The 144,179-nt window shown below is 38.4% G+C and overlaps 1 protein-coding gene across 1 annotated transcript; it reads right to left on the reverse strand.

Moving 5' to 3' along the window:
* Positions 1–5,818: 5,818 nt before the first annotated feature.
* Positions 5,819–108,879, reverse strand: LOC132650056 (uncharacterized). Its single transcript, XM_060374998.1, has 7 exons — positions 108,725–108,879; positions 106,684–106,789; positions 67,375–67,566; positions 64,183–64,276; positions 9,378–9,460; positions 8,776–8,905; positions 5,819–8,043 (listed from the first exon to the last, which is right to left on the reverse strand). The coding sequence occupies exons 1-7, from the start codon at positions 108,795–108,797 to the stop codon at positions 7,921–7,923; spliced, it is 801 nt and encodes a 266-aa protein (XP_060230981.1). The 5' UTR covers positions 108,798–108,879; the 3' UTR covers positions 5,819–7,920.
* Between the last annotated feature and the right edge of the window lie 35,300 nt (positions 108,880–144,179).

Below are 144,179 nucleotides of genomic sequence, written 5' to 3' on the forward strand. Positions count from 1 at the left end.
GCAGACACTGAGTAAATCCAAACAATCGTTAGGTTGTACTACAAAAGCCTATATGCCACAAAATTTGAAAATCTAAATGAAATGGACAATTTTCTTGATATATTCCATTTACCAAAACCGAATCAATATCAGGGAGAAAGAATGAATAGTCCTATATCCCCCAAGGAAATAGAAGCAGTCATCAAAAGTCTCCCTTCCAATAAAAGCCCAAGGCCAGATGGTTTCAGCACCAAAATTCTACCAGACCTTCAGAGAAGAGCTAACTCAATTTTTCTTCAAACTATTCCACAAAATAGAAACAGAAGGAACATTACCACACTCATTCTATGAAGCAACAGTCACCTTGATAAATAAACCACACAAAGACCCAACCAAAAAGAGAACTTCAGACCTATCTCTCTTGGGAACATTGATGTAAAAATACTCAATAAAATACTTGCAAACTGAATCCAAAAACATATAAAAGATATCATCCACCATGACTAAGTAGGCTTCATCCCAGGCAAGAAGGGGTGGTGCAATATACGGACATCCATCAATGTGATCCACCATATGAACAAACTGAAGATGAAAAATCACATGATCATTTCCTTAGATGCCAAAAAATCATTTGACAAAATACAACATCCATTCATGTTGGAAGTCTTGGAGAGATCAGGAATACAAGACACATACCAAAATACAGTAAAGACAATATACAGAAAGCCTATAGCCAACATCAAATTAAACAGAGAGAAACATAAGTCAGTCCCACTGAAGTCAAGGACAAGGCAAGGCTGCCCACTCTCTCCATATCTCTTCAACATAGTACTTGAAGTCCTAGCTAGAACAATAAGAGAACTAAAGGGGATCAAGGGGATACAAATCAGAAAAGAAATCAAAGTATTGCTATTTGCAGATCTAACCAAGCAAGTAAAAGACCTATTTGAAAAAAACTTCAAGTCTCTGAAGAAAGAAATTAAGAAATTATATCAGAAGATATAAAGGTCTCCTGTGCTCAGGGATGGGTAAGATTAACATAGAGAAAATGGCCATCCTGTTAAAAGCAATCTGTAGATTCAACGCAATTCCCATCAAAATACCAATACAATTCTTCACAGATTTGAAAGAAAAATTCTCGACTTCATATCAAAAAACAAAAAACCCAGAATTGCCAAAATGATCCTGTACAACAGCCGATCATCTGGAGGTATCACTATCCTTTATCTCAAGCTGTACTACAGAGCAAGAGTAATAAAAAACAGCATGGTACTGCCATAGAAACAGAGTGGTGGATCAACGAAATTGAAATGAAGACCCAGATATAAACCCACACACCTATGGATACTTGATTTTTAACAAAGAATCCAAAACCATACAATGGAAAAAAGACAGCATTTCCAAAATAGTGCTGGGCTACCTCAATGTCTACATGCAGAAAAATACAAATACATCCATATTTATCACCCTGCACAAAACTGAAGTCCAAGTGGATCAAAGACCTCAACATAAAACCAGACACACTAAACCTGTTAGAAGAAAAAGTGGTGAAGAGCCTAGAATTCATTGGCACAGGAGACAACTTCCTGAACAGAACACCAACAGCACAGGATCTAAGATCAACAATTAATAAATGGGACCTCATGAAACTGGAAAGCTTCTGTAAAGCAAAGGACTCTGTCATCAGAACAAAACGACAGCCTAAAGACAGGGAAAAGATCTTCACCAGCTCAATATCTGACAGAGGGCTAATATCCAGTATATATAAAGAACTCATGAAACAAAAAAGCAACAAATCAAGTAATCCAATTAAAAAATGGGATACAGGGGTAAACAGAGAATTTTCAATAGAGGAATATAGAATAGCAGAGAAACACTTAAGGAAATGCTCAAAGTCCTGAGTCATCAGTGAGATGCAAATTAAAATAACCATGAGATATCACCTCATACCCATCAGAATGGCTAAGATCAAAAACTCAAATGACAACACATGATGGAGAAGATGTGGGGAAAGGGGAACCCTCCTCCATTGCTGGTGGGAATGTAAACTTGTACAACCACTTTGGAAATCATTCTGGCTCTTTCCCAGACAACTAGAAATAGTGCTACCTCAAGATCCAGCTATACCACTCCTAGGCATATATCCAAAATATGCTCAAGTATTTAACAAAGAAATTTGCCCAACCATGTTCGTACAGCTTTATTCATAATAGCCAGAACCTGGAAACAACACAGATGTCCCTTAACAGAGGAATGGATACAGAAATTGTGGTACATTTATACAATGGAATACTACTCAGCAACTAAAAACAAGGAAATCATGAAATTTGCAGGCAAATGGCAGGACATAGAAAAGATCTTCCTGAGTGAGGTATCCCAGAAACAGAAAGACACACACAGTATATACTCACTTATAAGTGGATACTTGATCTATTATATAGGATAAATATACTAAAATCTGGACACCTAAAGAAGCTAAAGAAGAAGGAGGACCCTGGGTAAGATGATCAATCCTCACTCAGAAAGGCAAACAGGACAGACATTGGAAGGAGAAAACAAGAAACAGGACAAGAGTCTCCCACAGAGGGCCTCTGAAAGACTCTACCCAGCAGTATATCAAAGCAAATACTGAGACTCATAACCAAATTTTGGGCAGAGTGCAGGGAATCTTAGAAAAGAAGGGGGAGATAGAAAGAACTGGAGGGGACAGGAGCTCCTCAAGGAGAGCAACAGAACCAAAGTATCTTGCCACAGGGGTATTTTCTGAGACTGATACTCCAACCAAGGACCATTCATAGATATAATCTAGAACCCCTGCTCCGATATAGCCCATGGCAGCTCAGTATCCAAGTGGATGCCCTAGTAAGGGGAACAGGGACTGTCTATGACATGAAGTCATTGGCTAGCTCTTTGACCACCTCCCTTTGATGAGGGAGGAGCTTTGCTAGGCCACAGATGAGGACAATGCAGCCAGTTCTGATAAGACCTGATAAGCTAGGGTCAGATGGAAGGGGAGGAGGACCTCCCCTATCAGTGAACCTGGAGAAGGAAATAGGAGGAGATGAGGGCTGGATTGGGAGAGAATGAAGGAAGTGGCTAAAGCTGGGATACAAAGTGAATAAAGTGTAATTAATATAAAAATAAAAAATTAATTAAAAAAGAATTAAAGTACAATAGCCAGTGCCATCAGTCTGACAATTAAGTGTTAAGTAAGTTCAGAGTTTCTCGCTGTGTCCAACAGTTTCAACTAGCAAGGTTACCAGCTTGAAAGCTCAAGAGTTAAGTATAGAGATGCCAAACAGTGACCAGCTCCTTTTGGCCCTATCACTGACACTGCTGTCCCACCTGAGCCACTCCTGGACCTCATGATGTAAAACCCCTTTTTGCACATAGCTCATAGAAGCTGACACAACTGTAGACCAAAGGCAACAAGCTCCATCATGAAATGGATATAGGATTTGACAGGATCATTCATTTGGTACTTCAGGAATGAAGGAATCAAAATCAGTGGCATATCAGTGTCTTCCAGAACATTTCCCAAGAGACACTGAGATCAATCAAATAGTAGCAAGATTGGATTTTCTTCAATGGATACCCTGATGGCATTATGTTGTAAAGGTGAAGCCTAAGTTGTAATGGAGACCTCAGGATGTTAGAAATGCTACAACCTTGGGATGCCCACTAAGAGAATCTGATAACATAGAATAAAACTACCTCAAGAAAAAGGCTACATTTGTTTCAAGAAACAAAGCTGGATGGATTAAATTACCTAAGCAAGCCTTTTAGAGTCCAAAAGATTCCATCACAATCTTAAGAAGACATGGACATAGAATATAGAATGTGACAATTGCTGTCCTTAATTTCAGTCTAGCTTTGGTCTGATCATTCTTTACTACGGCTCCATTTGTTTTCTTTTGGAATGGCAATGATCAGTTTATACAATTGTGTGTTTGAAGAATGTTAAATCTTTCTTAGGTGTATAGATTTCATTATGTCTATCATATCTTATAGGTCTATATAAGAGAGTATATACCATGTGTGTCTTTCTCCTTCACTCAGAATGATCTTTTCTAGATCCCACCATTTGCCTGCAAATTTCATGATTTCCTCTTTTTTGATTGCTGAGTAGTATTCCATTGTGTAAAAATACCACAATTTCTGTATCCATTCCTCCGTTGAGGGACTTTTGGGTTGTTTCCAGCTTCTGGCTATTACAAATAAAGCTGCTACAAACATGGTTGAACAAATGTCCTTGATGTGTACTTGAGCAAATTTTGGGTATATGCTTAGGGGTATAGCTGGGTCTTGAGGAAGCACTATTCCTAATTGTCTGAGAAAGCACCAGATTGACTTCCAAAGTGGTTGCACAGTTTACATTCCCACCAGCAATGGAGGAGGGTTCCCCTTTCTTCACAACCTCTCCAGCATGTGTTTTCATTTGAGTTTTTGATTTTAGCCATTTTGATGGGTGTAAGGTGAAATCTCAGGGTCGTTTTGATTTGCATCTCCCTGATGGCTAAGAATGTTGAGCATCTCTTTAAGTGTTTCTCTACCATTCTATATTCTAACAAGAAAGAGGATATGCGGTAAGATGATCAATCCTCACTTAGAAAGACAAATGGGATGTGCATTAGACATAGGAGAAAACAAGTAAAGGGACAGGAGCCTACCGCAGGGGACCCCTGAAAAACTGTACCTAGCAAGGCATCAAAGCAGATAGTAAAAACTCATAATCAAACCTTCAGCAGAGTGCAGGGAATCATATGAAAGAAGGGGGAATTAGTATGACATGGAGAAGATAGGAGCTCCACAAAGACCAGATATGTGTGGGCACAAGGGTCTTCTCTGAGACTGACACTCCACCAAGGACCATGTATGGATATAACCTAGAACCTCTGCTTGGATATAGCCCATGGTAGCTCAGTAACCAATTGGTTTTACCTTACTAAGGGGAACAGGGACTATTTCTAACAAGAACTCAATGGCAGGGTCTTTGATCTCCCCACCCCCCAAGGGAGGAGCAGTCCTGCTAGGCCACAGAGGAGGACTTTGCAGCCAGTCCTGAAGATACCTGATAAAACAGGGTCAGATGAAAGAGGAGGAGGTCCTCCCCAATCAGTGGACTTGGAAAGGGACAGGGAGGAGATGAGGGAGGGAGGATGGGATTGTGAGGGAATGAGGGAGCAGGATACAGCTGGGATACAGAGTTAATAAAATGTAACTAATAATAAAAAGAAAAAAAAGATAAAAAAGTTAAATTTTATTTGGTTGGGGGTTTTTGGTGTTATAGGGGTTTAAAAATAGTTTAAAAATATTTTGAGTATCAGAATAGACATGAATTTTTTTAGAACTATTTCTTTTATTTGTTGAAATCATAATATAATTACATCATTTTCCCTTCTTTTTCCTCTCCAAATCCTGAAATATAACACTCCTTATGTTCTTTCAACTTCATGGCTTCTTTTTCATTACAATTTTAATTGATATCACTTTGGGTGGGCTTATTTTTGGAAGAGAAACAGGAGAAACAGTGGATCTGGAAGAGAGGGAAGGTGTGTGTGGGAGGTGTGAGAGAAGGTGGAGCCACAGTTGGGATGTACTGTATGAGAGAAGAATAAAAAAATTAAACAATTTTCAAAAAGTGGTATGTTTAGGTGTCAAGTTGACAAGAGAAGGAATTACAATGTTTAAGCTTCACTGTTAACATGACTGGTTTTAAAATCACCTAGGATACACATCTGTGTGTGTGTTCTTGAGAGGGTATGTTTTGAGAGATTTAGCTAGGAAAGAACGAAAATACAGGAGAGAGGAATTCAGATTTGGGGATCCTTCTTTTGTACTACTCACTTTACAGAAACCATTTGAAACTGTTTGTTCATTTTTACAAATTAATTTATCTTAACCTTTTATAGTTCAATCAAAGTTATTTAATTAATACTGATATTTCACTGCAATTTTCATATTTTTTAAAAATTTGAGTAACTTATTAAATTTGTTCTTTGACAAATTCATATGTGTATGAAATTAATTCTCATTACTGTTGCATCCAACCCTCTCTGAACCTTCCAATTACATTTGAAATACCCCATTCCCTGCATGTTCTTTTACCCCATTCACATTTTTTATTACAAGACTTTGATTTATTGTTCATTGAGGGTGGTATCTCATATATGCTTATGCATACATGTAGAGCAAGAAGACAACTTGCAGAAGTTGGTTTTGTCCTTTCATTTTGTTAGTCTTAGGAATTGGACCCAGATTATCAGTCACAGGCAGCAAGCACGATACTGAACAAACCATCTCAGTGGCTCTTCATGTATTTGTTTCTTATGATTTTCTGAGCTTAACCAGGGCCATCATTGTGACTATGGTTTAGGAGGTATCCATTTGAGCGTGGTAAGCTTATCTTTCAGTATGTAATTGATGGCATGTCTATTCCCTCAAACTTTTCAGTAGCCAATAATTGAAGGAGAAGTAAGACTGTGTGAGTCTGTCTCTAACCCATTGTTTCTTTTTGACAGGGCTTGTCTTGTCCAGCACCTTTACAAAAAGCTATAATGGCAATGAGATCATAATCACATTGTCTGTATCTTGCCTGTAAGACAATATTTTACTTTTTTTGTCACCATTATCCAGTTCTTCCATTTTTTTTCTGCCTCTTCTTTCACAGTGTCCCTAAGCCCTAAGAAGAGTGTATAAATGTCTGTTACTGAACATTCAATCATCACTTATTCTCACTTCACACCTGGAGCACTCAAGTATCTCTAAATCCACCCTTTTTTATTGAAAAAAGAAGCTTTTCTAATTAAGGATAAGGGTAGCATGTATCCATAAATATAAATATAGATATTTGGAATGCAACTTTAAGCCATGAAAATTTAGCACATGATAATATTAAGTTCACCCGTAGGTTGTATGTCTTCATCCATGGTATTTTTTTAAAACTGGGTTTATAGTGCAAAGAAATGGTTACTTTTGTGGATCAAGCTTCATATAAAGATAGATATTTGTTGATTACTCCTAGAACAGTTGTGCCACTAGTGCATCAGTTGACACATCTTGCCTTTTTTGTAGTTTGTAGAATTCCTAGATGGATAAAATCACTGATGCTTTCACTTCTCTAGTAACACTTTTCATAACATAACACTTTTCAGCATTATGAGAACTGTGCACCAGGAAAGAGACCTCTAGTTCATTTCCAGCTCAACTTAAACCAAGGTGTGCATTATGTTTAGCAACAGGTTCTTATCAACTAGCTTCTGGTGGGTAACCAAGAGGAACATTAAGAGCCTGTATTTTGTTTGGAGGTAGGCTTTGGCATCTTCCTGAAAAACAGCTCATAAAGTGGTATTCTACATCTAACACTAGAATTTTTGTTTAAAAATCCATGGCTCTTTAGAGCAGCATTATCCAGCCTTTCAGGATTTTCTCTCTCCCTCTCCTAACAAGGTTAGATTTCAGATGACATTTTTATTCACTGTTTGTTTAGATTAACTCTTCCTCACTGCCCACATTATCTCTACATTTTTCTCTACCCTATGAATCTTGGGGTTGAATTCAAGTCATCAAGATTGCCAGGAGGAGCCTTTATCCATCATTATTGTTTATAAACAGTTTGTAACTCATCTTTTCATTTCACTAAATATACTAAAAATGTCCGTAAACAAATGCCCAAATACGGTGCCAAATTTTGGAGATAGTGAAAATCTGTACCTACTGAATTAATAGAATTGGATAGAAGAAATGAAAGGTTTGCATTATGGTCATCAAGAGGAGAAGCTAACAAAGAAAAATTAAAGGCATAAAGAGAAGAATTAGCAGAATTAAAGGAAAAGCAAAGTGTTTAAAACATGGGAATAATATTTGCAGTGTTTTCTTGGAATATAACAAAAATGTATATGTAGGTTTACACAAAAACATTTCCTTTTTTCCATGGGGAAATTAGTACTTGGATTTCACATGTGCATGACCTATTTTGTAAGGTATTTCTGGTTCTTCATATACTGAATATTTCTCTTTTTTTGCAGCATAGGTTGCTCTTGGAACCCCGTATGTGGAAAATTCCTGCAAAAAAGTTAAAAAATATCAGTGTAATCACATGACGATTGATAAATTATCTAAGCTTTCTATGGGTATTAGAAAATTAGGCATATATTATATATTGTTTCTGACAATGTTTAATTACTATAATAACTCCACAATTATCTAAAACAATAAAGTATTTTTTTAGTTAATGAATTTTAGTTGCTTTTACATATCCACTAAACACATGTACTACAATTTCTCTAAACTGGTTTCGATACTGTAAAATTCAGAATCTCTTCACTACAATAAGAAACAAACATTGCTGGATGAATGTATATAAGAAAAACAAGTAGTTTTGTTACACTACCAAAGTTCATATTCTTACTGTACAAAATAAACATTAGTACATCCCTTAGTAATTCTCCTAGCATTTAATCATTTCATAATGGTTTCAAATCTCTTTTCTAATGATTGCAAATTTAAAAACTTGTATATGTTATAAATATACAAATTAATTCAAAAACATGTTACTGTGCTTATATGTACTACATTAATACCTTTTATATATTTGACTACCAATTCCCAACCTCATTATAAAAACTGAAATAGTAGGTATAGTGATTTATATAAAGTAAACTCTCTAAGCTTTTATCCAAGTTTATTTTGTTATACATTTTAGCATAATAAATGTCAGTGTTGACCATGTTATCTGAACTGGAATTATGATGATGACGATAACCATAAAAAGAAATTGAAATGTTTTCTACATACAGAGTTTGGCTTCATGTATGTGGTTGACAAAGAAGTTTTCTCATAGTCTACTGCAGGATTAGTTGGTCCTGAAGAGCCATTCCAGTTATGAGCTGGATAGTTGTAATGGATGCCTTCTTTAGCAATAAATCTATTTTGAGAATAAAAAAATAGAATACTTCAAAATATAACATATGCATATATTGTTAAAGTATTATAATGCAATAGATTATTATGATTATATTCTATATGAAACAAATGAAGTCATGCAGAATTACACTGAAACAACAGACAATGAAATAATGTATTCATAAGATAGAAAGTACTAAACCATTTTTCTTTTAATTATATTACAAAACGTGAGACTTGATAGAGAATAATTCCTGTGTTCTTTCTCAGAATGCCTAAGAATTTGTGATACTTAGATAAATTGAGAAACAGTGTTATCTCTTAGGTATGCCTGTTTCTCTGCGAATTTGCCTCCCATCCCCCTCTCCTTAAAAGACATAGAAGTTTAAACTTCTATGTTTAAACAAGGCAGTTGTTTCCAAATGAGATACTTTTGTGCTTCTTTTTCACTATTTATACTTTTTCACTTCCCTTTCACAGGACAGATAGCTTACTTTGAATTTGTTCTGGATAATTGTGATGATGGAGAAAAAGAACTTCCAGAAAAACCTTCCTGGTGGGATAGATTCCAGGGATTCTGCACAGGGATTTTTAAGAGGGAGAGGAATTGGTTAGTCATGATTTTAAGGAGGTATAAAATACAGTATGTAATTGCTTACATTGCATCTCCATGCTAATATCTAAGTATCATGATAGTTCTAAGCCATTTTCATCAAAATGACCAAATTACAAAGGTAAGTAGAGATACTATGAACTTTGCAAGACTCTATCAATTTAGCTATCTGCCAACAATCATCTATCTATCATCTATACAGTGATAGAAAAAGGCATTCTGAAGATGTGTAAATGGGAGTTACACTTCAGACACAATCTAAGCATTAACACTTTTAAACAAAGATTAAATTTAAGACCATCTTTTAACTGTCATGATGCTAAAAACTTCATAGATAAAACGCAGGTGACAAAATTACTTGCAGAGAGAAAATTTAGGTTGAATACAGAACTACAGCATCAGACAGCTACAGAATACTATAGTAAATTTTTTTAAGACAAACCAAGCAAATCAATTGATAAAGAGTTAGTACTCAAAGACCAAAATATTCCAAATGCATGTAAAAGGGCTGAATTGTGACAGTACAATTTTGTTTTTGTTTGTTTGTTTTTATAGTCAGAAATCTTCTTTCATTTTGCACTTCCTTTTTATTTTTTATTTTATTAGTTTATTCACTTTTTATCCCCCTTCTAGCTCTCTCCCTCCTTCCTTTCCAAGCCCAGCCTCCCTCCCTGTTTCCCATACATACTCCTCCTCCCTCAGTCCATTGATAAGGGAGGTCCTCCTCTCCTTCCCTCTGATTCTACTCTATAAGGTCTCATCAGGAGTGGCTGCATTATCTTCTTCTGTGGCCTGGTAAAGCTGCTTCCCTCTCAGGGGGAGGTGATCAAAGAGCAGGCCAATGAGGTCCTGTCAGAGTCAGTCCCTGTCCCCATTACTATGGAACCCACTTGGACACTGAGCTGCCATGGGCTACCTCTGTGCAGGGGTTCCAGGCCATCTCCATGAGTGGTCCTTGGCTGGAGTATCAGTCTCAGAGAAGACCCCTGTGCCCAAACATTTTTGGATCTATTGCTCTACTTGTGGAGCTCCTGTCCTCTACAGGTCTTATAATCTCCCACTTGTTTCATAAGATTTCCTGCACTCTGACCAAAGTTTAACTATGAGTCTCAGCATCTGCCTCAATACCCTGCAGGGAAGAGCCTATTAGAGGTCCTCTGCAGTAGGCTCCTGTCCTGTTCCCTGTTTTCTCCTTCCTGCAATGTCCATCCCCTTCTCCTTTCTGCATGAGGATTAATTATCTTACCCAAGGGTCCTTCTCCTTGGTTAGTTTCTTTAGGTGTGCAGATTTTATTATGTTTATCCTGTATTATATGTCTAATATTGATTTATGAGTGAGTATATACCCTGCGCATCTTTCTGCTTCTTGGATACCTCACTCAGGATGATCTTTTCCAATCTCCACCATTTTCCTGAAAATTTCATGATTTACTTGATTTTTATTGCTGAGTAATAATCCATTGTGTAGATGTACCACAATTTCTTTATCCATTCCTCCGTTGAGGGACTTTTGGGTTGTTTCCAGCTTCTGGCTATTACAAATAAAGCTGCTACAAACATGGTTGAGCAAACGTCCTTGTTGTATACTTGAGCATATTTTGGATATATGCCTAGGGGTGGTATAGATGGATCTTAAGGAAGCACTATTCCTAATTGTCTGAGAAAGCACCAGATTAATTTCCAAAGTGGTTGTACAAGTTTACATTCCCACCAGCAATGGAGGAAACTTACCCTTTCTCCACATCCTCTCCAGCATGTGTTGTCACTTGAGATTTTGATTTTAGCCATTCTGATGGGTGTAAGGTGAAATCTCAGGGCTGTTTTGATTTGCATCTCCGTGATGGCTAAGGACATTGAGCATTTTTTTAAATGTTTCTCTGCCATTCTATATTCCTCTATTGAGAATTCTCTGTTTACTTCTGTACCCCACTTTTGAATTGCATTACTTGATTTTTTGCTGTTTAACTTTTTGAGTTCTTTATATATTCTGGATATTAGCCCTCTGTCAGATATTGGGGTGCTAAAGATCCTTTCCCAATCTATAGGCTGTCATTTTGGTTTTGTTGTAGTTTTGTCCTTTTGTTTTGACAGCAATGGCCTTTGCTTTACAAAGGGTTTTCAGTTTCTTGAGGTCCCATCTACTGATTGTTGCTCTTAGAGCCTGTACTCTTGTTGTTCAGTTCAGGAAGTTGTCTCCTGTACCAATGAGTTCAAGGCTCTTCCCCAGTTTTTCTTCTTACAGGTTTAGTGTGCCTGGTTTTATGTTGAGATCTTTGATCCACTTGGACTTTAATTTTGTGCAGGGTGATAAATATGGATCTATTAGTATTTTTCTGCATGTAGATATCCAGTTATACCAGCACGATTTGTTGAAGATGCTATCTTTTTTCCACTATATGGTTTTGGCATCTTTTTCAAAAATCAGGTGTCCATGAGTTTGTGGTTTTTTTTCTTGGTCTTCTATCTGATTCCATTCATCCACCATTCTGTTTCTATGCCAGTACCATGCAGTTTTTATTTCTGTTGCTCTAGAGTACACCTTGAGATCAGGGGTGAAGATACCTCCAGGAGATCCTTAATTGTAGGGGATTGTTTTAGCAATTCTGGGTTTCTTCTTATTCCACATGAAGTCAAGATTTTTTTTTCAAGTTCTGTAAAGAATTGTATTGATAATTTGATGGGAATTGCATTGAACCTGTAGATTGCTTTTGGTAAGATAGTTATTTTTACTTTGTTAATCCTGCCAAACCATTAGCATGGGAGACCTTTTCATCTTCTGATACCTTCTTCTAGTTCTTTCTTCACAGGCTTAATTTTTTTTTCATACAAATCTTTGACTTGCTTGGTTACAGTTACACCAAGGTACTTTATGTCCTTTGTGGCTATTGTGAAGGGTGTTGTTTCCCTAATTTCTTTCTCAGCTTTTTGTCCTTTGTAAACAGGAGGGCTACTGATTGTTTGAGTTAATTTTGTATGCAGACACTTTGCTGAAGGTGATTATCAGCAGGTGATTATCCATCTATACCTGGCAGAATTTTTGGGGTCACTCAGGTATACTATCATATCATCTGCAAACAGTGATACTTTGACTTCTTCCTTTCCAATTTGTATTCCCTTGATCTCCTTTAATTGTCTTATTGCTCTAGCAAGGACTTTAAGAACTATGTTGAAGAGATATGGAGAGAGTGGGTAGCCTTGTCTTGTCCCTAATTTCAGTGGGATTGCTTTAAGTTTCTCTCCATTTCATTTGATGATGCTGTATATTGCCTTTATTATGTTTAGGTATGTGCCTTGTATACATGATCCCTCCAAGACTTTAAACATGAATGGATGTTGGATATTGTCAAATGCTTTTTAGGCATGATGATCATGTGGTTTTTCTTTTAGTTTGTTTATATGGTGGATTACATTGATGGATTTCAATATATTGAACCACCCCTGCATGCCTGGGATGAAGCCTACATGTTCATAGTGGATGATATCTCTGATGTATACTTGCATTCAGTTTGCAAGTATTTTGTTGGGTATTTTTGCATCAGTGTTCATGAGGGAGATTGACCTGAAATTCTCTTTCTTTGTTGGGTCTTTTTGAGGTTTAGGTACCAAAGTGACTGTGGCTTCATAGAATGAGTTTGGTAGTGTTCCTTCTGTTTCTATTTTGTGGTATAGTTTGAAGAGAATTGGAGTTAGCTCTTCTTTGAAGGTCTGGTAGAATTCTGTGATGAAATCATCTGGACCTGGGGTTTTTTTGGATGGAAGACTTTTGATGGGCTCTTCTAGTTCCTTAGAGGATATAGGACTATTTAATTGATTTACCCGCTCTTTATTCAGCTTTGGTAAGTGGAATCAATAAAAAAAATTGTCCATTTCATTTAGATTTTCAAATTTGATGGCATACAGACTTTTGAAGTTAGTCTTAATGATTGTTCGTATTTCCTCAGTGATGTTATGTCCCCCTTTTTATTTCTGATTTTGTTAATTTGGATAGTGTCTCTCTGACTTTTAGTTAGTTTGGCTAAGGGTTTGTCTATCTTGTTGATTTTCTTTTTTTTTTTTTTTTCTTTTTTTTTTTTTTTTTTGAACATTGGGATTTGTATTTATTGAGACAAATATTAGTTTTTGATTGTAAATTGGGATTGCATTCACTTTCCTTTGAAGGGACATTTTTTTTTTTCTTTCCTTTTTTTTTTTTTTTTTTCAATGCAGTTTATTCAGGAACATTGAACAATCCTCGGACCCCGGGGAAAGCCAGCCCACAGCTTAACAGCTTAAATAGCCTCTGGGTAGCCAACCCAGGCGTGCCACGGGGGCAATGCAGATAGGTCCACATACATAGAAGCAAGCCAGATCCTCGGCCTTAGCCAAATGTGGAGTTGTTCGTGACAGAGAGCACTCACCATCGGGAAGGTGGAAGGCGGAAACCAGCTCCATCTTTAAGGCATAGCATTCCGCAGCTCTCTACAGTTCCCCCTTTTTGTTTTAGGCGCATCAGGCAAGAGTAGAGGTCTGATCTCTGATATTAGAAATAAATTGGGACTTTGTACAGATGTTCATTTAGGTGTCATCCACCCAAAGAGCATCAGACCCGTCCGATACCTTTTTCTCAGAGGCGGGACCTGGGGCATCAACCCGCATGCAATCAGACATGCTCTTCTCTGGGTCCAAAGTGGCTGACCCTGAGTGCAGTGCTTAGCCTCGCATCCTGAGCGTATCATTTCAGCTTTTTATGGTATCCAACCATGCTTGGGGAGAATGTCCTGCTTCAATGGCTGTAAAGGAAACTAGTTCTTAGTTTCATTGATTCTTTGAATTGTTTATTTTGATTCTAATTCATTGATTTCAGCCCTTAGTTTGAGTATTTCTAGTTGTCTACTCCTCTTAGCTGTGTCTGCGTCTTTTTTTTTCTAGCGCTTTTAGGTGTGCCATTAAGTTGCTTGAATGAGATGTTTCAAATTTCTTTTTGAAGGCACTTTAATGCTATGAACTTTCCGCTTAGCACTGCTTCCACTGTGTCCCATAAGTTTGAGTATGTTGTGCCTTCATTTTCATTGAATTCTAGGAATACTTTCATTTCTTTCTTTATTTCTTCCCTGACCCAGCTGTCATTGAGTAGTGAGTTGTTCAGTTTCCATATGTGTGTAGGCTTTTTTTCTATTTCTGTTGTTGTTGAGGTCCCGCTTTAGTCCACGGTGGTCAGATAGGATACAAGGAATTATTTCAATCTTCTTGTATCAGTTGAGGCTTGTTTTTTGACCAACTATATGGTCTATTTTGGGGAAGGTACCATGAGGTGCTGAGAAGCAGGTAAATTCTTTTGTGCTTGGGTGAAAGGTTCTGTAAATGTCTGTTAGGTCCATTTGGTTCATGACCTCTGTTAGAGTTATTGTTTCTTTGTTTAATTTCTATTTTGATGACCTGTCCTTTGTTGAGAATGGAGTTTTGAAGTCTCCCACCATTAACGTGAGGGAATTTATGTATGGTTTAAGTTTTATTAAGGTTTTTTTTTTGGGGTTTTTTTTTTTTTTTGCACAAGTATGGGTGCCCTTCTATTTAGGGCATAGATGTTCAGAATTTTGATGTATTCTTGGTGGAATTTTTCTTTGATTAGTATGAAGTGTCCTTCCCCATCTCTCTTTTTTTTTTTAATTTTGGTTGAAATTCTATTTTATTAGATATTTGGATAGCTACTCCTGCTTGCTTCCTGGGTCCATTTGCTTGGAAAACTGTCTTCCAGCCTGTTACTCACAGGTAATCTTTGTGACTTAGGTATGTTTCTTGTATGCAACAGATAGTTACATCTTGTTTATGCATCAATTCTGTTAGTCTGTGTCTTTTTATTAAAGCATTGAGTCCATTGATGTTGAGAGAGATTAATGAGCAGTGGCTGTTAGATCCTTTAATATTGATGTTGGCTGTGGTAGTGTGTGAACTTGGCTGCTTTTTGTTTTGCTGTAGTGAAGTTATTTACTTAATGCGTTTTCTTGAATGTAGTTAGTTTTGGGGGGCTGTATTTTTCTTTCCAGTATCTTCTGTAATGCTGGATTTCTATGTAGGTATTGTTGAAATTTGTTTTTGTCGTTGAAAATCTTGTGTTCTCCTTCTATGAGGACTGAGAGTTTTGCTGGGTATTGTAGCCTGGGCTGACATCTGTGTTCACTTAGAGTCTGCATGATATCTGTCCAGGCCCTTCTGGCTTTCATAGTTTCTGTTGAGAAGTCAGGTGTGATTCTAATGGGTTTGCCATTATATATTACTTGGCCTTTTTCCCTTGCAGCTTTTAGTATTTTTTCTTTGTTCTGTAAACTTACTGTTTTGATAATTAGAGTGGCAGGAGGATTTTCTTTTCTGGTCTAGTTTATTAGGTGTTCTATAGGCCTCTTGTATGCTTATAAGCCTCTTCATTAAGTTGGGGAAATTTTCTTCTATGATTTTGTTGAAAATATTTTCTGGGCCTTGGAGACAGGAATCTTCTTTTTCCTTTATTCCTATTATTCTTAGGTTTTGTCTTTTCATGTTGTCTTGGATTTCTTGGATAGTTTGTGTCATGAATTTTTTAGATTTATTATTTTCTTTGACAGATACATCTATTTCTTCCACTGTATCTTCCACACCTGAGATTCTTTCTTCCATATCTTGTAGTCTGTTGGTTATGCTTACCTCTGTAGTTCCTATTTTCTTTCCTAAGTTCTCCCTCTCCATGATTTCCTCTGTGTTTAACAGTACAGTTTTGAAGCAAGAAATTCACATTTTAGTACAGATATGAAATATATATAATGGATCTAAGTCTATACAGAACCTATTCTTTTAAGCATATTAATTATGAGACCAGGAACAACATTGTGTTTTGGCTATTTAGATAGCCTTTTTAAAATTAAGGATAATTTTTAATAGTCAGTTTGATAGTTAATTTGACAATGGAAGCTTCAGATACTCTATAAAGCTACACATGTACTTTGATATAGAAATTATTAAATGTTGTGAAATATATATCACAATTCATCCCTAGGTTTCAGGTCTTATCTACAACCACCCTATAAGAGTAGAGAATCTTAAATTAGTTGTAATATATGAAATAAGAAAGATATTAGATTCCATCTGAAAAAGCCTTATGATGAAGAAGAATGAGACTGAACCCTCTTCTGTCTCCAGATCTTTATTCAGATTTAAATAAAAAAACTTCCTCAAGAGGAAATAAAATGCAACCCTGAAACACAAAAGTAAAGCCATAACACCTACAAATACTTTGATGAAATTCAGTCAGAAAGATGAAATTATATCTATAGCATTTTATTGCCCACTCTCTGTTATCACAGTGGGCACAATCATGTATGTCAGAGTATTCACTGCCTCCTGTCTTAAAGGGTCCACTTTTTTCATGTTGGACTTAAATTCTTTGGTGCATGTCTTTTCTTCTAGCAAGCGAGAGGAAGTGAATTTGTTGTGGTAAAGTTTTTACTCAAGGCCATAAATGAACATTCCTTAGATTTTGTATTGTGAAAACTTTGGGGAGAAGTATCCCTTAAAAACCTGTTGGAATGCCTAAAAATGTAGAATTAATGTACTCTTGTATGCTTCCCCCTTTTCCATTTTCTGCCTGTTATTTAATTATTGAGATTTATTTGTTTTTTTTTTTTTTAACTATATGTAGGAGAAAACAAGTCACAGAACAGAAGCCTACCACAGAGGGTCTCTGAAAAACTCTACCTAGCAATGTATGCTCAGATGCTGAGAGTCATAACCAAACCTTGGGCAGAATGCAGGGATTCATATGAAACAAGGGGAAGTTAGTAAGATCTGGAGAGGACAAAAGCTCCACAAGAACCAGATATATCTGGGCACAGGGGTCTTTTCTGAGACTTTGCATATAACCTAGAACCCCTGCTCAGATGTAGCCCATGGTAGCTCAGTATCCAAGTGGCTACCCTAGTAAGAGGAACAGGGACTGTCTCTGACATCAATGCAGTGGCTGTCTCTTTGACCTCCCTCACCACTGAGGGAGGAGCAGCCTTGCTAGACCATAGAGGAAGACATTGCAGCCAGTCCTGAAGAGACCTGATAAGCTAAGGTCAGAAGGAAGGGGAGAAGGACCTCCCTTATCAGTGGACATAGAGAGAGGCAGGAAAGACATGAGGGAAGGAGGATGGGATTGGGAGGGAATGAAGGAGAGGTGCTACAGCTGGGATACAAAGTAAATAAACTGTAATTAATATAAAAAATTTAAAAAATTAATAAAAAAAATTATGTGTATTAGTGATTTTGTCTGTGTATATGTCTGTGTACCACATGTATGTAGAGTTCATGCAGGTTAGAAATGCTGTCAGATTCGTGGCAAGAGGGAGTAGGGGACAGATTTATTCACCATATAAAACAATCCATAAGATTTAAAGTATCACAGAAGGCAGTATAAGGAAATGTTGGAAAGGGAAGAGAGATGTATTGTAATTATAATATATTGTAATGTTTTAAAAATAAATAAAAACATAAAGAAAAAGAAACGGGTTAGGAATCTAGTACATTTAGGAATAAGAGGGAAGTCTGCAAATATATAAGCTGAAGTTCTGTTCTTGGTGACTTCAACTGGGAATCAACAATGCCTGAGAACCAAGAAAGGCAGCAACATTGATTCTAGTGAAAATCCAGTGTTTCTGACTTTTGGTTGAAAATAAGTGATGTACAGTTATCATCCCATGTTGGGGAAGAGAGCCCGAGCCCCAGCGCCCAAGGAGGAAGAGCCTCCACACAATTCGCAGTTCCGGTGGTTAAATCTGCCCACCTCTTGGCTTTCATGTCATTGTCTCTGTGAAACTGTAGTACTCTTACAGGAAGGAGGTAGGGACACGGTGGGACAAGGAGTGTTTCTCTCTCCACTTTGGCAAAGCCATAAATACATTCATTTCTTTTACCAAAAAAAAAAAAAGAAAGAAAGAAAATGGGTGATGTATCCTCTATTAATCAAAGTGACTGTCTACCTTCAAACAGGTGTTTGTTTTGACATATATTTACTTATTTATTGTAAGTTTGTTTGTTTTATTGTGTGTGTGTGTGTGTGTGTGTGTGTGTGTGTTGTATATGGCTACCTGTGCATTCATGCATACATGCAAAGGCATGCAGCATGGTGCATATGTAGAGGATTAAGAAGTCAACTTCCAAGAATCAAATCCAATATGTGGCTTTCATGGAGCGACTCAAGTTGTGATGCCTCATCTTTAAGAAAGCACACTTAAAAAGACAGAACTGATCTTGTCCATTCTGATGAAAGATGTAAGATGAAATCTCAGAGTCATCTTGATTTGCATTTCCCTGGGAGGAAGTATAAACGAACTTAGCGGTGAAAGGAGCCCTTCAAGAAGACCAACAGAGTCAACTTACCAAGGGCCAGAAGGATCTGTAGAGTCTGAAGCACCAACCAACTATGCCTGGACTGGACTAGGTTCTCTGCTTACATGCAGCTGATGGGAAACTCAGGCTTCATGTGGCTCTACTAGTAAGGGAAGTGGGGACTGCATTTGACATGAAGTCTGTTGCCTGCTTTTTTTTTTTTATCACTTTCCCCTGATGGGACTGCCTCACTAGGAGATGGAGGAGGATGACAAGCACAGTTCTCCTGTGAAGAGATGAGCTGGAGTGGGTGGGTGGAGGGGATCCCCTATTCTGAGGAGTAGAACGGGGGGGGGGGTGCTGATGGAAAAATGGGAGAACTAGGAGGAGAAGAGGGAAGGGCCTAAGACAGAGATGTAATTTAATTGATTAATTTTAAAAAGACATATGTGCTGTAAAGAAGCTCAGGATAGGTGGCCTTGATATAAAATGTCTAATCTAGAAAAATGAAAAAAAAAAATCCATGGTATACTGCATCAGTTTTTAAAGAAAAAAAACAAAGAAAAAGCCTTGTGGAGGAATTATTAAGGTGCAAGGGTTTAGGAGCCACCAGATTAGACATTTAAATAAATAGCCAGAGTATAAAACCATCTGTGTTTCTTTCATAAACATGAAAGAATTTTTTAAAGTGAAAATCATGATAATATTATGAAGAACAACCAAATAGTCTAATGTATGAAGATTTAGAGATACTTCTAATTTAACTAGAACTTCATAAGGGCCTATCTACTCAAAGTCACAGAGAAGGAAGCTGTTTTGTTCTTTCTCTTCTTGAATGTTAATGATGTTTTCTTGATTTTTATATAAGACAGGCCATCTCTTTTACAATAATACTTACAAACAGGAGAACACTGCATCACGGAGAACAAATCTGAGTTTCTCAGAGGAAGTTAATCTTTTAAAATTCATGATTTAAATATATATATCTTTAGAGGCCCCAAAGCACTATTCAGTTTATACTGTGATTATCTTATTTTTTTATAAACTCCTGAAGTTTCTAAATCCTTCTCCATGATCTTTACTCTCAGTTGATAACCTCACTTCCTAAATCTCACTTCCTACTGAGTGAGGTAACCCAGTCCCAGAAAGAAAAACACCACAAGTTTTAATTTGCTTTTCTTAGTTCCAAGTCTTCAGATGTTGAGTATTTAACATGGAGCAACCACAGAAACCACTACTATAGAAAAGCACCATGAGGGGAATAACAGAAGGGAGCTGATAGAAAGCAGAAAAGGAAAATTGGCGAACTAGGCTCCAAATGGGAAGGAGAAGGAGGGAGGACAGAAAAATAACACTACCTTTTTTTTTTTTAAAAAAAGCTTCAAAGAATTTTATTATTTTATAGTTACCAAAAATTATACATATTGTATGAGTGTGTGCATATGTGTCTTAAAAGACTTTATGCCACTAGAGCTTACAATGACACCATAAAGAATTGTAGACTGATAGAAGCCTCAGTACTAGGCACTAGAAATCTTTAAAGCAGTTGTTAAGGGCCCAGTGACTCACCAAACAATATTGATAATGGCTGTTTCCCTTGGTTGCCTCTGAAAGATTAAAGGTAAACTCCTGTTGCTGAAGATACTTTACACTTAGGACACAAAACCCTTATTATTTGATCTGGATATAACTTGAGTGCCTCCTCCCTCTGGTGTAGTTTTTTGTGGCACCAGAAAATTCTATGCAAGCTGCCAATGGAGGGAAGCAATTAATAATCTTTCCTATCCAGCTGTGACAACTATGAACCACAAAATGACCAGCATAGCATGATACTCATAAAGGAACAATAAGCAACAGTTGTTTGTTTGAACTTAAAGTCCACCCAACAGATGGAAAACCATTTCTGGTCTTAGAAACCTAACTTGGGGATAATGAAGTCCTATATCTAAAAGGGATCTTCTACTTTGCTAGACCAACATTAATTCTTGTCTACATTCTGTCTTGTCCTTTTACCCACAGATCACCCCTGATGAAAGGAGCTTATCTTCCCAGCAAATGAAGACCATCACAGAAAACCACAATGGGACACAGTACAGAGATCAATTGTGTAGGTCACCTAATATACACACAAATAACAAAAATTATTTCAGCTGGATGTATTTATGTATTTATGCATGTGTGTGTTTATATATATGTGTGTGTAACAATGGTATCTGGAAGAGGCTACCAATTTCGGAGTGAGTGGGACATTGAGGGAGTTGTTGGGACTAGAGTTGGGAGGGACTAGGTGTAGGAAATGCAGAGGGGAAAGTGATATAATTATATTTTATTTCAAATGTCTAAAACATAAATAAAAATGTACTCCTTGCTGAAATATAAAAGAAAGAACTGGTTTTTTTTAGATTTTCTAATTTAAATTTATTTTTTATAAGTTATTCACTTTACATCATGATTGTAACACCTTTGCGTTTCTCCTCCTGGTTAAACTCTCCCTCCTGTTTCCCCCTCGCCTTCTTCTATTCCTCAGAAAGAGGGAGCCCTGCTCCCCTACAGTCTGACCCAATCCTATAAAGTCTCATTAGTACTGTTTGCATCTTCTTCCTCTGTGATATGTAAAGGCTCCCCAACCAGGAGGAAGTGATGAAAAAGTGGGCAACAGAGTCCATGTCAGAGACACCTCTTATTCCCCTTACTTGAAGACCCACATGGAGACTGAGTGGTCTGTAGGTTACATCTAAACATGGGCTCTAGGTCCTTTCCATACATAGTTTTTGGTCCATCAGTGTCTGCAGGGCCCCCCAGGCTCAGATTTGTTGGCTCTGTTGGTCTTCTTAAATACCAAATTTGTCAAAATATCCACATCAGTGTCCATAACACTTGGTTATGAATATCAAAGACCAAGTCCTCCAGAGTCGTCTCAAGATTAGACAACTTTTTGTCTACCTAAAGATTTACTCAGTTATACACATTCTTACATCAACAACTTCCTATCCATTGTCTCATACTTATTAATATAAAGATACATATTAGACAGAAACTCTCAACTCTGTCTGTACTACTGCCTCATTTCTCTGATTTCTATCTCTGTAAAATAACTTTAACAATTACTGCATCTTTCACTTTTACACACATGTCCAACTTGCTTCTTCCTCTACCACTTGGCTAAAACTGCGCTTGTCAATGTTATTGACCACTTTCCTATTGCCAAATCCAAACCAATAGTAAATTCCCTGCCGTCATTTCACGAACTTTTCTAGTATAGCTTAATACAATAGATATTTTCCCATTTCTTGAAATATATTTTCAGGTCTTTACTACAATGAAATCACACTATCTTGACTTTTCTTCTATTACTGTGATTCATCAAAATTTCTGTTACTAACAGTTTCTTCTTTAATAACAGACTCTAAATTATGGAGAACCTAAGGGCTTGTTAACCAGGGCTTGCTTCCTTTGTAACTGTACTCCAAGTTTAAGTTTAGTAGTGTAACATTAAATAGCACCCATATCACCACAACTAACACGCTAATATTTTCAGCCTGCATATGTCCCTTGAGAATCAAATTTATATATTCAACTACTTATTCAACACTTCCATTTGTAAGTCTAATAGGCATCTCCAACAAAATATGTCAAAGCTAAAACTTTTGATCTCTCTGCACAAACACTCCCACATCCTTTCCTCATCCAGTGATCTTCATCTCATTAGCTGCTGGAAAATATTCCTGAGTGTCAGCTTTTATTTCTTTCCCTTCAACCTTATTTTTAATCTATTGGCAAGTTTTGCTGATCTATTTCTCCACTTCTTTTGATCCCTGAGGACATCAACGTAGTCCAGGACATTGTTCTCTCCCTCTTGAACTTCTGACAAATTCAACTTTCTTCTTCCTTATTCCAATTAGTTTCTCTAAAAACCAATATCTGTGCAACATTCCACATCATACCCCGAGAATCAGAGACTGGAAAGAGCCTTTCACACATGTCTACAATATATTTTGATAATATTCACGCCTATTCGTCCTCATAACTTCTCCTTTTAAACTTGCGCCTCTTTTATTATATTCAGTACCCTAGCTAGTACAATTATGCTGTCCATGTTCTGAGGCATACAGTGGCTCACAGTGGTGCATGGTTGATCCACTAGCTGCCACAGATTTAGATACTACTGACTTTTCTTTCCTCAGAAATCATCAACTGTCAGTATATCCTCAACTAGTAGTGGGAGTTCATGAGCCCCTCCTCTTTCATGTTGGAAGAATGACTGGCTTGACCTTATGCTAGTCCTGTGTGCACTGCTGTGTGCATTCATGAGTGTAATGATCCTGTCATATCGCCCTGTTTCTCTCCAGTTCTCTCCAGTCTCTGGCTCTGACAATCTTTCTGTCCTCTTTTGCATGGTGATACTTGTGCCTTGGAGAAAAGGAGTATGATAGAGATATCTTATTTATACCTGAGAACTCCACAGATACTTGCTTTGTGCACTTAGAAAAGTTGTAAGTTTCAGCATTAACTGCCTTAACTATCATCCACCACACACAGAAACTTCTCTGATAAGTTCTGAGAGCTGCACTAATATATGGGTATAGAAATACAAATTCAGAGGATTGGTAATGACATATTCATTTAACAAAATAGTAGTAGGTTCACCTCTAGGGTCTATGGGTTCCCGAGTCATAAGTATTTGACTGATTCTTAGTAACAGGCATGTATTTCCTTCTTAAATTTAATTAGTAAGTGACTGGCTAATACCATAACTTTCAAAAAAGGAGCAAACCAAAGAATAGCCACACCCAATGTAAAAGTCCAGATACAAGATGCCTACAGTATACTTAAATGCAAAAGGTAAAAGAGAGTTTATATAAAGTTTGGCTCTAAAGGTATAACTGCCCATTCTGTATAAACAAGGAATAAAACAAAAATAGCTACAACATATATAAAAACCTAGGTCTAAATCTCTAAACAAGTACAACATGCATAGGATGCACTTAAATTCTAAATTAAAAAGGAGTTTACATAAAGTTTACTTAAATATGCCTTTTTTATTGTACAAGGTAACCAAATTTTCTATGTAACCAGGAGATAAGTACCAGGTTGGCCTAATACAACAGGTGCCCAAGAGCCCAAAAAGGTATTTTGATTTATACAACCTTGTTTTGATTTAAACATGATAATGAATGTATGTTCAATAATAATGGTAACTTATATTTCTGACCCCTTTACATGGGAACAACTCTAAAACTGACTGAAACATAAAATAGGTCTCTAGCCATAATTTCAACAATACATAGAGAATAAATCCTTGGGTACAATATCTTCAAAATTTATTATGCCATTCTTTTTTCAATTAATTAATTTTTTTTAATTTATTACAATTTATCTACTTTGTATCCCACCTGTATTCCCCTCCCTGTTCCTCTCCCAATCCCACCCTCCCTCCATCTACTCCTTCCATTCCCTTCTCCCAGTCCACTGATAGGGAAGGTCCTCCTCCCCTTTCCTCTGATCCTAGCCTATCAAGTCTCATCAGGACTGGCTGCATTGTCTTCTTCTGTTATGCCATTCTTTTAATTGACACCTATGTAATTGGTTTACAGTTTAGTTTCTTCCTGAAGATATCATACATTTATAATTTTAGAACTGTATGTTTATGAGAAATTACATGTTTGCAGAACAAAAGGACTGGACGCCAGAGATGCTGGATCAAACCTGATGGAATTCATTCTTCCAGCATGCTGAGACATTGACACATCTGTTCCAGCATCTTTCATGTTCCAGCATTCTGCTTGTTCCTACCTCAACTACTTCAATTGTTGTTTCTCACTAAAGCCTACTGCCAAGAGACCTTTAAATAAAGCTACTAATCTCAATTGATCCTGCCTTTTAGACTGTTCTAAACAGGACTTCTATTAAGCCTAAAATTTCTCAACATTCAAAGACTAAACCACAAATGTTAATGCTTGCTTAATTTTCCCCAGTATCCTTTGGGCCCCCTAACAAAATTTCTACATGTCCAAAATGTCAGCTAGAAGTAATTCATGAGAATGATGTCCAATTTCCTTTAAGGGAGGGTTGTATAAATTTTTGGTTATTTTCTATGGCTATGAATGTTTATTGTCATTGGGAGATGGTTAAAAATTATTTTTTTTTTCATTTTTTGTTTTTTGTTTTTTTCTGTAATTAAAACAAGATGAGATCAGCTTACCAAAAATGGCTATGGTGAAGAGCAGACATAAGTTGAAGTTGTTTATGAAAGAACACTGTGTTCCCAAGAAAAACATTTCAGAACAAATGTAGACTTTTGACAATGACTAAGAGGCAAGCTATGTATGACCAAACATTTCAATCTTTGGTTTCTTTACAATGTACTGCTAACTCATCCACAAATCTCAGCTGTCACCACTACGAGTATTTATACCAGGGGGGATATATACTTCCCAAACCCGTGCTTGTTGTTATTGGAGGAGGGAGGCAGGGCATCCTTAATCAACTTCATTCTGCCTTAGACAACAGTAGGCATACATGAGTTTGCCAGATTCCTGTAGCTAATATTATCTTTCCAGTGGGTCATACTTGGTTTCTCTAGACACACTTACTGGAGTCTGGTCTGCAATCAATCACTATTCAATGTACAAAGCTTAATGATCTGTGCACAGCTACACATGTTGAGTTACCAGGAGCATATACTGGTTGAAGCCACCTGCTAAAGGCGAGCATCTACAGCCAGCATCTTCCCCCTAGTCACCTAGGGACTTACAGGTAAAGCAGCCTCTTCAGGCTTCTTTAAACAAATGAAGAATGTATCACTTTCTACAAAAAGTTACTTTATGATCCTCATGAGATAAATTTGAAGTGCTGAGCCCAAGACCCATGAGCACAGGACACATGATGTCTCAATATAATGTTCAATGGTGGGGGAGAGGTGATATGAGCTATGTGCATGTTTTAAATTGTCTAGAAGTCAACAATGTGAAAAGAATTAGACATTAATGAAGTCATTCAGTGGACTTGGGGAGGAGCATGCGTGAAGAAGGAGGTGGGAGGGTGGGATCAGGAGGGGAGGAGAGAGGGGCTTATGGGGGGGATACAAAGTGCATAAAGTGCAATTAATAAAAAAATTAAAAAAGGACCCAGAACTGGAGTTAGAATTTTAAGAGGGGTTCTGAGGACTAAAGAGAAGGTGATGGCCCCTTCCCACATTTGCCTGGTATTTCAAAAATAAAAACAACCTCAAAAGAAAAAAGAAAAAACTATTCCACAAAAATAGAAACAGAAAGAACATTATCAAACTCATTCTATGATACCATAGTCACCATAGTACCGAAACCACAGAAAGACCCAACAAAAAAGATAACTTCAGTCCTATGTATCTTACAAGCATAGATGCAAAAATACTCAGTAAAATATTTGCAAACCAGATACAAGAACAAATAAAAGATATCATACATCATGGCCATTAGGTTTCAACCCAGGAATGGAGGGGTGGTTCAGTATACAGAAATCCATGAAGGTAATTAACGATATAAACAAACTGAAGGAGAAAAACCACATGATCATCTCCTTAGATGCCGAAAAAGCATTTGACAAAGTCCAACAACCATTCATATTTAAAGCCTTGGAGAGATCAGGGATACAAGGCACATACTTAAACATAGTAAAGACAATATACAGCAAGCTTATAGCCAAAATCAAACTAAATGGAAAGAAAATTAAATCAATCCCACTGAAATCAGGGACAAGGCAAGGCTGCCCACTCTCACTGTATCTCTTCAACATAGTACTTGAAGTTCTTGCTAGAGCAATAAGACAACTAACAGAGATAAAGGGAATACAAATGGGAAAGAAAGAAGTCAAAGTATCACTATTTGCAAATGATATGATAGTATACATGAGTGACCTCAAAAATTCAACCAGAAAACTCCTTCAGTTGATAAAAACGTTCAGTAAAGTGGCTGGAAAAAAATTAACTCAAAAAAATCAGTAGCCCTCCTGTATACAAAAGACAAAAGGGCCAAGAAAGAAAGTAGGGAAACTACACCCTTCACAATAGCCACAAATGACATAAAGTACTTGGGTGTACCAAGCAAGTGAAAGACCTGGTTGAAAAAAACTTCGTCTCTGAAGAAAGAAATAAAAGAAGATGTAAAGATCTCCCACGCTCATGGATGGGTAGGATTAACATATGTAAAATGGCCATCTTGCCAAAACAATTCTTCACAGACCTTGAAAGAACAGTTCTCTACTTCAAATGAAAAAACTCAAAACCTAGTATTGCCAAAACAAACCTATACAAAAAAAGATTGTCTGGATTTATCGCCACACCTGATCTCAAGCTGTACAACAGAGCAATAGTAAAAACAAAACAAAAAACAAACAGCAACAAAGAAAAAAAATTTCATGGTATTGGCATAGAAACAGAATGGTGGATCAGTGGAATCAAAAAGAAGACCCAGAAATAAACCCACAAACTTATGAATACTTGATTTTTGGCAAAGAAGCCAAAACCATTCAATGTAAAAAGGACAGCATCTTCAACAAATGGTGCTGGTCTAACTAGATGTCTACATGTAGAAAAATGAAAATAGATCCATAATTATCACTGTGCACAAAACTAAAGTCCCAGTGAATCAAAGATCTCAACATAAAAGCAGATACACTAAATCGGTTAGAAGAAAAAGTGGGGAACATCTTAGAACTCAGTGGCACAGGAGACAAATTCTTGACCAGAACACCAACAGCACAGGCTCTAAGACCAACCATCAGTAAATTGGACCTCATGAAATTGAAAAGCTTCTGTAAAGCAAAAGACATAGTCATCAAAACAAAACACCAGCCTACAGACTGGGAAAAGATCTTCACCAACCATATATCTGACAGAGGACTGATATCCAGAATATATAAAGAACTTAAGAAGTTAAACAGCGGGGGGGGGGGGGGGGAGCCAAGATGGCGGTGCCGGGAGAGCACAACATCAGAGAAGCAGAACAGCACTCTCCGTGCAGCAACCAGGAGACTGAACTCTGGGACCTGAAACCACAGCGGTCCTGTTTCCCAGGTGAGGGGAGGCTCCCCACTACGTGGGAATTGGTCCGGTCCACTCTCTGCTGCCCAGCTAGAACCCGAAAGAGATCACGGGTGGCGCGGGCTTTGGGTCTCCAGGCTGGTGCCTTAAGCCTGCGTGTCCCCATCACTTTCCCAGGCTGATCCGTGGGCACCAGGGTGCCTGAGGCTGGGAGTCCCAGTCGTGGGGGGATCCCACAGGGAAGCAAGGTTGCAGGTCTGACCGAGGGTCCCCCAGTCTTTCCCCGGAAGGTCTCTAGGACAGCGGGTACCCGCCGCCATCACAGCTGAGCTCCTGCCGCGCACAGAGAGCTGCGTGCTCAGCTCAGCGGTACAGACAAACTGTGCGCCCCAGTACAACAGGGACTGGGAACCCCTGTCCAGAGAGAACCCCACAGAGAAGGAAGAAACCAAACCGTGCTGCTGGGGTCACCTAGGGAAAGTCTAGCAGACTGCAGATCGCAAACAAGCGAGTACATCCAGCCATCACAGATCTGGGCCCAAACAGGGAGCACAGAGTGATTGGAAACTCAGCTCCCGCAGACTAGCAGGTAGGCGCACACTCCTCAAGCCCAGAGGCCTGCTTTGTACCAACTACTCCTTACAGACAGAATTGTGTGCCCCAAGACACCAGAGCAGTACTCATCCGCCACAGATTACCTCTCGGGTTCTGGGGCACAGAGCCCCAACCTCAGACCTACAAAAGACCGGGAACCCAGAGATCAACCCCCAGATACTGCTCCAAGGGGCAACCAGTTATCCCTAACAAAACGGACCAAACCACGGGACACACAGGTTACAGCAGCTGATCACTAAATTTACAGCAAGAAACCCAGAAGGAGGGCAGCTGTCTCCAGGACTTCTCCCTGTGAGAGGAGAGCCATCTTGACTAATCAGGACCACAGTTACCACCCAGGTCTCTAGGCCTGAGGTGAGCTGTAGCAACTCCTGAAAAACACCAGACATCCAGGGATGATACCCAAAAAGCTGGCAAGGCTTCCTTCAGGAAAAACCATCTTCCTGCCAAAGAGATTCTCTCCACTACAAGAGTCCAGGAACAACCAGAAAATAAATTCAAACAACTAAGATAGCCCAATGTGTAGAGGACAGTGTAAAAGCTCAACCAACAAAAGCCAGAGCATTATGGCATCTCCAGAACCCAGTTATCCAGGGGCAAATAGCCCTAGACATCCCAGCATAAATGAAATTCAAGAAGACAACCTAACATCTGTGCTCAAGAAGATGATAACAGAGGAAACAAATAAAATACGAAAAGAAATAGAAGAAGCTGCAGCCAAACAGTTTGTGGCCTTTAGAGAGGAAATGCTTAAATCACTGAATGAAATATAAGAAACAGTGGATTGTTCAAACAAACAGCTGAAGGAATTGACAGAAAAACATGAAAATACAGTCAGACAGGGGAAGGAAACCAACAAAATAGCTCAAGACCTGAAGATGGAATTGGAAAAATTAAAAAAAAAACACAAATGGAAGAAATTGTGGAGAGAAAGAACTTAGGGAAGAAAGCAGGAACTACAGAGGTTAGCATAACCAATAGGCTACAAGAAATGGAAGAAAGAATCTCAGGTGTGGAAGATTCAATGGAAGAAATAGATGTATCTGTCAAAGAAAATGTTAAATCTAAAAAATTCCTGACACAGAACGTCCAAGAAATTCAAGACAACATAAAAAGACAAAACCTAAGAATAATAGGAATAGAGGAAAAAGAAGATTCCCTGCACCAAGGCCCAGAAAATATTTTCAACAAAATCATTGAAGAAAATTTCCCCAACTTAAAGGAGAGGCCAATAAGAATACAAGAGGCCTATAGAACACCCAATAAATTAGACCAGAAAAGAAAATCCTCCCGCCACATAATAATCAAAACTGTAAGTATACAGAACAAAGAAAAAATACTAAAAGCTGCAAGAGAAAAATGCCAAGTAACATATCATGGCAAACCCATTAGAATCACACCTGACTTTTCAACAGAGACTATGAAAGCCAGAAGGGCCTGGATGGATATCATGCAGACCCTAAGAGAACACAGATGTCAGCCCAGGCTACAATACCCTGCAAAACTCTACGTCCTAATAGACGGAGAAAACAAGATATTCAATGACAAAAACAAATTTCAACAATACCTACATACAAATCCAGCATTACAGAAGACACTGGAAGGGAAAATACAACCCACGAAAACTAGCTACATTCAAGAAAACACAGGAAATAAATAACCCCACTACAGTAAAACAAAAAGCAACCAAGCACAAAACCTTATGACCACAGCCAACATCAAATTCAAAGGATCTAACAGCCACTGGTCATTAATCTCTCTCAATATAAATGGACTTAATTCTCCAATAAAAAGACAAAGACTAACAGAATGGATGCGTAAACAAAACCCAGCAATCTGCTGTATACAAGTAACACACCTAAGTCACAAAGATAGACATTACCTGAGGGTAAGGGGATGGAAGACGGCTTTCCAAGCAAATGGACCCAAGAAGCAAGCAGGAGTAGACATTCTAATATTTGATAAAATAAACTTTCAACCAAAATTAATCAAAAGAGATGGGGAAGGACACTTCATACTCATCAAGGGAAAATTCCACCAAGAAGACATCACAATCCTGAACATCTATGCCCCAAATACAAGGGCACCCACATTTGTGAAAGAAACATTGATAAAACTTAAACCACACATAGATCCACACACACTAGTAGTGGGAACTTCAACACCCCACTCTCAACAAAGGACAGGTCAACAAAACAGAAATTAAACAAAGAAACAATATCTCTAACAGAGGTCATGAATCAAATGGACCTAACTGACATTTACAGAACCTTACACCTAAACACAAAAGAATTTACCTTCTTCTCAGCACCTCATGGAACCTTCTCCAAAATAGACCACATAGTTTGTCACAAAGCAAGCCTCAACAAATACAAGAAGATTGAAATAATGCCTTGTATCCTGTCTGATCACCATGGAATAAAGCTGGACCTCAGTAACAACAGAAATACCAAAAGGCCTACATGCACGTGGAAACTGAACAACTTGCTATTAAATGACAGCTGGGTCAGGGAAGAAATAAAGAAATAAATTAAAATCTTCCGAGAACTCAATGAAAATGAAGACATAACATACCCAAACTTGTGGGACACAACGAAGGCAGTGCTAAGAGGAAAGTTCATAGCACTAAGTGCCTTCAAGAAGAAATTTGAGACAGTGCATTCAAGCAACTTAATGGCTCACTTAAAAACCCTAGAAAAAGAAGAAGCAGACACACCAAGAAGGAGCAGACGGCTGGAAATAATCAAACTAAGGGTTGAAATCAATCAATTAGAAACAAATAAAACAATTCAAAGAATCAAAGAAACCAAGACCTGGTTCTTTGAGAAAATCAACAAGATAGACAAACCCTTAGCCAAGCTAACTAAAAGGCAGCGAGACACCATCCAAATCAACAAAATCAGAAATGAAAAGGGGGACATACTACAGACACTGAGGAAATCCAAGCAATCATTAGGACTTACTTCAAAAGTCTATACGCAACAAAATTTGAAAATTTAAATGGGAATGGACAATTTTCTTGATCGATTCCACTTACCAAAGCTAAATCAGGACCAGGTAAATCAATTAAATAGTCCTATATCCCCCAAGGAAATAGAAGCAGTCATCGAAAGTCTCCCATCCAAAAAAAGCCCAGGACCTGATGGTTTCAGCGCAGAATTCTACCAGACATTCAAAAAAGAGCTAATTCCAGTTCTCTTCAAAGTATTCCACAAAATCGAAACAGAAGCTCCATTACCAAACTCATTCAACGAAGCCACAGTCACCTTGGTACCTAAACCTCACAAAGACCCAAACAAAAAAAGAGAACTTCAGGCCAATCTCCCTTATGAACATTGATGCAAAAATACTCAACAAAATACTCACAAACCGAATACAAGAACACATCAAAGATATCATCCACCATGACCAAGTAGGCTTCATCCCAGGTATGCAGGGGTGGTTCAATATACAGAAATCCATCAATGTGATCCACCATATTAACAAATTGAAAGAAAAAAAAAACCACATGATAATCTCCCTAGATGCTGAAAAAGCATTTGACAAAATCCAACATCCATTCATGTTTAAAGTATTGGAGAGATCAGGGATACAAGGCACATATCTAAACATAGTGAAGGCAATATACATCAAACTGAACGGAGAGAAACTTAAAGCAATCCCACTGAAATCAGGGACAAGACAAGGCTGCCCACTCTCTCCATATCTCTTCAACATAGTTCTGGAAGTCCTTGCTAGAACATTAATACAGTTGAAGGAGATCAAGGGGATACAAATTGGAAAGGAAGAAGTCAAATTATCACTATTTGCAGATGATATGATAGTATACGTGAGTGACCCCAAAAACTCTACCAGGGAACTCCTACAGATGATAAACACCTTCAGCAAAGTGGCCAGACACAAAATTAACTAAAAAAAATCAGTAGCCCTCCTGTATACAAAAGACAAAAGGGCTGAGAAAGAAATTAGGGAAACAACACCCTTCACAATAGCCACAAATGACATAAGGTACCTCGGAGTAACCCTAACCAAGGAAGTCAAAGACTTGTATGAAAAAAATTTCAAATCTCTGAAGAAAGAATTAGAAAAAGATATCAGAAGATGGAAAGATCTCCCATGCTCATGGCTTGGCAAGATTAACATAGTAAAAATGGCCATCTTACCAAAAGCAATCTACAGATTCAATGCAATTCCCATCAAATTACCAACACAATTCTTTACAGACATGGAAAGAAAAATTCTCAACTTCATATGGAATAACAAGAAACTTAGAATTGCTAAAACAATCCCCTACAATTAAGGATCTCCTGGAGGTATCTCCATCCCTGATCTTAAGTTGTACTATAGAGCAACAGTTTTAAAAACTGCATGGTACTGGCATAGAAACAGAATGGTAGATCAATGGAACCGAACAGAGGACGCAGAAATGAACCCACACACTTATGGACAGCTGATCTTTGACAAAGACGCCAAAACCATACAATGGAAAAAAGATAGCATCTTCAACAAATGGTGCTGGTCCAACTGGAGGTCTACATGTAGAAAAATGAAAATAGATCCATACTTATCACCCTGCACAAAACTGAAGTCCAAGTGGATCAAAGACCTCAACATAAAACCAAACACATTAAATCGGGTTGAAAAAAAAAGTGGGGAATACCTTAGAACTCATTGGCACGGGAGAAAACTTCCTGAACAGAACACCAACAGCACAGGCTCTAAGAGTAACAATCAATAAATGGGACCTCATGAAACTGAAAAGCTTCTGCAAAGCAAAGGACACCGTCATCAAAACAAAGCGACTGCCTACAGATTGGGAAAGAATCTTCACCAACCCTTTATCTGACAGAAGACTCATATCCAGTATGTATAAAGAACTAAAGAAGCTGAAAAGCAGCAAAGCAAGTAATCCACTTGAAAAATGGGGAACAGAGCTAAACAGAGAATTCTCTGTAGAGGAATATTGAATGGCAGAGAAGCACTTAAAGAAATGCTGAACGTCATTAGCCATTAGAGAAATGCAAATCAAAACAACCCTGAGAGTTCACCTTACACCCATCAGAATGGCCAAGATCAAAAACTTAAGTGACAACACATGCTGGAGAGGTTGTGGAGAAAGCGGAACCCTCCTCCACTGCTGGTGGGAATGTAAACTTGTACAACCACTCTGGAAATCAATCTGGCGCTTTCTCAGACAATTAGGAATAGCGCTTCCTCAAGATCCAGCCATACCACTCCTGGGCATATATCCAAAAGAGGCACAAGTACACAAAAAGGACATTTGCTCAACCATGTTTGTAGCAGCTTTATTTCTAATAGCCAGAAGCTGGAAACAACCCCGATGCCCCTCAACTGAAGAATGGATGCAGAAATTGTGATACATCTATACAATGGAATATTACTCAGCAATGAAAAATAAGGAAATCATGAAATTTGCAGGTAAATGGTGGGACCTGGAAAGGATCATCCTGAGTACGTTGTCCCAGAAGCAAAAAGACACACACAGTATATACTTACTCATATAGACATACAACATAAGACAAACCCACTAAAATCTGCATCTAAAGAAACAAAGCAAGAGAGAGGACCCTACCTAAAACGGTCAATCCCCATCCTGAAAGACAAAGAGGATGGATATCAGAAGAAGAAGAAAACAGGAAACAACCTAGGAACCTTCTACAGAGGACTACTGAAAGCCAGAAGAAGAAAACAGGAAATAAACTAGGAACCTACCACAGAGGGCCTCTAAAAGCCTCTGCCCTACAGACTATCAAAGCAGATGCTGAGCCTGATGGGCAACTGTTGGGCAGAGTGAATGGAATTTTATGTAAGAACTGGGGAATAGTAAGAGCTGGAGAGGACAGGGCCTCCACAAAGAGAGCAACAGAACAAGAATATTTGAACACAGGGAACTTCCCAGAGACTCATACTCCAACCAAGGACTATTCATGGAGATAACCTAGAACCCCTGCACAGATGTAGCCCAGGGAAGCTCAGTCTCCAAGTGGGTTACATAGTAATGTGAAGAGGGACTGCCTCTGACATAATCTGACTGGCCTGCTCTTTGACCACCTCCCCCTGAGGGGGAGCAGCCTTACCAGGCCATAGTAGAGGACAATGCAGCCACTTTTGATGTGAACTGATGGAATAAGATCAGAAAGGAGAGGAGAACCTCCCCTATCAGTGGACTTGGGGAGTGGCATGCATGCAGAAAGGGGAGGGAGTTTGGGATCGGGAGGGGAGGAAGGAGGGGCTCATGGGGGATGCAGAATGAATAAAGTGTAATTGATGAAAAATTTAAAAAAAAAAAAGAAAGAAAAGATAATTTAAGAACCTTAAATGACTTTCAAAAGTGGAGGAAAACATGGAGTTAGTCAATTTACATGGAGCACGTCTCGCCCCTGGGGGCAATGGTCTCCTGAACCTACTCAGACCTCGGACACCACCACTGCTAGTTCTAGAACTGATGCAGGATGTTCCAACGAGGGGGTTAAGGCTTCTCATAATATTTCCTATAAGTCCATACCTGTTTGTCTATATCCCCCATTTTTATTCATTGTTAGCCAGATAGAGCCAAGTAATTGTGGTGATGATACTTGCTTTTTTGCCCAATGCTGGAATGCTAGTGAATTTAGGTATGCCCTGGTTATTCGCATGCCTCGCTGGGTGCCTGTGCCCGTTGATGCCTCTCACGCTATGACTCTTTTCAGACAAAAAAGGGATCTTGGAATTACAGCCACCATTGTTACTGCCATCTCATTGGCGGCTGTTGGAGGAGCTACCACCGCGGCATTAGCCATGAGTCATACTATGCAGACTGCTCAGACCCTAAATAATCTTTTAGCCAATATAGTTCATGCTTTAGATGTACAAAAAGGAATTAATGCTCAACTAAAAGGAGACTTGATGGTGTTCAATCAGAGGATTGACCTTGTGCAGGAGCAAATTGATACCCTAAGGCAAATCGCTCAACTTGGCTGTCAAGGAAAGTATGCTGGACTTTGTGTCACTAGCATACAATATGAGAATTTTTCCCATGCTGCAAATCTGTCTAAACAATTGTCTAGCTATATTTTAGATAATTGGACTGAAGAATTCGATACTATGAAGGAGCAGCTGAGAGTGGCCATTGTTACAGCAAATTCTACCAGAGCAGACGCAGGACTAGCCAAAGGATTATCATCATGGATTGCTGCAGCCATGAATCATCTGAAGGAATGGGCGGGCATGGGAGCGTTAGCAGGCCTTCTGGTGTTGGTCTCCTTGGTTTGCCTGTGGTGTATATGCAAGATTAGAGTCTCACAACAGCGTAATGCAGCCATGATCATTCAGACCTTTACAGCCATTGAAGCAGGACAGTCTCCCCAAGCATGTTTGGCTACCATAAAAAGCTAAAATGTTATGCTCAGGATGCGGGGCTAAGCACTGCACTCAGGGTCAGCCGCTTTCAACCCAGAGAAGAGCATGTCTGATTGCATGCAGGTTGATGCCCCAGGTCCCGCCTCTAAGAAAAAGGTATCGGACGGATCTGATGCTCTTTGGGTGGATGACACCTAAATGAACATTGGTACAAAGTCCCAATTTATTTCTAATATCAGAGATCAGACCTCTACTCTTGCCTGATGCATCTAAAACAAAAAGGGGAAACTGTAGAGAGCTGCGTAATGCAGAGCCTTAAAGATGGAGCTGGCTTCTGCCTTCCACCTTCTCAATGGTGAGTGCTCTCTGTCACAAATAACTCCATATTTGGCTAAGGCTGAGGATCTGGCTTGCTTCCGTGTATGTGGACCTATCTGCATTGCCCACGAGGCACGTTGGGGTTGGCTACCCAGAGGCTATTTTAAGCTGTGGACTGGCTTTCCCCAGGGTCAGAAGATTGTTCAAGGTTCCTGAATAAACTGCATTGAAAAAAAAAAAGAAGAACAACAACAACAAAAAAAAGATCAGAAAGAAGGAGAGGAGGACCTCCCCTATCAGTGGACTTGGGGAGAGGCATGCATGCAGAAAGGAGGGGAGGGGGGGACCGGGAGGGGAGGAAGGAGGGGCTTATGGGGGGATACAAAAGGAATAAAGTGTAATTAATAATTGTTAAATAAAAAATTTAAAAAAAGAAGTTAAACAGCAACAAATCAAGTAATACAACTAAAAAATGGGGTACAGATCTAAACAGAAAATCTCAATATAGGAATATCGAATGGTAGAGAAAAACACTTAAGGACATTCTCAATATCCTTAGTCATCAGGGAAATGCAAATAAATACAACACTGAGATTTCACCTTACACACATCAGAATGGCAAAGGTTAAAAACTCAAGTGACAACACTTGCTGGACAGGTTGTGGAGAAAGGGGAACCCTCCTCCATTGCTGTTGGGAAGGTAAACTTGTACAACCACTTTGGAAAGCAATCTGGTGCTTTCTCATACAAATAGGAATAGTGCTTCCTCAAGATCCAGCTATACCACGTTTAGGCATATATCCAAAATTTGCTCAGGGACACAAGGACATTTGCTCAACCATGTTTCTAGCAGCTTTATTCGTAATAGCCAGAACCTGAAAACAACTCACATGTCCATCAGTGGAGGAATGGATACAGAAATTGTGGAACTTTTACACAATGGAATACTATTCAGCAATTAAAAAACAAGGAAATCATGAAATTTGCAGGCACATGGGGGGATCTAGAAAAGATTATCCTGAGTGAGGTATCTCAGGAGCAGAAAGACACACGAGGTATATACTCACTTATGAGTGGGTACAAGACCTATAAGATAGGATAAACATACTAAAATATGTTCACCTAAAGAAGACAAACAAGAAAGAGGACCTGGGGTAAGACGATCAATCCTCACTTAAAAAGACAAATGTGATGGACAGGGGAAGTAGGAGAAAACAAGTAACAGGACAGAAGCCTACCACAGAGGGCCTCTGAAAGAATCTACCTAGCAGCGTATCAAAGCAGATGCAGAGACTCATACACAAACCTTGGGCATAGTGCAGAGAATCATAGGCATGGGGACCCTCTATGAGACAGTTTCTCCAACCAAGGACCATGTATGGCTATAACCTAGAACTCCTGCTCCGATGTAGTCCCTGGTAGCTCATTAACCAAGTGGGTTTCCCTAATATGGGGAACAGGAACTATTTCTGGCATGAACTCAAAGACTGGTTCCTTTATCTCCCCTTCCCCCCAAGGGAGGAAGAGTCTTGCTAGGCCACAGAGGAGGACATGGCAGCCAGTTCTGGAGATACCTGATAAGCTAGGGTCAGATGGAAGGGAGGAGGACCTCCCCTAGCAGTGGAATTGGAAAGGGACAGGGAGGAGATAAGGGAGGGAGGGTGGGATTGGGAGAGAATGAGGGAATGGTTTATGGCTGGGATACAAAGTAAAATAACCTGTGATTAACATAAAAATAGAATTTAAATTAAAAAAAGATGCTAAACAAGGAGGAGGTTCTGGGATAAGTTGATCAATCCTCCCTCACTTAAAAGAAAAATGGGATCTACGTTGGAAGTAAGAGAAAACAAGAAACACAACAAGAGCCTAGCATAGAGGGCCTCTGAAAGACTCTACCTAGCAGTGTATCAAAGCAGATGCTGAGACTCATAACCAAAACTTGGGCAGAGTGCAGGGAATCATGAAAGAAGGGGGAGTTAGTAAGACCTGGAGAGGACGGGAGCTCCACAGGACCAAATATATCTGGGCACAGGGGTCTTTTCTGAGTCTGATTCTCCAACCAAGGAACATGTATGGATATAACCTAGAACCCTGCTCAGATATAGCACATGGTAGCTCAGTACCCAAGTGGGTACCATAGTAAGGGGAACAGGAACTGTCTCTGACGTGAACTCAGTGACGGTTCTTTGACCCCCCCCCCCCATGGAGGAGCAGTCTTGTTAGACCACAGAGGAGGACATTGCAGCCAGTCTTGATGAGACCTGATAAAACTAGGGTCAGATAAAAGGGCAGGTCAACCTCCGTATCAGTGGACTTAGAGAGGGGCAGGGAAGAGAAGAAGGAGGAAGGGTGGGATTAAGAGGGGGAAAGGGAGGAGCTATAGTTGGGATACAAAATGAATAAACTCTAATTAATAATAAAAGGAGCAAGAAGGAGGACCCTGGGTAACATCATCAGTCCTCACTCAGAAAGGCAAATGGGATGGACATTGGAAGAGGGAGCAAACAGGGAACAGGACAGGAGCCTGAAAGACTCTACTCAGCAGTTGCTGAGATTCATAGCCAAACTTTGGCAGAGTGCAGAGAATTTTATGAATGAAGGGGGAGATAGAAAGACCTGGAGGGCACAGGAGCTTCACAAGGAGAGCAAAAGAAGTCACAGTCACCTTAATACCTAAACCACACAAAGATCCAACAACAAAAAGAGAGAACTTCAGACCGATCTCTCTTATAAACATTGATGCAAAGATACTCAAGAAAATACTTGCAAATGGAATCCAAGAACACACAAAAGATATCATCCACCATGACCAAGTAGGCTTCATCCCAGGCATGTAAGGGTTGTTCAATATATGGAAGTCCATCAATGTAATCCACCATATTAACAAACTAAAGGTTCTGGAATTTTATTTCAATATATTATTAATAGTATCAACTACAGAAGTTTCTGCTGTGAGAATTAAATAAGATATGTGAAATCCAGATGCCAATGCTTGGTGAGGTATACCTTTTCATCTAAATTGTTTAAAAGAATGTTTTTTAATCTAGGGTTGTTTTTCCTCTGTTATTAATATTATACTTTTCTCCATGTATGTTCTATATTTTAATGATATGAACACAGAGACAGACAAGGCACAGAACTTGTAGTCTGAATGGAAAGGATCACAGGTCAAAAAGAAAAAAAAAAACAGAACAGTCTAGTCTCTGTTTCCAAGGTATAGTGAGCAAGTAAATTGAGAAGATGTGGATGAAGAGCTTTAAACATCAGCTAGAAGGAACTACTGTAGAGATGGCTCTACAGTTAATATAACTGGCTACTCTGCCAAAGGACCTGGGTCAAATCCCAGCACCCACAAAGTGGCTCATGACAAACTGTATGTCCATTCACTGAGACTTCATGCTTTTTTTTTCTTTTGGTCTCAGTAGGCAACACATGTAAGACAAAACATAAAATAGTTAAAATAGGACAGGACATGCAATATAAAAGTAAAAAATTCTTGGACAACTGCAATTATCTTTTCTAAAAACAGTTTAATTAAGATGTTATTAACAGTATAGAAGACATCTACTCAAAGTAAGCAATTCATTGTTTTCAGTATAGTCATAGAATTGTGTACTTGTTTGTATTATTGTAGAACATTTTTTCATCAACTCAAAAACAAAACTCTGTACTTATAAGCATCATCCTTCATTTCTTCTCAAATCTTACTGCATACTCCTGTCCTAGAAAATTATCAATCTATTTTCTGACTGTGTAGAACTTCTGGTAATTTTATATAAGTGGAATAATGAAATCTGTAATCCTTTAAGACTTACTGACATTTTCATCTACTGCAATATTATCAATGGTTGTCCATGTTGTAACATATATCAGGATTTCTATATTTTTATTACCAAATAATATTTCATTACATGAATATGTCATATTTTGTCTGTGTATTAATGGATGTATGTTTTGGTTCCTTAGTTTGCTTATCTTGACTTTGCTATAGAATAAATATTCCTGAATAAAATATTATTTGACTGTTTCCAATTCTCCTGGTTATATGTTTAGAAGTATAATTCTAGGTCCTGTGGTAACACTGTGGATAACTCTATGAGCAAGTGACAAACTGGTTCTCTAAAACTGCTATGCTATTGTACATTCCCAATAGCAGTACAAAAATTTCCAATTAAAAAATCTCCTCCTTTTCTCTTTTATTTTATCTATCCTAGAATGTGTGACATAGCTTCTCATTATGGTTCCAGTTTTCATCCCTCTAATAACTATTGATATTGACGTTCTTTTAATGCATTTATTGTTCATTTATACATATTAATTAGTGATAATTTTATTCACAGACTGTCAATTTTAATTGGTTTTTTTTTTTTCATTTTGGGTTGTAATTCTATATACAAGTTCATCATCAAACAAATGATGCTCCTAAGTTTCTGTCACTGACTGGGTGACTTTCTTCCTGCTGACCTTTGAAACACAAAGATTTATACTTTGCTTATTTCTAGTTTAAATTTTTTTGGCCAACTTTGTGTATGATTCCACATCTAAGAAATCAGTTTCTTGATTGTCTTCACATCTAAGAAACCATTGTTTAAACAGAAGCCAAGAAAAATATATAACTGTAATCTACTAAACAATGTCTTTTAGCTCTTATATTTAGATTGTTTACCAATTCTAAGTTAATTTTGATATTATGTAGGTGTCTAGTTCATTTTATATGAACAAACTTGTTCTCCTGCCAATAAAATTTGATTCCCATCATCTACATCAGATAGTTAACTACCTGCAGGTCTAGTTCTAGAATATCCAGTACCCTCTGTGGGCATCCACACACATGAGGCATACACTGATGCAGACAAAAACAAATACAAAAAACACAAATGCATTCTCTCTCTCTCTCTCTCTCTCTCTCTCTCAACCTAAGGAATCTTAAGCAAGAAGAACAAAACTGGGAAAAACAACAACACTAGCTGATTTTTTTTTAATTAATTAATTGATTAATTGTAATTTATTCACTTTGTATCCCTGCTGTAGCCCACCCTAGTTTCCTCCCAGTCCCAGCCAACCTCCCTCTTCACTCCTATGCCCCTTCCCTAGTATCTGATAGGGCAGGACCTCTTCACAATCTATGTGACCTTAGTCTATCAGGTCTCATCAGGGCTGATTACATCATCTTCCTTTGTGGCCTGGCAAGTATGTACACCCCCCACCCCAGGAGAGGTGATCAAAGAGCCCATCACTGAGTTCTTACCAGAGACAGCCCATGATCCCCTTATTAGGGACCCACTTGGAAACTTAGCAGCCTGTGGACTACATCTGAGCAGGGAGTCTAGGTCCTCTCCATGCATGATCCTTGGTTGGAGTATCATTCTCTGCAGGATCCTCTGAGCCCAACTTTTTACTCTGTTGGTCTCCTTGTAAAGCTCTTGTCCCCTCAAGGTCTTTCTATCCCCCTCTTCTTCCATAAGGTTTCCTGCACTCTGCCCAAAGTTTAGCTATGAGTCCCAGTATCTCCTTCAATATCCTGATGCGTAGTCTTTCAGAGGCCCAATGTGGAAGGCTCCTGTCCTATTTCCTGTCTTCTCCTACTTCCCATGTCTATCCAGTTTGCCCTTTGGGATGAGGTTACAGCTTCTTCCCTAGGGTCCTCCTTGTTGTTAGCTTCTTTAGGACCATAGAATTTAGTATGTTTATTCTATATTATATGGCTAATATCTTCTTATATGTGAGTATGTACTATGTATGTCTTTCTGTTTCTAGGATACATCACTCAGGATGATCTTTTCTAGTTCCATCCATTTGTCTGCAAATTTCATGATTCCCTTCTTTTTAATTGCTGAGTAGTATTCCATTGTGTACATGTACCACAACTTCTGTATCTATTCCTCAGTTGAGGGATATCTGGGTTGTTTCCAGATCATGGCTCTTATGAATAAAGCTGCTATGAACATAGTTGAGCAATGTCCTTACTGAATGGTGGAGCCTGTTTGGGGTATAAACCCAGGAGTGTTATAGCTGTATATTGAGTTATCACTATTCCTAATTTTCTGAGAAAGTGCCAGATTGATATCCAAAGTGGTTGTATAAGTTTACATCAATCTTCATTCAGAAAGGCAAACAGGATGGACATCAGAACGGGGAGAAAACAGGGAACAGGAGAGAAGCCTTCTATAGAGAACCTCTGAAAGAGTCAACCCAGCAAGGTATCAAAACAGATGCTGAGAATCATAGTCAAATTTTGGGCAGAGTGTAGGGAATCTTAAGAAACAAAGGGGAGATTCAAGACATGGAGGGGACATGAACTCCACAGGAGAGCAACAGAACCAAAAATTCTGGACATAGGGGTCTTTTCTGAGACTTATACTCCAACCAAGAACAGCTTATAGGGGAGGACTTGGGGAGGGGCATTGGAGGAGAAGAGGGAGGGAGTATAGAGTTAGAAGAGAAGGAAGGATGGGAGTTCAGCTGAGATATAAAATGAATAAAAAGTAAAATAATAGAAAAATAAAAAAAATTATTTAAAAAATTTTTAAAACCCTTAATGCTATCTTTGTGTTTAGAGCATGGCTCTTTCTTTCTCTAAACCCATGCATTTTTATAAAAGGAAAATCTAAAATCTCCATCTCATATTAATATATTCCCAGTATAGACAGAGGAAAACAGAAAAAAGGTGCCTATTCTATTGCCATTAATTTCATAAACTTTTGGGTTTCATTTGATTCTTTAAAGCTTTTTTTAGGTATCAATATTATTAGAAAATCTTCAAGATTATAAACTTTCTGTTGTGATACTAGTAGTTATACGAAGTACTAATTAATTCTAGAAATATGCCTCATCAAGCTTACTGTATGAGTTTTCAGGTTTGAGCCAGTAACTAGGAACAAAGTTTGTGTACTTTTTTATGCACTTAATAGACTGTGGTTTTCTTTTTTCTTTTTTTTTTTTCTTTTTATTTTGTATTCCTTTTTTTTAATTTTATTTTTCTTTTTAGTTACATTTTGTTAACTCTGTGTCCCAGCTGTATCCTGCTCCCTCATTCCCTCCCCAACCCCACACTCCCTCCCTGGTCTCCTCCCTGCCCCTTTCCAAGTCCACTGATAGGGGAGGACCTCCTCCCCTTTCATTTGACCCTGTTTAATCAGGTATCTTCAGGGCTGGCTGCAAAGTCCTCCTCTGTGGCCTAACAGGACTGCTCCTCCCCTGGGGGGGGGGGGGGGTCAAAGAGCCTGCCCTTGAGATCCTGTTAGAAATAGTCCTTGTTCCCCTTACTTTGGAAAACTACTTCGTTACTGAGCTACCACGGGCCACATCTGAGCAGAAGTTCTAGGTTATATCCATAGATGGTCCTTGGTTGAGTGTCAGTCTCAGAAAAGACCCTGTGCCCCGATATATTTGGTCCTTGTAGTGCTCCTATCCTTTCCATATCCTACTAACTCCCCTTCTTTCATATGATTCCCTTCACTCTGCTGAGGGTTTGGTTATGAGTCTTAGTGTCTGCTTTGAAACACTGCTAGGTAGAGTCTTTCAGATGCCTTTTGTGGTAGACTCCTGTCATACGTTCAATGCACATCCCATTTGTCTTTCTAAATGAGGATTGATCATCTTCGCCTGTGTCCGCACCCTGCACAAAATTAAAGTCAAAGTGGATCAAGGACCTCAACATAAAACCAGATACTCTAAATCAGTTGGAAAAAAAAGTGGGGAACAGCCTAGAACTCATTGGCACAGGAAACGACTTCCTGAACAGAACACCAACAGCACAGGCTCTAAAAGCAACAATCAATAAATGGGACCTCATGAAACTGAAAAGCTTCTGTAAAGCAAAAGACACTGTCATCAAACAAAACAACAGCCTACAGATTGGGAAAGAATCTTCACCAACGCTTTATCTGACAGAGGGCTAATATCCAGTATATACAGAGAACTAAAGAAGCTGAAAAGCAGCAAACCAGGTAATCCCATTAAAAAATGGGGAACAGAGCTAAACAGAGAATTCTTGAAAGAGGAACATCGAATGGCAAAGAAACACTTAAAGAAATGCTCAACCTCATTAGCCATTAGGGAAATGCAAATCAAAACGACCCTGAGATTTCACCTTACACCCATCAGAATGGCCAAGATGAAAAACTCAAGTGATAACACATGTTGGAGAGGTCGTGGAGAAAGGGGAACCCTCCTCCATTGCTGATGGGAATGTAAAGTAGACTTTGGTTTTCAAACCTTTCAGTGATCTGCTGAAATTTAATTTATGGCATTTAAATTGTTTCAGTTTTCTACAATTCCTAACAGCAACCTTTGAGGTCTCCAAGAAGATGATGGGGCTCTCCAACGATGAATCCACCTGGATTTTGGTAATGCTAACTACTGGGCAAAACTGCTCCATGACACTTCTGCCATCAGCTCTGTGCAAACAGTGGACACCTTTGGGTTGACTCCTGTTTTCTACCTAGTCTGGATTTCCACCACGCCGACAAACACCACTCAGAGATCAGCTTCAGAATAAAAACTCCTCAGAACATTCAAATTGCTGAGTTCATATGAGACTGTCAGGAACATTTTACAGAACTTTAAACTCAAAAATACGTAATCCTAAGACTGCCAGAAAGAAACAAGCCGGACATTGTAGAAAGCTTGGCAGAAATAGCTTCATTATTATAAATAGTTTTACTGTGTTGGAGTTAAAAAAATCTTTCCTTTTTTTATTTAGAGAAAAAGGGGGAAATGTTGGAGGACATTTGATCACCCTGAGATTGTGTTGTTTATTAGAAAAACTTGTTTCTAGTTGTGGTGTGGTTAAGCAAACACCTTTAAACCAAGTCAGGATTAAATAAAGTCAACTCTAGGTCAAGAGGCAGAACAAGTAACTAGTTGACAGGGAGTAAACACGGGGGGGGGGGGGAACATCATAGAGAGTGAAAAAAAGACAGTGGAAAAAAAGATAGCATCTTCAACAAATGGTGTTGTTCTAACTGGATATCTACATTAGAAAAATGCAAATAGATCCATACTTATCACCTTGCATAAAAGTTAAGTCCAAGTGGATCAAAGACTTCAACATAAATCCAGACACACTAAATCTGTTAGAAGAAAAATAGGGAAAAGCCTTGAACTCAGTGACTTAAGAGAAAACTTCCTGAACAAAACACCAGCACCTCAGGCTCTAAGATCAAAAATCAATAAATGGGACCTCATGAAACTGAAAAGCTTCTGTCAAGCAAAGGACATGGTCAACAGAACAAAAGGATAGCCTACAGACTTGGAAAAGATCTTCACTTGACAGATGGCTAATATCTGGAATACATAAGGAACTAAAAAAATTAAAACCAACAAACCAAATAATCTAATTAAAATGTGGTACAGAGCTAAATGGAGAATTCTCAGCAGAGGAATATAGAATGGCAGAGAAACACTTAAAGAAGTACTCAACATCCTTAGTCATCACGAAAATGCAAATTAAAACCACAATGATATTCCATCTCACACCAATCAGAATGGCTAAGATCAAAAACTCAAGTGACAACACATGCGGTAGGGGATGTGAACAAAGAGATACCCTTCTCCATGGCTGGTGGAAATGTAAACTTGTACAAGCACTTTGAAAATCAATCTGGTGCTTTCTCAGACAATTAGGAAGAGTGCTACCTTTAGATACAGCTATACCCCTCTTGGGTATATATCATACAACAAGGACATTTGCTCAACTATGTCCATAGCAGCTTTATTCATAATAGCCAGAATGTGGAAACAACCTACATGACCCTGAAGTGAAGAATGGATACACAAATTGTGGCACATTAAAAAAAAAAAAAAGAAATTGTGATACATTTACACAATGGAATACTACTCAGCTATTAAAAGCAAGGAAATCATGAAATTTGCAAGCAAATTCATGGAACTAGAAAATATCATACTGAGTGAGGTATTCTAGAAGCAGAAAGACACATATGATATATACTAGCTTAAAAGTGGGTATTAGCCATATAATAACCATACTAAAATCTTCAGATCTAAATAAGCTAAACAGCAAAGAATACCCTAGGGAAGATGGTTACTCTTCATTCTGAAGGGCAAACAGGATAAACTTTGGGAGTAGGAGAAGAGAGGAAATAAGACTGGAGCCTACTACAGATGTCTTCTAAAAGACTCCAACTAGCAGGGAATTTAATCAGATGCAGAGACACACAACAAAACTTTGGACAGAGCACAGGGAGTCTTATGGAAGAAGGGGTATATAAAAGGATCTGGAGGGACAAGAGCCACACGAGGAGACCAACAAAGACAAAAATCTCAAAGCCCATGGGGTACTGCGGAGACTGATGTATCAACCAAAGACCATATATAGAAAGGACCTATGTCCCCTGCTCAGATGTTGCCCATGTGCAGTCTCCATGTGGGTTTCCTAGTAAAGGGAGAAGAGACATGAACTTGGTTGCCTATTCCTTTATCAATTCCTCCTGTTTGGGTTTCCTAGCCAGCCCACATAGGAAGAGAATCCAGGGAGTCCTGATGGGACCTGATAGGTTAAAGTCAGACAGTAGAGGAGGAAGATGTCCCCTGTCAGTGAACTACGGAAGAGGTAGCTAGGTTTGGACTGGGAGAAAATTAAGCAGGGGGTTACAAGTGGAATGCAAAGTGAATAAATAGTAAATAATGGTAATAATAATAATAATATTCTATTATTTGGGGCATCCTAGACAAAACTATGGAAGAAGGGAGAGTTAGTAAGAACTGGAGAGGACAGGAGCTCCACAAGGACCAAATATATCTGGGCCCAAGGGTCTTTTCTGAGACTGACATTCAACCAAGAACCATGTATGGATGTAACTTAGAGCCTCTGCTTGGATGTAGCCTGTGGTAGCTCAGTAACCAATTGGTTTCCCATAGTAAGGGGAACAGGGACTATTTCTGACAGGAACTCAATGGCATGCTCTTTGACCTCCCTACCCCACAAAGGAGGAGCAGTCCTGTTAAGACACAGAGGAAGACTTTGCAACCAATCCTGAAGATACCTGATAAAACAGGGTCAAATGAAAGGGGAGGAGGTCCTACCCAATCAGTGGGCTTGGAAAGGGGCAGGGAGGAGGTGAGGGAGAGAGGGAGGGTTTGGGAGGGAATGACAGAGTGGGATGCAGCTGGGATACAGAGTTAATAAAATGTAACTAATAATAAAAATTTTAAAAATATTAAAATAATAATAATACATTGGTCATATATCCCCAAAATAATTAGGGTCAGAACTTCAAATACACATTTTTTCTTGAAATTCAAGTACTTTAACATATTTATTGAAAGCAGTATGTATATGTACATGTGTGAATGAATAGTACAGTCTTTAAGACCAAAGTTTAGGTAATTTGAAAGAATGGGCCAAAAGAAAAGTTTGTTGTCAGTGAGACCCAAATTTCTGTCCACTAGCTTAAAAAACAAAACAAAACAAAACAAACAAAACAACAAAAAACAGATTCCTGGGGAGACAGCTCAGTGGCCAAGTGAACTGGGTGCCTTTGCAGAGGAACCTGGTTTTCTTTCCAGCATACACATGGTAGCTCACAACCACCCCTAATTCCAGATTCAAAAATTCAACATCTTTTTCTGACCTCCACAGCTACTGGGAGCACATGTGATACACATACACAATCACAGGCAAAACACTCACACATAAAAATAAAATCAAATAAAAACTACATTCCTGATCTCAGGAGATGGTTCTGTCAATAAAGTGCTTTGCTGACAAAGTAAAAACAAACAAACAAACAAACAAACAAACAAAAAACAAAACAAAACTGAGTATGATCCCAAAACCAAACATGAAGCTAAGTAGCAAAGTCTGAAGTGGTGACCCACATGTAATTTTTATGTGGGGGACCCAAAAGCAGGCTGAATCCTGAGACTTGCTGGCCACTCATCCTAGCCTACTTGTTGAAGGCAAATGAGAGAATTCATCTTATAAAAGAGAGGAATATGATTCATAAGGAATGGCAGCCAGTTATTGTCTTCATGCCTCCAGTCACAGTCATGTAAGCACACTTATGTAACAGAGTATGCACATAAGCAAGCACTCATGCACACACACACTTGTATACATACCCACACACATGAATATGCACATACATATACACAAAATTTAGATTCCTTCTTTTGCAATCTTTAATACTTTTAAAAGACTTAAACCAAATATTGGGTAAGGTTTGTTGTTTGTTTTTTCCTGCCTCAACAATAAAAACTTTCCAGTATGCAATCAAAAACTTTGGAAATGAAGCCCTAAAGCTCTCATATTGTTGTATCCTATACAAATCCTCAAATCATCCTGTTAGCCTGATTTCTGCCCACTATTGTTCAGTAATATAATAGTCTGAGGAGGTTTTATGCATTTTGGAAAATCGTGATTATTAAAATATTAATCACTGAAGAGAAAGAGTTTAATGTATTATAACCACTTTACTTATTTACTACTGTGTGCACAGTATGCATGTATGCATATATATATGTATGTGTGTATGCATACATATATGAGTGTGTGTGTGCCTGTGTGGAAGGGGAGATGAAGAGTGTGTGCATTCCATGGCACACAAGTGGAGGTCAGAGGAAAAAAATCACAGGTGTCAGGTATCTCATTCAGTATGTCAGAAATCAAACTCAAATAGTCAGGCTTGGCATATAGTGCTTTTACCTAATGATCTCTCTCACTTTTGCTAAAACTACTTTAGAAGACTATATATCAGGGCACAGGGGCCCTCTATGAGACTATTTTTCTAACCAAGGACCATGTATGGCTATAACCTAGAACCCCTGCTCCGATGTAGCCCATGGTAGCTCAGTATTCAAGTTGGTTACCCTAGTAAGGGGAACAGGGACTGTCTCTGACATGAACTCAGTGGTAGGCTCTTTGACCTCTCCCCACCCCCTGAGGTAGGAACAGTTTTGCTAGGCCACAGAAGAGGACATGGCAGGCAGTCCTGGAGATACCTGATAAGCTAGGGTCAGATGGAAGGGGAGGAGGACCTCCCTTAGCAGTGGACTTGGAAAGGGACTGGGAGGAGATGAGGGAAGGAGAGTGGGATTGGGAGGGAATGAGGGAGGAGGCTACGACTGGGATACAAAGTAAATAACCTGTGATTAATATAAAAATAAAAATTAAAAAAATAAAAAGAAGACTATTTGCACAATTTAAATTTCAATTTATTACAAGCACTACCTATACCACTGTCAACTGAAAAGTTTTCATATAGGCTTTTCCTCACACCTGAGAGAAGGTAGATATGTAAAACAGATACTTAATCACTGCCATCTACTGGTAAACATAGTGAATTTATGCTGTGTGGGTATTTGTTTAAGATGAAATCAAACTTCAGTTCTCTTGGAGGCCTATTCTTTTCTGAAGAGGAAGCAGAGGAAGAGAGGATCTGTGGGAAGGAGGAGGTGATGGTGGGGAGCTGGGAGGAGTGGAGGGAAGGAGAGCTGTGGTTGGGATGTATTTGTTTTGTAGGAGAGAAGACTCTATTGTCAATAAAAAAATTAAAAAAGAGCATAAAGTAGGTTTATTATATAATAAAAAATACACTTCATTTTCTCAATTTTTGAGACTATAATTTAATTAGAGCACTTTTCTCTTCCCTTTCCTTCTTCAAAACCATCCTATATGACCCACCCAGCTCTCTTTAATATTCATGGCATCTTTTACACTAGTTGCTATTGCATGCATATTTATATATAATATAAATATATGCTAAAATACTTATTATATATTATATATAAAATGTATAATAACAATTAGTGAAATTGGCAGGTTGGCAAATATATACTGCTATGCTTGAACAGTAGGTTTTTGGGTTACTGCATTTCTTTCAATAACATTACTGAAAGTTGTATGTTAAATAATGTGTTGATACTACTATAAGTTGTTCACAACCAAGCTTTAATATTCTCCATGGATTTTTTATGAGATTAAAAAATGAAATCAATAGGGAAAATGTTTTTTTTTCTAACAAAACCACTAGCATGCCTTCAAGCAGTGCTCTATCTTCTGTTTTCTGATTATAGCACAAGAAAGAATAAATGTGAACCCTGATTTGTTCCAAGTATCATATTTGAACCTCTTTTCACTAGAGCCTTGCTTGCATGTATTAATTAAAACTATGAATATGTTTTATTGTTAGTATCTCTTAGTTTTAACTCTCCACTGACACCAGTTTTAATGCAATATTCACTCCCTTTGGTGACCAAATCAAGAACAAAATCTTAAAATATATGACCCTAGATATGTAGCAACATAAAATGTATGATGCATAACCATTCACTCATTATTGGATTAATTTTTGTATTTATGAATTTGCTTAATTTTAGTGGTTATAGCAGGTAATGCTAACAGAATTAAACACACTGAAATTATAATTATCTGCCTTGACCTCTAACAAGAGGAAAGTTATTTCCTTTTATCTTAATTACTGTTTTTATTAAACACATTTTTTGAGACAGGGTCTCACTTATGTAGCCCTGGATGTTTTGGAACTCCCTATGTAGGATAGGCCAACGTCAGACTCAGAGACAGCCAGTTGCTTCTGCCTTCCAAGTGCTGGGATTATAGAACATGCACCACCAAACCCAGTAACACCTTATTTTAAATGAATTTTTATCTTATAAATATTTTTCCAGGCTTTGCATTTTACATTAAAATTCTAAGTCAATGTCTTTTTAGAAAAGTATTTTGCCACTTTTTTAGTTTTTAAATTAAATGTACTTTTATGCTTGTGTGGAGGAACATGTCATAGGAGTATGTGGAAGTTAGAAAACAACTTGTTAGAGAATTGGTTCTTTCATATCTCCCTAGGATGGTGCAAGTGTCTTTAACCACTAATCCTGAGTTCCTGCATTAGTGTTTTTATGAGGAAAATCTCATTTTTTTTCAAGGCATAAAGAGTTTTTAATAAAAAATGGAAATAAGTGTAATGCCCAATTTGGCTAATGGTTGTTTTCTTCTATCAATATAAGGTTAAGACTGTAAGCCAAACATTTTGCCTTTCACCAGAACATGAGATTGGTTTTGATGTTTTAAACAGTTTCACTTAGATTTTTCAAGTTTCCCTATTGACCAGAAACCACAAGTGGAAGATCTGAAGAATAATACTCTCTTTTCAATTAATGAGGTTCTTCATTGTTTCTAGAATGCCTTTTGAGAGTAAAATGTTGAACCACTAAAAAAATTAATCATAGCCAGGCATGATTGCTCATATCTATTACCCCAACATTTGGGAGGCAGGCACAGGAGGACTGCCACAAACCTGAGGCCAATCAAGGCTACAAAGTGAGATCCTGTCTCAAGAAAGAAAGAAAGAAAGAAAGAAAGGAAGGAAGGAAGGAAGGAAGGAAGGAAGGAAGGAAGAAAGAAAAAAAGAAAGAAAGAAAGAAAGAAAGAGAGAGAAAGAGAGAAAGAGAAAGAAAGAAAGAAAGAAAGAAAGAGAGAGAGAGAGAGAGAGAGAGAGAGAAAGAAAGAAAGAAAGAAAGAAAGAAAGAAAGAAAGAAAGAAAGAAAGAAAGGAAGAAAGAAAGACTAAAAAGTTTATCATGGCAAAGGAACTATTTTGCCTTGTTGATGTACATAGCAAATTTTCTTTAGAAAGTCATGATTAAGGTAAGTTACACAGATAAAGTTTTAGTAATTTATTTATCAATAAATTAATAACTAATCATCTAATTGATGTCAAATATATGCAGAGATATTACATATTGAAAATGCAGCAGTGAGGAGCAAATTGATACCCTATGGCAAATCGCTCAACTTGGCTGTCAATGGAAGTATGCTGGACTTTGAGTCACTAGCATACAACATGAGAATTTTCCCTGTGCTGCAAATCTGTCTAAACAATTGTCTTGCTATATTTGAGGTAATTGGACTGGAGAACTCGATACTACGATGAAGCAGCTGAGAGTGGCCATTGTCATGGTAAATTCTACCAGAGTGGACGCAGGACTAGCCACAGGATTATCATCATGGATTGCTGCAGCCATGAATCATCTGAAGGAATGGGCGGGCATGGGAGCGTTAGCAGGCCTTCTGGTGTTGGTCTCCTTGGTTTGCCTGTGGTATATATGCAAGATTAGAGTCTCACAACAGCGTAATGCAGCCATGACCATTCAGGCCTTTACAGCCATTGAAGCAGGACAGTCTCCCCAAGCATGGTTGGCTACCATAAAAAGCCAAAATGTTATGCTCAGGATGCGAGGCTAAGCACTGCACTCAGGGTCAGCCGCTTTGGACCCAGAGAAGAGCATGTCTGATTGCATGCGGGTTGATGCCCCAAGTCCAAAGGTATCGGACGGGTCTGATGCTCTTTGGGTGGATGACACCTAAATGAACATCAGTACAAAGTCCCAATTTATTTCTAATATCAGAGATCAGACCTCTACTCTTGCCTGATGCGTCCAAAACAAAAAGGGGGAACTGTAGAGAGCTGCATAATGCCGCGCCTTAAAGATGGAGCTGGTTTCCGCCTTCCACCTTCCCGATGGTGAGTGCTCTCTGTCACAAACAACTCCACATTTGGCTAAGGCTGAGGATCTGGCTTGCTTCCATATATGTGGACCTATCTGCATTGCCCACGTGGCATGCTGAGGTTGGCTACTCAGAGGCTATTTAAAGTGGGCTGGCTTTCCCCAGGGTCAGATGATTGTTCGAGGTTCCTGAATAAATTGCATTGAAAAAAAAAAGAAAAGAAAAAGAAAATGCAGCAGTGATCTTTAGTTTATCAAATTTTTCACAGATCTGTTTATAATAGAGGGGGTTACTTAACTATTTGAAATGATGTTGACTTCTAAGGAGAAAGTAAGTCATAATAGTAGTATCATGTATATAAAGAGGACTTTGATTAATTAGATATATTCATATATTATTGTCATAAGATTTTAGTGCTGGGAAGAGATATCATGACCATGGAAACTCACATAAAGAAAAAAACATTTAATTGGGGCTGGCTTACAGTTTTATAAGTTTAGTCCATTACTGTCATGCTAAGCATTGTGATATGCAGGCAGGTATGATGCTGGAGAAGGAGCTGAGGGTTCTATATCTTCATCAGCAGGCATCAGGAGGACAGAATGTCATATTTGGCCTACATGACATATGAGACATCAAACTTCACCCCCAGTGACACCCTTCTTTCAACATGCCACACCTACTCCAACAAAGCCACACCTCCTAATAGTGCCTCTCCCTATGAGCCTATGAGGAACATTTTCTTTCAAACCACCACAATTACATAGGATGAATGATTTCCTGAGCTTATATTATTGTCTCTTAATTTGAATTTACTCAATTTGTAAGTATAACAAAGTTGGCAACTGAGTATGTCTTGTATCACCACCAAATTTAGAAAATCTGATTGTTAAATTATTCCCTTTAACGTTTTCAGAGACTGTTTCCAATTAATTGTTGCAATTTTATGCTTTAGTCTTCCAGTTATATCACTTTATTCTATGACCATCAAAATATATTCATTGTCTGGAGCTCTAATATAGCAAATGCAAATGTAAAATAAATACAAAATTCCCCAATATAGTTATTGTGCACTTCAATTGATGAAAGTGATTCAAGTCTGTTTATTCTGTGGCAAGGACTCCAGCAAGAAAGCTTATTTTAAAAAGGCAAATTGACTTTCTAATTACTTACGATCAGAACAAATCCCCAAAATAACCAGCAAACACAGTGGTGAATTCCTGCAGGACTAAATTATACAGCATACACACTTTGCTGTCAAAGGTTCAGAATATATTGGGCTTTCTAAATATATGCTTCATTCTGTGATCATAACAACTTTGAAAGCTACTTTGTTCTAAATGTAAAGGTTTGTGTGGGGTTAGGTGAGGAAGAGATAAAAAACAGAAAATCTTACCGCTACTCTCTTCAATATTATTAATTAGAAAATAATTATTGCCGACATTTCAAGGATTTTCCGTTTATGTTGTTTTAGCTAACTGAATGAAGAAATTATCAATGAAAAACTATATTTAATTCTGTGGAATCAATTTGATATTTATCATCTGAGAAGTCATTCTCAATGGTAATGTTTTAAATGTACAATTAGAGTATAGTGCATCTAGACACCCTTACAAACAGCTTAAGTCTGTGAAAGTCTTCCAGTTTTTTATGAAGTACTTAAATTGACATAGTCAATTTCTATTTTCTAAAGTCTCCAAACTGGAAAACAATTGTAAAGAGAAGACTGTGCTAGATTGTGACAGGCATCGTGGAACATTTGTGGCTTCCCCAAACAAGGAAATATTCACAACACTTAAGAGTATAAATATGGGCTCCAAGATGGCAGCACCCAGTGTATCTGAGGTGCGGAGGATCCAAAACTTCAAAACGGGTGAGTGGATCGGCTGCTGAAGCAAGAATATCAAAATTTGAGGCTTCCTGCGGTAGAGGGGCCAACCCATGAGCTGGGACAGATTAGATCCACCCCACCACCACCACCCCAATGATGTATCCGGTATCGTGGTATCGAACTGTGGACCCTGCACTTTTTTTTTTTTTTTTTTTTTTTTTTTTTTGGTTTCAAGCTTTTTATTTCTTTATTTTTTTTTCAATGCAGTTTATTCAGGAACCTTGAACAATCATCTGACCCTGGGGAAAGCCAGCCCACAGCTTAAATAGCCTCTGGGTAGCCAACCCCAGCGTGCCATGTGGGCAATGCAGATAGGTCCACATACATGGAAGCAAGCCAGATCCTCAGCCTTAGCCACATGTGGAGTTGTTAGTGACAGAGAGCACTCACCACTTCTGTTTGCCCCAGCATTGCGTGTTTAACCCCAGGTCCAGACACCCTCTGCTCTAGTGGGCAAACAGAGGATCTAACTGGAAACCCTGTGGGCAGCATTGGAATTCATGGGACAGCTGGAGTCAGTAAGACCAGAGTATCTGACACTACCTCCCAAAACTGAGAGTCAAGAACCACGGACATGCTGTGTTTTCCACATAGGCCTGCAAGTGCATGCAGAACCCTAGACCTGCGGACTTTCTGCACTAGCAGCCAGACAGAAGATCCCTCATTCCCAGCTCCCTGTGGACAGCATCAGGATCCTTGAGAGATCCAAAACCCTGTACTGCAGGTCACCCCTTGGAGTTCAGGCAAAGAGCAGAGGTATACAGTGCCTCAATCCAAGATGGTACAGCCCAGGCAAATCTGAGTGACTGTAGCATAAAGTCTGACAGGCCTGTGGGCTACAACTCAGCTCCCATCTGAGACACCCTGTGATTGCCACCCACACTGAGCCATTCAGGGTACCTCCAAATGCATACTGTGCCTACGAACCTCACAAGCATCCCAGCCTATGCTTATGCACCACTCTTCCAGGTACCTGAGCAGCTTGCTCCTGGTCTTCAAGGCATGCTTCCATGCATGCCCCTGCACTTGTGCACACACACCTGTGACCTTTCTTAGTTAGCTGCATCTGAAATACCAACATTCCCAAACCACTGGACCTTTCTCCTCTCCCTGAAGACTACTCCAAACTCCAGAGACAGGCAGACCCACTCTGCAGTACAGTCGCTAGGGACAAAAAAAAAAAAAAAAAAAAAAAACATGGCTACTGGCCACAGGATGACTAAAGGCCAGCATAAAACCACATCCAACAAAAATCAGAACATCATGGATTCACCAGCAACCCTCCCAATCAAAGGATGTTGTAATGCATCAGAAACACAGGAAACTGATATTAAATCTATGCTTATCCAGTTATTAGAGCCACATAAAGAGGAAACAAACAAATCTCTCAAGGAAATACAGGTGAATGCAGACAAACAAATAGAGGCCATCATGGACAGACAGAAATCACATTCAAACAGGTGAAGGAAATAATGCAAGACAAGAAAGCAGAATTAGAATCAATAAAGAAAACACACACTGAGAAATTCCTGGAGATGGAAAATATAGCAAAGAGATTGGAAACCACAGAGGTAAACATCAACAACAGTATACAAGAAATGGAAAGATTTCATGATTTCCTTATTTTTCATTGCTGAGTAATATTCCATTGTGTAAATGTACCACAATTTCTCTATCCATTCCTCCACTGAGGGGCATCTGGGCTGTTTCCAGCTTCTGGCTATTACAAATAAAGCTGCTACAAACATGGTTAAGCAAATGTCCTTATTGTGTACTTGAGCTTCTTTTGGATATATGCCTAGGAATGTTATGGCTGGATCTTGAGGAAGCGCTATTCCTAGTTGTCTGAGAAAGTGCCAGATGGATTTCCAGAGTGGTTGTACAAGTTTACATTCCCACCAGCAGTGGAGAAGGGTTTCCCTTTCTCCACAACTTCTCCAGCATGTGTTGTCACTTGAGTTTTTGATCTTGGCCATTCTGATGGGTGTAAGGTGAAATCTCAGGGTCGTTTTGATTTGCATTTCCCTAATGGCTAATGAAGTTGAACATTTCTTTAAGTGTTTCTCTGCCATTCGATATTCCTCTGCAGATTCTCTGTTTAGGTCTGTACCCCATTTTTAAATTGGATTACTTGATTTTTTGCTGTTTAACTTCTTTAGTTCTTTATATATACTAGATATTAGCCCTCTGTCAGATATAGGGTTGGTGAAGATCTTTTCCCAATCTGTAGGATGTCGTTTTGTTCTGAGGACAGTGTCCTTTGCTTTACAGAAGCTTTTCAGAAATTTGCAGGTAAATGTTAGAATGTGGAAAAGATCATCCTGAGTGAGCTATCCCAGAAGCAGAAAGATGCACAAGGTATATACTCACTCATATAGACATATAATATAGGATAAACCTACTAAAATCTGTACACTTAAAGAAACTAATCAAGAGGGAGGACTCTTGCTAAAATGCTCAATTCCTATCCAGAAAGGCAAAGAGGCTGGACATCAGAAGAAGGAGAAAAGAGGGAACAAGTCAGGAGCCCGACACAGAGGACCTCTGAAAAGCTCTGCCCTGCAAACTATCAATGTAGATGCTGAGATTTATAGGCAACCTATGGACAGAGTGCAGGGAAACTTAGGAAAGAAGTGGGAAACAGTAAGATCTGGAGAGGAGAAGAACTCCACAAGGAGAGGAACAACAGAACCAAAAAATCTGAGCACAGGGGTCATTCCTGAGACTGCTATTTCAACCAAGGACTATGCATGGAGATAACCTAAGACTCCTGCACAGATGTACCCCATGGCAGTTCAGTATCCAAGGGGGTTCCATTGTAATAGGAACAAGGACTGTCTCTGACATGAACTGATTGGCCTGCTCTTTAATTACCTCCCCGTGAGGAGGAAGCAGCATTACCAGGCCACAGAAGAAGACAACACAGGGACTCCTGATGAGACCTAATTGACTGACTAGGATCAGAAGGAAGGAAAAGAAGTCCTCCCCTATCAGTGGACTTGGGGAGGGGCATGCATGCAGAGGGTGGAGGAAGGGAGGGATTGGGACTGGAGAATGGAGGGAACCACGAGGGGGATACAAAGTGAATAAAGTGTAATTAATAAAGAAAAAAAAGAAATGGAGAGAATTTCAGGAGCTGAAGATGCAACTGAAGAACTTGATATATCTCTCAAAAAAGGCATAAAATCAGAAAAGAACCAAACACAAAACATATATGAAATCAAGGACTACATGAAAAGACAAAACTTAAGAATAATAAGAATAGACAAAAAAGAAGATTCCAGGCTCCATGATCTAGAAAAGATTTTCAAGAAAATTATAAAAGAATTTTTTCCAACTTAAAGGAAAAATGTCCTTAAATATAGGAGACTTACAGAACACCAAATAGACTAGACCAGAAAAGAAATTCCTCCTGTCACATAATAATCAAAACACTAAATATACAGAAAAAAGAAAAAATATTAAAAGCAGCAAGGGAAAAAGACCAAGTATCATATAAAGGTAGACCTACCAGAATCACACTGGACTTCTCAACAGAAACTATGAAAGCCAGAAGGGCCTGAGCAGATGTAATGTAGACACTAAGAGATCACAAACGCCAACCCAGAATACTATATCCCAGCAAAACATTCAATCAACATAGATGGAGAAAACAAAATGTTCCATGACACAACTGAGTTTAAAACATATCTACGCAACAACTCAGCCCTACAGAAGATACTAGAAGGAGAATGCCAATCTAATGAAATTAACGGCACCCAAGAAAACACAGGATATAGACAACTTCACAACAACAACAACAAAAATCAAAAGAAAACAGGCCAAAAATAACAACATCACCATCAACTCCACAACAAAAGGAACTAACATCCATTGGTCACTATTATCTGTCACTATTATCTATCAATATCAATGGACTCAACTCTCCAACAAAAAGACACAGACTAACAGTATGGTTGCAGAAACAGGATCTAACATTCTGCTGCATTCAAGAAACACAACTCTGCAACATAGATAGACACTACCTCAGAGAAAAGGGCTAAAAAGGTTTTCCAAGCAAATGAACCCAGAAATCCTGCTGGAGTAGCCATCTTAAAATCTAATAAAATAGATTTTCAACCAAAATTAATTTAAAAAAGAGATGAGAAGGGATACTTTATTCTCATCAAAGGAAAAATTCACTATGAACTTTTTATCACAATTCTGAACATCTATGCCCCAAATACAAGGGCACCAGCATTGGTATATGAAGCATTATTAAAGCTTAAATTACTCATCAGTCCCAACACCTTAATAGTAGAAAGCTTCAACACCCTACTCTCACCAAGGGACAAATCATCCAAACAGAAATTAAATAAAGAAATAATGATACTTACAATGGTCTTAAATCATATACACCTAATAGATGTGTACAAAACTTTTCACCCAAACACAAAAGACTATACCTTCTTCTCAGCACACAGGAAACCTTCTCAAAAATTGACCATGTAGTTGGACACAAAGCAAGCCTCAACAGATACAAGAAGATTGAAATAACCCCTTGTATCCTATCAGATCATCATGGCCTAAAACTAGACCTCAACAACAACAGACATAATGAAAAGCCTACACACACATGGAAACTAAACAAATTCTCTATTCAATGACACCTGGTCAAGGAAAAACAATAAGAAAAAGATTAGAGACTTCCTAAAAATTCAATGACAATGAAGGTACAATTTACCCGGATTTATGAAATACAATGTTAGTACCTTCATAAAGAAATTCAAAACATCTCATACAAGCAACTTGACAGCTCACTTAAAATAACTAAAAAAAAAAAAAAAGAAGAAGAAGAAGAAGAAGAAGCAGACACATACAAGAGGAGTAGACACCTGGAATTAATCAAACTCAGGGATGAAATCAATAAATTAGAAACAAAACAATTCAAAGAATCAATGAAACAAAGAGCAGGTTTTTGAGAAAATCAACAAGATAGAAAAACCCTTAGCCAAACTAACTAAAAGGCAGAGAGACACTATCCAAATCAACAAAATCAGAAAAGAACATGGGGACATAAAGACAGACACTGAGGAAATCCAAAGAATCATTAGACTTTCCTTCAAAAGCATATGAGTCCATTTACCAAAGCTGAATCAAGATCAGGTAACTAAATTAAAGAGTCATATATCCCCTAAGGAAATAGAAGCAGTCATCAAAAGTCTTCCTTTCAAAAAAGCTCAGAGCCACATGGTTTCAAGTGCAAAAATCCAGCAGTCCTTCAAAGAAGAGTTAACTCCATTACTCTTCAAAGTATTTCTCAAAATAGAAACAGAAGGAACATTACCAAACTCATTTTATGAGGCCACAGTAATCTTGATGCCAAAACCTCACAATGATCAAAATTAAAAAGAGAGAGAGAGAACTTCAGACATATCTCACTTATGAACTCACAAACCAAATCCAAGAACACCTTAAAGATATCATCCATTATGAAAAAGTAGTCTTCATCCTAGATATGCAGGGGTAGTTCAATCAATGTAATCCACCATATGAATAAACTGAAGGAAAAAAAAAGGAAACCCCTTGATCATCTACTTTTTTGCATTTGTCAAATAAAGCATTTAACAAAATCCAACACTCGTTCATGTTTTACATTTTGAAAAAATCAGGGATACAAGACACATACCTAAACATAGTAAATGCAATACACAACAAGCCTATAGCCAACATCAAAATCAATGGAGAGAAATTTAAATCAATCCCACTGAAATTGGAGACAAGGCAAAGCTTCCCACTGTCTCCATATCTCTTCAAGATAGTACTTGAAGTCCTAGTTATAGAGTAATAAGAGAACTAAAGGAGATCAAGGGAATACAAATTGGAAAGGAAGAAGTCAAAGTATCACTATTCTCAGATGTTATGTTAGTATACATGAGCAACCCTAAAAATTCTACCAGAGAACTCCTTCAGCTGAGCTGATAAACACCTTAAGCAAAGTGGTTGAATTCAAAATCAACTCAAAAAAAAAAAAAAAATCAGAAGCCCCCGTAGACAAAAGATGAACTGGCTGAAAAAGAATTTAAAAGAACAGAACCCTACAAAGTAGTTACAATTTACATAAAGTACCTTGGTGATATTCTAACCAATCAAGTGAAAGACCTGAATGGGAAAAAAAAAAAAAAAACCTTCAAGTTTCTGAAGAAAGAACTTGAAGATGGAAAGCTCTCCCATATTCATGGATCCATAGGCTTAACATAGTGAAAATGGGCATCCTACCAAAGGCAATCTACAGAGTCAGTGCAATTCAGATTAAAACACCAACACAATTCTTTACAGAATTTGAAAGAACAATTCTCAATTTCATATGAAAAAAAAAGGAAAACAAAATGAAACAAACAAACCAAAAGACAGAATTGCTCAAAGAACACTGTATAATAAAAGTTCTTCTGGAAGGATCTCTATCGCTGATCTCAAACTGTACTATAGAGCAACAGTAATAAAATGGCATAGTACTGGCATAGAAAGAGACTAGTGGATCAATGGAATTGAATAAAAGACCCTGAAACACACCCACAACACTACACATACTTGATTTTTGACAAAGAAGCCAAAACCATACAATGGAAAAAAAAATAACATCTTCAACAAAATGGTGCTGGTCTAACTGTATCTTTCCATGTAGAAAAACAAAAATAGATCCATATTTATCCTCCAGCACAAAAGTAGAGTCCAAGTAAATCAAAGACCTCAACATAAAACCAGATGCAGTAAACCTGTTAGAAGAAAAAGTGGGGAAAAGCCTTGAACTCATTGGCACAGGAGACAATTTCCTGAGCAGAACACCAACAGCACAGGGTCTAATAACAACAATCAATAAATGGGACCTCATGAAACTGAAAAAGCTTCTGTAAAGCAAAGGACATTGTCAACAAAACAAAACGACAGCCTTCAGACTAGGAAAAGATCTTCACCACCCCTATATCTAACAGAGAGCTAATATTCAGAATATATAAAGAATTCAGGAAGTTAAACACCAAATGACCTAGTAATCAAATGAAAAATATTGGAACAGAGCTAAACAGATAATTTTTAATAGAGTAATATCGAATGGAGGAGAAACAAAGAAATGCTCAGTGCCCTTAGTTATTCAGTAAATGCAATTAAAAATGACCCTGAGATTTCACCTTATACCCATAAGAATGGCTAAAATTAAAAACAACACATGCTGTAGAGGATGTGGAGAAAGGGGAACCTTCCTCCATTGCTGGTGGGTATGGAAACTTGTAAAAACACTTTGGAAATCAATCTGGTGCTTTCTCAGAATATTGCGAATAGTACTACCTCAAGATCCAACTATACCACTCCTGGGTATATATCCAAATGTGATCTATAGTTCAACAAGGACATTTGCTCAACCATGCTCATAGGCAGCTTTGTTCCTAATAGCCAGAATCTGGAAATAATCTAAGTGTTACTCAACTGAAGAATGGATACAGAAATTGTGGTACATTTACACAATAAAATACTCAACAATTAGAAACAAAGAAATTATGATATTGTAGGCAAATGGATGACACCAGAAAAGATCATACCTAGTGGGATAACACAGAAGCACAAAGACACACATGTGATATATACTCATTTATAAGTGGGTATTAGACATATAACATAGGATAACATACTAAAATCTATAACCCTAAAGAAGCCAAACAACAAGGAGGACCCTAGGAAAGATACTCAATCCTCTTTCAGAAGGGCAAACACAATTGACATCAGAAGCAGTAACAGGGAACAGGCAGGAACATACTACAGAGGACCTCTGAAAGACTCTACCAATTAGGGTACCAAAGCAGATGCTGAGACTCATAGCTAGACTTTGGGCAGAGTGCAGGGAATCTTATTAAAGAAGAGGGAGTTAGAAAGACTTGGAGGGAACAGGAGCTCCACAAGGAGCTCCAAAAAATATCTGTGCCCAGGAGGGCCTATAGAGACTGATGCGCCAACCAAGCACCATGCATGGAGAGGACCTAGAACCCCTGCTTATATGTAGCCCACAGGCAGGTCAGTCTCCATGTGGGTTCCCTAGTAAGGGGAGCAGGGGATGTCTCTGACAGGGACTCAGTGGCTGTTTAAACACCTTCCCCTGGGGGGCCAGTCTTGCAAGGCCACAGAGGAAGATGATATAGCCAGTCCTGATGAAACCTGATTAACTAAGGTCAGATAGTAAGGCAAGAGGACCTACCCCTTCAGTGCACTAGGGAAGGAAAATAGGGGGAGAAGAAAGAGGGAGGGTAGGACTGGGAGGAGATGAGGAAGAGAACTATCCCCAAGATACAAAGTGAATAAATATTAATAAACATTAAATAAGTAAATAAGTAAAAATATAAATACTTTGATAAGCATAATAGCAAAATCAAGTATTTATCAACAGAAAGACTGAGAGAAAAAAATAAAAAATAGTATATAATGAATATAACCTAGTTGATAAGCATGCCATATGCATTTCCTAATGAATTTTACCCAACCACAGAGTGTACATATCACCTTTTTAAAAGAAAAGAGGGAAGACCAAAAAAATGAATCAACACAAGACTTGGAAACTAGATAGGTGACAGACATAACTATGGAGGCTAAAAAAAAGTGACTTATTTGAAAGGGAAAAGTGCACTCTGTGTGCCAGGTTCTCTAATTCATAGTTTCTTCCTACAATACAAATGCTCACTTCAAGAGAAAACAGCCAGCAAAAACCATTTGATAGTTTCATAGAATACCATTTTAAACATATGAACAATATTTACATTAGGATATTCATGCAGAGTAGTTTAATCTTTTTTTTGAAAGATGCTTTTGTAAAGATCTTTAATGCTGCTATTTTAAAGTTTATATATTTAATTTATTTGATTTTTAAGTAGAAAATAACTCACCACAAATCCTTCATTCAACAAACGTTTAGGTTAACCTTTTATTGTCCCAATGTTTAACTGGCTTTGATATGAAGATGGTACCAGATTAGACACTTATAGAACTATACTGAGTTTCGGGTTATTTCATTTCAACACAGTTCACACTTCTTTAGAATACAGAGATAGCTATTGGCATATTTAAGGATACATAAAATCTAACAAAAATATTATTTTGTGTCTCTGTGATTTGTTTGAATAATAATATTTCTGAGGCCTCTTACTCTTGTTGTCCAATGTGACATCAAGGTCCTTTACATTTTTTTATTCAGAGTAGTTCCTAAAATACATCAAGTCTCCAAAATCTCCACATGACTTCTTTAAATGGTGTATGAAACTGGAAATATATTACTAGGTTTGAGGTGTTAATATCTAGACTAAATTCTTGGCCTTTTAATCATTTTTTTGCCCTCTTCTGGTGAATCATTTCTTTATTGTTATGTATTTTAGTTTTCTCCAAGCCTGTTTTTGATATCTGTTTTAACTTGATTTTACCTGGAAGTAACTGATAGGAAGAAGAGGTAGAAAACATTTCCAGTGTCAATGATGCAGTCCTGGCCTGTATTCTATTGATATTTGATATATAACCTGGCACCAACCATCCATATTTGTGCAATTTTATATTTTAATAACATTTACTTTTTACATTGGAAAGTTCTGCTTTTATTCTTTATGGCATTTCTTTCTTTGGTGTGTTCTGTAAACTTAGTTTATTTGACAAATGAATTTCAATGTTTACCTTTCCTTGGTTGAGTTGAGGCAGATTCCCAACAGTACTAAAACCATATGCAGAATTATGTTGAGGTCGAAGTTCTGTCATACTTCTCTCTTCACTGGCATATAAACATTTAAAAAAAAGCGCAATTCAGTTAGGATAAAGCATTTGCGTAACTAGTTATAAAACAATGTCTCAGTAATGTCTTGAAAATACACAATGAATGTTTCCATTTTATGACTGTACTTAAGCAAAAGAATTGATAAAATTACTATTTGTCAAATTTAATTCATGGTCGAGGTGTGTTAATTCATCTGATTTTATAAAACATTTCATGTTTAAAACTTTCAAGTATATAATAAAGTCAAAAGGAATTTTAGGGTATATCAGTATATCTCCCACATTGATTCAACCATTACTATTTTTGCATATATTAACATCTACACATTTATATATCCATTTTCCTACTAAACCATCAATCCATTTTATTTATTCTGCAATTTAAAGTAAATTTTAGAAAGCAGAAAATTACATAAAGAATAACATTTTCTTATCTGAATATTACAGAAAGCTTGCTAGTTGGGGGTTTTAAATTCAGTTCACAGATAAGAAAACGAAGGCTTAAACAATTTAAGGAAACTCTCCTGAGCTACCTACTTAGAGATTTGTGGGGAAGAGGTGTGAGCCCTACTCAAGTTCAATAATCTTTACATTTTCCGCTCAGCTAAAGAATATTACAGAATAAATTAAGATAAAGGAAGGAGGATAGGATTGGGAGGGAACGAGGGAGGGGGTTACAGCTGGGATACAAAGTGAATAAACTGTAATTAATATAAAAAATAAAATTAATTAAAAAAGAAAAAAATAGTTACTTGTCAATTCACAATTCAGATAATAAAAGAGCTATAAAAAGGAATTCAAACTTAAAACATGTTAAGTGAAAGAAAATAGAGTAGCTTAAATATTTATATGAAATCCCATAAAGGAGCTCAAATCTTGTGAAGACTACTACTATCTTGATAAGGTTTCAGTCTTGTCTATCATTCTAAACATTTAATTATTTCATTTAAATATCAGAATAACAAAGAAACATATGTACATCTACATCTACAGCTACATATACATTCTTTTCTTTCTATAAAAGAGGTTTACTCAAAGTTACCGAGTCAATTAAAGAAAGAAAATTGGAATACATATACATTGATTAAGAACTTTGGAAGAGGGTCTGGGAGTTATGTACTCAGTGGTTAAGAGCACTTAACTGCTGTTCAAAAGGACCCATGTTCATATGTTGGATAGTTCACCAATGTCTATAATTTTAACTCCAGGGTATCAGGTGCCCTTTTCTAGCTACTATGGTTACTTAACCTCACATGGCATACACAGACACACAGACACATAAATAATAATGATAAATCTAACCAAGAACCTTGAGATAGGAACATTATAGAGAATATTTTCAAAGTGAACTGCAAAAGTGTTACTTGTAATTATAATGATTCTTTAGTGTCCCAAGGGGTTTGCAGTTTATATCACCTGATATATGAAGTTGTGCAAATAAATTTCAGTTTACAAAATTAATGTTGATTAACATTTATTATATATGCAATATAAAATGAATATAAATATACATATGTATACAAACATACCATATAGGACTTTAAAGAATTTGAATTAATGGCACAAAGCTTAGAACTTTAAAATAATGAAATGATTTTTTTCTTTTTTAAAATGTATTTACTTTTTTATTAATTACAGTTTATTTATTTTGGATCCCAACTGTAGACCCCTCCCTCATTCAGTCCAAATCCCACCCTTCCCCTCTCTTCTCCACCCATACCCGTCCCCCAGTCCACTGATAAGGGAGGTCCTCCTCCCCTTCCATCTGATCCTAGTCTGTTAGGTCTCCTCAGGAGTGGCTGCATTGTCTTCCTCTGTGGCCTGATAAGGCTGCACTCCCTCCAACCCAGGACCATTCATGGAGGTAACCTAGAACTCCTGCTCAGATGTAGCTCATGGCAGTTCAGTGTCAACGTAGGTTCCCTAGTAATGGGAACAGGGAATGGCTCTGACATGATTTAAGAGTTAAATCTTACTCTTTCTATAAACAAATACCTATGGAAGTTAAAAACCTGATTTTTTTTTCCAAGTTGAAAAACAGTTCTTCTGAATATGAGGCAAACAGTACCGGAACTTAAAGCCTGATTTTGTTGCGAGTTGAAAAACAGTTCTTATGAATATGAGGTAAACAGTACCAACACTCCCCATTTATAACTAATATTTCAAAGTATCCTCATAATGCTTGGAAGGAAGGTAATATTAGCTTGTCATAGAGGAATGAAGGTAAAGTAGATGAAATTTTAATTAACTTATAGAAAATTGATATTACACATTTGTACTTCACCCTCATATTCTAAAGTTCAGAAGCACTGAGAACTATAAAGAATAGAGTTTATTTTACATAAAAAATAAAGGTTATGGAACAAGGCATAGCGGTTTTAACACTGTTTTAGCTAATTGGGTTCCATTAGCATAGCACCACAAACTTGGCTAAGTATCTTTCTATGCCTCAGTGGTCTCAAAAGTATTTTATAGGGCTGTTGAGAAAATTCAATTAATTAATAAGCATGAAACCTTTGTAACTCATCTTGCCATGCATAATAAATACTCAATACCTGATTGCTGCTTTTGGTATCATCCTCATATCTCTAAAGTGAGTAGGCTTGATTATAAACATTTCTATTTTGTAAATGAGAATATTAAAGCCCAAGGAGGTAAAATTAGTTAAATAAGACAAAGTCCCAATTGTAGCCAACACTATTAGATTCATCTTTTGGTTTCTCAGATATTACTGGTGGTATAAGGGAGTTGAATGGACTGGCACAACAGCCTCTGACCCATTGTTCTCACACTACCAGGGCAGAATATGTGGTACACAAACACTCCCTTAGTGGAAAGAAATCAATGAAATGGGACATTTTATTGGTTGCATTTGGTTTTTATCTGGAAAAGGGCTTTGTAGATTTTTCTCTACTGAAATCCTAAACTAAATATGTATACATTGGCAATGTTAATTTGACTTTGAATTACAATATTGATAGATATAAAAGAAAACATAAATTACATGCATGATAAGTGGCATTCATTATTTCTTGATTCATTTGTTGGTCGCATGAAAGATACTACTTTTCTCTGAAATCCTTAGAAATCTTTTACCTGTGATGGTCTCTATTCTTCTTTGACTTCCCTTTACAATAGTGGATAATCTGGATCACCACACCAACGATTAGAGCCAGTGCTATTCCAGGCAATGTTGCTACTAAAATCAGGTCCAGGGTGTTCCAGAGTTGTTCACATTTGTTCCCCATGTACCAGTAGTTTCCCCACTGGCCTCTGTAATTTGGACATCTAGGTAAAGATAAAAGAAATATCTCACACAAGAAGGGAATTATCTCATATGAGTGAGTCAAACATTTCATTGTAGCTCAACCATGAGATATCTCCTTAAGTTCATTCTTCAGAGACTTACAATATCCCATTTTTCTACTTGAGCAAGTGCCCTAAACCTACAACTTTGAACACACTGAGTGACCATACCAAAGCTGCAGGATTTCCTAACCATCAGTTAAGGAAGATGTGGGAGTTAGTACATATGAACAGGGAGAGAAGTAAATGTCTTAAGAATGCTTTCAAAATTATTCACATTTTGCTCACTGCTTCTACCTGTGTTCTACTCTGACTACTCTAGTTCTCACGCTTCTGTAAAACAACCAATCAAACAAACAAACAACAAAAAAAAAAGAGTTCTGCTCAGTCTAAGCTGTCAGTTATATAAGGGCAGGCTATGGGCCTCCAGCCACAGACTAATTCTACCACACCATAAGAAACGCAAGAAGAAACATGAAAAGAGAATAGACTGCCAGAAAACATGTCTGCCCCCATCTTTCCTATGACTCTAGAGTTTTCTTTTTCTTTTTATTTTTTCAGAAAGAAGTAACTAACTTATGAACTACATGTGTTTTTATAAGTCTTGGGATGCAGCCAAATAATGTGAATGTGGTTCCTCTGGAGCATAGACTAAAAACTGGCATGACATACACACACATAGAAATGTGTATGAGAATAATAGAGAAGAATAACAGAGAAAAATAACAGAGAATGTTATTTTTTTCATGCTTCCCTGAGAGTGGCTGTAGGTGAAGTTTGTTAAGGTAGTGTCTTTAGGGAATTCATCACTGTCTTCTGGAGGACTAATACCTAGGAGATTACCCAGTTGTTCAATAAAGGCAGTTAGTAGAGTAAGCTACTTGTTTCCTTTTCCAACATAAAAATAGTACAAAAATTAAATATTCCTGGCATGGTTGACATGAAGAAGCTGATTAGATAGTTTTAACATTTTTAGTACTGATTATCTGTGAGTATTTAAGAAATATATCTGCAAGTTTCAAATTAATAGTCATCTATTTATAAGGATGTGCCTTTTAATATACAATATACTTTCACCCATATAAGGAGGTTTAAGAACAGTTTTCATATATTATGTCCATCATGTGTTTCTGCTTGTAACAAGACTTTGTTGAGAATATTTTTCTTCTTTAGTCTAACAGTAAATAAAAAATGAATTTTCATTTTACAATAATATTTTATGTAAGGTGCAACATTGCCAGGACACAGAGGAAGATGATGAAGCCAGCCTTAATGAGACCTGATAGACAAGGGTCAGATAGAAGGGAAGGATGTTCTGACTTGGGAAGGAGTAGGGAGGAGATGAGGTAAGGTGGCTGGGGCTGGGAGGTGATGAGGGAGGGGACTGCAGCCAGGATAAAAATGAATAAATTGTAATAAATAAATAAATAAATAAATAAATAAATAAATAAAAATTTTAAAAAACAATAGTATTTTACTCATTCAACACAAATTGACTATGTGATAAATTATTATTCAGATATTCGAGAAATATGTTACTGAATAAAACAAAATGATCCATATACTCAAATAGCTTACAATATAGCAGAAAGAAGTTAAAAAGTAAGCAAAATTCGTATTTTATCTACCATGCTTAAATTTGAGAAGTGCTGTGAGGTTAAATAAAGTAGGATGGGTTAAAGGGGATGATTCTCTAACTAACACTGACATTTCTTATACAGCTTCTGGTGGATGAAATAACAAATAAATGTGAATTACACTGACAAGTTGTTGATCCAAATATAGAATTGTAATTAGATAGAAAACATTGATTATACAGCATGATGACTATATTTAATGATGATATATTATCATCTTGGAAAATACTAAGAGAGTGAGTATTATGCTCACACCAAGAAAAGTGAGGTCATGCCTATGATAATTAAGATTTAACCACATTTTAATGGACATATATCTGAAAATACCATGTTCTACATGACAAAAACAGAGATTCGGGTACCAAATGAATGAATGATTATTTATATGAAGATTTTATTCCATAATGACAATAAGAAATAAAAATTTATATACTACTCAAGACTGTTGTGAGAATTATATAGAGATATATTTCAAATTTGTAGAATAGTAACTGTCTCAGACCTTGTCCCAAAATACCATTTATCTCTAGCCTCATGATGTTAAAGGTAATCTAAGCTCTCATTTTACTATCGGCAGCATTTAACATAGCTGATCACTCTTCCTGCATTGAATTTTCACTTAGCTTCCAGAACATACTTTTATTTATGTATTTTTCTAGTTCCTTGATTACTTCTAAACCACCTTTCTTAGTTTCTTGTCATCATCCAACCTTCTTAAAATTTCAGTGATTCATGGATTACAATCATGTTTTATTAAGATTTGCATGCTTAACTTGGAGTACGTGAGGAATCCAGGAATCTAGAAAAAGACCATGGAGAAGAGAAAGAAAGATCTTAACAGAATGGAATAGTAGAATACAGATTATAGAAGTAGGGAATAAGAAGGACGGGGGTTTAGGTGAAGAAAGAATCACTATCCAGAAAGGCAAAGATGATAGACATCAGAAGAAGGAGAAAACAGTGAACAAGTCGGGAGCCTGACACAGAGGACCTCTGAAAAGCTCTGCCCTGCAGACTATCAAAGCAGATGCTGAGACTTATGGCCAACCTTTGGGCACAGTGCTGGGAATCTTATGAAAGAAGTGGGAAACAGTAAGATCAGGAGAGGACAGGAACTCCACAAGGAGAGCAACAGAACCAAAAAATCTGAGCACAGGAGTCTTTCCTGAGACTGATACTTCAACCAAGGACCATGCATGGAGATAACTTATGACCCCTGCACAGATATAGTCCATGGCAGTTCAGTGTCCAAGTGGGTTCCATTGTAATAGGAACAGGGACTGTCTCTGACATGAACTGCTCTTTAATCACCTCCCCCTGAGGGGGGAGCAGCCTTACCAAGCCACAGAAGAAGACAATGCAGCCACTCTTGATGAGACCTAATTGACTAGGACTAGAAGGAAGGAAAAGAAGACTTCCCTCATCAGTGGACTTGGGGAAGGGCATGCAGCATGCGTGGGGGGGGGCATTGGGACAGGAGGAGGGAGGGAACCACAGGGGGATACAAAGTGATTAAAGTGTAATTAATAAAGAATAAAAAAGGTAGGAAAAGGGATAACTATTATTTAAAAAGAACTCATCCTTAGTCATTCAGGAAATACAAATCAAAACTATCCTGAGATTTCACCTCACACCCATCAGAATGGCTAAGATCAAAAACTCAAGGGACGATGCATGATGGAAGGGTTGTGGAGAAAGGGGGAACCTCTTCCATTGCTGGTAGGAATGCAACATTGTACAATCACTTTGGAAATCTGGCACTTTCTCAGAAAATTAGTAGTAGTGCTACTTCAAGATCCAGCTATGACATTCCTAGGCATAAACACAAAAGATACCCCACCATTCATAAAGGACATTAGTTCAACCATGTTTGTAGCAGCTTTATTCCTAATAGTCAGAATCTGGAAACAACCCAGATGTCCCTCAACGGTAGAATGGATACAGAAAATGTGGTACATTTACACAATGGAATACTACTTAGCAATCTAAAACAAGGAAATCATGAAATTTTCAGGCAAACTGTAGAAACTGGAAAAGATCATCCTGAGTTAGGTTACCCAGAAGCAGAAAGACACATATGGTATATACTCACTTATAAGTAGATATTAGCCATATAACACAGGATAAACACACTAGAATCCAAAGGATCTAAACAACAAGAAGGACCCTAGGGAAGATGTTTAGTCCTCATTCAGAAAGGCAAGATAGACATTGAAAGCAGAAGACAAGGAACAGGACAGTAGCCTTCCACAGAGGGCCTCTGAAAGACTCTACCCACCAGTGTGTCAAAGGAGATACTGAGACTCATAGCTAAATTTTAGGCAGAGTGCCGTAATCCTAATGGAAAAAGAGATAGAAAGACCTGGAGGGGACAGGAACTCCAAAAATACCTGAGCCAAAATACCTGAGCCCAGAGTCTGGGTCTGCAGAGATCAATACACCAACCCAGGACCATGCATGGAGAGGACCTAGACCCCCTGTTCAAAGGAAGTTCATTGGCTCATCAGTTTCCAAGCAGGTTCCCTAGTAAGTGGTACAAGGGCTGACTCTGACATGAACTCAATGGCTGGCTCTTTGATCACCTCCCCCTGGTAGATGCAGCCTTGTCAGGCCACAGAGGAAGATGATGCACCTAGCCTTGATGAGACCTGATAAACTAGGGTCAGATAGAAGGGGAGGTCCTCCCCTATCAGGAACTAGAAAAAGGGCATAGGGGGAGAAGAGGGAAGGTGGGGGGGGGACTAGGAGGCAATGAGAGAGGATGCTGAAGTGGCAATACAAAGTGAATAAATTGTAATAAATAAATACATAAATTAAATTTAAAAACAGAATGAACTTGTGCTCATGCGAATATAAGAGCTGTGATGTATAGGTAGGAAGACCCCCTATTCTGAGAATCAGGGGAGGGGGGATGTGGGAGGGAAGGTGGGACTGGGAGAAGAGGAGGGAGGGGCCTATGATCAAGATATAAATTGAATTAATTAATAATAATAAAGAATGTTTGAAGAGCCAGGCATGGCGGTACATGCCTTTAATGAGGTGCAGGCAAAGGCTGAGGTGGAGAGAGGTAGGGGGAAGGACAGGAGGAGGCAGAGGTGTAGGAGGAGGCCTCTTTCCTTGAAATTGAGGCCAACCTGGTCTACATAGTGAGTTTAATGTCAGCCAGAACTACATAGTGAGATGCTGCCTAAAAAAGAAAAATAGAATGCTTAAAAAGTTTTATAGAAACCTTTTTATTTACTACACAGACACACATACACAAGAGAGAGAGACAATTTATGTAAATGTTTAATTGCAATAGGCCTTACACAAATAATTATGCTCTTTCTTGAAGTCAAAGGTTGCCAAGTTTGAAGCCCAGTGACAAGTGTGGGATATCTCCCCTCAGGTTGTTGTTCAGAGTTGATCAAGAAATCACCAAAACAGTACAGGATATCACTACCAATATTGCTCTTTGTTGCCAAATAGAACTTTGTGGTGAGAATTTATTATTGAATAAACCACATGCTTTCATCACAGGACATAGAAAAATCAAGTTGTTGCTGATTTGGAAGCTTCTTCCTGGCTGAATAAGTTTCACAGTACCAGAAGGTAATTTATAAGTTGCTTTGGGGGGAAAAAGTCATTGTCATCAACAGTTTTACTAAAGTAATGTGAACTCTAATAATAACAGCTGTGGGAAAAAATGCCAGTGGGCGTAATAGTGGCACAGATATTATTAAAGAAATGCATCACCTTTGATTGTATTTAAGGCCCACCACACAGTTGAAGACACATGCCTAATAATATAAATCTGGCCAAGAACCCATGGTTGGAGAGCTCACAGGCCCTGGGATGAATCCACTATAATTATTTTGTTAAATGGACACAGCATCAGACTGCCTTCTAAATTAGCATTTTCTACTCACGTATTAGAGTACCTCTCGCTTAACAAATATACATGTGACAGTGGGTTACTATTTACAATATACAAACAACTAAAAAAAAAAACCAGTAATCAAGAAAGCAAATAATTTAAAATTTGGTACAGAACTATGGAGACAGCTCTCAAATGATGAAACAAACTTGGCTTAGTAATGTTTGAAGAAATATTCAGCATCCATAGGAAATGCAAATTTGTGATTTCATCTTACCCCAGTCACACAACCAACAACAATTAAACAAATGATAGCATATGCTCATGTGGATGCTGGGGAAGGGAGACATTTATTCCTTTCTAGTGGAAACATAAATGAGACACCAAAGAATTAAAAATTAGGTTTCTTGGGTATTCAGCTAAAAAAAAAAAAAAAAATTAAGACATTCGGCCAACTGTAGGGAAGAACTGACCTTGATGTTTTCTGCTCATTAGAGGTACTGTTACCAGGAAACCGGCCTGAATGGCCTTGCTCCTGGAGATAGCACAGACTGAGCTAATCACCCCTCTCCCTTAGCAGCAGTCTATCAGTCCAGAACAGGACTGAAACCCAAGGCCAGCACAGTACAGGACTGAAACCCAAGGCCAGCACAGTACAGGTCTGAAACCCAAGGCTGGCCATTTCCCATCACTCCGCCCCTTTCCCCCATCCCCCCACCAGCAAAAGAGAACAAAGAAAACCAGAACCATTCATGGTCCTGGCACTTTCCCATATCAATAGTTTTTAAATTTAGCATCCTCTTTTATTTTTTTATTAACCAACAGAAGCCTGCCAGGTTGAATCCTTTGCTTTTGGGTGTATTGGGAGGGACTGGGACCTATAAATCACCCTAAATCTGGAGCTCAGGGCTCTCAGCTAGATGTCAATGCCTCAGCATCTGTGAGAGTCCCAACCTGGGTTGTGAATAAAGATCCTCCTGTGTTTTGTAAAGGAGTTGACTCCTGGTGGTCTTTGGGGGATCTCATGAATTGGGCATAACATCTTGGGGGCCTGTCCTCAGGGATCCCTAAGACCTCTGGTATCCCTGGAGCAGGAGGATCAGGATTCTAGATAAGCATTTTTGTCTTGGCCAAGTTTTGTGTCTTTGTTCTGCTATCCTGTTTCTCTGTTTTGTTATCCTGTGCAGGCAGTGAGTGGCCAAAGCAGCAGTAGGACTTTGGCTGAGGAGCTCAAAGGCTGTGGTCACTGGCAGGGAAAGAAGGCCCCAAATTACTGCAAGGGACATTGGGTCCCAGATCTCTTTAACAGGTGAGGCCTGGGATGCTGGGTCCCAGGTCTATTTCACAGGTGAAGTCCCAAGTCTGTTTGCTAGTCCTCTCTCCTAGGGCAATCTGTTGTCTGGCTTGGTGTTTGTCTGTCTGTCTGGCTGGCTATGGTGACTGTTCTCATAAGTTGGGATAAGATTTTACATAATTTCTGTCCTGTCCTAAAAACCAGGTTTATAAAAAATGAGGTTTGAAACTCTGTGTATATGAGATATTAGCTTAACCTCCATGTTTTTGTATACAAGAAATTTTCTTGCTGTCAGCTAAAGTTTATAACACCATAATAATACACTTGGTATTGATTTTAGAGACACTGAATTGTTTACACTGATAAAATTAAGTTTTGACTTCTAAAAACTATGGTTATGCTCTATGATTTCTTAAAGAGGTACTTTACTTTAATATTACAAAAGCAGGTTTAAAAATGTTTTCATGTTTAAGGCTAGGAAACATTTTAAAGTTTATCAGGTATTTTAAAATAATGACTTTGGGAAATCTTAACAAAGAACTTGGAGCAGCTTCTCAACCCTTTAGGGAAGGTAAAAAGACCTTGGTTTTTATTTTATTATTTTTTCTGCTTCCAGAAAACATGTTTATTAAATGAAAATCATACTTTCAGACATACGACACTACCGTAGCATTATTGATCAGTGAAGCCCCGAGTGTCTCCAAAATAATGCATGATATTGTCATTTCTCTTGGTTGCCTTACAAAAATTAGCATCTTGCAAGCGATTGCAGGAGAGATAGAAATCCTTCTTGAACTGATCCGGAAGTTCAATCCATGCTCACTAACTTCATAAAGATTCTGTGCAAGTTACTGGAGAGGAAATGTCTGATCTGAAACAGCTTCGGAATATGCAGCCTACGACACAAAGCTGCCAGGCAGATACACCCATTGGTAAAATAGTAGCACAGTTGTTACAAGATAACCCACAATTTTCTGATTAGATTTCAGGCCTGTTCCATGGGAGAAATTTCTTGCTTTGTAATGTAGACATGGTCAGAATCCCATGAGAGGAGAGTTCATAGGACCTAGACTGGAACCTACTTGTATAATCAAGATTCTCAAAGAAAAATACTCACTTGGAGACTCAGTCTATGGGCTAAATCTGAGCCTGGGTTTTAGGTCCTCCCCACACTTGGTCCTTGGTTGGGGTATCTTTCTCTTCAGGGGCCCCAGGGCTCAGGTTTTTGTTTTTGTTTTTGTTTTTTTCTCTGTTGGTCTCCTTTTGGAGCTCCTGTCCCATCCAGGTCTTTCTATCTCCCCCTTCTTTCATAACACGCCCTCTGCCCAAAGTTTTGGCTATAGGTCTCAGCCTCTGCTTCAATAACTCGATCAGGAGAGACTTTCAGAGTCCCTTTGGGGTAGGCTCCTGTCCTGTTTGCTGTCTTCTGCTTCCGACCTCTGTCGCATTTATGATTTATTAAGTCAGCTTATATTTAAAGAGTAGCAACAGCTGAATCACACACTGGAGGCAGAGAACTAGTAATTTCTTCGTTTTTGAGGCTGGAAGTTGAAGCAATTGAAGCAGTCCCAACAGGCAGTCTGGTCCACAGAGATGAGGGCTTTAGCAGTCATGATGTGGTATAGAAAATGAGGAATGTTCTTGAAGAGCCCCTGGTCCTTAGTCCACCATGGAAGCCTGGAACCAGGTCGCAGAGGGTCTTGCTGGGGCTGAAGCATCAACAAAGTACCATGCAGGAACAGGACCTAGGCCCCCTACAAAGATGGAGCAGATGTGCAGCTTCGGCTTCGTGTGGGTCCTCTAGTAAGGAAAGTGGTGGCTGCATTGAACAAGGACTCACTTGCCAGGTATTTTATCATTTTCCTCTGGTGGTACTGCCTTGCCAGGACACAGGGGAACAGGACATGCTCAGTCCTGATGCATCTTTTTTTTTCCTTTTATTTATCTATTTTTTTAATTTTTCTTATTAGTTACATTTTGTTAACTCTGTATCCCAGCTGTATCCCGCTCCCTCATTCCCTCCCAATCCCACCCTCCCTCCTTCATCTCCTCCCTGCCCCTTTCCAAGTCCACTGATAGGGGAGAACCTCCTCCCCTTTCATCTGACCCTGTTTTATCAGGTATCTTCAGGACTGGTTGCAAAGTCCTCCTCTGTGGCCTAACAGGACTGCTCCTCCCTTGGGAGGTGGGGAGGTCAAAGAGCCAGTCACTGAGTTCCTGTTAGAAATAGTCCTTGTTCCCCTTACTATAGGAAACCAATTGGTTACTGAGCTACCACGGGCTACATCCGATCAGAGGTTCTAGGTTATATCCATACCTGGTCGTTGGTTGAGTGTCAGTCTCAGAAAAGACCCTGTGCCCAGATATATTTGGTCCTTGTGGAGCTCCTGTCCTCTCCAGGTCATACAAACTCCCTCTTCTTTCCTATGATTCCCTGCACTCTGCCGAAGGTTTGGTTATGAGTCTTAGTATATGCTTTGAAACATTGCTAGTTAGAGTCTTTCAAATGCCTTCTGCTGTAGACTCCTGTCATACGTTTATTTTTATTAATTTTATGGAGTGAAACCAAGCCATACTGTTTGAGCCAATTAAGAAAGCTGCAGTTTTTACAGCATATCATGGCAGGATGGTAAATACCCATGAAATAACTTAGTAAAAAATTGTAAGAAGGATTTCTTATGGAAGTCTTTATATTGTCTGAGAAGCAAGAGAGAACAGAAGAGACTAGGATAATAAAGAAAAGAAAAGGAAAAAATAGCATGTCTAAAATAAAAATGTCTGGTTAAACCAGAGAACTGGAGCTAAGAAAAGCCTAACCTGAAGGTATATAGAATGTTGTGGGAGGTGAGAGTGTTTATAAAAAACCAGAGGACATATAAATTGTATTTGCTTTGGTTTCTCATACTGTAAATTTTGAACATATTGGATTAATTCTGGTTGGTTTTCTTCATTTAAAAGGTTGGTGATACTTAAATGCAAAATGTTTGCTAATGTTCTTTAAATGGGGGAAGAGGAGTGCAGCTCCACATTATTGCAGGGTTTTACTGATGATCAGTTCAAATCATTGTTAACCATTATATGAAATATATGCCTGGATGCCAGTTCCTAAATAAATGAATTAATGCCATTTCTTTCTTGCCTATAGGTTTGGTATGGCCAGAATAGTCCAAGCACAATTTTAAAAATTTTCTATACTGTTCGTTTTTTTTTTTTCTTTCTAAAAGTTACTTGATTACATGTGAAAACATGGTTATAAGAAACTGTAAATGCTCCACAGTACTATACCATGGGAAGTGGCAACACCACCAGTGACACCTAATAGCTATGTTTACTTGCCCACCATGGCCTGTAACAACACTTGGCTGACCACCATGTTGGTTTAGGAATAAAGAGAATGGAGCCATGGTTTTACTGCCATCTTTGTTGATGGGTACCAGCTATGTTCAGTTCTCTGTTTAATGCTAAGTAAAACCTTTGTCCTTTAAATGTTTGCTGTTCAGTCTTAATTATATGATATGGTAGAATCAGCAAGATTTGCCAGCCCCTCCATGAACTGTATGATTAAATGTTTTTCTTTGATTTTAGTTCAGAAATATATTTAAAGTTATGCTAATGACTGCAGTTTGTTACAAGACTGAGCTTTACTAGTTTCTTGTTTATGTTTTCTTTTTTTTGTTTTTTTTTTTGGTTTTTTTTTTTTTGTTTATGTTTTCAAGGTTAAGACTAGGATGGTAACTACAATGTTTGCCTATATAGAACTATTTAAAATATATATGGTCCTAAAACACTTATCTAAGGAATATGACAGAGTTAGAGATAACATTCTCTTTTACAGGATCGAGTTTAGAGCAGATAACTAAAGACAGACAAAAACTAACTCAGAGATGCTGGCCCTCAAGCTTGTCAGAGATCTGATGAATACGGCATCTAATGTATATAAGTTTTATTATGACAGAGAGTCCCAAAATCTTGGCAGTAGCTCCCCAAGGTCTCTGAGAAGATTTGAGCACAACCACAGAGGACTCTAACTGGGAAAGACTGCCCTAACTGGTCCACCAATAGGACCCAGCCCAAACTGTGGACAAAAACTATGGACACCTGGAAAGTCATTGTTTCACGTTGCTGAAGGCAAGGTGGTACCAGTGTCTTTTTTCCACAGAAACAGTCTCTCATCTTCTGTGCCTGATGGCCAGGCTGCCTCTGCTCATGATGCCATGAGACCCCAGGAGCCAAGAACAACTGCCTAGGTGATGGACTGTCATTTTGATTGATACATAGATTCATTTAGCTTAATTCTATCCTTCTCAGGTCTCTGATCACATGGATGGCTAAGCTAAGCTAATGGTAGCTTTGCAGCTAAAGAGCAGAAAATTAGATCCACTGTGAGTCTCAGCATCCTCTTTAATACCATGCTAGGTAGAGTCTTCCAGAGGCCCTCTGTGGTTGGCTCCTGTCTTGTTCCTTGTTTCACTCTCTTCTGATTTCTATCCCATTTGCCTTTCTGAATGAGGACTGAGCATCTTGCCCAGATCCTCCTTCTTGTTTATCTTCTTTAGGTGTACAGATTTTACTATGATTATCTGATATTATATTTCTAATATCCACTTATAAGTGAGTATAAACCATGTGTGTCTTTGAAGTTAAACAGCAACAAATCAAGTAATCCAATTAAAACATGGGGTACAGTGCTAAACAGAAAATTTTCAATAGAGAAATATCTAATGACAGAAAAACACTTAAGGAAATGTTCAACATCCTTAGTCATCAGGGAAATGCAAATCAAAACAACCCTTACACCCATCAGAATGGCTAAGATCAAAAAGTCAAGTGACAACACGTGCTGGAGAGGATATGGAGAAAGGGGAACCCTCCTCAGTTGCTGGTAGGAATGTAAACTTGTACATCCACTTTGGAAATCAATCTGGCACTTTTTCAGACAATTAGGAATAGTGCTACCTCAAGATCCAGCCGGATCTTGATATATGGGCATATATCCAAAAGACACTCAAGCATGAAACAAGGACATTTGCTCAACCATTTTCATAGCAGTTTCATTCATAATAGCTAGAATCTGGAAACAACCCAAATCTCCCTCTATTGAGGAATGGATTCAGAAATTGTGGTACACTTACACAATGGAATACTACTCAGCAATTTTAACAAGGAAATCATGAAATTTGCAGGCATATGGTGGGAACTAGAAAAGAGTATACTCAGTGAGATATCCCAGAAGCAAAAAGAGCTAAAAAAAAAATTTAAGACATTCTGTCAGCTGTAGGGAAGAACTGACCTTGATGTTTTCTGCTCATTAGAGGTACTGTTGCCAGGGAAACAGCCTGAATGGCCTTGCTTCTGGAGATAGCACACACTGAGCTAATTGCCCCTCTCCCTTAGCAGCAGTCTATCAGTCTAGGAGAAGACTGAAACCCAAGGCCAGCACAGGACAAGACTGAAACTCATGGCTGTCCATTTGGAACTGTTCATGATCCTAACACTTTCCCATGGCAAAATGTTTTGAAATGTAGCATCCCCCTTTTCTGTATTAACCAATAATAACTTGCCAGGTTGAATCCCCTGCTTGGGTGTACTGGGAGGGACTGCTACCCTTTAATTACCCTAAATCCTGAGCTCAGAGTTCTCTCAGCTGATTTCCAATGCCTCAGCATCTGTGAGAATCCCAGCCCAGGTTGTGAATAAAGATCCTAGTGTGTTTTGCAAGGGTCTCAACTCCTGGTGGTATTTGGGGGATCTCGTGAATTGGGCATAACATAAACTTGTATAGCCACTTTAAAAATTAGTGTGGTGGTTTCCTCAAGAAGCACCTTGATTCCCCAAGAAGTCAGTTTTTCTCAAGATCCACTCCAGTGCACATACGCAAAGCCTACTATAGAGATACTTGTTCATCTGCGTTTATTGCTTCTCTACTCATGATAGGCAGAAATAGGAATCAGCCTAGATATACATCAACAAATGAATGAAAATTAAAATATGCTGTATTTACACAACTGAATATTATTTAGATGTTAAAAATAAAATTATGAGATAAGTAGTTATTAGCCATATTATATAGGATAAACATACTAAAATATGTAGTCCTTAAGAACCTAAACAACAAGGAGGAACCTAGGGCAGAGGCTGAAACCTCACTCAGAAAGGCAAACAGGATAGACATCGGAAGTAGGAGAAGACAAGGAACAGAACAGGAGCCTACCACGTAGGGTCTCTGAAAGACTCTACTAAACAAGGTGTTGAAGGATATACTGAGACTCATAGCCAAACTTTGGGCAGAATTCAGGAAACTTTATGAAAAGAGAGGGAGATAGAAAGACATGGACAGAACAGGAACCACACAAGATGACCACAGGGCCAAAAAAACTGGTCCCAGGAGGGCCTGCAGAGACCGATATGCCAACCAAGGACCATGCATGGAGGTAACCTAGAACCCCTACTGAAAGCAAGCCAGTTGGCTGCTCAGTTTCCAAGTGGGTACCCTAGTAAGGGGAACAAGGTCTCTCTCTGACATGAATTCAGTGGCTGGCTCTTTGATCATGTGCCCCTAGGAACTACAGTCTTGCCAGGCCACAGAGGAAGATGATTCAGCCAGCCTTGATAAGACCTGATAGTCTAGGGTCAGATAGAAGAGGTTCTTCCCTATCAGTGGACTAGGGAAAGGACATAGGGTGGAGGAGAGAGAGGATAGATGTGACTGGGAGGAGATGAGGGAGGGAGATACATCTGGCATACAAACTGAATAAATTGTAATAAATAAATAAATAATTTAAAAATTATAATATGCAATTACCAGGCAAACAGATAGATTTAGGGAAAAAAAATGATTCTAGATCCATAACCCCAAAGATAAAAATATTTTAAAATATTACTTAGCTATTTGTATTTCATATAAGAATGTGTTCAGTTCCAAACTCTACTTTTTATTGACTTTTGTTTCCTTTTTGCATTTAGACTTTTTAGTTTCATGCATATTCTAGACACTGATCTTCTAACATATGTACTGATGGCAAAGGTTTTTGTTTTGTTTTGTTTTGTTTTCTACTCTGTTGGCTGGCAGTAGCCATTTCATTGAGCAGTTTATTTGGTTACAGATGAAACCATGAGGTAATTAGAAAACTAATTATAACTTGAAGGAGATATGCAGAGAGCATTTTAGTACATGCTTGTAATCTTAGATAACTCTGGAGGCAGAGACAAGAGGATCACAAGCTCAAGGTTATCCTGGGATATATAGCTAGGTCTTGCCCCCCCCCAAATGAGGAAATAAAGAATTTCCTCCTCCCTCAGGTTCTTAAATGACTAAGAAAGTGGGGACTGAAAAAGCCAATTTTACACCCCATATTTATTTGTTTGAAGGAAAGAAAGAGAAGAGAAAATAGATGTTGTCTCCTTTTGTATGATCAAAATAGCATGCAAAGAGTTGGGATATCTGGGAAAAGAAGAATGAGGAGGAACCTGAAAATTAGATGAAACACACACACACACACACACACACACACACTCACACTTACACTTAAGGGCTTTGCTTTACTGCATGACAATTAACCTAAGACAAAAAAAAAAGCAGAACACTTGAAAATACACAGAAAAGTCTTCAGTCTCAAAGCAACTGGTCTTCATGTGTTGTACCATTGCCTTCATCTGCTTGAATGTGGATTCCTGTCTTTCTACGATGGCTTCTATTTTTTGTTCATTTCCTCTCTATTTGCCACTAATTGTGCCTCTATTTGTTTGGCTGTAGTTGCCCACTATCTTCCTATCTCTTCAGCATTGTATTTGAGGTCCTAGAAAGAACAATAAGATAACAATAGGAGATCAAGGGAATACAAAACAGAAAAGGAAGAAATCAAAGTATTACTATTTGCATATGATAGGATAGTATACATGAATGACCCCAAAAACTCAACCAGAGAACTCCTTCAGCTGATAAACACATTCAGCAAAGTGGCTGGAAACAAAATTAACTCAAAAAATTCAGAAGCCCTCCTGTATACTAAAGACAAAAGGGCCAAGAAAGAAATTAGGGAAACAACATCCTTCACAATAACCACTAATAACATAAAGTACTTTGGTGTGACTCTAACTAAGCAAGTGAAAGACCTGTTCGAAAAAACTCCTAGTCTCTGAAGAAAGAAACTGAAGAAGATGGAAAGATCTCCTGTGCTCATAGATTGGTAGGATTAATATAGTGAAAATGACCATCCTGCCAAAAGCAATCTATACATTCAATGCAATTCCCATCAAATTACCAACACAATTGTTTACAGAACTAGAAAGAAAAATTCTCAACTTCATATGGAAAAACAAAAAACCCATCCCTGATCTCAAGTTGTACTACAGAGCAATAGTAATAAAAGCTGCATGCTATTCGCAGAGAAACAGAATAGTTGATCAATGGAATCTAATAGAAGGTCTAGAAATAAACCCACACAAATATGGATACTTGATTTTTGACAAAGAAGCCAAAAATTTTCAATGGAAAAAAAGACAACATCTTCAACAAATGGTGCTGGTCTTGCTGGATACCTACATGCAGAAAAATTCAAATAGACCCATATCTGTCACCCTGCACAAAACTAAAATCCAAGTGGATCAAAGACCTCAACATAAAACCAGATACACTAAATCAGATAGAATTAAAATTGGGGAAGAGCCTTGAACTTATTTGGATGGAAGACAACTTCCTGAACAGAATACTAACAGCACAGACTATACGATCAACAATCAGTAATTGGTACCTCATGGAACTGAAAAGCATCTGTAAAGCAAAAGACACTGTTGTCATAACAAAACGACAGCCTACAGATTGAGAAAGGATCTTCACCAATCCTGTATCTGACAAGAGTTCTAACATCCAGAATATATAAAGAACTAAAGAAGTTAAAAGGTAACAAATCAAATAATCCAATTTTTTAAAAAATGAAGTACAGAGCTAAAAAGAGATTTCTCTGTAGAGGAATATAGAATGGCAGAAAAACAAATAAATGTTCAACTTCCTAAATCATCAGGGAAATGAAAATCAAAACAGCCCTGATATTTCATCTTACACACACCAGAATGGCTAAGATCAAAAACACAAGTGACAATGCATACTTGAGAGGATGTGGAGAAAGGGGAACCTTCTTCCATTGCTGGTGGGAATTTAAACTTGTACAACCACTTTGGAAATCAATCTGGTGCTTTCTCAGAAAATTGGGAGTAGCACTTCACCAAGATCCAACTATACCACTCCTAGGCATATATCCAAAAGATGCTCAAGTACACAAGGACATTTGCTCAACCATGTTCCTAGCAGCTTTATTCATAATTGCCAGAATTTGGAAATAACCCAGATGTCCCTCAACGGAAGAATGGATACAGATATTGTGGTACATTTACACAATGGAATACTACTCAGAAATTAAAAACAAGGAAATCATGAAATTTGCAGCCAAGTGGTGAGATCTAGAAAAGATCATCCTGAGTGCAGTATCCCAGAAGCAGAAAGACACACATGGTGTATACTCAATTTGTACTCAAGTCTTTCACTTATAAATGGATATAAGACATATAATATAGTATAAACATACTAAAATATGTACACCTAAAGAAGCTAAGCAAGGAGGAGGCCCCTGGGTAAGATGATCAGTTCTCACTCAGAAAGACAAATGGGATCGTCATTGGAAGGTGGAGAAAACAGGAAACAGGATAGGAGCTTACCATGGGGGCCCTCTGAAAGACTGTACCCAAGAGTGTATCAAAGCAGATGCTGAGACTCGTAACCTAACTTTGTTCAGAGTACAGGGAATCTTATGAAAGAAGGCGGCGATAGTGAGAGCTGGAGAGGACAGGAGCTCCACAAGGAGAGCAACAGAACCAAAAAATCTGGGCACAGGGGTCTTTTCTGAGACTGATACTCCAACCAAGGACCATCCATGGATATAACTTAGATAACCTAGAAGCCCTGCTCAGATATAGCCCATGGCAGCTCAGTATCCAAGTGGGTTTCCTAGTAAGGGAAACATGGACTATCTCTGACATGAACTCAGTGGCTGGCTCTTTGATCACATCCCCCTGAGGTGGCAGCAGTCTTGCCAGGCCAAAGAGAAGGACAATGCAGCCAGCTCTGATGATAAGCTAGGTTCAGATGAAAGGGGAGGAGAATCTCCCATATCAGTGGACTTGGAAAGGGGCATGGGAAGAGATGAGGGGGAAAGGGTAGGATTGGGAGGGAATGAGGTAGAGGGCTACCCCTGGCATAAAAAACGAATAAACTGTAATTAATATAAAAAATAAAAAAAAATTAAAAAACTGTACATGGTCAAGCTTATACTCTCCAGAAATGTTAGATACGACAAAAGCTTAAGCAGTTAGCTCCATGAGAATCTGATTGCCTGGAATGGCTCTCTGGGACAAGAAAGAAAATGCTACTTCTATAAGAAAAAAATGAAGCTGTAAAAATAGTAATATTATTTTTCATTCATTCCTAGGCCTCATGCTTTTGATGGTTGTCAAATCTAAGGAAATTTTACCCTTACTTAATGAACCATCTTGGTGAGGAAAGAGGCATAGCCAACTGAACAGGATCATCCAGGTCAAGGTCAATCACTATGGGAAAACATAGAGGAAGGGAGGATATTCTACAAGAATTGAGCATTCAGTGGCAATTTGTACTCAAGTCTTTCAAGGATACGATAAAGCCATTTTTATGGCAGCAATGAAAAATAGCTGTTACAAAGCACTTCTTGATAATATGTAATCTTTTTTTCCCTCTCCTTTTCTCATAAGACTCAGTCAGAATGTTTATTGTGTGGGTGTGGGTGAGGTTACTGTAGGCCTTGGAAATATCAAATGTGGCCAGGACAGGGTGTAACTTGTCACAAGACTTGATAGGAAAAAGAAGTAAATAAAAATAGAAGGGGTATGGGGAGAGAAATAAGGACCAGTTAAGAAAACAAGAAAGCAGATGTGTCATGATTTAATTCTTCTGACAACCTCAAATGCAATTTTGGTAGTTTTATGGAAGGAACTTAGGTCTAAATAACAGTTCCAAAATTTTGTTCCCAACAGAGAAAGAAAGGCTCCCACATTCCAGCATTGCAGTATGCTCAGCCTGGATTTTTTTGACTTGACAAGAGGCTTTACATGATTATGATTAAACCTCTTCTGTCCTTGAGAGCTAGGATCAAAGTTCTGTAAAGGGGGGCATTACAAATTTTCATTGGATTTAGATACAAAGACGAGGTAGCTAGTTCTGGCACTCAGAAGGAAAGCAAAACAGACCCTGCTACCTGATAGCAGAAGATTTCAGATGGATACATCAGAATGGAGAGCCCATGAAATAGAGTATTATAGAGTATTATAAAATTCCCATAGCATCTTCTAGAGTCCAGAATTCCCAGTGAAAAAAATGACTGCATCTTTAGGACTAACTGTTGACTACTGGGAACTGAGTAATTATTTTTAAATTCATTTAATTGTTTTTATTTATTACAAATTATTCACTTTGTCTCACAACAGTAGCCCCCTCTCTCATTCCCTCCAAATCCCACCCTCCTTCCCTTATCTCCTCCCATACCTCTCCCCCACTCCACTGATAGAGGAGATCCTCCTCCAATTCCATCTGACCCTAGCCTATCAGGTTACATCAGGATTGGCTGCATCATCTTCCTCTGTGGCCTGGTAAGGCTGTTCCTCCATTAGGGGGAGCTGATCAAAGGACAGCCACTGAGTTCATGTCAAAGATAGCCTCTGTTCCAGTTCCTAGATAACCCACTTGGAGACTGAGCTGACAAGGGCTACATCTGCACAGGGGTTCTACGTTATCTCCATGCATGGTCTTTGGTTGGAGCAGCAGTCTAAGAAAAGACCCCCGGGCCCAGAATTTTTTTGTTGTTGTTGTTCTGTTGCTCTCCTTGTGGTGCTCTTGTCTACTATGAGCCTTTCTATATCCTCCCAAATTTCATAAGGTTACCTGCACCCTGCCCAAAGTTTGGCTATGAATCTCAACATTTGCTGGGTGGAATCTTTCAGAGGCCTTCTGTGGTAGGCTCCTATTCTGTTCCCTGTTTTCTCCCTCTTCCGATGTCTATCCCATTTGACTTTCTGAATGAGGATTGAGCATCTTCCCCAGGATCCTTTTTTTTTTAACCTACCTTCTTTAGGTGTACAGATTTTGTTATATTTATTTTATGTTATAATTCTGATACCCACTTATAAGTGAGTATATTCCATGTGTGTCTTTCTGCTTCTGGGTTACCTCACTCAGGATGATCTTTTATAATTCCCAAGATTTGCCTGTAAATTTCATGATTTCCTCTTTTTAATTGCTGAGTAGTATTCCATCGCGTAAATGTACCACAATTTCTATATCTATTGTTCAGTTGAAGGATATCTGGGTTGTTTCCAGATTCTGGCTGTTATGAATAAAGCTGCTAGGAACATGGTTGAGCAAATGTCCTTGATGTATACTTGAACATATTTTAGATATATGCCTACCAGTGGAATAGCTGAATATTGAGGTAGCACTATTCCTAATTCTCTGATAAAGCACCAGATTGATATTCAAAGTGATTGTGCAAGGTTACATTCCCACCAGTAATGGAGGAGGGTTCCCCTTTCTCCACATCCTCTCCAGCATGTATGGTCTTGAGATTTTAATCTTAGCCATTTTGATGGGTGTAAAGTGAAATCTCGGAGTTGTTTTGATATGCATTTCCATGCTGACACTGAGCAGCTCTTTGAGTGTTTCTCTGCCATTCGATAATCTTCTGTTGAGAATTTGCTGCTCTTTACCTTCTTGAATTTTTTATATATTCTGGATTTTAGGTTGGTGAAGAGCTTTCCAGTCTGTGGCTGTCTTTTTGTTCTGTTGACAGTAGCCTGTGATTTACAGAAGCTTTTCAGTTTCATGAGGTCCCATTCATTGATTGTTGCTCTTAGAGCCTATACTGTTGGTGTTCTGTTCAGGAAGTTGTCGCCTGTGCCAATGAGTTGAAGGCTCTTCCCCAATTTCTTTTAAAGAATTTAGTGTGTCTGGTTTTATGTAGAGGTCTTTGATCCACTTGGATTTTAGTTTTGTGCAGAGTGATAAATATGGATCTATTTTCATTTTTCTGCATATAGACATCAAGCTTGACCAGCACCATTTGTTGAAGATGCTCTTTTTTACATTGTATGATTTTGGCTTCTTTGTCAAAAATCAAGTATCCATAGGTGTGTGTGTTTATTTCTGGGTCTTCTATTCTGTTCCATTGATCCACCATTCTGTTTCTATGCCAGTACCATGGAGTTTTTATTACATTTGGTCTGCAGAACAGCTTGAGATCAGGGATGGAGATAACTCCAGCCCATCTGCTGTTGCAGAGGATTGTTTTAGCAGATTTGGGCTTTTTGTTTTTCCATATTAAATTGAGAATTGTTTTTCAAGTTCTGTAAAAAAAAAAAATTGTTTTGGTATTTTGATGGGATTTCCACTGAATGTGTAAATTGCTTTTGGTAGGATGGTCATTTTCACTATGTTAATCCTACTGATCCCTAAGCATGGGAGATCATTCCATCTTCTGATATCTTCTTCAAATTTTTTCTTCAGAGACATGAAGGGTTTGTTGTTTGTTTGTTTGTTTGTTTCAAATAGGTATTTCACTTGCTGGGTTAGAGTCACACAAAAGAACTTTATGTTATATTTATCACCCTGCACAAAACTAAAGTCAAAGTGGATCAAGGACCTCAACATAAAACCAGATACTCTAAATCAGTTGAAAAAAAAAAGTGGGGAACAGCCTAGAACTCATTGGCACAGGAGACAACTTCCTGAACAGAACACCAACAGCACAGGCTCTAAGAGCAACAATCAATAAATGGGACCTCATGAAACTGAAAAGCTTCTGTAAAGCAAAAGACATTGTCATCAAAACAAAAGGACAGCCTACAGATTGGGAAAGAATCTTCACCAACCCTTTATCTGACAGAGGGCTAATATCCAGTATATATAAAGAACTAAAGAAGCAGAAAAGCAACAAACCAAGTAATCCCATTAAAAAATGGGGAACGGAGCTAAATAGAGAATTCTCGAAAGAGGAACATCGAATGGCAGAGAAACACTTAAAGAAATGCTCAACCTCATTAGCCATTAAAGAAATGCAAATCAAAACGACCCTGAGATTTCACCTTACACCCACCAGAATGGCCAAGATGAAAAACTCAAGCGATAACACATGCTGGAGAGGTTGTGGAGAAAGGGGAACCCTTCTCCATTGCTGGTGGGAATGTAAACTGGTACAACCACTTTGGAAGTCAATCTGGTGCTTTCTCAGACAACTAGGAGTAGTGCTACCTCAAGACCCAGCTATACCACTCCTAGGTATATACCCAAAATTTGCTCAAGTATACAACAAGGACATTTGTTCAACCATGTTTGTAGCAGCTTTACTTGTTATAGCCAGAACTTGGAAACAACCCAGATGTCCATCAATGGAGGAATGGATACAGAAGTTGTGGTATTTTTACACAATGGAATACTACTCAGCAATCAAAAAGGAGGAAATCATGAAATTTGCAGGCAAGTGGTGGGATCTAGAAAAGATCATTCTGACTGAAGTATCCCAGAAGGAGAAAGACAAACATGGTATATACTCGCTTATATAGACCTACAAGATATGATAAACATAATGAAATCTACACACCTAAAGAAAATAATCAAGAAAGTGGACACAGGTGAAGATGATCAATCCTCATTTAGAAAGACAAATGGGATGTGCATTGAACGTATGACAGGAGTCTACCACAAAAGGCATCTGAAAGACTCTACCTAGCAGTGTTTCAAAGCAGACACTAAGACTCATAACCAAACCCTCGGCAGAGTGAAGGGAATCATATGAAAGAAGGGGAGTTAGTATGATATGGAAAGGATAGGAGCTCTACAAGGACCAAATATATCTGGGCACAGGGTCTTTTCTGAGACTGACACTCAACCAAGGACCATCTATGGATATAACCTAGAACTTCTGCTCAGATGTGGCCGGTGGTAGCTCAGTAACGAAGTAGTTTTCCAAAGTAAGGGGAACAAGGACTATTTCTAACAAGATCTAAAGGGCAGGCTCTTTGACCCCCCCCCAGGGGAGGAGCAGTCCTGTTAGGCCACAGAGGAGGACTTTGCAGCCAGCCCTGAAGATACCTGATAAAACAGTGTCAAATGAAAGGTGAGGAGTTCCTCTCCTATCAGTGGACTTGGAAAGGGGCAGGGAGGAAACCAGGGAGGGAGTGTGGGGTTGGGGAGGGAATGAGGGAGCGGGATACAGCTGGGACACAGAGTTAACAAAATGTAACTAAAAAGAAAAATAAAATTAAAAAAAAAGAACTTTATGTTATTAGTGGCCATTTTGAAGGGTGTTGTTTCCCTAATTTCTTTCTCAGCCCTTTTGTATTTAATGTACAGAGGGACTATTGATTTGTTTTTTTTAGTTAATTTTATATCCAGACACTTTGCTGAAGGCATTTATCAGCTGAAGGACTTCTCTGGTTGAATTTTGGAGGTCATTCATATATACTAACATATCATCAGCAAATAGTGATACTTTGACTTTTTCCTTTCCAAGTTGTATTCCCTTGATCACCTTTAGTTTTCTTATTCCTGTAGCTCCTATTTCAAGTAATATGTTGAAGAGATAGGGAGTAGGTAGAGAGCTTTGCCTTGTTCCGATTTTATTGGGATTGGTATAAGTTTCTCCACTGAGTATTATGTTGGCTATAGGCTTGCTGCATATTGTCTTTACTATGTTTAGTTGTGTGACTTGTATCCCTGATCTCTCCAAGACTTTAAATATGAATGGGTGTTGGATTTTGTCAAATGCTTTTTCTGCATCTAAGGAGATGATAATGTGGATTTTCTCTCCTATTTTGTTTATGTGGTGGTTTATATTGATGAATTTCCACATATTGAACCACCCCTGCAAATAAGGGATGGAGCCTGCTTGGTCATGGTGGACAATATCTTTGATGTGTTCTTGGATTCGGTTTGAAAGTATTTTACTGAGTATTTTTGCATCAATGTTCATAACAGAGATAGGTCTGAAGTTCTCTTTTTTGTTGGGTTTTTGTGTAGTTTAGGTATCAAGGTGATGGTGGCCTCATAGAATGAGTTTGGTTTGGAAATGTTCCTTCTGTGTCTATTTCGTGGAATAGTTTAAAGAGAATTGCTGTTAGCTCTTATTTCAAGTTCTAGTAGAATTCAGCGCTGCCACCATCTGGACCTGGGCTTTTTTTTTTTTTAGGGGAAACTTTTATGACCCTTTCTATTTCCTTGGGAGGTATAGAACTATTTAATCTAGAAACCTGATCCTGATTTAATTTTGGTAATTGGAATCTATCAATATGGTTCATTCCATTTAGATTTTCAAATTTTGTTGCTTATAGTCTTTTTTAGTAAGACCTAATGATTGTTTGGATTTCCTCAGGCTCTCTTGTTATGTCCCCCTTTTCATTTCTGATTTTGCTGATTTGGAGAGTTTTTCTCTGCCTTTTAGTTAGATTGGCTAAGGGTATGTCTGTCTTGTTGATTTTTTCAAAGAACCAGATCTTAGTCTCATTGAGTCATTGAATTGTTTTCTTTGTTTCCAATTCATTGATTTCAGCTCTGAGTTTGATTATTTCTAATTTTCTAATCTTCTTTGTGTCTGCTTCTTTTTTTTTTCCATAGGGCTTTCAGGTGTACCTTTAAGTTGCTTGTATGAGTTGTCTTAAACTTCTCTCACAGCACTTATTGCTGTGAACGTTCTATTTGGCACTGCTTTCATTGTGTCCCATAAGTTTGGGTAAGTTGTTCCTTCATTTTCATTGAATTTTTGGAAGTCTCTAATTTCTTTTTTTTTTTTTTTTTTCATTTCTTCCCTGACCAGCTTTTCATTGAGTAGGGAGTTAGTTGTTTACTTGCCATGTGTATGTAGGCTTTTTGTTATTTCTGTTGTTGTTGAGGTCTAGTATAAGGCCATGGTGGTCTGATAGGATACAAGGGATTATTTTGATCTTCTTGTATCTGTTGAGGCTTGCTTTGGGCCCAACTATATTTTCAGTTTTGGATAAGGTTCCATGAGGTGCTGAAAAGAAGATATACTCTTCTGAGTTTGTGTGAAAAGTTCTGTAGATATCTATTAGGTCCATTTGATTTAGGAATTATGTACCTGTCATTATTTCTCTAGTTAGTTTCTTTCTAGATTATCTGTCCTTTGGTGAGAGTAGAATGTTGAAGTCTCCCACTATTAAACTGTTGATATCAATGTTTGATTTAAGCTTTAATAATGTTTCACTTACAAATTAAACAGATGCTCTTGTATTGGGGGTATAGATGCTTAGGATTGTGCTGTCCTCATGGTGGATTTTTCCTTTGATGAGACTGAAGTGCCACTCCTCATCTTTTTTGATTAATTTTGGTTGAAAGTCCATTTTATTAGATATTAGGATCACTATTCCAGCTTGTTTTCAGGGTGCATTTGCTTGTAAACCTATTTCTCTCCCTTTACTCTGAGGTAGTGTTTATCTTTGCTGCAGAGGTGTGTTTCTTGGATGTAGCAGAACGTTGGACCCTGTTTCTGCATCCATTCTGTTCATCTGTGTCTTTTTATTGGAAAGTTGAGTTCGTTGATGTTGATAGATAATAGTGACCAATCAATGTTAACTCCTGCTATTGTGGAGTTGGTGGTGTTACTGTGTTTCTACGTTTGTTTAATTTTATTTTTTTTTTGTTGTGAAATTATCTATATCCTATGTTTTGGGGGGTGTAGTTGATTTTGTTGGTTTTGTGTTTTCCTTCTAGTATCTTCTGTAAGGCTGGGTTTCTGTGTAGATATTGTTTATATTTAGTTTTGTCATGAAATATTTTGTTTCCTTCATCTATCTTGATTGTAAATTTTGTTGGGTATAATAGTCTGTGTTAGCATCTGTGTTCTCTAATCTTCTGCTTGATGTCCTGATTTTTGTTGGATGTGTTCTTATGCAGAACTCTAGCCATCTCTTTATCCTTTACCTTAGCTATCTGTTCCTGAATTCTGTACTTCAGACTGTTTCCGTTTGTCTGGAGTATTCTTCAGGAAGTAAGAGAGGTCCACCAGTTTGAGAGCAGATGTTGGTGTTTCAGTTGTAGCTATGGAAGGAATGTAGCAGGTGCATGTGTGCTAGCATGGTAGTGTGCGTGGAAGTGTATCTTGAAGGACAGGGTGTTAGAGGGTGTAGATGTCTGGAATGGTGATGCATAAGAGCAGGTGAGGGTGGTGGTGCAGTTTGCGGGCGCAATGCCCATGCACAGGTGCCATGAATGCCTCAGTGGCCCACGTGCATGCAGTACTGTCCTTCAGGTATTCAGATCTGTCTACTTTGTACCATCTTGGCTCTAAGAATTGCTTACCTGGGAGGCACATACTACAGCTGCCTCTGCCATCTTAGTCACCAAGCACAGGCTCTAAGAATTGCTTACCTGGGAGGCACATACTACAGCTGCCTCTGCCATCTTAGTCACCAAGCACAGAAGCTCATGTTTGGTGCAACCTCTGCTGCCTCTGCTGAGCAGGGAGGCCAGTGCTTGGGGCAAAGGGAAGTGCATGGGGTCTAATATTTGTCATTCTCTGGCCCAAGAGATGTCCACAGGTGACCTGGATCCAAACTGGCCCAGCTCACGGGTTGTCCTCTCTCACCCAGGAAGCCTCACTGTGAATGTTCTGGTTTCAGCCACCCCTCCACTCACCAATTTTGAAGTTCCCAATCCTCTGACCCTCAGAGACTGTGCATGCCGGTCACAGCCATCTTTGACTCTAAGTAATTCTTATATTTGTTACAGTATCTAACATTTCTCAGGGACTAGGAAAAATTGCCCTCCTGGGCTTTTCAACACTCCTTTGAATTGAACTCAACATTAAGTTACTTCCATTTGGGAAGGAAGAATGCTTATCCCTGATAGGATCTTGTTTCATTACATACATAAACACAAACATATACACCAATATAACATATATATGCACATATGTATAACACACACATATATATATATGCTAACTAGCAAAGTTTATAGTCTGTCATAAAACGTAGAAGCTACTCTTTCAGGAGTTGTTTATATAGTTTGTTATTAATTCATAGTGAATGATTATTGCTTTACTTCACATCAACTAATGGGTTGTCTACTTCAAGATTAAAAGTCATAGGCTATCTGCACAATTTTTAGGTGTGGTCCCTTCATCAGATAAGACCAGCTTAATTACAGACAAAACACAAACCTTCCAATTTCCTGGATGCCGTATGTTTTTCTGGCCTTTGCATGCCTCCTTGGTTATATAAAGGCTTCAAAAATCCTTTAGCTAGCTCACTACCAGGCTTTGAGAATTACCAGGTATGCCAGTGCAACTACAGGTCATCTGTATGGCATGAATTATGGTTTATAGTAAAGGTAAGAACAATAGGTACACCTGGATTTTTAGTAGCAGCTTGGAAAAATAACTAAGGCTAGGCGTACCCTTTTAGAACTGGAGTTTTTAACAGTGTACAGTGCCTACTACAGATGGAACCACTGAGTCTCTGTTAGGTACAGTGTGAGCTATCATAGTCATAAAAAGGGTGGGTAAATGCCTTATTTCACCAGCTCTAATATGACATAAGGAAGACCTCTAAATAAGTTGTAGTCATACCCACAGCTGGCCTTTTTTTCTCCTTTTCAGAAGTTATTGACTCCCAAGACTCAGCTGTTTCCTGTGGAACTGTCTGAACAACCCCCTCCACCATGGTTACCCTAGTACCTATGGTCTGAAAAGTTTAAGAGGGGCTGAACCTTAAACCAGGAAGTGTTTGATATACAGAAGGTTGAATGGTGGGAAGCCAAGCATCCAGACTAACACTGTAGTGCAATTCACAATTGATGCTACACATTTTAAGAGGAAAATTAAAATTCAGAACATCAAATGGCCTAAGTTGTATTGCTAAGTCAGTATAGCTGCTAATACTGCAAAGGCCTATGATTGGGTCACTGGTTACTTATAATAGTGGTTAGGGCAATATAGTGAGTTATCACACTCAGGATGTCACAATAACGTACAAACATTATAACTAAACTTCCAAGACCAGAGGTCTTTATGAAGTATATGCCCCCAGATAATAATAGTATGGATATTCATTATGCAGGTCATGGTTATCAATATTGTGCTGGGACATTTTATCTACTATATAACTCTCAGGAAGCATACACAGAATAAAGAAAAAAAAAAACAGGCGTATTAACCCAAAACCTTTGGAGATGGAAAGATGGCTCAGCAGTTATGAGTATTTTCTTTCCTTGAAAATACTGGGGTTTGGTTCCTAGCACCTACACAGCAGCTCACAACTCTCTGTCACTCCAGTACAAAGGAATCCAACTTACTCTTTTGGCTTCTGTAGGAACTACTTACATGTTGGATATCCATACATGTGGCAAAGCACTCATATACATAAAATAAAAATTAAGCCCTTAAAAAATACAGGGTTACAGAAGTGGCGAGCAATGGCTACTCTTCCAGAGGACCCAAGTTCAATTCCCAGCACTCACATGGTGGATCACAGCTATCTGTAACTCCAGTTCTGGGGGATCCAACACCTTCACTCAGACATCCATGGAAATAAAATACCAATGCACATAAAACAAAATTAAATCATTTTAAAAAACCAAGTATATAACTTCCCCATTGCCAAATTCGTCTTGTTCAGCTGGACTGAATTCCTTGAAGAACTATTAACAAATTTAAGTTTTCATGCAGCCACTATGCCTGTCCCTTATGGGTGGTTGTGGGGTTTGGCTTTGATAGGAAGAACTGTGTCCAAACTATACATGCATGTGTTATATATCAGAGTTACAAATAGGCAAAAATTTTTATTCGGAACACACAAAGCATTATATTCAGGGGAAAATAATACAGTGGGACCATGTATGACTTCTTCTCCTTGGCTGGGTCAGCTAATTTTTACCAGTGTGAGAAATCTCCAGCCTTCATAACATTTTCTGTTGCTCCTGTTGGACTTTGGAGCTCTTGACACAGCTTGCACACTGAGTGGATCAAATAAAATACATTGGAGTGCTATGGTGGCCTCCTTAAACAGGTAGAGAACTTTATAATTAGTTTTAGATTTCACTCATTGGCCCCATCCTGTTGACCAGTATGTGCTATATATGCCTCCACGCCTGCCAGCATGTTTTCTAACAGGAATCATACCACAGGATTGCCTAAATGTACATAAGATGGAAAACATTTCCCTTTACAACTAAACATTTAATTTTCCACCCATAACTGAATTCTTGCTATTTTTGTTTTTATCTCTATAGCCTGAGGAATCTCAGTACTTTATTGTATGCTATTATGAGTAACTGCCCTCTGATCCAAGCAATTGCATTCCCCTTCAAAAGATTGTCCCAGCTGGGGTTGTTGACTGTTGCCATACACTTAGAGGAACAATATGTCACAAGGCTCTTACGGGAACATCTAGCCACTCTTTACCTCCTGCTCTACATAAATTTTCCTTAATTGCAGATGGCCTCATGGAGGGCTAGAGTATATAATCCTCAAAGAATTAAAAAGGTTATGTAAGTCTAAAGACATTACCAGTTGGACAAAGTGGCAGCTTACAGAATGAAATATATATATATATCACAACTTCATATCCAATAAAGTACTAATATCCAAACTATATAAAGAACTCAAGAAACTAGATATCAAACAGCCAAATAATGAAGTTAAAAAAGGCCTAAACAGAGACTTCTCAATAGAGGAAATTCAAATGGCTAAGAAAAACTTAAAAATATCCAATATCCTTAGCCATCAGGTTAATGCAAATCGAACTACTTTGAGATTCCTTCTTAAACTTGTCAAAAAGACTAAGATCAGTAACACAAGTAACAGCTCATGGTGGCAAGGATGTGGAGCAAGGAGAACACTACTCCATTGCTGGTGGGTTTGCAAACTTGCACAGCCACTATGGAAATCAATATGATGGTTCTTCAGAAAGGTGGAAATCTATCTACCTCAAGATCCAGCTATATTACTCTTGGGCATATACCAAAAGGATGTTCCATTTTATCAAAAGGACACTTGCTCAGCCATGTTTGCTGCATCTCTACTCATAAAAGCCAGACACTAGAAACAACCTAGCTATCGCTTAACCAAATAATGGATAAAGAAAATGTGCTACATTGTCACAATGGAGTACTACTTGGCTATTAAAAACTGACATCATTAAAATTGCAGGCAAACGGATGGGACTAGAAAAAAAAACATCTAGAGTGAGGTAACCCAGACCCAGAAAGATAAATATGATATGAGTTTATTATAAGTCGACATTAGCCATTAAAAAATAAATGTTAATCAAGTTACAAACCATACACCAGTAGGGAGTAGGTAAAGAGGAGAGATTTAGCAGAGACACACGGATGTCTCTCAGAAGGAAAAATAAAATAAGCATGGTGAGGTGATGAGATCTAGGGATAATGTGAGGGGAGATGGGATAGAGAAAGAGTACATGGAGAAACAACTGGAACAGGGGTGCATTTCAGGGTTGTGGTGTGGAAACCTAGTGCTGCAGAAACTTCTTGGAATGTTTGAAAGAGATCCTAATGAAGATTCTTATTAATGAGAGATAGGAAGTTTAAACTGGCCATCACTTATAGTCAGGCAAGACTATCTGTGGAAGTACTGGGTTGTCTTCAGTTGAGCTGTTGCCTAAGTGGAGTAACATGGAAATCCCCAAACAACCCAGGCTATCGCTGAGACAAATGGTTGTTCTCTGCAAACTGACAATGGACATTGTCAAGGACAACACCCACACAAGTCATTGAGTGTAGAGAAATCAAGCTGGTGCTTACATGGAGGCTTCAGCCCTACATTCTAGTCTTAGTGTGAGAAAGTACTTTGCATGTTGCTGAAAGAGAAACAAACACAAATCCAGCCATAAAAATCTTTGACCTACAATTTGCCCTTCCTGAAAAATATGCCAGAACAATGGTGGTACAAAACTTGTGGGAGTAGCTAACCAATGTTTGATTTGACTTAGGCCCACTCTACAAGAAGGAACCTACACATGACACTGCTTGGGTAACCAAGAACTAGAGACTAACTAGCCAGAGAACAAGGATAAAACAAACAGTACAAGTCTTTAAAAAATGTATCAATAAAATGACTCCGAATTCTTTTATACTCATAGGTCATTGCCTCATCTAGTCATTATCAGAGAGGTTTCTTCCTGCAGCACATAAGAACAAATACAGGGAATCCAAGATGGCGGCGAGCAGAGCATACCATTTTGGAAAGGCAGAAGACGTGAATCTCCGGAATTGGTGAGTGGAGAGTCAATCAAAGCTAGAATTTGGACCTTTGGGCTTTCTAAAGGAGAGGGGCCACCACAGAAGCGTGGAGTGCTTGTAGATTTAGATCAGGCGCAGACTTCTCCGGGAAGGAAATAGGGCGCTTCCCTTGTCCGGGCCTCCCACGCGGAACCCCCCAGCCCCCGCACACAGCGCCCAGCAGCAGAGCTCAAAGCTCACATCCTGGAGATCAAGGCAGCAGAGACAGTGCTCCTGTCCCCTTACAGCAGCGGTCTGCTGTAACCACCCGTTGAACACCCGTCTGCTCCTTGGACACACATCCCACCCAGCCCCACTCAGGATGCTCAGGGCCCTCCGGACCCGTGGAGCGTCCCCTCCCCCATCCTGCTGACTCCATCCCCCGGCTAGACCTCAGCAGGAAGTGCAGCAGAGCTCACGCCCCAAGCGGCCAGAGCGCAATAACCCCAGAAACCTCCTCACAGGAGGAGCTCAGGCCCAATCACAAAGCTCCAACCACTGAGCACTAACCACAGAGACTCAGATCCACAATACAATTCTTCCTGGATACCAAAGCTGCAAAGCTCAGTGTCTGGGACCCAAGACAGGTGGAGGCAGGGAGGCAGGGCTCCAGACCCCATAGCCGCAGCAGAGAGCAGTAACGACCTGCTGAACTCCACCACTCAGAGGAGAACACACCCCACCTAGGGCCCTCTCGCCTAGCTCTTGACCCTGGGAACACACTCCCCACTACCACCACCACCCGGCTCTGCAGGAGTGCACGCACCACCGAAACTCCACCCCGCCAGAGTGCACGCCCAATACAGTGCTAGCTACAGAGACTCAGACCCACAGTACAACCCTTCCCAAATCCCAAGTCTGCAAGTGACAGCACGGACTACACAGGGCTGCCAAGCCAGTGATTGTATGGGCCATCCAACCCCTCAGTGGCAGAAAACCAGCTGAATAGACACCAAAGACCAGCAGACCTGTAAAATCAATACACTCGCGCATTCTTCAACAGCACTTGCGATCCCTTAGCGCCTGTAACAACTTCAGTGCCTGCAAAGCACCCCTCTCACACACTGAAGGCCTCTTCATTCACCAACACCATGTCCCTTAGGACACACCCACAAGCACATGCTCAAACACACGCTACCCCGCATTTGCCCTTCTGCGCCTGAGAACTTTCCTTCTACAGGTATAGCTGAATAACCAACGCACACACAGAAGCCACTAGACCTTCATTTTCCTGAAGAATTCTCCAGATACCAGAGAAAAAACAGTCTGACCTGCAGAATCCAGGAACAGACAGTGAACATGACAGATAACCAAATGGCCAGAGGTCGGCGAAAGAACATAACCAACGCAAATCAAGATATCATGGCTTCACCGGCAACCTCCAAAATTATTGGACACTCCAACTCAGCAGAAACACAAGAAAATTATTTTAAAGCTATGATTATCCAGTTATTTGAGGCACATAAAGAGGAAACCAACAAATCTCTCAGAGAAATAGTCATAGAGATTCAAACAGTTAAAGAGGATACAAAAAAATCCCTTCAAGATTTGGCCTCCCAAATAGAAACAAAGAAAAAGGAAGTGAACAAAGAAGCTCTTAAAAAAACACATGCAAATATAGCCAAACAATTGGAGCCAGAAGCAGAGGCATTAAGAGAGGAAACAAACAAAAAATAGAGACCATCTTGGAGACACAGGAATCCACACTCAAACCGATGAAGGAAATGTTGCAAGCCATGAAAACAGAATTAGAATCAATAAAGAAAACACAAACTGAGAAAACCCTGGAACTGAAGAACTTAGAGAAAAGAGAAGGAATCACAAAGGTAAGCATCACTAATAGAATACAAGAGATGGAAGAGAGAATCTTGGGTGCTGAAGATACACTCACAGAAATTGATACTTATCTCAAAGCAAAAATAAAATCAGAAAAATCCCAAACACAAACCATCCAAGAAATCAAGGACGCCATGAAAAGGCAAAATATAAGAATAATAGGAATTGAAGAAGAGGAGGAGTCCAGGTTACAAGGTACAGAAAATATTTTCAAGAAAATCATAGAAGAAAATATTCCCAACCTAAAGAAAGAGATGTCCACAAACATACAAGAGGCCTACAGAACACCAAATAGACTAGACCAGAGAAGAAACTCCTCACGCCACATCATAGTCAAAACACTTAATCTACAGAACAAAGAAAAGATACTAAAAGCAGCAAGGGAAAAAGGCCAAGTAACATATAAAGGCAAACCTATCAGAATCACACCGGACTTCTCATCAGAAACTATGAAAGCCAGAAGGGCCTGGGGAGATATCATGCAGACCCTAAGGGACCACAGATGCCAACCTAGACTACATTACCTAGCAAAGCTTTCAATCAACATAGATGGAGAAAATAAAATGAGATGGAATACGAGAAAACTAAATTTAAGCAATATTTGAACAGCAACCCAGCCCTACAGAAGATACTAGAAGGAAAATTCCAATCCAATGAAAACAAATACACCCAAGAAAATATAGGTTAAAGATAATTTCCAACAAAAAGCAAAAGCAAACAAGCAATGATTCACAGTAACATCGCCAACTCCACAATAATAGGAAATAACATTCAATGGTCATTATTATCTATCAACATCAATGGACTCAACTCTCCAATAAAAAGACACAGACTAACAGAATGGGTGCGGAAACAGGAACCAACATTCTGCTGCATCCAAGAAACACACCTACGCAACAAAGATAAACATTAGCTCAGAGTAAAAGGTTGGAAAACAGTTTTTCAAGCAAATGGACCCAAAAAACAAGCAGGAGTGGCTATCCTAATATCTAATAAAATAGATTTTCAACCAAAACTAATCAAAAAAGACATAGAGGGGCACTACATTTTCATCAAAGGAAAAATTCACAAAGAAGACATCACAATTCTAAACATCTATGCCCCAAATACAAGAGCACCCACATTCATAAATGAAACATTAGTAAAGCTTAAACCACACATTGATTGCAATACCCTAATAGTGGGTGACTTCAACACCCCACTCTCACCAGGGGACAGATCAACTAGACAGAAACCAAATAGGGAAATAAAAGCACTTACAGAGTCCCTAAATCAAATGGACCTAATAGACGTCTACAGATCTTTCCACCCAAACTCAAAACAGTATACCTTCTTTTCAGCACCTCATGGAACCTTCTCCAAAATAGACCATATAGTTGGTCACAAAGCAAGCCAAAACAGATATAAAAAGATTGAAATAATGCCTTGTATTCTATCTGACCACCATGAACTAAAAAAAGAAGCAGACACACCCAAGAGGAGCAGAAGGCTGGTAATAATCAAACTCAGGGCTGAAATAAATCAATTAGAAACAAATAAAACTATTCAAAGAATCAATGAAACAAAAAGCTGGTTCTTTGAGAAAATCAACAAGATAGAAAAACCCTTAGCCAAGCTAACTAAAAAGCAGAGAGAATCTATCGAAATCAGCAAAATCAGAAATGAAAAGGGGACATAACTAAAGACAATCCAAACAATCATGAGGTCATACTACAAAAGCCTATATGCCACAAAATTTGAAAATCTAAATGAAATGGACAATTTTCTGGACAGATTCCATCTACCAACATTAAGTCAAGAGCAGATAGAAAGACTGAATAGCCCTATATCCCCTAAGGAAATTGAATCAGTCATTAACAATCTCCCCTCCAAAAAAAGCCCTGGGCCCGATGGTTTCCGCGCAGAATTCTACCAGACTTTCAAAGAAGTGCTAATACCAATTCTCCTCAAACTATTCCACAAAATAGAAACAGAAGGAACATTACCAAACTCATTCTAAGAAGCGACAGTCACCTTGATACCCAAACCACACAAAGACCCAACAAAAAAAAGAGAACTTCAGACCTATCTCTCTTGTGAATATTGATGCAAAAATACTCAATAAAATACTTGCAAACCGAATCCAAGAACACATCAAAGATATCATCCACCATGACCAAGTAGGCTTCATCCCAGGCATGCAAGGGTGGTTCAACATACGGAAATCCATCAATGTAATCCACCACATAAACAAACTGAAGGAGAAAAACCACATGATCATCTCCTTAGATGCTGAAAAAGCATTTGACAAAGTCCAACACCCATTCATGTTTAACGTCTTGGAGAGATCAGGGATACAAGGCACATACTTAAACATAGTAAAGGCAATATACAGCAAGCCTACAGCCAACATCAAACTCAATGGAGAGAAACTTAAATCAATCCCACTGAAATCAGGGACAATACAAGGCTGCCCACTCTCTCCATATCTCTTCAACATAGTACTTGAAGTCCTAGCCAGAGCAATAAGACAACTAAAGGAGATCAAGGGGATACAAATTGGAAAGGAAGAGGTCAAAGTGTCACTATTCGCAGATGATGTGATAGTATACATCAGTGACCCCAAAAATTCAACCAGAGAACTCCTTCAGCTGATCAACACCTTCAGCAAAGTGGCTGGATACAAAATCAACTCAAAAAAATCAGAAGCCCTCCTGTATTCCAAAGACAAAAAGGGCCAAGAAAGAAATTAGGGAAACAACACCCTTCACAATAGCCACTAATAACATAAAGTACCTTGGGGTGACACTAACCAAGCAAGTGAAAAACCTGTTTGAGAAAAACTTCAAGTCTCTGAAGAAAGAAATTGAAGAAGATCTCAGAAGATGGAAAGATCTCCCGTGCTCATGGATGGGTAGGATTAACATTGTGAAAATGGCCATCCTGCCAAAAGCAATCTACAAATTCAACGCAATTCCCATCAAAATACCAACTCAATTCTTTTCAGACCTTGAAAAAAAGATTCTCAGCTGTATATGGAGAAACTAAAAACCTAGAATCTCCAAAACAACCCTGTACAACAACAGATCATCTGGAAGTATCTCCATCCCTGATCTCAAGCTGTACTACAGAGCAATAGTAATAAAAACTGCATGGTATTGGCATAGAAACAAAAAGGAGGATCAATGGAACCGAATAGAAGACCCAGAAATAAACCCACGTACCTATGAAAACTCAATTTTTGACAAAGCAGCCAAAACCATTCAATGGAAAAAAGATAGCATCTTCAACAGATGGTGCTGGTCTAATTGGATGTCTACATGCAGAAAAATTAAAATAGATCCATATTTCTCACCCTGCACAAAACTAAAGTCTAAGTGGATCAAAGACCTCAACATAAAACCAGATACACTAAATCTATTAGAAGAAAAAGTGGGGAACAGCCTAGAACTCATTGGCACAGGAGACAACTTCCTGAACAGAACTCCAACAGCACAGGCTCTAAAAGCAACAATCAATAAATGGGACCTCATGAAACTGAAATGCTTCTGTAAAGCAAAGGACACCATCATCAAAACAAAGCAACTGCTTACAGATTGGGAAAAAATCTTCACCAACCCTTTATCTGACAGAGGGCTAATATCCAGTATATATAAAGAACTAAAGGAACTGAAAAGCAGCAAACCAAGTAATCCACTTAAAAAATGAGGAACGGAGCTAAAAAGAGAATTCTCTGTAGAGGAATATAGAATGGCAGAGAAACACTTAAAGAAATGTTCAACGTCATTAGCCATTAGGGAAATGCAAATCAAAACAACCCTGAGATTTCACCTTACACCCATCAGAATGGCCAAGATGAAAAACTCAAATGACAACACATGTTGGAGAGGTTGTGGAGAAAGGGGAACCCTCCTCCATTGCTGGTGGGAATGTAAACTGGTACAACTACTTTGGAAGTCAATCTGGCGCTTTCTCAGACAATTAGGAATAGGGCTTCCTCAAGACCCAGCTATACCACTCCTAGGCATGTATCCAAAAGAGGCTCAAGTACACAATAAGGACATTTGCTCAACCATGTTTGTAGCAGCTTTATTTGTAATAGCCAGAACCTGGAAACAACACAGATGTCCATCAACGGAGGAATGGATACAGAAATTGTGGTATTTTTACACAATGGAATACTACTCAGCAATCAAAAAGGAGGAAATCATGAAATTTGCAGGCAAATGGTGGTATCTAGAAAAGATCATTCTGAGTGAAGTATCCCAGAAGGAGAAAGACAAACATGGAATATACTCGCTTATATAGACCTAAAAGATATAATAAACATAATGAAATCTATACACCTAAAGAAGATAATCAAGAAAGCAGACACGGGGTATGATGATCTATCCTCATTTAGAAAGACAAATGGGATATGCATTGAACGTATGACAGGAGCCTACCGCAGAAAGCATCTAAAAGACTCTACCTAGCAGTGCTCCAAAGTAGATACTAAGAATCATAACCAAACCCTCGGCAGAGTGCACGGAATCATATGAAAGAAGGGGAGTTTGATGTGGAAAGGATAGGAGCTCCACAAGGACCAAACATATCTGGGAACAGGGTCTTTTCTGAGATGGACACTCAACCAAAGACAATGAGAGGATAAAACCTAGAACCTCTGCTCAGATGTGACCCGTGATAGCTCAGTAATCAATTGGTTTCCCTTAGTAAGGGGAACAAGGACTATTTCTAACAGGAACTCAATGACTGGCTCTTTGACCTCCCCACCTCCCAAGGGAGGAGCAGTACTGTTAGGCCACAGAGGAGGACTTTGCAGCCAGTCCTGAAAATACCTGACAAAAGGGAGTCATATGAAAGGGGAGGAGGTCCTCCCCTATCAGTGGACTTGGAAAGGGGCAGGGAGGAGATGAGGGAGGGAGGGTGGTATTGGGGAGGGAATGAGGGATACAGCTGGGATACAGAATTAACAAAATGTAACTAATGAGAAAAATAAAATTAAAAAAAAGAACAAATACAGAGAAAAACTGCCAGAAATTTTACAGAGAGAGAGATCAACATTGGAACACTCAACTCTCAATGTTATTTTTCCATCAAAACTCCCTCCTAAGGCTCAAGGAATCCCAAGGAAGAGGAGGTGGAAAAAGTTTAAGAGCCAACAGCATGGAGAACACCAGAAGAACAAGGCCCTCTTAATTAACTAAGTAAGGCACATATGAGCTCACAGAGAATAAAGCAACAAACACAGGGTATGCACTGGTCTACAACTGCATATATATTATAGCTATTCATTTAGTAGTTTTATGGGACTCCTGACTAGGAAAATGAATGGGTCTCTGACTCTTCTGCCTGTTCTTGGGACTCTTTTCCTACAGTGTCCAACTTCACTATGATAGTTTTTGCTTCATCTTATTGCATTTTATTTTGTCATGTTTTCTTTTTATCTCTTAGAAGCCTGTAGTTTTCAAAAGAGAGACAGAAAGGGAGTGGGTCTTGAGGAGAGAAGAAGTGGGGAGAAACTAAGAGGAAGAGGAAAAAGGAAAATTATAATCATTATATATAGTATGTGAAAGAATCTATGCTCAATAAAAGGAAAAAAGTAAAAGTTTTGTTTTTGTGGTTGCTGTTGTTGAGTTATGGGTCTTGATTTTTTGTGATAAGAATGATCTTGGATCCATGGGCTTAAGTGATCCCCCTGCCCCACCTCCAAAATAGCTAAGAATACATGCACATGCTACCATGGCCAACTTCAATGATTTACTGTTTGAAATCACTTTTAATTGTTTTTAATATGATTCCAGTGTTTTGTAGTATTAAGAAAGCACTTTTATTCAAATAAGATATATAAATAAATATATAAATAAATCCTTATAAAGTGGAAAGATAAAATAGTATATGTATGGAGATGAAAGTGCAGCCATTTAGAATATCTGGAGATTTTTTCCATCTCAAAAATTTTTTACAAACCTCACAGCCCTTGCCTGTACATGGTTGTGTTACTATTAATTTTCATTATTAGGTCTTCCCATCTATACTCTCTCTCAGTCAATGAGGCAAGCTTTCTTATTTATATACTATCTTTTCCTCCAGTCACTCATTTTTAGGGTTAAAAAAATGAAAAATCTCTTCAATTTTAAAGTAAAAAATTATTCCCCAACATACTTTTATGCTTTAATAAATGGAAAGAAGAAAGGCTGTCACCAGTGTTTCAAAACAGATACTAAGACTCATAACCAAACCTTTGGCAGAAGGGGAATTAGTATGACATGGAAAAGATAGGATCTCCACAAGGACCAAATATATCTGGGCACAGGGGTCTTTCCTAGACTGACACTTCACCAAGGACCATGTATGGATATAACCTAGAACCTTTGCTCGGATGAAGCCCGTGGTAGCTCAGTAACCAATTGGTTTCCCATAGTAAGGGGAACAGGGACTATTTCTAACAGGAACTCAATGGTAGGCTCTTTGACCTCCCCACACCCAAGGGAGGAGCAGTCCTGCTAGGCCACAGAGGACTTTGCAGCCAGTCCTGAAGATACCTGATAAAACAGGGTCAGATGAAAGGGGAGGAGGTTCTCCCCTATCAGTGGACTTGGAAAGGGGCAAGGAGGAGATGAGGGTGGGAGGGTGTGATTGGGAGGGAATGAGGGAGCAGGATACAGCTGGGATACAGAGTTAATAAAATGTAATTAATAATAAAAAATAAATTTAATTTAAAAAATAAGAAAGGCTGCCATGTCATACAGTAGCTAAAGCAAATTTTTATTTACAAACAAAAGATTGTTAGTCACTGTTGAATAAAATGATACACACCTAAATTTCCTTTGTTTATTACAGTAATAAAACAGTTTAATAATGAATATATGCATATATATTCTAGGTATAAAAAGTCAAAAGCAAATCTGAAGGCTGTTAATCTCATAAAACCAGAAGAAACTATCTCAGTGGTAATTTTTAAAATTTCACAATAAGTTTTCATAACATTTTAGAAAGACCACATTTTAGAAAGACCACAACCATTGTCCTGTGTGCATAGGAGTTGTTTCTGATTACATTCTTATTTTAAAGTGTTGCACCATTTCATATACCAAACAAACAAAAACAGATGGAATTACTTAAAATATACCATGTTTTCTTTTCCAACAGCATAAATATTACTTACTTGCAGAAAGGCTTTCCATCCTTGCATGCACAAACAATAGATTTTGGGCAGAAATTTGTTGTGTTTCCTAGACAATCATCAAAGTCTTTCACAGATGTACAGTTGGCTGTAAACAGTAAAATTCAAAAACTATCTCAAAAACAGAAAAAAAAAACATTTTAAATGTACATACTACTTGTTAAAAAATTGTTCATGTGAGGGAAAATAGGAAGGAAAAGACATGAAAGGAGATGAAATTATATTTTCATTAAAGAAAAAAATAAACTGAAAAGTTTGTGTTACTTTAAGAGTTTTTTAAACATCATATTGATAAGAATTAGGTCTCAAAATTCAAGATGAATATCCAAACATATTTTCTTTATACTGTTTCTTTATACTGTTTATTTTGAAAATAATGGCTTTATGAAGTCGATGCATAGCATTATGGACAAAAGGACAACTAAAGTTCAGTATTATCTTCTGGATAAGGAACAAAAACATCATATCCAAAGATAGAGGCAGAATACAACTGCCATGCTTAATCTCAAGTTATTCTTATTATCCTGGAAAAACAACTGTGTTTCCTTCCCTGAAAAAAAAAAAGACACTGATATACAAAGGTTAAAGAATCTATTGGATGTCTCTGAATCTTTTTGCTGGCTCTTGTGACTCTTTTCCTCCTATTAGGTTAAGATAAGAGGGCTTTTGCTTTATCTAATTGTATCTTGTTTTGTCCTGTTTTGGTGTTGTCTCTTGAAGGCCTGCTCTTTTCTGAAGGGAAATGGAGGGGGAATGAATCTGGAAAGAGAGGAACTGGGGGAAGTGGGAGGGACAAGGAGAGTAAAGAGGGGGAAACTGATGTATGAGAGAAGAATCTATTTTTTAATAATAATAATAACAATAATAGTCCTCAACCAGTAAGCCACAGAGAATAACAGCCACTTCAGCTACAACACATAATATTTTTCCCCAAGGCACTTATTCTGCCAAAGATATTGATATTGTTCCAGTAACACCAGAGGAAGAATTGAGAAAAGGTTAAAGTCTAAAAACAAGCAAAGAATGCTTGTTATAAATCACAGGACTCACAAAGTACAAAAATTTTAATTCCCAAAAATGGTGAATTATTTTGATTCTCCACAAGCACAGACACAAAATCAAAAAGTTTATGGTGAGCTTTCAGAATTGTCTGAATCCTGGTAACTGTTTGGCACAGACGACAGTGAATAACACAGATCAGACTTGGAGAATCCGAAGGAAGCTAACTGCCTTTTGCAGATTCTATTTTTCTCTGATTTTACTACTTAAATTTATTACTAAAAGGAACAAACAAGAAACATGAAAAAACATAATGGAATTTGTAAGCAAAACAAAAAAATAGAGTTTAATACTTTGAAAGTTTGAATCTCATTTTAAAATATGAAAGCAACTCCTTCTGGCCAAAATGTTCCCTGTAACTGCACATTACAAAAATTCCCACCACAATTACTGGGCCAAATATTGCTGTTTAGGGAAAATTTAAGCCACATCTGTTTTTACCAGGCAATATTCAAAGAAGAAATATAGTTCTTGGCTTGGCAACAATTTTGGGCTTCATTTTATTGACAGATATGATTATATCATCTATTTTGTTAATCGTCACCTTAAAGCAATCTATGTGATTTGATTATATCCAATAAGTACATAACTGAATATATTGCAGATTAAAAGTTTTCTTAAAAATAAATTGCAACTTTTATACATTCTGAAAAACAAATTGTTAAATATAAGTGACCTAAACCATTTACCAGCATCCCTGAAAGTAAAATCTTTACTTATTTTCCCACCAAATTTTTCACATTTCAGTTTACCTAAGAGATCAGAAACCAACGTGTTAACATCCAAAGGAGAGGTGGGGACTCACTTTACAGAGTAAACACCATGATAAAGAAGAGAATTTCAGCATTTACACATTTTCTATAACAGAGCTTTTTGCTTAGAATGCTGATAAATTCCTTAGGCTTAGACACTGAAACCTAATTAATTCATTATGTCTTCAATAAAGAAAGTAAAATTTTCTTACGTTGTGAGCAATGTGTCATCAAAAAACAGCAGATGAACAGAATTTGAGTCAGCAGGAATGTGCAATCTGCCATTATAAGAGTAAAGCAGAAACCTTAGCAGTCTTAATAACTGAACTTAGGTCTCCTGCAGTTATGATATCCAGCTGGTGAACAGAGAATGTGAGAGGTTTATATAAGAGATACGTGAAGATGGATTTTGAACTTTTTACTTCCAGCCTGTGGAAATTGCTAATTAACTTTTCACTGTCGATTTATTGGTTGCCTGTAGCCACAGTTCCTGCTTCGAAGAATACAAGTGATTTGTCTATGAATTGTATATTGCTTGTGTTTATTCTCAACTCTATGCTATTTCATAAAACCATTTGTTTATCTTTATCCTAGGTTTCATAATGTCTTACTATTGCCAAAGAAGAATCTTTACTTGGAACATATTTCTTTGAATGCAGTTTTCAAAACTGCTTAGAATCAGAGATTCCTGACTTCATGGCCACTGGGATTGCTAAGCAAGAACCAGAAAACACAATTATGTAGCATTGCCAATAAGAAAACGAGAACTTAGAAAATGGAATAAAGGCATAAACAGGTAAGCAGAGCTGCTAGGAAGAGAAAACAAAGAGATGAAGAAGGAAGTATTAGTCAGGCAGCAAATACAGATGTAAATAAGTTGGGACACTGAACATTAACAAGCAATGTTTAAAAAAAGAAATATGTTTTTTAACTTGAAAAAATGGACTTATTTTACAGACATATATGATTACATTGTTTATTTCTTCAAACATCACTTTATAGAGATCTATATGATTTTACTATATCAAGTAAGTATATAATTGACAATATTAATTCCTTAGGCTTGGACACTACCACAATATTACTTTTCTCACTAACACTTAATCTCTCTCTTCTTATAGACACACACATACACACATACACACACACACTTTTAGGCTCACATCTTCAGAATGGCATCTCATACTACAGTGTATATATCTGCTATATATCTTTTATTTAGATAATCTTGAAACTGCAGTTCACCTTGAATCACATTTTTATATGTCAAAAATCCATTGTTTCCCCTACTTATTGACAAATATATTTTACGTATGATTTCCTGTTTGGAATTTATCTATTATTTTACTTTATATTCTACTCCTGATTTCTGGCTACCAACAAAATGGCAATATTATTAGCTTGGAGCTGAAACTTTTTGTTACAATGTATAAAAACATTTTCCCTTACTTGCTGCATCTTGAGTCAATATTATTTATTTATTTTAAACAGTTTTACTTAATATTTTAAAAGTAACCTGTTTATTTTATAATACCATGTCAGTTAAATGTGTACTTTATGGTATTAGTATGTGACTATAAAATATAAATACTCATTTTGAGTATAAGTAATCTTATTTATTTAGTTCTGTTATGGTTAAAGCCAAATTCTTGTGTACATAAAGTAAAATAGATATAAATATTATAAATCACAGAATTTAATTCTTCCCCTGTTATATTACTTTCCTCTACAATATCCACTGCATTTGGGAGACAAAGATTCACTATATGGTCCAGGTTGTCCTTATACTCAGTGGCGATCCACCCAACACAACTCACAAAGTGTTGGGACATGCCACCACACCTATTTTCTAATGGACTTTAAGACGAAGATTAGTTCTTTCTGACTCAGAGCTTATAAACTACTGATGTCATCCAAGAATTTTGCTTATGTAGTCTAGTGGCAGGAAACTGAGGCCTTCTTACAGCTCAGTCAGAAATAGCCCTTTTCCTATTAAATCCACTTCCCTGAAACTTCCAGACAGCGTGGAACAAATTTATAATCTGCTTAGAAAATTCTGGCATGAGGCTCCATAAAAAAAAGTACCATTAAGTCCCAGAAAGAAAAAAGTTTAGAGCTCACATATCCAATTCACTATGACTACACTTAATAATTGGTTCATCTATATCCTTCTTAAGACACTAAATTTTGCCAGTAATTTTGTATGGTAATCACACAATGGTCATTACATATATAACAACAAATTTCTCCTCAACAACACAATAAACACCTTCTGTTCCACATAGAAACTAGAATCTTCATTTATTTCTTTTATAGGCCAGTTTGGAAAGTTCAAACAAATAACAGAAAAAGAACAAGTTTGATAAGGATTCTCAGAAAGTTTTTCTTCCCATAAAGAAAGGGCTGCTTTCCTTTGAGGCTTTCTCTCTTCCTCATTGCCTACAGCTTGGTGTGGCTGTAACTATGGAACTTTATGCAATCACCTTGCCAACATCAGTACAGACACCTTAATACGCTGGAGCTTGCAAGATATAAAGGTGGACAAAATAAGTGAGTGACTGGGTTGACCCTGAAATTTTCTAGCTTCAGACTTCTTACTATGCAAAATTTAGCAATAAATTTCTTTTGCTTAAAGTATGTTTTTTTGGTTGTTATTATTTGTTTTGTTTTTTTTTTAAGGCATGGTCTCCCTGTGTTCCCTTGCCTAGCCTGGAACTCACTATGAAAATGAAGCTTGTTTGTAGCTCACGGAGACTTGCCTGTCTCTACCTCCCAAGTGGTGGGATTAAAGGCATGTGCCAGGAAGCCTAAACTATTTTTAGTTGGGTGTTTGGCTACTTGCAAAAGAAAGTATTCTAGTTGATATCATAATTAAAAGTAGACAAGAACATTGACTAACAAAAATCACTTTTGATAAACCTCTAACTATGAGGTAAATATTCTATAAGACATTGGTAGCATAAGCATAATATATTACATTGTGTGTACATCTGCATGTATATAGTGCATTCTACAATACTGATCTGCCAGGCAAGATGTGCTCACTGATGAAATAGTGGCAAGACTCTTTATTGATAGAACCATCTGTTTTTGTCAGTGGGCATGGGCCTTCTTCACAGGAAGGATTTTATGCTTGGTATGGTAAAACTGGTCAAAATTGCCTGACTTGGAATCTGATAAATCATAGGCTGGGAACTTGTCATTCTTTTGCTAAATGATCATGCTGTGGAATTTCATTCAAACTTTTAATATTTATAGCCATTGCCGTATACTGCTATCAACGTTAGTTTTTTGTTTTTGTTTTTTTGTTTTTGTTTTTTGTTTTTGTTGCAGTAGCTAGTGTTTAATTTAGTGACTCTTAACTTGTCCCAGTGACAGGTATTAGTAACTCTGAGTGCTGCTAAGCTATGAGTGGGTCATCTGTATCAACTTCCCACCATACTAAATTCAGGGACTATCATGGAAAGAAAGTAAGACCTTGAAGATAGATAAAAGAACTATGAAACACAGACTTCTGTACATAATGTCTGTTGCGTATTAGAAGCTCTGGTGACCGACACAAGAACTATACTAGATCAAGCCAGCCAAAACTCAGTGGGGAAGGGAATCATGAGACCTCATCCTTACCTAAAGAACTATTGGCTGTCCATGTCTACTGGAAAGAAGACTATAACTCCCTTTAGAGGATGTGGCAACCTCTCACTTGCTCATATCGCACATATGACCACACATCAGTATGTATAAAGACAGCACTAACTGGAATCAGGGATAACAAATAAATTGATAGCATTGATATCAACATTGATAACAAATAAAAGAGGACATGGGATTGATGGTGTGGGGGAACTAAGGGAACTAAGAGGAATTGGAGAAAGGTGGCAAAGATATAATCAATATACTTTATAAATGTATAGAACTTTCTCTATTACTTGCTTATTTTCCTTTTTCTTTCTTTCTTTATTACAATTTATTCACTTTGTATCCCTTCTGTAACCCCCTCCTCATCTCCTCTCAGTCCCACTCACCCTCCTTCTTCTCCCACTATGCCTTTTCCTTAGTCCACTGATATGAGAGGACCTCCTTCTCTTATATCTGACATTCCTATCTTATCAGATCTCATCAGGACTAGCTGCATCATCTTCCTCTGTGGCCTGGCAATGCTGTACCTCCCAGGAAGAGGCAATCAAAGAGCCAACCACTGAGTTCAGGTCAGAGACAGCTCATGGTCCCCTTACTAGGGAAAGCACATGGAAACTGAGCACCCTATGGGCTTCCTCTGAGCAGGGGGTCTAGGTCCTCTCCATGCATGGTGCTGGGTTGGAGTTTCAGATTCTGCAGGCTCCCTTGGACCCAGGATTTTTTGGCTCTGTTGGTCTCCTTGTGGAGTTCCTGTCCCCTTCAGGTCTTTATATCTCCCCTTTCTTCCATAAGGGTTCCAGCTCTCTGCCTAAAGTGTTTCTAAATGTCTCCGCATCTCCTTTGATACCCTGATGGGTAGAGTCTTTCAGAGGCCCCCTATGGAAGGCTCCTGTCCTGTTCCCTGTCTTCTCCTACTTCCAATGTCTATCCTGTTCACTTTTCTGAGTATGGTTTTAGCCTCTTCACTATGGTACTCCTTGTTGTTTAGCTTCTTTAGGACTATAGATTTTAGTATGTTTATTCTATGTTATAAAGGATTATATATCATATGTCTTTCTGCTTATGGGTTATCTCACTCAAGATGATCTTTTCTAGTTCCCACCATTTGCCTGCAAATTTCTTGATTTCTTTCTTTATAATTGCTGAGTAGTATTCTGTTGTGTGAGTGCACCACTTCTTCTGTATTCATTCCGCTGTTGAGGGACACGTAGCTGGTTTCCAAATTTATGAACCTACAGAAAATTAATTTTTGACAAAAAAAGCCAAAACCATACAAAGGAAAAAAAGATAGCATTTTCAACAAATGGTTCTGGTCTAACTGGATGTCTATATGTCAAAAATGCAAATATACTCATATTTATTACCCTGCACAAAAGTAAATTCCAAGTGGATCAAAGACCTCATCATAAAAATAGACACACTAAGGTTTTTAAGAAAAATTGGGTAAGAGCCTTGATTTCATTGGCATAGGAGACAACTTCCTGAACAGAACACCAAGAGCTCAGCCTCTAAGATCAACAATCAATTAATGGGAACTCATGAAACTGAAAAGCTTCTGTAAAGCAAAGGACACTGTCGTCAGAAAAAAATGACAGCCTCCAGACTGGGAAAAACTCTTCACAAACCCTATATCTGACAGAGGGCTAATATCCAGAATATATAAATAATTCAAAAAGTTAAACACCAACAAAACAAGTAATCCAATTACAAAATGGGGTACAGAACTAAACAGAGAATTCTCAATAGAAGAATACTGAATGGCAGAGAAACACTTAAAGAAATGGTCAGTGTCCTTAATCATCAGGGAAATGTAAATCAAAATGACCCTGAGATTCCACCTCACACCCATCAAAATGACTAAGGATGAAAATCTTAAGGGATGGTGCATGTTGGAGAGGTTGTGGAGAAAGGAGAACCCTTATCCTTTGCTGGTGAGAATGTAACATTGTACAATCAATTTGGAAATCAATCACTTGCTTTCTCAGCCCAAAGGCCTCAGTTTCCTGCCACTAGACTACATTGTTTCCAGGTTCTGGCTATTAAGAATAATGGTTTTTATGAACATGGTTTTTTAATCCAATTTCTCAGTCTGGGTCTGGGTCTTAGAAGAACTCTTATTAATATTGAGAGTTATCTTTGGGCAGTGTTTGTAAATTCCTCTTATTTTGTTGTCATGGTGTAACATGTTTTCAACTTGTTTTGATTTGCTTATCTGGAATTATTTATTCTTTGTGTTTTCTTGGGTGTGATTAAACTCCTCATATTGAAGCACTCCTTCTTGCATCTTCTGTAAAGAAGGATTATAGATAGATGTTGCTAAAATTTTGTTTTATCATGCAATGTTTTTCTTTCTCCATTATTTGTTATGAAAGTTTTGCTGTGTGTAATATTTTGGGCTTGCATCTATGGTATAATATAGTTGCATAAAACCCATCAAGAACTTCCTTACTTTTTTATTTTTTAGGTGCTCTCCTAATGAGTCTGTCTATATATGTTACTTGGTATTTTCTTCTTCCATCTTTTAATATTCGTTAATTTTTAGGTATGTTCAGTGTATTGATTATTTTGTTTTATGAGGAATTTCTTTCCTGGTCCAGCCCATTTGTTGTTCTTTGTTTTGTGTAGCTTGATATGCTCCCACTTCTTTAGGTTAGGGATATTCTATGATTTTATTAAAAAATTTTTCTGTGCCTTTTACCTTGGTTTCATCTCCTTCCACTATTCTTACTATTGTGTAGATTTGGTCTTTTCATAGTGCTCCATATTTCTTAGATGTTTTATACCTTGATATTTTTATACTCAACATTTTCTTTGAAATAGATATATATTTCTTCTACTTTCTTCAATGCCTGAGATTTTGTTTCATGTTTTGTACTATATTGGTAAGGCTTACCTCTGTGATGTTTGTTTGACTTCCTAAATTTATTTTTCCAGTTTTATTTCAGTTTGGATTTTATTTAGTGATTATACTTTTTCCACTTTCAAGTCTTGAATTGTTTCTTCCTTTCATTTCTGATTATGTTTTCACAGATATCATTCAGGGACTTATTCATAACCTCTTTAAGATCCTTGAGTATATTAATAATGATTATTTTGAAGCCCTTGTCTTGTGCTTCAACTATATTGGCATTCTCAGGGATTACTGTAATAGGGTTGCTCAGATCTGGTGGAGACATCATGTCTTAAGTATTAATGACTATACCTGTGAGCTACTGCTTAAGCATCTGGGTTTGGGATGATTCGTAGTCTACATGGTGATATTTGGTCATATTTTTTTGTTAGGTAGATGTCCTGTTCCCTTGTTTCTGCTGCCCTATCTTAAGAAAGTGTGGTGGTTTTGTGTTGCCTTGTAGGGAATACTTCTGACCACCTTCAGGTGTGGCCACTGGGGCTTTCAGGTAGAACCTGTAGGTATTGAGGTTTGACATGAGGAGATGGAGATGGCCTAGAAGCATGGGGTAGAAGGTAGAAAAATTCCACAAATTGCAGGCAAATGATGGGAACTAGAAAAGATCATCCTGAGTGAGGTAACCCTGAAACAGAAAGACACTCATGGTATGTATGCACTTATAAGTGGATATTAGACTTAAAATACAAGATAAATATACTAAAATCTGTACACTTAAAGAAGGTAGATAAGAAAGATCTTGGGGAAGATGTTCAATCTTCATTAAGAAAGGCAAATGGATAGACATCAGAAGAAGGAGAAACAGGGAACAGGACAGGAGCCTACCACAATGGGTCTCTGAAAGATTTTACTCAGCAGGGTATCAAAGCATATGCTGAGATTCATAGCCAAACTTTGGGCAGAGTGCAGGGAATCTTATGAAAGAAGTGGGATGCCCCTCCCCAAGTCCACTGATAGGGGAGGTCCTCCTCTCCTTCCTTCTGATCTTAGTCTATCAGATCACATCAGGAATGGCTGCATTGTCATCTTCTGTGGCCTGATAAGGCTGCTTCCCACTGAGGAGGAGATGATCAAAGAGCAGGCCAATCAGATTATGTCAGAGGCAGTTCCTCTTCCTATTACAATGGAACCCACTTGGACACTAAACTGCCATGGACTACATCTGTGCAGGGGTTCTAGGTTATCTCCATGCATAGTCCTTGGTTGGAGTATGAGTCTCTGGGAAGACCCTGTGTTCAAATTTTCTGGGACTGGGAGGGGAGGAGGAGTTTATGGGGGAATAAAAAGTGAATAAAGTGTAATTAATAAAATAAATTTTAAAAAAGAAACTTAAAAAAACTTAATATTATTTTAATTCAAATTTTATTCATTATTACACATAGTGATTTGGACATAATAAATATTCTGAATGACCTTGTTCTCCTAAACAATTAGTTGTGTTTTCTTGACATATCTTTCAAAACAACATGAGATGATTATGTAAGAATATCTAGAACATAGCAAAGACTCAGTACATACCAGGATTATATAGCAACTTGAAGGTTGAGAAAACAGTGTTGAAATCATATTTTACCAACAAATAAAATAATGTGTTATAATTCAGATTTAAAAAAAAAAGAAGAAGTGGGAAATGATAGATCTGAAGGGGACAGGAGCTCCACAAGGAGAGCAACAGAACCAAAAAATCTGTGCACAAGGGTCTTTTCTGAGACATACTCCAACCAAGTACCATGCATGTAGATAACCTAGAACCCCTGCTCAGATGTAGCCCATGGCAGTTCAGTGTCCAAGCGGGTTCAGTAGTAATGGGAACAGGGACTGTTTCTGACATGAACTCAATGGCTGGCTCTTTGATCACCTCCCCCTGAGAGGGAGGGAGCAGCACAGAAGAATACAGTGCAGCCAATCCTAGTGCAACCTGATAAGCTAGTGTCAGAGGGAAAGAGAGGAGGACCTCCACTTTCAGTGGACTTGGGGAGGGGCATGGAGGAGATGAGGGAGGGAGAGAGGTTAGAATTGGAAGAGGGCAGGGGAAGGGGTTACAGCTGGGATACAAATGAATACACTGTAATTAAGAAAAAGGTATCAGACGGTCTGATGCTCTTTGGGTGGATGACACCTAAATGAACATCTGTACAAAGTCCCAATTTATTTCTAATATCAGAGATCAGACCTCTACTCTTGCCTGATGCGTCTAAAACAAAAAGGGGGAACTGTAGAGAGCTGCGTAATGCAGCGCCTTAAAGATGGAGCTGGTTTCCGCCTTCCACCTTCCCGATGGTGAGTGCTCTCTGTCACGAACAACTCCACATTTGGCTAAGGCCGAGGATCTGGCTTGCTTCCATGTATGTGGACCTATCTGCATTGCCCCCGTGGCACGCCTGGGTTGGCTACCCAGAGGCTATTTAAGCTGTGGGCTGGCTTTCCCCGGGGTCCGAGGATTGTTCAATGTTCCTGAATAAACTGCATTGAAAAAAAAATAAAATAAATAAATAAATAAAGAAAGAAAGAAAGAAAGAAAGAAAGAAAGAAAAAAAAGAAAAGAATAAATAAATTTTTAAAAAAGAGAAAAAGTCCACAGGAAAGAGATAATTTAGCTCTGTCATGAGGTTTAGCGAGTCTCCAGTGAATAAATTCAGAAAGTTAGGACAAGCTACCACAAGTGATCTGCTATACACTTGGGGCTAACATTCAGTGCTTTACTTTCCTTGGCTTATTTCACTTAACATTATGTCTCTTTCTGGATGCAAATGGAAGTATTACATTTAATTTTTCCAGACAAATAATATTATTATTTTTATATAGATACAGTATATAAATTTATCAAAGACTAACTACATTTGTTTAGATTGGCAGTCAGGAATGAAAAGGTGCTACATGTCTCTTAAACATTCTAATTCTTTCTGTAAATTTGCCTAACATTAGAATTGTTATACGACATGGCAGTATGTGTTTTCTATTAGGAGACAATCATCCTGTCTGTTTTAGTGGGTACTAATGTTCATTCCTAAAAACAGTGATTAAGATATATCCTTTTCCAACATTGTCATTAATATTTGTTTTCTTTCATTCATTGGCTTTTTTCCTGATAGCCTTAGCAAACAAGATGGTATGATATTTCATTACAGTTTTCATTTTTAAATTTCCCTATTTTTTAATTAAATTTTTATTTTTTGTATTAATTACAGTTGATTCACATTGTATCCTAGCTGTAGCCTCCTTGTTCATTCCCTTCCAATGCTATGCTCCTTCCCTCATCTCCTCCTATGCCCCTTTCCAAGTCCAATGATAGAGGAGGTTCTCCTCCCCTTCTATCGGACCCTAGCTTATCAGGTCTGTTCAGGACTAGTTGCATTACCCTCCTCTGTGGCCTGGCAAGGCTGTTCCCCCCTCAGAGGGAGGTGATCAAAGAGTCAGCCACTGAGTTTATGTCAGAAACAGTCCCTGTTCCCATTAATAGGAAAACCATTGGAGACTGATTTTCCATGGGCTAAATCTGTGCAGGGGTTCTAGGATATCTCCATGCTTGGACCTTTGTTGGAGTATTAGTCTCAGAAAAGACCCCTGTGCCCAGATATTTTGATTCTGTTGGTCACCATGTAGAGCTCCTGTCCTCTCCATGTCTTACCATCTCCCCCTTCTTTCATAAGATTTCCTGCACTCTGCCCAACTTTGGTTATGAGTCTAAACATCTGCTTTGATAAATTGCTGGGTAGACTATTTCAAAGGCCCTCTGTGGTAGGCTCCTGTCCTGTTTCCTGTTTTCTCCTTCTTCCAATGTCCATCCTGCTTGTCTATCTGACTGAGGATTGATCATCTTACCCAGGGTCCTCTTTATTGCTTAACTTCTTTAGATGTACAGATTTTAGTATGTTTATCCTATATTATATGTCTAATATCCACTTATAAGTGAGTATATACCATGTGTGTCTTTCTGCTTCTGGGATATCTCACTCAGGATGATCTTTTCTAGATTTCATCACTTGCCTGCAAATTCCATGATTTCCTTGTTTTTAATTGCTGAATAGTATTCCATTGTGTAAATGTACCACAATTTCTGTATCCTTATTGGCACAGGAGACAACTTCCTGAACAGAACATCAACAGCACAGGCTCTAAGAGCAACAATCAATAAATGGGACCTCACAAAACTGAAAAGCTTCTGTAAAGCAAAAGACACTGTCACCAGAACAAAATGACAGCCTACAGACTGGGAAAGGATCTTCACCAACCCTATATCTGACAGAGGGCTAAAATCCAGAATATATAAAAAACTCAAGGAATTAAAAAGGAACCAATCAAGTAATCCAATTAAAAAGTGGGGAACAGATCTAAATAGAATTCTCTGTAGAGGAATATAGAATGGCAGAGAAACACCTTAGGCATCAGGGAAAGGCAAATCAAAATGACAATGAGATTTCACCTTACACCCATCAGAATGGCTAAGATCAAAAACTGAAGTAACAACACATGTTAGAGAGGATGTGAAGAAAGGGGACCCCTCCTCCATTGCTGGTGGGAATGTAAACTGGTACAACCACTTTGGAAATCAATCTGGAGTTTTCTCAGATAGGAATAGCGCTTCCTCAAGATCCAGCTGTACCACTCCTCGGCAAATATCCAAAAGCTGCTCAAGTACACAACAAGGACATTTGTTCAACCATGTTTGTAGCAGCTTTATTCACATTAGCCAGAGCCTGGAAACAACCCAGATGTTCCTCAGTCGAGGAATGGATACAGAAATTGTGGTACATTTACACAATGGAATACTACTCAACAATTAAAAACAAGAAAAATCATGAAATTTGCAGTCAAATGATGGGATATAGAAAAGATCATCCTGACTGAGGTATCCCAGAAGCAGAAAGACACACATGGTATATATTCACTTATAAGTGGATAATAGACCTATAAGATAGAATAAACACATGAAAATCTGTACACTTAAAGAAGATAAAGAAGAAAGAGGACTTGGGGTAAGATGCTCAATCTTCACTTAGAGAGACAAAGAGGATGGACATTGGAAGTAGGAGAAAACAAGTATTAAGACAGAAGCCTACCACAGAGGGCCTCTGAAAGACTCTACCTAACAGTGTATCAAAGCAGATACTGAGAATCATAACCAAACGTTGGACAGAGTGCAGTGAATCATATGAAAGAAGGGGAAGTTAGAATGACCTGGAGAAGAAAGAGCTCTACAAGGACCAAATATATCTGAGCACAGGGGTCTTTTCTAAGACTGTTTCTTCAAACAAGGACCATGCATGGATATAACCTAGGACCCCTATTCTGATGTAGCCAATGGCAGCTCAGTATCCAAGTGGGTATCCTAGTAAGGGGAACAAGGACTGTTTCTGACATGAACCCAAAGGCTAGCACTTTGGCCTTCCCCCCATCCCTGAGGGAGGAGCAGACTTGCCAGGCCACAGAGGAAGAGACTGCAGCCAGTCCTGAAGAAACCTGATAAGCTAAAGTCAGATGGAAGGAGAGGAGGACCTCCCTTATCAGTGGACTTAGAGAGAGGCAGGGAGGAGATGAGGGAGGGTGGGTGGGATTGGGAGAGAATGAGATAGAGGGCTACGGATGGGACACAAAATATATAATCTGTAACTAATATAAAAAAATAAAAATTTAATAAAAAAAAAAACAAGATCCTCTGAAATAGACTTCTGTCTTGTTCCTTGTTTTCACAGTCTTCTGATGTCCATTCCATTTGCCTTTCTGAATGAGCATTGAGTATCTTACCCATTGTCCTCTTTCTCGCTTAGCTTCTTTGAGTATACAGATTTTAGTATGATTATCCTATATCATATGTCTAATACCCACTTATAAGTGAGTATATGCCATGTGTGTCTTTCTGCTTCTGGGTTACCTCACTCAGCATAATCTTTTCTAGTTCCTGTAATTTCCCTGTAAATGTCATGATTTCCTTGTTTTTCATTGCTGAGTAATATACCACAATTTCTGTATCCATTCCTCAACTGAGAAACATCTGGTTTGTTTCCAGAGTCTTGCTAGTAGGAATAAAGCTGCTACGAACATGGTTGAGCAAATGTCCTTGTTGTGTACTTGAGAATATTTTGGGTATATGCCTAGGAGTGATATAGCTGGATCTTGAGGTACCACTATTCCTAATTTTCTGAGAAAGTGCCAGATTGATTTCCTAAGTGGTTATACACCAGGAATGGATGAAGGTTCCCCTTTCTCCACAACCTCTCCAGCAAGTGTTGTCGCTTGAGTTTTTGATTTCAGTGATTTTGATGGGTATCCTGTGAAATCTCAGGTTCGTTTTGATTTTCATGTCTCTGATGGCTAAGGATGTTGAGCATCTCTTTAAGTGTTTCTCTGCCATTCTTTATTCCTCTACAGAGAATTCTCTGTTTAGATATGTACCCCCATTTTTTAATTGAATTACTTGATTTGTTGCTTTTTAACTTCTTTACTTCTTTATACATTCTGGATATTAACCCTGTGTCATATATAGATGTGGTGAAGATCCTTTCCCAATCTGTAGGCATTCGTTTTGTTCTGATGACAGTGTCCTTTGCTTTACAGAAACTTTTCACTTTCATGATGTCCCATTTATTAATTGTTGCTCTTAGAGCCTGTGTTGTTAGTGTTCTTGTTCAGGAAGTTGTCTCCTGTGCCAATGAGTTCTAGGCTCTTCCCCAGTTTCTTCTAAAAGATTTAGTGTATCTGATTTTATGTTGAGATCTTTGATCCACTTGGATTTTACTTTTGTGCACGGTGATAAGTATGGATATATTTGCATTTTTCTACTTTTAGATATCCAGTTAGATCAGCACCATTTGTTGAAGATGTTATCTTTTATTCCATTGCATGATTTTAGCATCTTTTTCAAAAATCAGGTCTCCATAAGTGTGTGAATTGATTTCTGGGTCTTCTATTCAAAAAAGAATAAGCTTTGGATAAGTCAAAACCTTTTAGGTCAGTTTGGATTACAGGCATATTTTTATTCTTTTCTCATATATTACATCCCAACGGCAATTTCCTCTTCCACTCTTCCCCCAGTCCCTCTCCCACACCTCCTCTCTCTCTCAGATCTACTCCAAGCTCCTCCCCTCAGAAAAGAGCTGGCCTCCCAGGGACATCAATCAAACACTTCACTACAGGCACAATAAAACTATCATATCAACTCAGTAGGAGAAAAATGATGTAAAAAGCAGGCAAAACAGTCAGCAATAGCTCCCACCCATTCCATTCCCATTGTTAGGATTTCTACAAGAATACACAGCTATTCAGCCATAATGGATATGCAGGGGACCTAGGTCATACCCCTACAGTTTACCTGATTTCCACCCCCCCCCATGAGTTCCAGTCAGTTGATTCTATAGGTTGTGTTTTTATGGTTTCTGTTGTTGATTATTAATATTTAATATTGATTTATCCTTTAGTCAAATGGTGGTTATTCCTAAACCAGCTGTTTACCTAAGTCACCACACAGAGACTAGGATTTATTTAATTAACCTAGAGCACAATGCTGGGCAATACTTACCCTCATTTTAAATCTCCAAGCCAGCATAGTTTCCTCCCATTCAGATTTCCCACATTATACTTGCTTTTATTCATATCTTAAGATCAGTTCATCTTTCCTCCCGGGTCCAAGTTCTCTCCTGCCAATCTCTCCTCTCTAACTCCTCCTATTTACTTCCTTCTTCTCCCCTCTGTACCAGGATGCCCCACCCTATTCTCTCCATTGTTCAGCATTGGCTGGTTGTTTTATTGACAATACAGAAAACAAATGGTGGCATGTTTATTCAAACTTGGGAGAGGTGATGCTTAGAATATACATCACAATGCAATGTCCAGATTGAAACCAGATAGTGGGATAGAGAAATCAGCATTTGAATGAACTAGGGTAAATTGTATACATTCCACAAGAACATTATACCAACAGGTGTCCCTGATACCTCTGGTTCCTCCAATCCTTCCTCTCTCTCCTCCACAGGACTCACAGAGCTCTGCTTATATTTGGCTGTGGAATTCCACATATGCCCCCATAAATTGCTGGATGAAGTCTCTCTGGTCTCTCTGATGATTATTATACTAGGCTCCCGTCCCAGCACATCATGCAGGCAGGACAAACTGTAGGTTAGAGGTTTTGTGGAGAGATAGTTGGCCCAGTACATCCACTCAAGGCCTTACTAGTTACAGAGGATGGACAGTTCAGGCTCTCTGTCCTCCATTACTAGGGGTTGCTCTTGTAGTTTCCATTGTACTAAGTTTTTACCCTGCCTCTAAAATGCTCCCCAATTCTAGTCTTTTCTCCATCACTAATATTATCCCCTCCTAACCCCAACCTGATCCCTCCTGTTCACAACCCCACCCACAACCAGTTTACCCTTGAAACCTATTCTATTTCCCATGTCTGGGGAGATCCTTACAACCTCCTTTAATCCCTGATTGTTTCTTAGCTTCTCCATGTCTGTGAATTATAGCATGATTATCCTTTACTTTGTAGCTAATTTCCACTTATAAGTGAGTTCGTACTATCTTTGTCCTTTTGGGTCTGGGTTGCCTCACTCAGGATGATTTTTTTCTAGTTCCAGACTTTGAGATTCATCTTACACCTGACAGAATGGTTAAGCCAAGTGACAGCTCATGCAGGTAAGGATGTAGAACAAGGGAAACACTCCCCCATTGCTGGTGAGTGTGCAAACTTGTAAAACCATGAGTAATCAATATGTAAGTTTCACAGAAAACTGGGAATCGATCTACCTCAAAACCCAGCTGTACCAGCCCTAGACATGCACCCAAAGAATGCTCCACCATATCACAAAGACACTTGCTCAACTGTGTTCATAGCAGATTTATTGATAATATCCAGAAACTGGAAACAACCTAGATGCCCCTCAACTGAAAAACAAATAAAAAGGGGGGAGGAGCACATTTACACGATGGAGTACTAGTCAGCTGTTAAAAACACTGACATCATGAAATTTGTAGAAAAAAATCTTAAACATAATGAGTAACAAAACCTATGTTTGTATAGATTTTTTTGAAATAGACTCATTATCTTATTAGATTGTGAAAACTATATTTGCAGTGAGGCAAATACTGTTCTCAACTTTACAAACATAAGAAAACAGAAGTAGAAGGGAGATGAGGGTAGCAGGCAAGACTCAGGGATATTAAATAAGTAAGTAATATGAAATCTATATGAAAAGTGTTATATGAAAGTGTAATAAGAAAAGTGTAATATGAAAGTTATATGAAAAGTGTTGATCTAGAAATCCAGTTCAAAGCTTTAAACTCTTAATTTCTACAAGAATAGAAACATATTACCTGGAAAATCAAACTTATCCAGTTATGAACAGAAATATAATTTTGTATTTTATTTTTATTCCCCCTTTTCAAAACAATTCATTAAAAATCTGAAATAGAAAATTTTTAGCAAGTTAAGTAGATAAATAAAAATATTCCCTGAGTCAGTTATCTAATGGTTCAAAATAATGTTGACCTTTGATTATTGAGTCATTTTAATTGCAGTCAATGATAAGGTTCTTACAATGGCATATATTGGCATAACTGAAACAGGAACATGAACTTGTTATCAGTGAAATAAAGTTGTGTTGAATAATTCGTGCTCTGGAACGTGGTTTTTATGTTTGCCAAGTTATTAAGTGATTAACCTTGTGAGAGGAGTTTTAAGGGTTAGAGAAATGACTAGAAAATCACTTCTTCATATCTAAAGACTACATAGTATTTCAGCAGTAGATCACATTTTTTTAAAAAAAAGATACTAAAATATAAGATACTGCTTAACTATGGATCACAAACTTTGTGAACTCTTTAAAGGAGTAGTTCAAGAATTAAATGAATGGATAGTGGAAGGACAATTTAAATATTCCAAGTTTCCTAAAATGATGTATTCTAAAGAATACATAATTTGCTAATACAAAGAGTTTAAATGTACTTGAGAATTCAGTCATGGTTTTTCACCTATGGGTTTATAGAAATACCCATTCTTATTTACATGAAATCTGTCCAGTGAATTTAATGATACTCTAAATACTTACTTAAACAAATTCTCATGGCTTTATTACAGAAAGACTTTGAGGTATGTTCTTGTGTGTTAAGAGTTCACAAGTTACCACTATTTGCAGATGATATGATAGTATACATGAGTGACCCCAAATATTCAACCAGAGAACTCCTTCAGCTGATAAACACCTTCAGCAAAGTGGTTGGATGCAAAATTACCCCCCCCATCAGAAGCCTTCCTGTATACCAAAGACAAAACGACCAAGAAAGAAAGTAGGGAAACAACACCCTTCACAATAGCCACTAATTACATAAAATAACTTGGTGTGACTCTAAGCAAGAAAATGAAAGACCTGTTTGACAAAAAACTTCAAGTCTCTGAAGAAAGAAATTGAAGAAGATACCAGAAGATAGACAAATATCCCATTATCATGGATTGGTAGGATAAAGAGTGAACATGGCCATCCTTGCAAAAGCAAACTACACATTCAATGCAATTCCCAACAAAATACCAACACAATTGTTTAGAGAACATGAAAGAAAATTTCTCAACATCAAATGGAAAAAAAAAAAAAAACAGAATTGCCAAAACGATCCTGTACAACAACAGATGGTCTGGAGGTATCTCCATCCCTGATCACAGGTGTACTACAGAGAAATAGTTATAAAAACTGCATGGTATTGGCACAGAAACAGAATGATGATTCAATGGAATCGAATAGAAGAACTAGAAATAAATCCACACACCTATGGATACTAGATATTTGAAAAAGAAGCCAAAACAATACAATGGAAAAAAAGACAGCATCTTCAACAAATGGTGCTGGTATAACTGGATATCTACCTTCAGAAAATGCAAACAGATCCATATTTATCACCCTGGACAAAACTAAAGTCCAAGTAGATCAAAGACCTCTACATAAAGCCAGCTAGTCTAAATCGGTTAGAAGAAAAAGTAGGGAAGAGCCTAGAACTCATTGGCACAGGAGACAACTTTCTGAACAGAACACCAACAGCACAGGCTCTAAAAGCAAGAATCAACAAATGGGACCTCATGAAACTGAAAAGCTTTTATAAAGCAAAGGACACTGTCATCAGAACAAAACGACAGCCTACAGAATGGGAAAGGATCTTCATCAACCCTATATCTGACAGAGGGCTAATATCCAGAATATATAAAGAACTCAAGAAATTAAAAAGCAACAAATCAAGTAATCCAATTAAAAATGGGGAACAGATCTAAACAGAATTCTCTGTAGAGGAATATAGAATGGCAGAGAAACATTTAAGGAAATGCTCAACATCCTTAGGTGTCAGGGAAAGGCAAATCAAAATGACAATGAGATTTCACCTTACACCCATCAGAATGGCTAAGATCAAATACTCCAGTGACAATACATGCTAGAGAGGATGTGAAGAAAGGGGAACCCTCCTCCATTGCTGGTGGGTATGTAAACTCGTACAAGCACTTTGGAAATCAATCTTGTACTTTCTCAGACAATTAAAAATAATGCTACCTCAAGATCAAGCTATAACACTCCTAGGCATATATCCAAAATATGCTCAAGTACACAAGGACATTCTCTCAACTATGTTTGTAGCAACTTTATTCGCATTAGCCAGAGCCTGGAAACAACCCAGATGTCCCTCAGTCAAGGAATGGATACAGAAATTGTGGTATATTTATACAACAGAATATTACTCAGCAATTAGAAACAATGAAATCACTAAATTTGCAGGGAAATGGTGGGATCTAGAAAAAAAAAAAAACATCCTGAGTGAGGTATCCCAGAAGCAGAAAGACACACATGGTATATACTCACTTGTAAGTGGATACTTGACCTATAATATAGGATAAGCATACTAAAATCTGGGCACCTAAAGAAGCTAAAGAAGAAGGAGGACCCTGGGTAAGATGATCAATCCTCACTCAGAAAGACAAATGGGATGGACATTGGAAGAAGGAGAAAACAGGAAACAGGACAGGAGCCTACCACAGAGGGCCTATGAAAGACTCTACCTAGCAGTGTATCAAAGCAGATGCTGGGACTCATAACCAAACTTGGGCAGAGTGCAGTAAATCTTATGAAAAAGGGGGGAGATGGTAAGAGCTGGAGAGGACAGGAGCTCCACAAGGAGAGCAACAGATACAAAAAAATATGGGCATAGGGGTCTTTTCTGGGACTGATACCGCAACCAAGTTCCATTCATGGATATAACCTAGAACCCCTATAGCCCATGGCAACTCAGTATCCAAGTGGGTACAGACCCACAAGGTCTGTGTCTGACATGAACTCAGTGGCTGTCCCTTTGATCACCTCCCTTTGAGGAAGGAGCAGCCTTGACAAGCCAGAGAGGAGGACAATGAAGCAGCCCTGAAGAGACCTGTAAGCTAGGGTCAGATGGAAGGAGATGAGGACCTCCCCTGTCAGTGGACTTGGAAGAGGGTTATTGGAGGAGATGAGGGAGGGATGGTGGGATTGGGGAGGAATGAGGGAGGGGGCTACAGCTGGGATACAAAGTAAATAAACTAATTAGTATAAGAAGTGTTCAAAAGTGATACTAGTACTTGCACAAATCACTGGACACTATTCCTATTCTCTCTTCACAAAGACACCCACAGACACACCCACACACCCACTCTCTCTCTCTCTCTCTCTCTCTCTCTCTCTCACACACACACACACACTCACAGAGAGAGAGAGAGAGAGAGAGAGAGAGAGAGAGAGAGAGAGAGTTACTTTCCTATATTCTTTTACCATAATTTGGAAGAAAAAATATTAGTGCTTAAAATTTAAGTGTTACAGTATTAATTTTGCTTTCATTTTTATATTCTGCCTAGTCAACTGCAATTCCTTAGGAAAAGTATTCACTTTAACAGACTGAAGCAAAGACAACCCCAACTAAAACAGTTCTCTTATACTTTCTCCTCCTACTTCGTTTTCACTGCATGTATCAGACCTTTCAACTAGCTAGACAGCTGGATGAGATTTGTCTTCCTCATTCTACTGATGGCTCGTTAAGTTCAGGTCCATGTTTATTTTGTGGGTCCATGTATCATCCATCCAGAAAACAATGTGTGGTATGAGCAAAATAATTTTCAGTTGTCTGTCCTAGTCTCTTTCTTTTCTTCTTGCATATAGTTATAAAAAATGAAAGTATTCAATTGAGTAGGAACAAAGTCCTCATAGGAAGAAACGTCCCAAACAGACTGGGCCTTATTCCTGCTCCTTCAAGGTAAGTAACAGCTTGAGAACTACAGATCTATCTATCCAAGACAGATCTGTTTTCATCCTTTTTCCTTTGAAACAGGACATGTGTTACAGTTTTACTTACTGAATTATATTAACCTCAAGGTACAAAACTTACAGTGTTTCACCTTTTGTATTTATTGGGCTGTGGTATAAGTGGAACATGTACAGTGAAGATTTTATCCACCACAGGATGCACATGAGCCTTGGCAGATGGCACCAAAAAGCATCTTATATTTCTTTAGTACGTGGCTGGAAACCTGTAAGCAATGTTTTCTCCATATAACTGTCTACATGAGAGTATGCTCAATCTCACCAGATTCAGACAATTGACAAAACTATAGTCCAAATACAGTGAGCAGAATTTTGCTCTCATATTCATTGTAGTTGGTATGGTATCATCTTTTCTATTCTCCAGGAAGAAGGAGTGTTTCCTTTAGTCTGCTGTTCATAAGAGAAGACTGTGCAGCATTTAGGTGTTTAGTATATGTTTGTTTAGCTAACAAACTGAAGAAAGTGGTATTCATTGAACATGTCACCATGCTACACATTTAACATATTCTTTACAACAGCTCTGGGAATGCTGTCTCCTTAGTATGTGACAACACATGCTGGAGAGGTTGTGGAGAAAGGAGAACCCTTCTCCACTGCTGGTGGGAATGTAAACTTGTACAACCACTCTGGAAATCAATCTGGCCCTTTCTCAGACAATTAGGAATAGTGCTTCCTCAAGATCCAGCCATACCACTACTGGGCATATATCCAAAAGAGGCTCAAGTACACAAAAAGGACATTTGCTCAACCATGTTTGTAGCAGCTTTATTTGTAATAGCCAGAAGCTGGAAACAGCCCAGATGCCCCTCAACTGAAGAATGGATGCAGAAATTTGGTACATCTACACAATGGAGTATTACTCTGCAATGAAAAACAAGGAAATCATGAAATTTGCAGGTAAATGGTGGGATATGGAAAGGATCATCCTGAGTGAGTTATCCCAGAAGCAGAAAGATGCACACAGTACATACTCACTCATATAGACATATAATATAGGATAAACCTACTAAAATCTGTACACTTAAAGAAACTAATCAAGAGGGAGAACTCTTGCTAAAATGCTTAGTCCCCATCCAGAAAGGCGAAGAGGCTGGACATCAGAAGAAGGAGAAAAGAGGGAACAAGTCAGGAGCCTGACACAGAGGACCTTTGAAAGGCTCTGCATTGCAGACTATCAATGCAGATACTGAGACTTATGGGCAACCTTTGGGCAGAGTGCAGGGAATCTTAGGAAAGAAGTGGGAAACAGTAAGATATGGAGAGGAAAGGAACTCCACAAGGAGAGCAACAAAACCAAAAAATCTGAGCACAGGATTCTTTTTTGAGACTCATTCTCTAACCAAGGACCATGCATGGAGATAACCTAAGACCCCTGCACAGATTTAGCCCATGGCAGTTCAGTATCCAAGCGGGTTCCATTGTAATAGGAACAGGGACTGTCTTTGACATGACCTGATTGGTCTGCTCTTTAATTACCTCCCCCTGAGGGGGAAGCAGCATTACCAGGCCACAGAAGAAGACAAGGCAGCCACTCCTGATGAGACCTAATTGACTAGGGTCAGAAGGAAGGAAAAGAAGACCTTCCCTATCAGTGGACTTGGGGAGGGGCATGCATGCAGAGGGTGGAGGAGGGAGGGATTGGGACAGGAGGAGGGAGGGAACCACAGGGGAATACAGAGTGAATAAAGTGTAATTAATAAAGAATTTTAAAAAATAATTATTTTATTAATTACAATTTATTCATTTTGTATTCCAGCTGTAGCCCTCTCAATACCATTCTTCCTCATTCTTCTCCTCCCATGCCACTTCCCAGTCCACTGATAGGGGAGGTCCTCCTCTACTTCCATTTGAACTTAGCCTATCAGGTCTCACCAGGACTGGCTGAATTGTCTTCCTCTGTGGCCTGGTGGCTTATGTTTTTGGGCATTTTTATCAAATAAAAAGTGACTGGAATTATATGCACTCATATTTTGGTCTTTGATTTTGTTCCATTAGTTTATGTGTCCATTTGGGAGCCAGTACCATAATGTTTTCATTACTATGTTATGTTTCTTAAGGTGAAGAATGGAAATCCCTCCAACATTATTCTTTTTGTTCCAGATTGGTTTTGATATATTGGGACTTTTCTTGTTCCATATGAATTTTTTTTTTACACTTTTCCCCCTATTTTTTTAAAGAATGAGATGGGGCTTCTGAATGAGATTGAACTGAATCTATAAATAGCTTTTGGTAGCATTATCATCTCCACAATATTAATTTTCTGAGTCCATGAACATGTAATGTCTTTCCATTTCTTATTATCCTTTTCTTTCTCCAGAGCTTTTCACTGTAGCCTTTATTGCTTTGGTTCAGTTCATTCTTATATATTTCATTTTCTTTGAGTCTATTGTGAATGAGAATGGTCTCCTTGTCTGTATGTCTTTTGTTGTTCTTGTTGTTAGTGGTGTATAGAAAAACTATTGAGTTTTACAAGTTGATTATGTTTCTGCCACATTGCTGAATTTCAAGAAGTTTTCTGGTAGAATTTGGGGGATCTCTAATTTATAATATTATACCACCTGCAAATGGCATCATTTGACTTCTTCATTTCTTGTTTGTATCCCATTAATTTCCTTCTCTTACCCTCTTGCTCCAGGTAGCACTTCAATTACAATAATGAAATAGTAAGGATATTGGACATCTTTCTCTTCTTCTTGACTTCATGAGATTGATTCAAGCTTTTGTCTATTTAGGATACAAATGGTTGTGGGTTTCTCATACCTATATATGAGAAATATATATTATTATTATTATTATTATGTAGAGGTATGTTTCCTGTAGAACTGAATTTTCTAGGATGTTTATAATAAAGAAATGCTGAGTTTCTAAAAGGCTTTTTCTGCATCCATTTTAATCATCACATTATTTTTCTCTTTAAGTTCATTTATGTGGTTTATTGTATATATTGAGTTGTGTATATTGATCCTCCCCTAAAATTTTAGGGATAAAATCAACTTGGTCATTTTGGATAATCTTTTTGGTGTATTCTATTTGAAAGCAATTTACTGAGTATTTTTGAGTATACACCAAAAGGGATTTGGGCCTATGGTTCTGTGTGTGTGTGTGTGTGTGTGTGTGTGTGTGTGTGTGTGTGTGGTGTCTTTACTTGATTTTGGTATTGGAAGGGTACTGGCGTCATAGATATTTGTAAATACTCATTTTGTGCCCATTTTTTGAATAGTTAAAGAAGGATTTTCTGTAGATCTTCTTTGAAAGTTTGGTAGGATTCTCTCATGTGAATCCATCTGGCTCTGGAGTATTTCTACGTGGAAGTTTTGTTACGTTTTTTTTTTTTTTTTTTTTTTTTGTCATCTCAATCTCATTTGTTGGTTTAGGTTATTGACTTCCTCTTGGTTCAACTTTGGTGGCTTTCCTGGATACTGACGTTCACCCATTTCTTAAGTATTCCAGCTTAATGGAGTATAGTTATTTTTTATTTTTGTTTTTAGATCCAATAACAAATTTTAATGAAAATGGGTGCTTCAGAGTTTGTTTCATATATATTTAGGGTAGAAATGTCTTTTTAACTAAATTTTCCCTGGATTATATTGAACTTTTCCTCTTTATCAATTTTGATTAGATTTTGTTTTGAGTCTATTTTGTCATACATTAGAATAGGAATGTCAGTTTGCTTCCTCATCTTTTTTAATTAGAGTACATTTTCTCATCCTTATTCTAAGTCTATGCCTATCTTTAAAGCTATGGTTACTCTTTATTTAAACAAAATGAAAAACTAAAAATATGAAATATTAATTGCTACTACAGTAATATAAGAAACTCACAAGTGGTTAAGTTTTCTCTACATATCCTTTAATGATTGAGAAGTTCAAATAAAAATGAAAATGTATCCAGTTGCAGAGGTGCATGCATGTATTCCCAGCACTTGGAAGTCAGAGGCAAGCAGATCTCTGTGATTTCTAGGCCAGCCTGGTCTAAAAAATGAATCCAGGACAGCCAAGGCTAAACAGAGAAACTCTGTCTCCAAAAACAAAACCAAACAAAAGAAAGAGAGAGAGAAGAAAAAGAAAAGAAAAAAAGAAGAAAGCAAAAGAAATAAAAAATGAAAAAGTAAAAGGAGGTCCAAGAAGGCTGTGCCAATCATGCAGGGTATCTGAACTGCAGCTCAGCAGTATGAGCAGGCTAACCCAGCAGGCCTTACTGTGGACCCCCAAACCCTGACATCTGTGTTCCTCAGGTGAGGGGAGAATCTACAGGGATACTAGAAGGTCCATCTTCAGGATATCCAGCTAATTCTGGAAAAAATTCACAGGCTCCTGCCATAGCACTGCCACAGCCCTAGGCCACTCTACCAAGACCACCATCTATGGGCACCATCCTGGTACTGTGGCACACAGCTCTGACCCCACAGCCTTAGACCACCCACCAAGCCCACTTTCTGTGGATATATTCCAGGAACGAGCAGCTGGCAGCTAGGACCTTGGGCACTCACTCTCATTGTCTGTGAGGTGAATACCATTCTGTACTGAGGGTGAAGCTCCACACAGTCCTGTGAACACCTTCTGGGTACTAGCATCTCTTGGGTTCAAACCTAGGAGCCCATTCTCACCATCCTATGGACACCTTCCTGGTTGCTGGAGCTAGTGGTACTCACACTCAAAGTCCTGTGGAAGGGATACCTTCTGGTGTTGTAGGGGAGACATGACTCCATTCTGCCTGTTCCCCACCTGCCTGGCACACCAAAGTCAGAATCAGACATCACAGCACAGACAGTGAACACAGAGGAGCTGAACTAGGCACAAGACCAAATTTCCATCGTCCTCCAACCCAAAGAAGCTAGTGGAGCACTGGAGCAGCTCTAGGCTCAGAGATCTTTCTGACTGTTCCCCAGCAGCCTGGATCACAGAGGCCAGAAACAGTGAGCCCAGCACAGACAGAGAACCCAGCCAAGCTGAGCCAGGCCTGGGAGCCAAATCCCATTCTCCACCATCTTAAAGAATTCTGTGGGGCACTAGAGCAGCTTTAAACTTGGAAATCTTTCCACCTGTGCCACAACTACCTGGCATACCTGGGTCACAAACAGTGAGCCAGCAGAGACAGTGAATCCTGAAGAAACTACTGGAGATTCCAGAGACAGGTGGACCCACTCTGCGTACAGGCACCAGGAACAAGCAGTCAAGGAAACAGACAACCAGATGGCTAGAGGCTGGTATAAGAATACAGGCAACAAAAACCAGGACATCATGGTTTCAAAGACTCTCCAAAAATCAACGGATAGTCTATTGCAGATGATATACAGGAAAATGATCTTAAATCTATAATTATGCAGTTACTTGAGACACATAAAGAGGAATGAACAAAAAAGGTAGAGGCACATAAAAAATAGAGGCCATGATGGACAAACAGAATTCAAACTAAAATAGATGAAGGATATGGTGCAAGAAATGAAAACAGAATTAGAATCAATAAAAAGAACACAAACAGAAAAATCTTGGAGTTGGAGAGCTTAGAGAAGAGATCAAACTTCACAGTGGTAAGCATCACAAACAGGACACAAGAGATTGAGGAGAGACTCCAAGGTTCTGTAAATACAACTGCAGAAATTAATACATCTCCCAAAGAAATTATAAAATCGGAAAAGTCCCAAGCACAAAACGTCCAAGAAATGAAGGACACCACGAAAAGACAAAACCTAAGAATAAAAGGAATAAATGAAAAAGAAGGTTCCAGGTTCCAAGGCCCAAAAAATATTTGGGAGAAAAATCATTGAAGAAAATTTCCCAACCTTAAGAAAGAGATGACCTTAAACACACAAGAGGCCTACAGAACACCAAACAGACTAGACCAGAAAAGAAATTCCTCCTGCCACATAACAATCAAAACACTGAAACTAGAGAACAAAGAACAATTAGTAAAACCTGCAAGGGGAAAAGGCCAAGTAACATATAAAATCAAACTTATCAGAATCACACAAGACTTCTCAACAGAGGCTATGAAAGCCAGAAAAGCCTGGACAGATATCATGCAGAAGCACAGAGAAAATGTTGCTATATCCAGCAACATTTTCAATCAACATACATGGAGAAAAAACAATATTCCATGACATAATTAAATTTAAAAAATATATATGCAGCAACCCAGCCTTACGGAAGAAACTAGAAGGAAAACTCAAACCCAAAGAAATCAACTACACCCAAGAAAATACAGGATAAAGGCACTGTCACAACAAAAAGCAAAAGAAAACAAGCACACAAACACATTATCAACACCAACTCCATAATAAAAGGAACTAGCAATCATTGGTCACTAATACCTATTAACATCAATGATCTCAACTCTCCAATAAGAAGACACAGACTAATGGATTCGTTACAAACACAGGATTCAAAATTCTGCTGCATCCAAGAAACACACCTCTGCAACTAAGATAGACATGACCAGAGAGTAAAGGGCTGGAAAAAAGGTTTTCCAAGCAAAGAGAAACAAGAAGCAAGCTGGAGTAGCCATCCTAATATGTAATAAAATAGACTGTCATCAAAAAATAAACAAAAGAGATGGAGAGGGATAATTCATTGTCATCAAAGGAAAAATCAACCAGGAGGACATCACAATCCGGAATATCTATGTACCAAACACAAGGGCTCCTGCATTTGTAAAAAAAAAAAAAAAAAAAAAAAATTAAAGTTTAAGTCACACATGGATCCCAACACCTTAATAGTGGGAGACTTCAACACTCCACTCTCACCAAGGGACAGATCATTGAGAAAGAATCTAAAAACAGAAACAATAACACTTATAGAAGTCCTAAATCAAATGGACATAATAGATGTCTACAGAACTTTTTACCCAAACACAAAAGAAAATAACTTCATCTCAGCAACTCATGGAACCTCCAAAACTGAACATATGGAGTGGGGTGGGGGAGAGATCCAAGGTGGTGGTGACCAGCATGCACCTTGTCTGAGAGACAGAGGATCTGAAACTCCAAAATTGGTGAGTGGAGGGGCAGCTGAAGCCGGAACATCAACATTGAGACTTCCTGAGCAAGAGAAGACAACACTTAAGCCGAGACCATTTAAATTCCAGTCACTCTTAGACTTCTCTGTGGACTGAGAGTGGTGAACATTTGATCCCCTGCATTTCCCCCCTGTCCGGCCTCCCTCCTCTTTGTCGAAGGCAGCCGACAGTGGACAGTGTCCACTGCTCATAGCACAGAACTCCCAGACTGAGACAGCAGAGGCGGGCCTCCTAGGTCCTCAGCTGCTGCTGCCAGCTGTACGAGCCTTCTGGGTCCCTCATCCAAGAGCAGTTGTACGGGCCTCGCAGGATCTCCCAGGCAGCGACTGTATCAGCTGGCAGAGCCCCTCAGAAGCTGGCAGCTGGCTGTGCAGGACACACAGGTCCTTGGACCATTGTAGGTGCTCCTCAGGGCCTCTCATCAAGCATTTGTACTGGCCTCCCAGTTCTTCAGCTGTTGCTGGACTCCCAGTGGACACTACACCAGCCTCCAAGTTCTACAGCTGAAGCACCACTGAGCTGATAGAGCTCCTACACACGGATTTGACCCAGAATGTCCAAATCTGAGAGTAGAGACCAGGGGGAACCTCTGTGCTTGCTGATTAGACCTGCGAGAGAGTGAGTGCAACTTCAAGTGAGTGCCTAGAGAGCCCCAGATCCAGGTCCCTCTACACTAGCTGCCAGACACTGGATCCCTCTCACCCACACCCCCACTGAGGACAACACATGGATTTTTGAGACAGTGTTCTCAAAATTGAAGACCCTGTTCTGCTGGTCTACCACTGCAGGCAAGGAAAACAACTCCTGGAGCCCAGACAGAGCTGAATAGACAGAATAAACAGAGCTGAATACCTGTAGGCCACTGAGGTACTCAGGAAATCCAAGCATGTACATTGCACCCATGAACAACCCTAGTGCCCACAACCGCTCCTGTGCTTACACCAACCCATGCCCCACATTCAATGCATCTACACTCTCTAGCACCCTGTCCATCAGAATCACACCAGACTTCTCATCAGAAACTATCAAAGCCAGCAGGGGCTGGGCAGATGTCCTGCAGACTCTAAGAGACCACAGATGCCAGCCCAGACTACTATACCCAGCAAAGATTTCAATCAACATAGATGGAGAAAACAAAATATTCCATGACAAAACTAAACTTGAACAATATCTACACAGCAACCCAGCCCTACAGAAGGTACTAGATACAAAAAAAAAAAAAAAATTAAAGAAAACAAGCATTGAGACACAGTAACACCACCAACTCCACAATAAAAGGAAGAAACATTTATTGGTCACTATTATATATCAACATCAATGAACTGAACTCTTCAATAAAAAGACACAGACTAACAGAATGGTTGCAGAAACAGGATCCAACATACTGCTGCATCCAAGAAACACACCCCTGCAACAAAGATAAACACTGCATCAGAGTAAAGGACTGGAAAAATATTTTACAAGCAAAAGAACCCAGAAAACAAACTGGGGTAGTTGTCCTAATATCTTATAAAAATAGACTTTCAACCAAAATTAATCAAAAAAGATGAGGAGGGGCACTCCAGTCCCATCAAAGGAAACATCCATCAGGACAACATCACAATTCTGAACATCTATGCCTCAAATACAAGAGCACCTACATTTGTAAAGGAAACATTATTAAACCTTAAATCACACATCAGTCCCAACACTTAATAATGGGAGACTTCAACACTCCACTCTCAACAATGGACAAATAATGTAGACAAAAGCTAAATTGGGTAAAAATGACACTTACAGAGATCCTGAATAAAGTGGACCTAATATATGTCTACAGAACTTTTCACCCAAACACACAAAAAAAGTATACATTCTTTTCAGCACCACGTGGAACCTTCTCAAAAACTCAACATATAGTCAGGCACAAAGCAAGCCTCCCCAGATACAAGAAGATTGAAATAATCCCTTGTATCTTATCAGACCACAATGGCCAAAAACTAGACGTCAACAAAAACAGAAATAACTTTCTCCAAAATAGAGCATTCTTGTATCTGCTTTGGTCACAAAGGAAACCTCAGCAGATACAAGAAGACTGAAATAATACCGTGTATCCAATCTCACAATCATGGGCTAAAGCTGGACCTCGACATCAAAAGAAATAACAAAAGCCTACACAAACATGGAAACTGAACAACTCACTACTCAATAACAACTGGGTTAGGGAAGAAATAAAGAAAGAAATTAAAGATTTCCTAGAATTCAATAGAAATGAAGGCACAACATACCCAAACTAATGGGACACAATGAAAGCAATGCTAAGAGGAAAATTCATAGCCCTAAGTGCCTTCAAGAAGAAATTTGAAGCATTGCATGCAAGCAACTTAAATGGCTCACCTGAAAACCCTAGAAAAAAAAGAAGCAGACACACCCAAGAAGAGGAGACAACTGGAGATATACAAGCTCAAGGCTGATATCAATAAGTTTGAAACAAATAAAACAATTCAAAGAATTAATGAAACCAAGAGCTAGTTCTTTGAGAAAATCAACAAAATAGAAAACTCGTTAGCCAAACTAACTAAAAGGCAGAGTGAAACTATTCTAATCACCAAAATCAGAAACCAAAAGGGTGTCATAGCAACAGACACTGATGAAATCCAAACAATCATTAGGTCTAACACACTGAGGAAATCCAAACAATCATTAGGTCTTACTACAAAAGCCTATAAGCCACAAAATTTGAAAATCTAAATGAAAAGGACAATTTTCTTGATAGATTCCATCTACCAAACTTAAATCAAGATCAGGTAAGTAGATTGAATAGTCCTATATCACCCAAGGAAATAGAAGTAGTCATCAAAACTATCCCTTGCAAAAAAAGCTCAGGGCAGATGCTTTCAGCGCAGAGTTCTACCAGACCTTCAGAGAAGAGCTAATTCAAATTCTCTTCAAACTATTCCACAAAATAGAAATAGAAGTAACATTACCAAACTCATTCTATGAAGCCACAGTCACCTTGGTACCTAAACCACACAAAGATCCAATTAAAAAAAAAGAGAACTTCAGAACTATCTTTCTTATGAATATTAATGCAAAAATACTCAATAAAATACTTGCAAACAGAATCCACCAACACATAAAAGATATCATTCACCATGACCAAGTAAGCTTCATCCTAGGCAAGCAGGGGTGGATCAATATACAACAATCCATCAATGTAATCCACCAAATAAACAAACTGAAGGAGAAAAACGACATGATCATCTCCTTAGATGCCGAAAAAGCATTTGACAAAGTCCAACACCCATTCATGTTTAAAGTCTTGGAGAGATGAGGGATACAAGGTACATATCTAAACATAGTAAAGGCAATATATAGCAAGTCTATGGTCAATATCAAAGTAAACAGAGAAAAACCTAAATCAATCCCACTGAAATCAGGGACAAGACAAGGCTGCCCACTCGCTCTGTATCTCTTCAACACAGTACTTGAAGTCCTAGCTAGAGTAATAAGACAACTAAAGGAGATCAAGGGTATACAAATAAGAATGAAAGAAGTCAAAGTATCACTATTCACAGATCATATGATAGTATACATGAGTGGCCCCCAAAAGGAGTTCTCAACCAGAGACCTCCTTCAGCTATAAATACCTTCAGTAAAGTAGCTGGATACAAAAGTAACACACACACCCCAAAATCAGAAGCCCTCCTGTATACCAAAGACAAAAGTGTTGAGAAAGAAATTAGGGAAACAACACGCTTCACAACAGACACTAATAACATAAAGTATCTTGGTGTGAATCCAATCAAGCAAGTGAAAGACCTGTTCAAAAAAAAAAACTTCAGGTTTCTGAAGAAAGAAATTGAAGAAGATATCAGAAATTGGAAAGATCTCCCATGCTCATGAATCAGTAGGATTAACATAGTTAAAATGGCCATTCTGGCAAAAGCAATTTACACATTCAATGCAATTCCCATCAAAATACCAACACAATTCTTTACAGACCTTGAAAGAAAAATTCTCAGCATCATGTGGAATAATACAAAACCCAGAATTGCCAAAATGATGCTCTACAACAGTGGATATTCTGGAGTTATCTCCATCCCTAAAATCAAGCTGTACTACACAGCGTTAGTAATAAAAAGAAAAAAAAAACTGCATGATTTTGGCATAGAAACAGAATGAGGGATCAATGAAACTGAATAGAAGAACCAGAAATAAATCCACACACCTACGGATCAGTTGATTTTTGACAAAGAAGCCAAAACTATACAATGACAAAAAGACAGCATCTTCAACAAATGGTGTTGATCTAACTGGATGTCTACAGGCAGAAAATGCAAATAAATCCATTATTATCACCTGCCCAAACTAAAGTCCAAGTGGATCAAAGATCTCAACATAAAACCAGACACACTAAATCTGTTACAAAAAAAAAAAAAAAAAGAAATTGGGGAAGAGCCTAGAACTCATTGGCATAGGAGACATCTTCTTGAACAGAACACCAACAGCCCAGGCTATAAGATCAGCAATCAATAAATGGAACCTCATAAAACTGAAAATCTTTTGTAAAGCAAAGGACAACTTCGTCTGTACTGTAGAGAGCTGCGGAATGCTATGCCTTAAAGATGGAGCTGGTTTCCGCCTTCCACCTTCCCGATGGTGAGTGCTCTCTGTCACGAACAACTCCACATTTGGCTAAGGCCGAGGATCTGGCTTGCTTCCATGTATGTGGACCTATCTGCATTGCCCCCGTGGCATGCCTGGGTTGGCTACCCAGAGGCTATTTAAGCTGTGGGCTGGCTTTCCCCGGGGTCCGAGGATTGTTCAATGTTCCTGAATAAACTGCATTGAAAAAAAAAAAAAAAAAAAAAAAAAACAGCCTAAGGATTGGGAAAGGATCTTCACCAACCTTATTTTTTTTTTTTTTTTTTTTTTTTTTGTAGAGGAAAGGGTTTATTCAGCTTTTTTTTCCTCAAGTATTTTTTTTTATCAGTTACATTTTATTAACTCTGTATCCCAGCCGTGTCCCGATCCCTCATTCCCTCCCAGTCCCTCCCTCCCTCCCTCATCTCCACCGTGCCCCTTTCCAAGTCCACTGATAGGGGGGACCTCCTCCCCATTCATCTGATCCTGTTTTATCAGGTATCTTCAGGACTGGCTGCAAAGCCCTCCTCTGTGGCCTAACAGGACTGCTTCTCCCTTCAGGGGTGGGGAGACCAAAGAGCCAGTCATTGAGTTCCTGTTAGAAATAGTCCCTGTTCCCCTCACTTTGGGAAACCAATTGGTTACTGAGCTACCACAGGCTACATGTGAGTGGAGGTTCTAGGTTATATCCATACATGGTCCTTGGTTGAATGTCAGTCTCAGAAAAGACCCTGTGCCCAGATATATTTGGTCCTTGTGGAGCTCCTATCCTTTCCCCATCAGACTAACTCCCCTTCTTTCTTATGATTCCCTGTACTCTGCCAAAGGTTTGGTCATGAGTCTTTGCTTTGAAAACACTGCTAGTTAGAGTCTTTCAGATGCACTCAGTAGACTCCTGTCATACGTTCAGTGCACATCCCATCTGTCTTTCTAAACGAGGATTGATCATTTGGGCACAGGATCTTTTCTGAGACTGACATTCAACCAAGGACCATGTATGGATATAACCTAGAACCTCCGCTCAGATGTAGCCTGTGGTAGCTCAGTAACCAATTGGTTTCCCATAGTAAGGGGAACAAGGACTATTTCTAACAGGAACTCAATGGCTGGCTCTTTGACCTCCCCACCCCCCAAGGGAGGAGCAGTCCTGTTAGGCCACAGAGGAGGGCTTTGAAGCCAGTCCTGATGAGACCTGATAAAACAGGATCAGATGAAAGGGGAGAAGGTCCCTCCATATCAATGGACTTGGAAAGGGGCACAGTGGAGATGAGGGAGGGACTGGGAGGGAATGAGGGAGCGGGACACGGCTGGGATACAGAGTTAATAAAATGTAATTGATAAAAAAATAAAAATAAAATTCAAGAACCACTATTTCAAAAGCAAAACAAAACAAACAAATCATGAAATTTTCAGGCAAATGGTGGGATCTAGAAAAGATCATCCTGAGTGAGGAATCCCAGAAGCAGAAAGACATACATAGTATGTACTCACTTGTAATTGGATACTTGACCTATAATACAGGATAAACATACTGAAATCTATATATGTAAAGAAGATAAACAAGATAGAGGACCTAGGGTGAGATGATAAATCTTAGAAAGACAAATGGGATGGGCATTGGATGTAGGAGAAAACAATAACAGGACAGGAGCCTACTGCAGAGGGCCTCTGAAAGACTCTACCTAGTAGTGTATCAAAGCAGATACTAAGACGCATAACCAAACTTTCAGCAGAGTGCAGGAAATCATATGAAAGGAGGGGGAGTTAGTATGATATGGAGAGGATAGGAAGCTCCACAAAGACCAGATATGTGTGGGCACAGGGTCATTTCTGAGACTGACACTCCACCAAGGACCATGTATGGATATAACCTAGAACCTCTGTTCGGATGAAGCCTGTGGTAGCTCAATTGTTTTCCCATAGTAAGGGGAACAGTGACTATTTCTGACAGGAACTTAATGGCAGTCTCTCTGACCTCCCCACCCCCCAAGGGAGGAGCAGTCCTGCTAGGCCACAGGGGAGGACTTTGCAGCCAGTCCTGAAGATACCTGATAAAGCAGGGTCAGATGAAAGGGGAGGAGGTTCTCCCCAATCACTGGACTTGGAAAGGGGCAGAGAGGAGACCAGGGAGGGAGTGTGGGGTTGGGGAGGGAATGAGGGAGCAGGATACAGCTGGGATATTGAGTTAATAAAATGTAACTAATAATAAAATTAAAATAAATAAAAAGAAGACAGCTGTGCTAGAGTTCTGTTTACAAACATAGCAGAGAATAGTTAATAGTGTCAGGGGTTGCTCTCTCCCATGTGGTAGGTCTCTCTCAAGTTGGGCCAGTCACTGGTTTGCCATAATCTCTACTTCATCTTTATTCTTACACTTTTTTTTATAGGCAAGACAAATTTTGGGTCTAAAGTGACATGGGAGGGATTGTGTCTCCATGCCTCCACTGAAATTCCCATCTGGCTAAAGGAGGTGGAAACTTCAGGGTCCTTAAACCCAATGCTAGAAGTCTTTCTGTAGTATACTCTTCAGAATGGCTAAGATCAAAAACTCAAATGACAGCTCATGCTGGCAATGATGTGAAACAAAAGGAGCACTTCTCTATTGGTGGGAAGAGTTCAAACTTGTACAACCACTGTGGAAATAAATTTGGAGGTTTCTTAGAAAAATGGGAATAGATCTACCTAAAGGTATAGCTATACCACTCCTGGCCATATACCCAAAACCTGTTCCACAATACCATAAGGACACTTATTCAACTATGTTCATAGAAGCTTTATTTGTAATAGCCAGAAAATGAAAACAATCTAGATGTCCCTCAACCAAAGAATAGATAAATATAATGTGGTACATTTATTCAATGTAATACTACTCAGCTATTAAAAACAAAGATATCATGAAATTTTCAGGCAAATGCATGAAACTAGAAAAGATCATCCTGAATAAGATAATCCAGACTCAAAAAGGCACACATGGTATGTATTCACTTATAAGTGGATATTTAGGCAGAAAGTATAGGATAATCATGCTACAATCCACAGACCCAAAGAAGCCAAGGAGGGACCAAAGGAAGATGCTTGAATCTCACTCAGAAGAGGAAATAAAATAGAGACCTGAAGTATATGGATGGAAGGAGTTGGGTGGGCATGGAGTTGGGGAGGGTATCAAGGGTGAGGATTCGGTTGGGTATAGTGGGATTGTGGGGAGGACCTGGACAGAGAATGGAAATAGGTGGGGAGGGGACATCTCTATGATAGGGGAGATTCCAGGAGTCTAAGGAGAGTGACCATAGTTGAGAATTCTAATAAATGTATCTCTTAAAAATAAAAATTAAAAAAAAAATTGATCACTTCCCAGTGAGGGGGAGAAGACTTACCAGGTCACAGAGGAAGACAAGGGAGCCAGTTCTGATGAGACCTGAGAGACTAGGGTCAGAGAGAAGGGGAGGAGGACCTCAACTATCAGTGGACTGGGGGAAGGGTATGAGAGGAGAAAAGTGAGGGAGGTCAGGATTGGGAAAGGACAAGGGAGGGGACTACAGCTAAGATACAAAATGAATAAATTTAAAAATTATAAAAAGAAAAAATATATATAAATTCATGAGAAACATTTTGCTAGTCATTGTTTATTTGCACCTACTGTTCATTATACTAATATACATTTGTTAAAATAAAAAGTTATTACAATTAGAGATTTTTAGAGTTTTCAAAGTCTATACAAGACAAGCGCTCAAACTTTTTGTGAGAAGTTTACAGCATTTCACTATAGACGTGTGACTTATGGGTCTTAAAAAAGGCAATGCTGTCCCCTTGTGGCAGAGACTGGCTCAGGACGTTTTCATTTAATCACTCTAAAAACTATTTTTCCCCTGATGGTGGATCAGCATCAGTGGATTTTTGAATGACTGACAGATAGAATCACATTCAGTATTTCTAAGGAGGAACAAATTACACTAAGCAGCTTTCTGTGAGAACATGTATCTGTGTCCCTTTCAATTGCATCCAGTTATACAGGGTTCAAATCTAATACTTTTCCAAGAAGAAAGGAGGAGTGGATAACAATTAAATGTCTTCAAATTATGTAAGCTCTCCTGATCCAAAATCCAACAAACTCAAAACTACTTATAGATCAGCAAATTGCATTTTCTGTTATTAGCCTTAAAGGTATAACTGTAA

Source organism: Meriones unguiculatus, chromosome X (genome assembly GCF_030254825.1).
Source record: "Meriones unguiculatus strain TT.TT164.6M chromosome X, Bangor_MerUng_6.1, whole genome shotgun sequence".
Classification (NCBI taxonomy): domain Eukaryota; kingdom Metazoa; phylum Chordata; class Mammalia; order Rodentia; family Muridae; genus Meriones; species Meriones unguiculatus.

What these genes read in the sequence shown, in the direction of transcription:
- LOC132650056 (XM_060374998.1), bottom strand. Translation starts at nt 108,797, where the DNA reads ATGGCAGATTGCACATTCCTGCTGACTCAAATTCTGTTCATCTGCTGT. An exon ending in GATGGAAAGCCTTTCTGCAA is followed by an intron (nt 67,567 to 106,683) that starts GTAAGTAATATT and finishes ATCTTTACCTAG; the next exon opens with ATGTCCAAATTACAGAGGCC. An exon ending in CATACATGAAGCCAAACTCT is followed by an intron (nt 8,044 to 8,775) that starts GTATGTAGAAAA and finishes ACTTTTTTGCAG; the next exon opens with GAATTTTCCACATACGGGGT.